The sequence below is a fragment of the Apium graveolens genome, chromosome 2, assembly GCF_009905375.1.
Source record: "Apium graveolens cultivar Ventura chromosome 2, ASM990537v1, whole genome shotgun sequence".
Classification (NCBI taxonomy): Eukaryota; Viridiplantae; Streptophyta; class Magnoliopsida; order Apiales; family Apiaceae; genus Apium; species Apium graveolens.
Window position 1 is genome coordinate 71,520,545 of NC_133648.1, and position 144,179 is coordinate 71,664,723.

At 34.7% G+C, this 144,179-nt stretch overlaps 4 protein-coding genes and 2 pseudogenes across 4 annotated transcripts; 3 read left to right on the forward strand and 3 right to left on the reverse strand.

Moving 5' to 3' along the window:
- The first annotated feature begins 31,908 nt into the window (after positions 1-31,908).
- On the forward strand, positions 31,909-36,919 carry LOC141707525 (RPM1-interacting protein 4-like). Its single transcript, XM_074510728.1, has 4 exons — positions 31,909-32,120; positions 35,265-35,801; positions 36,387-36,578; positions 36,652-36,919. The coding sequence occupies exons 1-4, from the start codon at positions 32,115-32,117 to the stop codon at positions 36,703-36,705; spliced, it is 789 nt and encodes a 262-aa protein (XP_074366829.1). The 5' UTR covers positions 31,909-32,114; the 3' UTR covers positions 36,706-36,919.
- Positions 36,920-37,380: 461 nt separating this feature from the next.
- LOC141707526 (DNA-directed RNA polymerases I, II, and III subunit RPABC5) lies at positions 37,381-40,191 on the reverse strand. Its single transcript, XM_074510729.1, has 4 exons — positions 40,040-40,191; positions 39,852-39,910; positions 38,271-38,365; positions 37,381-37,667 (listed from the first exon to the last, which is right to left on the reverse strand). Exons 1-4 carry the CDS (start codon positions 40,073-40,075, stop codon positions 37,642-37,644), a joined length of 216 nt encoding a protein of 71 aa, XP_074366830.1. The 5' UTR covers positions 40,076-40,191; the 3' UTR covers positions 37,381-37,641.
- A 19,836-nt stretch (positions 40,192-60,027) lies between these two features.
- Positions 60,028-68,548, forward strand: LOC141707527 (FHA domain-containing protein FHA2). Its single transcript, XM_074510730.1, has 3 exons — positions 60,028-60,637; positions 65,016-65,173; positions 68,086-68,548. The coding sequence occupies exons 1-3, from the start codon at positions 60,100-60,102 to the stop codon at positions 68,293-68,295; spliced, it is 906 nt and encodes a 301-aa protein (XP_074366831.1). The 5' UTR covers positions 60,028-60,099; the 3' UTR covers positions 68,296-68,548.
- A 928-nt stretch (positions 68,549-69,476) lies between these two features.
- LOC141707528 (protein HAPLESS 2-like) lies at positions 69,477-89,057 on the forward strand (annotated as a pseudogene).
- Positions 89,013-90,455, reverse strand: LOC141707529 (cytochrome P450 87A3-like; annotated as a pseudogene).
- A 51-nt stretch (positions 90,456-90,506) lies between these two features.
- On the reverse strand, positions 90,507-96,081 carry LOC141690636 (ethylene-responsive transcription factor-like protein At4g13040). Its single transcript, XM_074495420.1, has 6 exons — positions 96,039-96,081; positions 95,696-95,838; positions 94,767-94,851; positions 93,952-94,135; positions 93,136-93,257; positions 90,507-90,568 (listed from the first exon to the last, which is right to left on the reverse strand). The coding sequence occupies exons 1-6, from the start codon at positions 96,079-96,081 to the stop codon at positions 90,507-90,509; spliced, it is 639 nt and encodes a 212-aa protein (XP_074351521.1).
- Positions 96,082-144,179: the final 48,098 nt, after the last annotated feature.

Below are 144,179 nucleotides of genomic sequence, written 5' to 3' on the forward strand. Positions count from 1 at the left end.
AGCTATGGAGGGATGATTGAATCATTGCTTTACTTAACTGTAAGTAGACCAGACGTCATATTTGCAACATGTTTGTGTGCAAGATTTCAAGCCAATCCAAAAGAATCATATTTGATGGCTGTAAAGAGGATTTTCAGATATTAGAAGGGGACTCCAAACTTGGGATTATGGTATCCTAAGGGAACTGGTTTTGAAGCTGTTGGCTACACAGATGCAGATTTTGCTGGATGTAGTGTTGACAGAAAGATACTAGTGGAAGCTGTCAATTTCTTGGACAAAGACTTGTATCCTGGTATAGTAAGAAACAACAATATGTGTCAACTTCTACAGCAGAGGCTGAATACATAGCTGGAGGAAGTTGTTGTGCTCAAGTGCTTTGGATTAGAAACAAGCTAATGGACTATGGCCTAGTGTTACACAAAATTCCAATTATGTGTGACAATACTAGTGCTATATCTATAGTGGCTAATCCAGTTAATCATTCTAGAACAAAATACATTGATGTAAGGTACCATTTTATTAGAGAACATGCTATAAATGGTATCATTGAGCTCATTTTTGTTCCAACAGAAAAATAATTAGCTGGACTTGTAGGTGAAATTGGAATGCTTAATTTTTCATCCTAAGGCAAGAACTCATATAATATTTTGTAGCAGTTAATTAGTAAATCAAAATTAATTTGATTTAATTGAAAATTAACTGAAATATGAATTATAAATATTTCAGAAATCTCTGCATATTTATTTTTCAAAAACAAAAATTCATCTTGGAATTTTTCAAATTCTAAGAAAATTGTCTAGCTGTTAATTTACATCCTTAATATGTAAAATTAACACAAGGCAGAGTCAAAAAGATCAAAAGTATATAGAGAACTAAGTTCTCGATAAGTCTAATTGACTTATCGACAGGTCATTTTAAAACTTCTCGAGTGAGTTCTCGATAAGTCAATTTACTAACTTCTCGAGTGACTTCTCAATAAGCTTTATTATGACTTATCGATAAGTCATTGTGAGTTCTCTAGTAGTGTTAATTCACAGAGTTCTCTACAAGTTTTAGACTTATCAATAACTCAGAACTGAAATAATTTAATTTAATAAATTATTTTGGTAAAAATACTTTTGGAAAATTTATTATAATTTTATTTTGAATTTATTCAAATAAAAATTGGAAACAATTCAGTCCATTTTTGGATAAACTGGGTATTTATAAGATATCTCGATAAGGTTATTTTTCAGTTCCTACAAGAATAAATAAAATGACTTATCGATATATTTTTTTATTTCAAAATGACTTCTCGATAAGTATACTCCAAACGTCTATTTTTGACTTCTCGACAAGTCATCTGCTTTTATTATAAATACCCAGACATCTCGATACATATACATGCTTACACTTTCGAAAACTAAAATGACCTAGCTTTTTCAATCCAAAACCGATTTCTCTCTCGTTTTCACTCCTTTCTCACTAATTTTTCTTACCCACTAAACTACACACTCATAACAATGGCAGCAAACAATATTGTACCTCCCATCCCAAAGGAGACTAATTTTCTTGCATTCTTAGATGCAAACCAAACACCAGAAACTTTCAAATGTTTTGTCAAGTTCTTGTCTGAGACTTACTTTGTAGGGGTTGTTACTGCTAATCATGTGCTTTACTTGGATATGTTAGGGGATTTTTAGAACACGGCAGCTCAATGTAGGACACTACATACTGGAGGAATTGAGCATTAGGCTAACAATGCCGTTGAAGTCAAGAGGTAAGGAAATTTTTCTTCCTAGATTCATTATGTCTGCTTTGAACCATAAAGTCAATGACATACATATGCTTGAAGGAGTAAATAGGTCATTAATTGGCAACTGTAAGCAAGTGTTCAAAATTCTATTTGGATCACTTACTACTAAGAACTAGGTTCCAGTGGGTCTTAAGTTAACACCTTTCATGATTGAAAGATTTAAGACCTACCTTTATTATATGCCAGACATAAGAACAAGTGCAAGTCAACCTAGTGCAACAAAAGTTCCTGAGCCTGTGGAAGCTCAAACACAGGCACACCCACAGGAACCTACCCATATTGAGCCTATTTATTCACAACCATTAGCAGCTAGGAAACCAACCACTTCATCCTCTCAAAAGGGTGAAGTGAGTAAAAAGAAGAGAAAGGATATAACCTTAACTGTCATGAATGAGAGTGGCGAGGAACAAACAGAAGCTGAGTCACCATTGGTCAAGAGAACAAAGAAGGGTTAGAAATCTGAGCTGACAACTCAAACCACCTATGTATCCTCCCAAAAGGATGCAGTTTTAAAAATGGGGATAAAACAGACTCTAGATACATCCTCTCAACAGGGTGTGTCTATTGAAAAGAGCATTCTCCCCAATACATCTTGTAAAGAGTCTACACAACCAACACTTGATCAAATTCAGGTGTATGGTAGAAGAAATAAGGATGGCACACAAAGTGAGAGCACATCTATTGAAGCTCCCTCATCCATTTAGGGGGAGCTACCAACACTCACTATTGAACAACAACTCTTAATCTCTAAAATTTATTCTTCACATACTACACTTGAATCCATTCCTCAAGTGCAAGCTCAATTAAGTGACTTGGTTCAAGAAACCTTGCTCACCACCCAGACACTACAATTAGTTGGTGAGAGGCTACATGTTGGGGTAGACCTTGATGACACCAACACAAGTATAGGGGATTCATTAGTTTTTTACTGAATACCTTATGGATGCCTTAAATGCACCTTCATGTGCAAATCATCTTTCATATGCTGTTAGGTTTGAGGGCAGTACTCCTGAGGGGGAGCTATCTAAATCCTCTCCACTTCAATTGGAGGTTCGTGTTCAAGGAACAACTCCCCTCAAAACCCTAACAGAAATTGCATTAGAAGTTGATGTTAGGAGTACAATTGCCAATGACCCTGCTATGGGAGAGGCAAGTTTATCACATTCATGTGACAGTGCTTTACAAGAAGCACAAGGGTTTGAGACTGGTGCACATGACAGTACCCCGGTCAAATCCCCTCCAATTCAATTGGAGGTTCCTACACCATGTGAGGAACAACAACTTGTCATAAACACAGAGAAATCTGTGAGTCTAACTGTGACTTCAGTCACAGGTGGTTCTGACCCTCAACCATCCACTTCACAACCTCAACAATCACACTTAATCTCCCAATGGCTTCAAGAAACTGCACATCAACTTTCCACCATTGAAGATCTTAGAGTTGATCAACTTGGTGGCCTTGCACAGATATCACAACAGCCACTCACATCCAACATGTCAAACCAGGACTACCAAGCTATCATGCTCACCTACCAGGCTGATGTTGAAGAAAACCAAGCAAAAATTGTTAATGAAGCTGGTTAGGATGCTAACTGTGATGCTTGGATGGATAAGGATTTCACCATTGAAATTGATGTTGTGCTAGCTAAGTTCAGGGAGGAGTACATCACCATTTTGGGAAGCAATACTGGATCCCTAACTCCCCAAGAGGTGTACGATGCCATCAATGATTTCTACAAAGCTCAAATCTATGATTTCCATAATTTTGGAAAAGCACTTCAAATCATATTGAATGGACATTAAGACAAGATTATGAGAATGGTGAGGGAAAAGATGGATCAAATCATCCCCTCTCAGACTGAGATCAAAAACCAATTCAAAACCTTTTTAGAACAAATGTCATGGTATGATCTCAGTGGGATTGACAAGAGTGTCACACAACTGAAAGACTCATTTGTAGCTTTGCACAAGGTGGTTCAATATCACATCACAAACTCCAATGACACAAGGTGAAAGCTGGATCAAATGCATATTGCAAGATACACTCCTTCCTCTTTGGTTATTGATGAAATTCAGAAACATGTGCAAGCTATATTTGGACCATCTACTACTATCTCTACTTCACACTCCTCTCCACAAGACTTTCAAGATCTCAAGACATAAGTGGCTTCTCTAGAGACCTCAAATGCCTCTCTCAAGGCTCAAGTTCAAGCTTTGACCTCTCAGGTAAAAAGTCAACAATCTGATATCAAGACATTGGTGGACTCCCACAAGCATCTCCAGATGCAGAACTCTGTTGGTTTGGGAGCCATCATGGGAAAACTCAAAATTCCACTGCCCTCACTACCTGAAAAAATAAGGCCAGAACTGCCAACTCCTCTACTCATGCCTGTCACCAAGACTAAGGGGGAGATTGAATCTAGGATTCAACAATCCAGGGATGCTAAAGCTAAAACTAAAGAGCCTATTCAGGTTGGTCCATGCTCTTCAAGTGCTCAAGTTGATGTTGGCAAAGAAAGACTCATCAAGGCTGCAAAAGCACCAAATCAAGATCAAGAATTCAGTGAACTTCTTGCAGTCTTAAGAATGTCTCTTCAAAATAACTTCATCACATACAAAAGAGCATTGGCTAAAATTATCAATCAAGTCAGGGCAGTAGTGGTGAATGTTGATGACTATCTACAGAAGAGGATTGTTGTCAATATTAATGATGGTGGTGTAGACAGATGCCTTCAAGTCTCTCTCTCAAATCTCAGAACTCTAAGGGCGTCTGATCTAGATGTTGTGATTGAAAAAGTTCATAGAGTAATCACAGAGGACACTCAGCTTCTTAATAAACTCAAAAATGCACAAATAGCAGCTTTTCCTGAAGCCTATCTATATCCAAGCAAAGAAGTGTCCTACATTTGCCCACAGACTAAGAAGAAAAAAATCCTCAATGTGCCCAAGAATTGTGTGAGAGGGAATATGAGACTGATCATGACTATTCAATCTGATTTGAAGTATAAAAAGATCAAGAAAATTGAAGATGAAGATGAAGAAATGATCAGGATTCTTGAAAGGTATCTCAGAAATGTTGACACCATGTTGCCATCCACTCAGTTTAATCTAAGAAGTGACAAGGATGATGATGAGCAGAAGCATGATGAACAAAAACCTTATGGCTCAAATCCAAGTCAATCTTCAAGAGCAACTGGTAGTAACAATGAGAAGCAGGATGAGAAGAAGGAAGGTGACAAGAAAAGAGGAGAAGAGAGAAGAAGCAAGAGAAGGCATGATGGCTCGGAACCACAACAAACCCTAAAAATCCATACATCTCAAGCTCAACCTTTAAAGCCAACAAACTCCAACATTAAACCACCACAAACCTCTAAGCCCAAATTCCTATACAAGCAAACTGCTAACTCCTTACCGAAGATACAAATCACCACAAGTCAAACATCTCTCAAGAAAATCACAAACCTACCTTTTACAAAACCATCACTCAAAATCAACTACAAGTCTGTTGGGAGAAAACCTAAGAAAACCAAGCCTGCTGAAAAAGTGAAAGTCACTGAAAGGGCCATCTAGAATTATTTCAAGCAAAATGATTTTCTACCCTTAAACTGGTGCATCTCAGATGAAGATTATTTTCAACAAGTAGCTGAGGAAATAGTTAGGGTCTGGGTTGTAACTCTAAAGGAAAAATGAATCTACTATGAAGATGGGTCTTTCACATTTCTTGGTTGCAGTTTAATCGACTCTCTTTCTCCCACAAAAATCAAGAGAGTGATAAGTATATTGAAGGATAAGGATACTGCTACAAGAGCATGGAGATCTGTTTTAGCTGAGTGGCTGATAGTGAGGGAGGAAAGGAAAGCAAGGAATAAGGTTGAATATGAGGAGAAGATAAGGAGGTACAATGAGGAGATTGAAATGTTCATTAAAAGATCAAAAGAACTCAAGGCCAAAGGAATGAACAAAATCTCTAAAGATGGAAAATTCTTCAACATCAAAGCTGGCAAATTTTCAAGATTTAGGATTAATTTTCTAAATGCTTATCCAAAGGCAGACAGACTTATACTTGTAGAAGCTCTAAGTGAGACACCTATCATAGAAGAACTTGAAATTCTTCTCTACTTAAAGGATCTCATTAGAGAAGAAGTAGAAGCAAAAATAGTCTTTACCTGATGCTTATAACTATTTAAACTCTGTAAATCTCCTAATATATAAAAGTTGTAATTGTGTCAATTTTTATGTATTAATCTTATTTTCCATTATAACTTGGGGTTAGTCTTGTTAACAGGCATGAATTTGTGTTAAGAAAACTTCTCACAAATTGGGGGAGATTGTTGTGCAAGACCTGCATGTACAATAACAAGACTAAGTCAAATTGACAACCGTAAGTAAGTTTTATTGTAATCTTAATTTGCATTTTGTATTGTAACATTTAAAGTCTGTAAAAATTTCAAAGAGCGGACTGGAGTCTTTTTCTGTAAACAGTATCAAGCCTAAGAATTTTATCTGGAAGAAGATCAAGAAGATCATGGCTCAGAAGAATTATGAAGAAGCTTGGAGTTAAATATATCTGTTTTGAGAAAAATGTTCTAAGTAAAGATCTCTACAACTCACAGATTTAGTGTTATAGAGAAGTCATTCGAGAACTCCAGAATGACTTATAGAGAAGTCAGGAAAGCTACTAGAGAACTCAGAGATATCGACAAGCCAAATTGAAGACATGAAGATTGGAGATATAGACAAGTCATTTCTTCACTAGAGAACTCAGAGATATCGACAAGTCAAATTTCACTAGAGAACTCAGAGATATCGACAAGTCAAATATCACTAGAGAACTCTGAGATATCGACAAGTCAAATATCACTAGAGAACTCTGAGTTATCGATAGGTCAATTAGTCACTAGAGAACTCAGAGATATCGATAAGTCAAAGTGAAGACATGAAGATGAGAGACCTCGATAAGATAAATTCTATTATAGAGAATTCAAAGACCTCTACAAGTCAAAATAATTATAGAGTAATGAGAGATCTCGATAAGTCATTATACTTATCGAGATGTCAAGTTCTCTATATACCAAATTGGAGATCTCGAGGTAAAACTCAAAGTACAAATTGCAGACCGGTTCAATATCCAAGATTAACAATCAACAAACAATCTAATCAAGTTGGATTGACAAGTCTACAAAAGGCAGCTTGAGGCATGCAAGATCAAGGGTGAAGATTAACTGACAAAGAAAAATCAAAGTTAACACAGTATGCAAAGATATGCTCAGCCAGAAATGGAAGATGTGTTTTCTTAAAATTGAATGATTAGTGACAGTTTACTAAAGTGAATAGAATCTCTTACTATACACTGTGTAAAATAGTAGTTAACTATCATATAAAGTTAACACTGGTCCTTTGTTAGATGTAACAATTTAGATAAGAAAAATCTTGTATTTTCTCAAGAAAGAAGCTAAGCTCTTTATCAACAAAGAGCCTAGAAATTTTATAGCAAAATATTCTTAATTTTAATATAAAATTAAGTGAGTTTTGAAAGATTTGTGTTCACTGTTATTGCTTGTTTAATTTCAGTATTAACACATCTCACTGCAAGATTTAATTTACTTTGTTCATAACCATAAACACTTCAAAAAAAGCATAAAAACACAAAAACAGATTCACCCCCCTCTGTGTGTGATCCATTATCTAACATCTAGTGAAGAAATGAATTATCGATATCTCCAATCTTCATGTCTTCAATTTGGCTTGTCGATATCTCTGAGTTCTCTAGTAGATTTTCTTGACTTCTCGATAAGTCATTCTGGAGTTCTCGAATGACTTCTCTATAACACTTAATATGTGACTTGTAGACTTCTTGACTTAGAATTTTTTCATAAAAAGATTTATTCAACTTCAAGTTTCTTCACACTTTCTCTGAGGCATGATCTTCATGATCTTCTTCCAGAGCTTATTCTTAGGCTTCAAACTTGTTTACAGAAAAATATTCTAGTCTAGTCTATTTACATTTTTACAGAATTAAGTGTTACAATACAAAATGCAAACTTAGATTATCATACAACTTACTTAGGGTTGTTAATTTGACTTAGTCTTGTTGTAGTACAGGCATGTGTTGCACAACATTCCTGCAAGAGAAACCTCCAATTGAATTGCACATGAAGGTGTATTTGAAACCACCACAGGGTCTTCAGTAAAAACTGATGAAACCCATGTGGTTGTGTTGGTGTCATCAAGTTCTACCCCAGAGTGTAGCCTCTCACCAACTAAATTTGGGTCCTGGATAGTGAGCACAGTCTCTTGAACCATTTCACATGATGTTGGCAACACTTGAGTATCAGATTCAAGTGTTTGATTGTTATGAAGAAGAAATTTTAGAGATTAGATTTTGAATTTCAGAGTTGAGTGTTGGCAGTTTTCCCTGAATAGATGAGGGAACTTCAAAAGATGTGCTATATGTGTGTGTGTCATCCTTATTCCTTCTTTCATACACTTGAATGTGTTAAAGTGTTTGTGCAGACTCTTTACAGGGTGCTCTAGGGAGAGTTCTCTTTTCAATAGAAACACCATGTTGAGAGGATGCCCCTAGAGTCTGTTTTATGCCCTCTTTTGCAACTACATCCTTTTGAGAGGATACAGAGGTAGCTTGAGTGATCAACTCAGTTGGTTTTTCCTTATTTGGTTTCTTGACCAAGGTTGACTCTGGTTATGTTTGATCCTCAGCACTCTCATTTATCACAGTCAAAGGTGCTTGCTTTCTCTTCTTTTTACTCACTTCATCCTTTTGAGAGGATGAAGTGGTTAATTTCTTAGCTTCTACTGGTAAAGAAGAAAGGGTCTCAGTTTTGGAAGGCCCGTGTTGGTATTCCTGTGTTTGTGCTTCCACGGGTACAGGAGCCATAACTGTACTAATTGTTACCGTAGACCTCATGTCAGGCATTGGGTAAGGGTAAGTCTTGAATCTCTCCAACATAAATGGAATGATTCTAAGACTTACAGGTACCTTGTTCTTTGTAATGAGTGAGCCAAATAGAACTTTGGACACTTTTTTACAGTTGGCTATTTTAGTTCTACCTATACCATTAAGCATATGAATGTCATGCACTTTATGATTTAAAGCATACATTATAAATCTAGGAAGAAAAATTTCCTTACCTCTTGATGTCAAAGGCATTGTTAGCCTGGTGTTGAGCTCCTCCATTATCATATGTCCTACATTGAGGTGTCTATTGTGAGCCATAGAAAACACCAACTTCTAAAAAACACTTGAGATGTTGTCATATCCTGTCTTGCTACAGGTGAATGCCCTCACAATTGAATCAAACAGGAAAGACCATTCCCTTCTCAGGTACTTCTTGTTTAGGCTAGCCAAGTTGATTCTTTCATTGTAGTTGATGAAGTCCATGAACTCATCTAGCTCATCTTATGTTGGAACCTCCACCAAATTATCAGTAGGGATGCCTAAATCCACATTGACATCATCTTCATAAAACTCCACCTGTTGGCCTTGAATGGAGTAATTAACCACCATGGACATAGCTTGGTTCTCATGCACCACTGTCCATATCACAACTGTGTTCTAAAAATTCCTAAGAACATCCAAGTATAGCACTGGATTTGCAGTTAGAGCACCTGCAAAGTAAGTTTCAGAAAGAAACTTCACAAAGATCTTGAAACTGTCAGGAGCTTGATTTGCATCTGTAAAAGCAAGATAGTTGGTGCCCTCCTTTGGGATGAAAGGTGTAACTGTATTTGATGCTATTTGAAGAGTTTGAATTTGAGTGGGTAATAAAACTTGGAGAGAAAGAGCTTGAAATGAGAGAAAACAGTTTGGATTTGGAAAAATTAGGTCACTTACAGAACTCGAAGGCATAAAGAGGTGTATGTCGAGAAGTCTGAGTATTTATAGTAAAAGGTAAATGACTTATCGAGTACTCAAAATAAACGTTTGGGATTTGCTTATCGATAAGTCATATTAAGAGAATAGATACATATCGATATATCATTTTCATGACTCTTATCGAGAACTAGAAAATAACTTATCGAGATGTCACATAAATACTCAGTTTGTCCTGAATGGACTGAATTTTTCCGATTTTTATTTGAATAAATCAAAATAAAATCAAAAGGAATTAATCAAAATTATTTTACCAAAATAATTTATTGAATTAAATTATCTCAGTTCTAAATTGTTGATAAGTCTAAAATTTATACTTGTAGAGAACTCTGTGAATTTTCACTTATCGAGATCTCTACAATGACTTATCGAGAACTCAATCAATAAATCTCAAAATGACTTGTCGAGAAGTCAATTAGACTTATCAGAACTCGGTTCTCTATATACTTTTGTTCTTTTTCATTCTGTCTTATGCTAACTTCACATATTAAAAATGTAAATTAACATTTAGACAGTTTTCCCAGAATTGAAAAATTCCAAGCTAAATCTTGAATTTTGAAAAATAAATATACAGAGATTTCTGAAATCTTTATAAATCATATTTCAGTTAATTTCTAATTAAATCAAATTAGTTATGATTTATTAGAAATCAATCTGCTGCAAAACATTAGTTGAGTTCTTGCCTTTAGGATGAAGAATTTAGCATACCAATTTCACCTACAAGTCTAGTGAAAGTTGCTTCATCCAAAGGGTATTTTTCTGTTGGAAAAAAAATGAGCTCAGTGGTACCATTTGCAGCATGTTCTCTAATAAAATGGTACCTTACATCAATGTGCTTTATTCTAGAATGATTAACTGGATTAGCCACAATAGATATAGCACTAGTATTGTCACACATAATTGGAATTTTGTGTAACACTAGACCATAAGCCATTAGCTTATTTCTAATTTAAAGCACTTGAACACAACAACTTCGAGCAGCTATGTATTCAGCCTCGGCTGTGGAAGTTGACACATATTGTTATTTCGTGCTATACCAGGATGCATGTCTTGGTCCAAAAAACTGACAGCTTCCACTAGTGTTCTTTCTGTCAACCATGCATCCAGCAAAATCTGCATCTGTGTATCCAACAGCTTCAAATCATGTTCCCTTATTATACCATAATCCCAAGTTTGGAGTACCCTTTAAGTATTTGAAAATTCTCTTCACAACCATCAAATGTGATTCTTTTGGATTGGTTTGAAATCTTGCACACAGACATGTTGCAAACATAATGTCTGGTCTACTAGTAGTCAAATATAGCAAAGATCCAATCATTCCTCTGTAACCTAAAATATCTACACTTTTTCCTTTCTTATCTTCATCCAACTTTGTAGATGTATACATGGGTATTGATGCAGGTAAATAATCAACCATACCAAATTTCTTCAATAAATCTTTAATATATTTGGTTTGGCTGATGAATATTCCCTCATTTTTTGACTGACTTGAAGTCAAAGAAAGTAACTTAACTCTCCCATCATACTCATTTCATATTCGCTCTGCATGAGTTTTGAGAATCTTTGACAAATATTTTTATTAGTAGAGCCAAAAATGAAATCATCCACATATATCTGAGCTAGGATCATATCACCACCATGTTACTTGAAGAAGAGAGTCTTATAAATAGTTCCTCTAGTGAATCCATGTTTAATTAAAAATTTTGACAGTGTGTCCTACCATGATCTAGGTTCTTGATTTAATCCATAAAGAGCCTTTAGAAGTTGGTAGAAAAAATCTAGAAATTCAGGATCTTCAAAGCTAGGTGGTTGTTGCGCATAAACTTCTTCTTCCAACTCACCATTTAGGAATACACTCTTTATATCCATTTGATACACCTTAAAGTTTGAATGTGCAGCAAATGCAAGAAAGATTCTTATTACTTCAAATCTTGCAACTAGAGCAAAAGTTTCATCATAATCAACTCCTTCTTCTTGTGAGCAGCCTTTTGCAACCAACCTTGCTTTGTTTCTTGTCACAACCCATTTTCATCCATTTTATTCCTGAACACCCACTTTATTCCAATTATACTTCTGTTTTTTGGTACAGGAACCAACTTACAAACTTTGTTCCTTTCAAACTGATTTAGCTCCTCTTGCATTGCATATATCCAATCAGGATCAAGAAGAGCTTCCTCAATTTTCTTAGGCTCAACTTATGACAGAAAGCATGCATGTAGACATTCATTTGCAGTTGCACTTCTAGTCCTCACTCCAGCATTTGGATCACCAATAATTGCTTCTCTTGTGTGACTCATGTCCTATTTCCTGGTGTGAGTTTGTTGACTTGAGTTCTCTGCATCTTCTTCATCATTGGCATGACTTGTAGAACTTTCTCCTCTTTCTCCCCATGAGTTTGTGTTATCAAATTCAGGTGTTTCAGATGAGCTTCCATTCTCATGATTCACTTGTTCAGTTGACTCTCCATCCAATCTATTGCTTGTGTTGACTCCAGCTTCATCTTCAGAATCACAATCAAGATTGAGATTTTCAAATTTAAGGGCCTCGGCTTCATTTTCATCAATGCATTCCAAGCCTGAACACTTGTCATCATCAAAAGTCTCATATGTGCTTTCCATAATTTTCCTTTGTTCAAGCACATAGACATTGTAGGCAGTTTTCTCCAATGAATATCCCAGAGAAATTACTTCAAAAACTTTAGAGTCAAATTTTTCCACATATTCAGAGTTGTCTTTTAAAATATAGCACTTGCTTCCAAACACATGAAGATGCTTCACAGTAGGATTTATTTTAGAAAAGGTTGAGTAGGGTGATTTGCCAAGATTCTTGTTAATGAGATATCTATTTTAAGTGTAGCATGCAGTGTTGACAGCTTCTTCTCAAAAACTTGTTGGAAGTTTGGCATCCTGCAGCATTATTCTAGCAACCTCTACCAGTGTTCTATTCTTTCTCTCAACTACCCCATTTTGCTGAGGTGTTCTAACAGCTGAGAATTCTTGAACAATGTCCTTCTCTTTGCAGAATTCAGTTAAACTTGCATTTCTGAATTATGTCTCATTGGCACTCCTCAATCTTTTCACATAATTCTGATCTCCAGTCTGCTTCTCAATCTTCTTGATGTGTCCAATTATGATGTGTGAGATTTCATTCTTAGAATGCATAAATTCCACCCATGTGTATCTTGAGTAGTCATATATCATCACAAATGCATATTTATTCCTTGAAATTGATAAGACATTAACTGGTCCAAATAAGTCCATGTGAATAAGTTGCAAAGGTGCACTTATGGAATTTAAAGTTTTACTTTTGTGACTTGACTTCTTCATTTTGCCTTTTTGACAAGCCTCACAAACTTCATTTTGAGAAAACTCCAGATTTGGCATGTCTCTCACTAACTCCTTTTTCACCAGAGTGTTGATTGCCTTGTAATTCAGGCGAGAGAGCCTTTTATGCCACATATTGCTTTGCTCTACAGAAGCCTTGGTGTAGAAGCAACAAATTACATCCTTATTTGCTTAGTGTAAATCTGCAACAAATAGGTTTCCCTTTCTTACTCCTTTCAGTGCAACTTCACTAGTCTTTTTATCAATGATTAAGCATTCTTGTAACACCCCCAAATCCGGGGTCGGGGATTCGGGTTGTCACGAGTTCCATTTCCCTTTTCAATACTTAATCTTAACAGTCAACCAACTACTGCGTACTGTGACCCCATAATATACACACACACCATAAAGTTATAGTCTCAAAGATGAATACCAAAAATAATACAAGTCATTTTATTCCACAATTATAAACCAATTCACCTTAAAAAGGGTTTCTGAATAATTTACATATTCCTTGCCATTATTACAATTCATAAATATACATAAGTCTGGTACATCAAAAGTTGAAAGCCTAGCCTATTGGTAGATCCTACCTCAGCTACAACGACATCAACGCCTACAGGAAACTGCAGAACGTTTCCTATCCGCTCGCGAATTGGGAGCTTGATCCTGTTCATCTTGTCTATCTGTTGTTGTGTGATGAAAGAAGAAAGCAAGGGTGAGCAACAAGCCCACCGAAATAATATGTATAATAATTAACAATATATGAGCATTCTCATAGTACTCATGAAAGTCTTGGTCAAGAAGAAATGAACCAAGTTTGATATCTTAACGCGACCAAGTCCCAAAATATTCAGTATATAAGTATATATACTTTTCAAAATTTTGAAATCCTCTGCCATGCATAATATACACAGAGTTCCGGTTTATAACTGTATAAAAATATCGTTGCAAGGTGATCTCATATATCTAACCTTGTTTCAACATTTTTTCTGAAAATCTTTGTCATGCATAAGATAATCATTTACTAGATATAAGTTGAAAAGGTGAAGTTACGAGATACTCCAATATACTTATATCTTTTCTGAATACTACTTGAACTACCACCGTTCAAGGTATAATCCATTTCAAAAGTTCATCACATGGATGAGACTACAAGATAAGATTTGAATAGATTCAATCTTTGAAATATCGTTATAAATAATGAAGTTACGAGATACTTCATTAAGTCCCGATATATATAAACCTATATATATATATACATTTCATACACTCCTTGAAAACCTCTGTTATGAAAATTTTAAACAGAGTTGTAATATCCAATAAATTTGGAAAGGAGAAAACCTTGGCATAAACCTGATATCTTGCTGATCAGGCAAAGATACCAATAAGTAACCTTTTCTACTAGTAGATGGACGAATTCCCCACTGGTCATCACCCTGACCGCAATAGGACCTTATGCTGGACTGCCACTCAGCCACTTACGCATTTGATGGACTCCCACTGAGCCACTTACACTTTCATGGACGCCCGCTGAGCCCATGTTGCTTATGCCGACTCAAATAGATGAACTTACTTCCCGAACGATGGGCAAGTAATCAAGATGTTTTCTCAAAACAGCAACCTCGTTGCGAATGTAAAATACACCACTGAGCCGGATCCCTTAGGTTTTGAGTGAGTATTTAAATCCCCTTCGAAAAGAAGATCTTAAATATAAAAATGAGTTTTGGGATCCACTCTAACTTTTAAAAATCATTTTGAAGACTCGAAAACATTTTTAAGAATGTTTGGAGTAATGCTGATTTAATGAAATAAATCAGTCCCGATATATTAGAAAAAATCAGAATATTATTATTTAAATAATATTCCCAAAAGGATAATCCTTATAAAAATAATTGAAGTAGAAGTTTTAAAACTTATACTTGAAATGAATAATAAATAACCAAAGATATACGATCTTTATTTAAATAATCAAAAATAAGTTTGATTATCGAAATATTATTCTTTAATAAAATAAAGAATATTATTTAATAAAATAAGCGGAGTCATAAGTCCTCGAATGAATATTCAAAATAATATTCATTAAATTAAATAAACGGAGTCATAAGTCCTCGAATGAATATTCAAACTAATATTCATTAATTAAAATAAAGTTATCGAGTAAACCTTATTCGATTAATGGTTTTGAAAACTATTCATATATATATATATATATATATTATACTCGGGAACATCGACTCCCGGTTTAGAAAAATGTTCACCTTTGGGTCCCCTATACTAAGGGTATACGCAACTACTGCTTATCTCTAGCATAGGTATTATGCAACTTATAAGCAATTAAATCAACAATTAGATATCAAGATTATGAAACAGACATGCATATATACCATATCAGCATGCTCCAATATGTCTCAAAATTTGCTAATAATAATCATGCACTTATCACAAGATAATGCATATACATATATTTACATCACAACAACAGTATAACGGGTAGAAAACTTGCCTGAGTGTTCCCGGATAGACTTAAGCTTAGAGTGGGTCCGATAACCTATGAACAACAACATAAGTCGGAATTAAACCCCGGTCGCTTAAGAAACTAGACTTTAACCAATTGAACCCTAACGTTCGCTTATGGTCACATCTACGCTTAACGAATCACATAAGTCATTCGAGTACCCTCGGCTCCACCATTTTTAATAAATTAACCATTAAGAATTTTAAGGCGATTCTTTCGTGAGTACCCTACCAACTGCCTAATCCACTTTACATAATTGTTTCATACTCCAATTAGTCATTTAAGGGCCTTAACCAAGGTTTTAAAGTAAGGCGAGGGGTAATGGTTCGTTCGCGAAACGCCGTTACTTAAAACGGTCGTTTCTCCTAAACCGTACGTCGGATTCAAGCGAACCACATATCAAAACGAAGCTCGTAACATGAACTATCTAAAAATGGCAATGTTCAGAATCTAACAGTGAGTTCACGGGTCCTGAAGTAAGAACAAAACAGTCTAAGGTAAATCGGGCATTACGACGGCTATGTTTACGAGATTTCCCAAATTTTACCATTCCAAATCATATCAATCCAACTACCAATCAACAACAATTCAAGATACACATCAATGCTACTGATTTCAGTCATAATAAGCCCAAGAATCTCAATTTAATCCAATATCATACTATCTTCAAATTCAACCAAACTACTAAATCAAACAAGGTTCAGTTCATGCTTAAACATTTAAACTACTACTCCTCCATTAACAATCATCAACACCTCAATTAAAATCCAATCACTACAAACCCAACCAAACTTTAAACACACAAGCATCATGCTTCTCATAAACTATATTAATCAAAACCACTCATAAATATTCAAAGTAAAACTAGGGTTTGAAGTTTTATACCTTCCTTGAAGCTTTTAATCCATGAAAGATCCTTGGAATGCCCATAGAAGCCTTAATCTATGCTTAAGCTACCTTGACCTTACAAATAAAATCAAGAATCAAAAATTTGTTCTTGAAAGTTACTATTCACCCTAAACTAAAATGATTTATTTGAGCTAGCAAACCTTGGATTCAAGCACTCAAACTACTTGCTCTTCTTAGTTATGAAATATAGAATCCAAGGAAACAAACCTCTTGAATTATGATTGAGTGGAGCTTTGGTTTGGAAATTTTTCTTCTTGTTTTTCTTCAAAAAAATCGTGAGCAAGGAGATGGGGGGGGAGAAATGAATGTGTTTGCTTGGTTGCTTCCTTTTGTTTGTTTAATTAAATTGTTACCATGGTAAAAATTGTGTGGCTTATAATCAACCAACAAATCCTTCCCATTTGGTCATGCTTATGTCATCCACTTATGTCATCTTCCCACACTTGTCTTCTTCTTGTTGGTGTGATGACATCATCATCATTAACCTCTTTGATTAACTCCTAATTACTTGGCTAATGATCGTTGATCTGTTATACGGTTCGCTTAACTTTCGTTCTCATTTATCGTTTGAGGGATCATACCCGGGATCTTATTACTTGGGTTCCCTTAACCTTTCTCAATACATTATATTCCTTTTATGATCCCCTCTTATAATCCTTGAATTTAAATCATTTTTATCTTGTTACCTTATACTCAATTCTTTCGGTATCTGATAGATTTTCGGGAAAAATCAAAGTGTTCGAATTTGGATTCTGACGATCTTTACATACACTTATATACCATATAGAGTACTAATAAGATCTCAGAATAACAATAAAAGAACCTCTACAAAGTGAGGCATGAAAAGTTTTCTTATTCAGCATAATCAGCAAAATCACTATTGATAAGGGTTACAAAAAGTTAAAAAAAATTGGGGTTATTACAGTCTCCCCTCCTTAAAAGGATAACGTCCCGGAATCAGATAGAAAATAATTGGGGGTACTTTTCTAGCATTGTGCTCTCTAGTTCCTAAGTTGATTCCTCCACATTATGATTCTGCCATAGCACTCTGACTAGCTTGATCACTTTGTTCCGAAGCACCTGTTCCTTATTATCTATAATCTTTACTGGTTTCTCCATGTAAGTCAGATCTGGTTGCATATCCACCTGCTCGTACTCCACTATGTGTCTGGCATCCCGATGATACTTCCTTAGCATTGACACGTGGAACACATTATGAACTTGCTACAGTTTCGGGGGGTAGGGCTAGCTCATATGCTAACTTCCCAATACGTCTTAATATATCCAAGGGTCCAACAAATCATGGACTTAGCTTTCCTTTCTTTCTGAACCTCATCAATCATTTCCAAGGGAATACCTATAATAGCACTAGGTCCCCTACTTTCTATTCTTTGTCCTTTCGTGTCAATTGAACATACTTCTTATGTCCATCTTGGGCTACTACCAGTTGTCCTCTGATTAGATCTATTATATCCCTGGTCCCTTGGACTACTGCGGGTCCGAGCATCTTGTGCTCTACAACTTCATCCTAACATAAGGGAGATCGACATTGTCTTCCCTCAAGGATCTCATAAGGCGACGTCTCGATATTGACATACCATCTATCGTTGTAAGAAAACTCGATACGTGCCAAGTGATCATTCCAAATTCTTTCAAGTCTATCGCACAGACTCTCATCATAGCTTCTAGCGTTATAGCTTTTGCTTCTCAATACCCACTCTTTTCCAGTTCGTAATCGTTGTTATCTTCCGTATATAATACTATACTGGTTACACCTTTGCTCGTTAGCATTCTATAACCTTTTAATACACGCGTCAACCTTAGTATCACGAATGTGTTTCCATTCCGAATACCACCATACTCATACTACTCCTTTTCAAACTACTTCTATCTTCGAAAGCTTGATCCATCATATAGAGGTAAAGGAATTTGTTGAGAGATCACTATGATCATGAACACTTGTTCTATTGCATAGTTAGTACAGAAGGTGGCCAGCCTTTAGTACTTGACAAACAATTAAACAACATGTGGTATCCTACTAGGCTTCTATCACACAGATAGATAGTCATTCGGCAATACCTCCCCTTCTAGAAGTGTTGTTCTTCTCAGCTTATACAAAATGAAAAGGAGAGAAAAGAATGAATTGAAGAGAATTGTATATATATAAAATATACTGCCACAAAATATCTGGCTTGGAATCTACCTCTGAACTATAGAGGTTTGTCATAGGAGAACAAAATATATACGTATATATATCAACATCAGGTATTATAGCATCGCATTTCACGTGCCAGAATATTTACTATTTCGTCCATCATTCCATGGACCCATGCTCTTGCTCGAGCTCATAAACACTCACTTTTTAAACTCCCTCGACATCGAAACTCGAATAAGGGATTTCGTTCTAGATATCATCGTTACTGGAATCCATTGCTACACCGCAACCTTCTTCGTATAGTAATATTACTCTTTATCGATAAGAAGGAATAAATATTCATAGGTAAATAATCGAATTAATTAGTCTATCGATAACTTATACATCACCACGACCCGATTAGTGGTACTCAATCTCAACATCCATTCTAATACAACTCTTACGGTTGTAATCAACTCATTACTCGCAGAATCATTGTTGCATTACTATGGTCCATCGCTGACCTACTGTAGTCATTCGCTTTCCTCGAAATCTTAATATCTAATCATACGGAGTCTATATCTGCCGTATCAAAATCTTTTAAGGAGTTAACATAATCACCATTCATGATTCATGAAGAACACTCCAGATCCTGACGTACATTCATGACATGAAGCAGATAAAATTATATAAGAGTTTCAATCAAAGCAACGATAGCAGGTTAATACCATTCTTAATCATATGTCTTTATTAGGAGACATAAATCTCAAAGGTTCATTTAGACCTTTCGTAACATGGTCCTGGCTTATCTCAAGATATGACCTTATAAGATAGATAGCCCGCTCACGGCGATTACATAAATTAAATCTTTACCAAACTACTATCACGGTTGAGTATCGCACAATCATCAGAAGGAATGTCAATCTTCCAAACCATAATACAACCTTCACGGCTTCAACCTTCATCACTGTATTCCTCTGGCACGAGCGCCTATAATTATCCTCTTATATTTAAAGTGTCGGCCACCTCTTTGGCCTTTCCTGATAGTAAAATTTCCTTACAATCAATGTCTTTTAAATGACCTTCAACTAAATTTTCTACCTCATTTCCAATCACTACTTGTGTGAAAATGCTCTTCCTTACGCTTTGGTAAAAAAAATATCACCATTTTTCCATAAGTTATTGCCTCGGTCTTTTAGAGGTTAACATTGTCACGACTGACTCTCGATCATACTTCAGACGTCTCTAATCTTGGGTCCTACTTGTTTTCACCAATCTCGACCCTCATTGGATCGATCTATAATTTCTTATGGTTCAACATGTGCCCCACCTGGCATTATTATAATTACGTCATATTTCCTTTATCAAAATTTCTATGCTTGAGAACTTTGAATACTACCTTTCTCCTTGTAAAACCTCTAAGGTTATCCTTAAATCCTTCATCAGGTACACCCTAGGTACAGGGCATATCAAGATACCATTTACCAATACCAGAATCATTGTCTATATAGTTCTGAAAACTTTCTCCACTGATCTTTAAAGGTTGTTGTTGCCTTAGTCCTTCATTCTGTACTACCCAACTCATAATGTCCCTACTAAGGGTGAAATGCCAACCTTTATACATTCCCCTAGGGTTCATCTCAAGTTATCAGGGTTTTATCCTTAATTTCACCTTTAAAAGATACTTACACTCTTCCATGGATAAATCAAGTCATATATCCTTGATAGATTATCTTATTCAATCATTCTCACCTCGATAGTCTATGTCTAATTTCATAATAATATCCTTATCTAAAATGAGGTCAATCCATATGGCCTCCAAAAGATAACAACGGTTATCCACTTTTCTTGCCTGATTTGGTAATGATAACAGGGATGTTCTGGAAGATATTGGTCATGTTCAACGTTTTACTAAATCCTCATTTACTTTTGTTGTTTATCTCAACAGTCATCTCAATGTTGAGATATCTTCTATACTTGGTATCTCCCTTTTTGGGTATCAATTGACATGCGTTACTTACATTTCACATTCTTGAAGGTCACTTTCTTCATCCAATTTTCCTAATTTCTTACTTTCTTGTCTCCTCAGTCTATCCGCCTCTCATTATTTATCCTTCGAACTATCTCAAGGTTTCCTCGAATCCTCCCAACTTACAGGGGATAAAATATATGTATCTCTTATGCCTTCAACCATCAACTTTAACTTATGGTGAATCACCCTCATCCTGACGAATACATATTTTTCTATTTCTATTGCTACGAGTCTTTAGGGTTTCCTCATACCCAACTCCCTTATCATTCCTCAAACTCTATTGTCTTTATTTTCCTTTCCACTTCAGTTTCTTTTTATTTTCTTTTCTATTACAATAATTTCATGAACCCACTACTCATTGACTTCAAACATCACGTCATTCTGGGATTCTTGTCATCAGAACGAATCTTGACAACTTTTACAACTTAGCTTCATAATTCATCATACTCGTCCGCCTTTGTTCTGGCTCTAAAGCTTTTACACTATCTCCATAACCTTGGGAATTACTTTCCCAAAAACAATTGACTGAACTTTAATCAGTTTATTTTAGCCTCTGGCTCCGTGCCTTTCTTGGTCTTTCACCAGCGGGTGGCCTCTTTCTTAGGAGGGTAAGTGACAAAAATAGTCTTTTGTGATTCGTCCATCATTTAGAATCTCAAATGATTCCTATATTTCCTTTAGCCAGGCTCTCGCCTCTACTGGGTTCGCTTGTTTCTTGGAACTCTGAGAGCTTAGCGACTTAAAGGTCCTGAAAGAATTTCCCACTGCACTGTCTCCTCAGGGTGGTGGTTGGGGATAATAGTCTAAGTTCTTTTTTAGACAGGTCCATGAATTGCCGTATAGGAGCACCGTCTCGGGTCTCCTTATCTTGCTCGACTTCTGTTTTCTCATTATGAAATGTTTCATCCTTCTCCCATAATCAGGGTTATCTTATACGTTAAAATCCTTGTTTTTCATTTCATTATATTATGGGTTCTTTCTTTCTTGATGGCGACCTCCCTGACTATCACATTCAGGGTTTGCCCTAAATCTTATTCCTCGAACTATGGTTTTCACCTAAGATCTCGTCCTTAAGCCCTTGAACGCTTGGAACCCAAATTCTGTAGGAATACCTCATTATTCCCTTATCAACTTTCTCAGTATTAATCCCTTCTCCAATCATTGGCTTTCTGCCTTCATTCATCATTTTTTTGGCACCATATGATCTTTTCCAATAATCCGGGCTGCATTACAATCTCAAACAGCTTTTCAGTACCGGCTCCAGTTACCTTCACTTCTATTTCCATTTTTTTTTTCAAAATCTCTTATCAACTCTCCCAAAGACATTTTCATCTTGAGTCTCTCTTTTATACTAAGGGCATTAGCCACCATTTTGGCTTTCCCTGGATGATAAAGAATCTCTTAATCGTAATCCTTGATTAGCTCTAACCACCTCCTCGGGCGCATGTTGAGCTCTTTCTGCGTGAAAATGCACTAGAGCACTTATGGCTTGTGTAAATCTCGCACTTCTCTCCATACAAGTAGTGCCTTCAATCTTTAGGGCAAAACTATTGCCATGAGCCCAAGCTCATGGGTGGGGATATCGAATTTTATATTCCCTTAATTATCTTGACGCGTACGCGATTACCTTGTTGTGCTGTATAAGAAGCACCCTAATTCCTTATGCGAAGCGTCACTACACATCACAAAATCTCCTTTTCCATCCGGCAATGCCATCATAGGGGCTGTCACCAACCTTTGCTTCAGTTCTTAAAAGTTGTTCTCGCATTTCTCTGTCCATTCGAACTTCTCAGTCTTACGAGTAAGCCGCGGTAAAGGGGATACTATCTTTACAAACTTGAACGAACCTCCGGTAGTGACCGGCCAATCTCACCTCTGGTAGTCGCTCTAACCATGGTTATCAATTCCTCAGCGACCATCTCTTCAGTCTTGTTAGGATCCTCCACGAGATCCTTCTCAGCAACAATCCCTTCTAGGACAACATCCTCAACCACTACATCCTCAATATTAACATCATCCGGTCCCGCGTTAGGACGCTCTATCGGATCCACAATCTAATCTCCAATAAGTAATAAAACATCATCGCGTTGTTGCTCCTCAACCTCAGGGTTCGGAGTCCCGCTACCATATATGATATTGAACTACGCTTCTATCACGTTATATATAAGGGTTCCCATAAGGGTTTTAACTGTCAGTACTACGTTAGGTAGTCCGACTATGAACTTGGCAAGAGTATTTCCTTGCTAGGTAAGACATGGATTGATCCAACTCATCCAGTTCATCCAAGGTATAGAACCCATCTTCTTCAAGTTCCAGAGTGACTTGCTTCTGTGGCTCCTTGTTCTTTTGCTCAACACTTGAGACAGTTGGAGTCTGGATTTCTTGTTCATCATCAGATGAATTACAATCATTAACAACTAGTGCACTTGAATCATCAATAGTGTGCCCTTGACCAGCTCTTAAAGATTTTCTTTGAATCATTTCCAGTTCATAGGTTTTAAAAATACCATATAAAACTTTCAATGTCATTCTGCTCAAGTCTTTCCCTTCTCTTATAGCTGAAATTTTCTGTTCTAGATGGTCGGGAAGGGTGAGCAAAATTCAAGTTAACCTCCTCAGCTTCATAGTACTTATCATAAAGCTACAAGTCATTTACTAGCTTATTGAATCTTTCAAAAATATCAGTTATGCTCTCATTTGGTTTAGCCATGAAACCCTCATACTGAGACACCGGTATTCTCCTTTAGTTGGATCTAACTTCCTCTGTGCCTTCACATAAAATTTCTAATTTCTTCCAGGTCTGTTTAGTTGTGTCACAGTTGACAATATTGTTGTACATGACATTTCCTAGTGACTATATCAGAATTAATTCCAGACCACTGTCAAGGGAAACTTTTTCTTTCTCGGTTTCTATATATTTTGAAGGATCTTTAGGACCATAATGAGTTGGGATGACCATGTCTCCATCTGTAGATTCTTCAGTCCTTTCCATAGGAGTGAAAGGTCCATTTTTCAGAATTTGGATGTTCAAGGGATTGGCCATCCTTAGAAACAACATCATCTTCTTCTTCCATAATGTATAGTTAGTCTTATCAAAGGTTGGAATCTTTATAATGCTTATCTTTTCTGTATTCATTCTTCCAAAATCTTGATCTGTTTACTTTCAGATTTTGCTCTAATACCACTTGTTAGATATTAAATACAACACAGAGGGGGGGTGAATGTGTTTTAGATATTTTTAAGTCTTTTTACAACTATTTAGAATAGTGAACAAAGTTGTCTAATTTGTAGAGATATTGTGTTTAACAGAATAAACAAAGTATGCACAATAAACACAGTATTTTCAAAATTCACTTAACTTTGTATTAAAATTAAGTATGTCTTGCTACAATCCTGGGTTCTTTGTAAGTAAAGAACTCAGCTTCTTTCCTGAGAGAGTTACAAGGAAATCTAGATTTGTCTGTTACAACTAAAACAAAGGAACAATATTTACTTTATAGATTAGTAAACACAGGTTTACACAGCATGCAATAAGATGTACTAGACCCTACTTTTGGTTATCTCTAAAGCTTTCCATTTCTGATTTAGTGAATCTTTACAAATCGTGTAGGTCTGTGACTTTCCTTTATTAGTTAATCTTGGCCTTTGATCTTGCACTCTTCAAGCTGCTTTTGTACACTTTTCAATCTAAGTGATTAGATCGTTTGTTGATTGATAATCTTAAATATTTAACTGTTCTGTATTCTGTACTTGAGGTTCATATCGAGATCTCCAGTTTGTTGTATAGAGAACTGACATCTCGATAAGTATAATGGCTTATCGAGATCTCTGAGTTCTCTATAAGTATTTTAACTTGTCGAGGTCTCTGAGTTCTCTATAAGTGAATTTGGCTTGTTGAGGTCTCTGAGTTCTCTATAAGTGTCTTTGACTTTATCGAGATCTTTGAGTTCTCTATAAGTGAACTTGGTTTGTCGAGGTCTCTGAGTTATCTATAAGTGTCTTTGACTTGTCGAGATCTCTGAGTTTCCTATATGCAGAAATGACTTGTCGATATCTCCAATCTTCATATCAACATTTGACTTGTCGATATCTCTGAGACTTCTCTATAAGCCATTTTGGACTTCTCAATAAATCATTCTGGAGTTCTCGAATGACTTCTCTATAAGACTTGATATGTGACTTGTAGATATCTTGACTTAGAACATTTTTCCTAAAATAGATTTATTCAACTCCAAACTTCTTCATCTTTTCTCTGAGGCGTGATCTTGTTGATCTTCTTCCAGAGTTTATTCTTAGGCTTGATACTGTTTACAGAAAAATACTCCAGTCTAATCTTTAATATTTTTACAGACTCAAGTAATATATACAAAATACAAATTTAGATTATCATACAACTAAATCTTAGGGTTATCAATATGATTTAGTCTTGTTATAGTACAGGCATGTCTTGCATAACATTTATAAAGCACAACTCAAAGCATTCCATCATATTGGGAGAGCATTGGAGAAAACACTGGATGGTCATCAAGAAAAGATAAAAAAATGGTGAGAAATAAAATAGATGAACTCCAACCACAACAGCTGGAAATCAAGCAAAAACTCAATAAATTTTCTGACAAACTAGTCACTTTCTCTCTCTCACACAAGTGTGAAAACCAGCATCAAGTAGCTAAGGAAGTCTATTCTGGCTTTGCCCATTGTTCTGCAAAATCAGATTTCTAAGAATAATGATACAAAGGTCAAACTGGATCAACTTCACAAGGTTATAAATGAACCTTCAGGATTGGCTGAAGAAATCAGGAGAGTGGTTCAGGAAAGCTTTGGTGGTGGAGTCTCTACAAGTGCAGCTTCTCCTTCAACTCTACAAATTCAATATCTTCAAGCACAAGTGGCTGAACTTCAATCATCCGACTCAACTTTGGTCTCTCGAGTCGATCTTCTCACTGCACAAGTTCAAAGCCAGCAAAATGACATCAAGTCATTGATAGACTCCCAGAATTATTTCCAAATGCAGACAAGTGTGTCATTGGGAGCTATCATGGATGCTCAAGAAGTTCCTCTTCAAGAAACTCCAAAGATTGTCAAGGTTTAAATATCTCAAATCCTTATCCATCCTTCTAACAAGCATAAGGGGGAGATGGAACCCAAACTCAAATTTGCATCTCAAGAAGAGGTTGGTATGGAAGAGACTCCAGAAGGCAGCTATAGGCTCTTGCTTAGACAGGGAGTTTGGTGAACTTCTAGAATGCCTGAGGGACTCAATGACCCATAACCATCATACATACAAGAGAGTTGTTGACAGAAATATCAATTTCTTGAGGGTGCTTTTAGTCACCAAGGATATGCTAAGGGAAAAGATAATTGTGGTCAACATCAAAGACTCTGGGGTTGACAGGTGTATACAAGTCTCTCTATCTTTTCTCAAATCTAGAAGAGCCTCAGGACTAGATATCTTCATCAACAAAGTCAAGGTGATGATTTCAGAAGACACTCAGTTGCTAAGGTTCTCAAATTAGGGCAAGGAGCTTTTCCTGAAGCCTATATAGAACCTAGCAAAAGAGTGGCATACATTTTCTCAACTACCAGAAAGTGCAAACATTTGTAAATCCTAAGCATTGTGTCATGTAAAATAAGAAGTTGATGATGATGATAGAGACTGGGTTGAAGTTGAAGAAATTCAAGCAAGCTGAAGATCTTGAAATGATCACCATCCTAGGGAGATATTTAAACAATGTTGAGAGCATGCTACCTAAGACTGCTATAAATGATAAAGATGATGACAAGGATTTTGATGAGAAAAATAAAGACAGACACAAATCTTTTGGCTCAAATCTAAATTAATTTAGAAAATGCAGTGGGAGTCATAAGAATGCTAAGAGTAGCAAGGATGAAAAGAAAGGGAGGAATAAGGATGGAGGGAAGAATGGGAGTGATAAAGATGGGAAAGACACCAAGAAAACACTTGTGAACCAAAAATCTCAAACTCAAAAAACCCTAAATCAAATCCCTAGTCAACCAAAACCTCCAATTGTTCAAACCCTCAAGTCTAATCACTTTTACAAACTCATGACCAATTCTCTACTCAAAACACATATCCTAGAAAATCAAATCACATTAAAATATCTAGCCAAACTTCCATCATTTAATCCACCATTCAAAATACACTTCAAGTCCGTTGAAAGAAAATAAAGAAAAGCAAAGTTGAAATGGGAGCATTGTTGAACTACTATAATCAAGATGACTTTCTACCAATCTCAGAAAAAATTTTAGAAAATGACTGCAATAATCAACAAGTTGGGCTTATATGTAAAATCACTGTGGAACTTCTTAATAGTGGAGTTTGAAATAATGATAAGTTTAATGACTAAGAATGATAAATTCACAAGGATGAGGAAGGTTCAGCTAGCTGAAATGTTGGTAAATAGAAATGAAAGAAGAGTAATAGAGGAGGTTGAGATGGAAGTGAGAGCTATCAGAAAGAAAGAGCAAGGGAGGAGGTTGAGATAGAAGAGAGAGCTATCAGGAAGCCTGAGGAGTTGAACATATTAGAATGAAGATCAATTGAGCTCAAGGCTACAGGATTAAGCAGGGTTTCTGAAAATGGTGTGTTCTTGAACATTAGAACTCACAGACTATCAAGGTACAGAGTTGAGCATCTTGGCAGTTAATCACAAGAAGAATAGCTGAAGCTTGTGGAAGCACTAAGAGTAACTGAGGTCATTGAATAACTTGAATGTGTTGCTAGACTAAAAGACTTGATTAGATCTCAGTCAGGGTATGAAAACTTCAGTTAGTTCTGTAACAAAATTTTCATTATAGCAACTAGATGACATTTGTGTATAAAAAATATATTGTGTATATATGTGTTGTTTTTCATTTTTAGCTTGGAATTAGTCTTGTTATCAGGTATGAATTTGTGACAAGTGATCTTCTCACAAATTGGGGGAGATTGTTGTGCAAAACATGTCTTAATATAACAAGACTAAGTCATATTGATAATCCTAAAATTTATTTGACTTGTAATTTTTATGTAATCTGTAATGGTATTCCTTGAGTCTGTAAAAATGTTGAAGAGACTAGACTGGAGTATTTTTCAGTAAACAACCAACAAGTTAGGAATAAATCTCTGGAAGAAGATCAAGCCTGATCATGCCTCAGAATGAAGATAAACAACTTGGTGAAGAATAATTTTATAGATTGAAAATATTCTAAGTCAAATGTCAAGACGTTACAGATCAAGAAATGGCGATAAGTATATCGAGAACTAGTCGAGCTTATCGAGAATTCAATTTGACCTGTAGAGAAGTCATTTCTCTTGTAGAGAAGTCATCTCACTTATGGAGAAATGGAGATATCAACAAGTCATTTACACATGTAGAGAAGTGGAGATGCCGACAAGTCAAACGGCATGTAGAGTAGTGGAGATGTCGATAAGTCAAAAGGCATGTAGAGAAGTGGAGATATTGACATGTCATTTACACATGTAGAGAAGTGAAGATGTCGACAAGTCATTTACTCATGTAGAGAAGTGGAGATATCGACAAGTCATTCTACATCGCGATATAGACATCTGTACACTACTTGAATATCTCGATAACAACTTCAATTACAGAATACAGCTATCATGAAGATTCAAAGCTATCAGTCAACAAACCATTTTGTCATTAAAATGGAAAGTCTACAAATGCGGCTTGAAGAATGTAAGATCAAGGGTCAAGATGAACTCGACAAAGGAGTATAACAGACCTAAAAGATTGTATGCAGATTTGCAGCACTTGAAATAGAAATAGACAAAATAGCTTTAGAAATTATGTTAGTATATTTTAGTGCAATTTATGTATAGTATGCATGTTAGTCTATAAAGCATGTCACGGGTCATTTGTTCGGTTGTAACAAACAGACTAGTTTTTTCTTGTATTCTCTCGAGTAGTTAAGTTCTTCAATATCAAGAACTTAGATTTGTAGTACAACATATTTGATTTTTAATAGAAGATCAAGTAAGTTTAGAGATTATTAATAAGAAGAACTGAATATTTAAATAATTAAAAAATATTAAATAATGCTACAAGTCCAGAAACTTTATTGAATGGAAATTAATGTAGTTTTCTCGGTCATATATCCCCTCATTACCTACTAGAAAATAATATGACTTGAGTTAAATACTCACTACAGATCGGAGTAAAGTTTAATAAAAACGTTGAGTATAAATAATATTTCGACATTTTATGATACAAAAGAATTTTATATTAAATAAGGTTGATCAAACAACTGATTAGGATATTTGAAAACAAGTACATATATGGATATATACATTATACAATATCATAATCTATATCTATACTATAATATAATAACCGGAATGAAATATATGTTGGTTCAATGTTTATCCCCCTATTTTGATTATTAAAAACAAAAATAAATAGTATTATATACATGTTAAACTACTAAGTTGTCAAATTACTAAATATAGTCACATTATTCTGCTAAACTACGACCAAAACTTTTCCTACTAAATTATGATCACAGTTTCATCATAATTCTTTAATTATTTTTATTATAAATCTATAATTATTATATATTTATATAAATATATTAGAATTACTATATAATTGAATAAATAAAATTTCAAAATTATTTGAATATTAACGAAACCATGCATAGCACGGGATTTAAGTTAGTATATGTAACAAATCAGAACATATGTACACCATATACATAGTCTTAGATTAAATCAGATTATGAGTACACTCACGCATCTTGAAACATATAATAGTATATGTCATAAGTATAATATTATATTTACTTATTTACAAGTATTTATTTACAAGTATGTATAACATTAAAATATAAAAATTTATATAATCATTATCAAAATATTTATAAATATTAATTATATAAATATTTATAAATAAAAAAATAATATTAACAAATTTTATATCAAATTATGTGTAATACGGGGATAATACTTGTATTTAAAAATAGTGTTATCTTAGTATTTTCGAAGTAATTAAAGGTTACGAAATAGGATTTAGGTTAATTATTGCTCTAGTTGTAGCTTTGCCCCCGTCATACTCCAACATGAGATTATTTATTAGGTTGAAATGATTAGAGGCTAATTCAAGCTTATAAAAGTCAAAGTCAATACAAAAATTTCCAGGAGTCGAGGGAGTTGCGGTGGAACATACTTCATTCAACTACACGGACTTCAAATGTACAACGAAAATTGCTTCTCTCCTCTTTTTAATATTCTATTTTTCTATTATGTAATCATGCCTGATGAGAGCAAAAATTTATAGTCTAGGTTTGACGTGAATGGAGCCGGTTCACCACTGTTATAAAAAAAAGGGTTTTTTCGTAAATATCCCAATTTTATAAATTTTTTGTAAAAATACTGTCATTTTTTAAAACAAAAATTTGAAAAAATCTGTTGAAAATTCTATTTAATTGCAAAATAAGTTGTTCAGGTGGTTGCAAATGGCTAAAAATGAATGCCCCTAGGGCCAATACTAATATCACAAAAGCAATCATGAAATTAACTAAAAACAACCCCAAAATCAACAAATCATAATAAAATAAACTCTTTTTCGAATTAGACCATCCACATTCATCAAATTAGACCCAATTCGCTTTGTATTCGCAACTAAACTCTTTTTCGACTTCACAGTCTCCCATCTCCCCTCTTTCTCTCCACATAGGATTTCAATTTCATTAATCTCCGAGTTTTTCGCATTCGTAGAGTCCTTATTTTTGATTTGTTTTCCATTATTTTGATTCTTATTGATGACTTTTCGATTCGAATCGAAAGATACATAGCCGCCGATCTCGTCGAATCGGACGCTCGGTCGGCGCTGCCGCTTTCCGGCCGGAGGTTCGCCGCCGTTTGTGTATTTTCTCCAGTTGGTTTGATTTGGTCATCCTGGAGTGTCTGGATTTGGCTGCTTTGTTAGAAGATGGAGACATAAATGATTTGTGCGTGGATAGGGGGAAGAAGAGAGACAGTGAGAGCATAGTGAAAAAGAGATGGCAGAGAAGTTAAAAAAAGAATGGGAAGATGAAGATGGTGTTTTTGCAATTTAATTGTTTGTATTTTTAAAAAGATAGTAAATTTGCAAGATTTTAAGTAAGATAATAAAGTTGCAAATAAATATTCAGAAGTTTGTATATTTGTTAAATTCCCTAAAAAAACCACTATTATAAAAAAACAATTAAATTGATTTAAAATTATTAATTTCCGCGCTTATCATGTGCACATTAGCACATAATAGAAAAATCGTTTAGTATTTGATAATTTATTTTGGAAATGTTTAAGTTGAGAGCTCTTTTTTTTAAAATTTCAGAACGTATAAAAAGGAAATATAAAACTGTCATATATGCATAAAATTAATATGAAAATAATTTAATTTTTTACACTTTTTTGAACTAGAAATTAGTAGAAATCCCGAAAATAACATTTTCCTTCATTTTTCAATATATATTTGAGAAATTTTAATCACATGGTTAAACTTACTAAATACTCCTTCCGTCCCTTTTTATTGTTATATTTAATTTTTATCCAGTCAAATTGATCAAATTTTGACCAAATTTTATTAATATTTTATAAATTAAAATAAATTAAAAATATTAGATTATTGGTAAGTATATTTAATTTATTTTAATATAAAAAAAATCAGTTTGCAAAGTACTATAGAAAAAAAAAATTAATAAAAAAGTTGATCAATTTAAGGAAATGTGATCACTAGGAGTCCGTCAAAGTACAGGCAACACAAGTAACGCGAGCTAAATTCACCCCAAACTATGCAATATGCACTTGGTAGGAGGAAAATCATTACGGACAAATAGACAAGGGGTATCACGAATCGAACATTCTATTTATAATGGGGAAAAAAAGTAACGTGGAAATTTCAAACGGTACCTGCAGATGAAAAAAAATTAAGTACCCATGTTCGATAATTTGGAAGTTAAATAATCCAAATCCTGGCAACTCTAGTTGGTTCTATAAATGCGAAAAAAATTACTATAATCTAAAGTTTTCAAATAAATAAATATATGTATATATATATTGCATTTTTCCTATCATAGAACTTTTTTTGGAACTAGACCAAAGCAAAGAAAGAAAAAAAATAGAAAATTCAAGAAATTTGAAGGCAAGCAAGTCGAAAATAGGTAAAACATATATAATGTGACATGTATACAATACTGCAGGTCTGTCGTTAGAGAAAAGAAAGGTTGGCGAATAGTCAACACATGAGCTGCTGGACTGGGTCATTTCCTCATCATTTACATAACCCCTCTTACCTAGGTCCTTCTCTCTGTCTCTCTCACTCTCTCTCTTTCTCTCTCTCTCTCTCTCCCTCTCTCTCTCTCTCTCTCATCTTTGTAAAAGAACCGTGTCAGTGACAATGTGTCTCTTTTGAAGCCAAAAGAAAGTTGAAGTTTCAAAAGTTTGGGACTTTCTTGGAGAAATAATTTTTTGAGAAGCCCGGATTCTGTTCCTTACGCTTAGTGCAAAGATATGAGAGTAAGTTATTTCTAGACTTGAGCTTATTATACAATGCAAGGGGATATATAATCTTTTACATTGCTTCTTCTTTTTGCAATACATGATTGTTCACACTCTTGCATGCTTCATTTTTCTTTTATATGTTTTCATTGTTGTGGAATTGTGTATGTTAATGTAAACTATATTACTATATCAGTGCATGTCAACTAGTTTGTGCCTATGAGTTATCAAGTCTTTGAGATAAAGGGGGTAAGGTTATGAGTTGGGGACTTACAAATTACTGGCATGGAGTCATTGATTTAATGATTATCATGTTAATGTTATAGAATATTGCTGATCATAAGTTTGTGAGTTTTTCATGCCAACTGTGAGCCAAACAAGAAGTGCATATTTGTTACAATTTTCTTTTTGCACTTTGATTTTGTATTTGACCTATATTGTCTTCTGATATAGGATCACATTAGTTACAAAGATTGTCTAGTTACTTTTACCGCCTCAATATTTACCTTGGTTTGCTTTAGGGTGGTCGATATGGCATAAGCTCATGAAGTTACTGAAATGTTTTGACAGCTGGGTGTAGGTATTTGTGCCTTGTGTTTGTCTATACCATTTGGATTGATAGTACTCTATTATTATTATCAATAGAGACAATAAGTATGCCCATGAGATTTTTTTAATTGCATTTCTGGGAGGAGAAGTATAATTTGCATAGGCGCGCCTGGTAATTGATCAGAAGGTCAAAGTCATCGGTTGATACTTTAGCGGGCATCATAGATTGATTTTGTGTCTAATACTTCCCCATAATCTGTTTTATCTTCTTCTTAGTGTTGAAAATGATAGATTGATGTAGGGGTCGCAAATATATTACTGTACCTACAAGGAAACTTCAAATGCAAGCCAATAGGACTGAGAGTTGTTTTAACCAAACTTTAGGTTCTGCAATAGGCCAATAGTAGACAATGGATACTTTTGACGGAGGAATTTGGTAACTAATAAAATTTTAGGTTCGTAGCCGGAAACAAGATTTGTGACGGTGGTTCTTTGTCGGAAACATGAACAGTACCCGGTGGATTCGATGAACAGTGTTCGTCGGGAAGTATGAACAGTGTTTGGTGGTGGAGATTATTGGGGGCTGAGATTGCTTAGGGTTAGTGGTGGCTCTTTTGCGCTCTCGCTTCTGAACCCTTGCAATTTGACTACGTATCCCTATGTATAGGGAATCAAGCCCACGTAGTTCTTGGGGATTAAGAAACCTAATGGGCTTAGATTTCTTATCCCGAGGCCCAATGGGAAATCCACTGAAAACCGTCTTCTACTAGTTTTAGGAATGTCCGCCGATGAGACCCAACCACAAAGGCCCAAGGCTCGTCCGCGGCTTCGAGACTTCACGGATGAGGCATCTCCCTGGCCAAGGATAACCCTCCGCTACCAGCTGTTTCTCTAGTCCGTGGACGCAGGTATAGCCGTGGTTCACCCCAAATGTTGGACGCATCCTTGTCCCCCGATAAGGAGCCCCTACCAGATTGCAGGACAAGTGATCCCAAGCTTTTGGGTGCAAAGTGCAGGATACTCCAAAGTCTCCCAACGAGTACACCCGTTGACTACAGAGACAGAGCTCCCAAAGCACACACCAGATTTCACCCCACATCCCCAATGAGGACACCCATTGACTACAGGAGGAGGCCTTCAGTCCAGGCATACCCCTGGAGGTCTCTGACCACGGACACCGCCTTTCCTGTAGATATGCTACAGGAAGGAGTTCTTCAATAGAGTACCTGCACCAAATGAGTTACTAATAATAATTCTCCATCTTCCTTGAATCATCCAAAGAACCCGTCCAAGTAACCATGTTGAAGTCCCATCCAAGTTATGTTTCTCACTTAGGGCGCGCCCTAATATCTTAGGGGATAGCTCTAAGAATCAGTTGAACTCCTTTTTTCATATATCAATAGGGCACGCCTCCTTCACCAACGAGGGCACGCCTCCTTCACCAACGAGGGCGCGCCTTGATTATGTAAGGCGCCAGCATTACTCTTTTCGTATGCATAAGGGCGCGCCTCTCCATATCTGTAGGGCGCGCCTTCTTCCTTTGTAGTAAAATAGATGCCTTATTTTTTCCTTAATTTTAAGCACCGACATCCCAATTCTGACCAATTGACCCGGTTTTGACTCGAATAAAGTTTATACCAAATTTTGGGCATAACAGATACATATAAAAAGTGAGATATATTAAAGAAAGGAAAAATCATCCCAAAGTAGAAAACATCAGCACAATCTCAGATCAAATCTTCACGTTATCACTTCCATATATCATACAAACTAGCAAGTCACTGCTTTAGAGACCCAACTGACCGCAGGTCTGCAAAATTCTGAAGTCATGGTGTGGAAAATAGGTTTTATTTGTTGCCTATCCGCTTTGACTGCGTATATCCATTGTGATACCACTGAAGTTTTCCTCAACAAGTACATTACAATAATTTCTGCAAGATTGTCAAATATCAGATTTAGCTTAGTTTCTACTTTGGACAGTCATGAGGTGTAAATTATCTAAATATTCACAAGTTTTGATTTGTGGAGAATGAATACGAGAACATTTGTGCTTTCTTGCAAGTTAATCGATGGAGTCTATAAGGTGATAAACTGAAAGGGCTTGCAGGGCCTGAAAGACTTTAACAAGAACAGTATATGTAAACAGAACAATTAATAAAAAGAGAGAACTTGAAGTTTAACTCTAGGTAACAGATATACTTAAACTGTAGCTTCCCAGTTTAGGTGCTAATATGTACCCTATTGCTTCGTGAAGTCCTTGTAAAGTTATTGTATGGCTTATTATACCTAAAAAGACCTCCGGAGGCCATTCATTGTCATAATCTTGTCACTTTATAGGGAACTATGTCTGAATCAAAACTAATGCCTGCAACATATACGACTACTTATATGTTCAGAGTAATGTATTATATCAAATGAAGATTTTGTAAACGAATTGAATAGCCATGGATTAAGAGTCTCAAGGGATCTAATTACAAATGAGGTCAATATGTTCCATTATTTTGAATTTCCAAGAATCAATAAAATTATCAATGACGATCATTTCTTGATACTATAACAGCCTTTGTGGACTGAATAATTGGAAGGATAACTTATTATCTTGTTGGTTTGCAGCAACGTCCAGTTGTACCGCAGTTTGGCAACTGGGATACTGAGGATAATGTTCCTTACACAGTCTTCTTTGAGAAGGCTAGGAAGGGTAAAAATGGCGGGAAGATGATAAATCCAAATGACCCCGTGCAGAATCCAGGCATGTTCCCTCCTTCAGCTCAAGTGGCACCTTCTACAGCTAGAAATGTGCCCAAAGAACCAGCAAGTAGGAAATCAGTTAGACCAAAAACACTTAACATTCAATCAAACAGTGATAATAGTGGTCGGAGGAAGTTCACTGAAGGTCCACTACGTAATGATAATGTTACTGTTAGCCGTCAGAGGGGTAGTGGCTCAACAATTCAGAACCGTGTAGGTAATGGATCAGGTTCTGGTCGGCCTAGAAGGCAAAATGCTGGACCAGAGCACAGCGTTGACCAATCACCACTCGATCCACAGTACCAGGCAAAGCTTGTTGGAAAAGGTAGTGGATCTTCTTGGGAAAGTAGGCATTCAAACGATAGATCCAGAATGAATGCAGTTTCTGCAGGAATTGAATCTGTAAGTTTCCACTTTTATATGGATCTGTATTCAAAGTACTATCATGAAAATTGTTTATACTGATAAGTGGTGTTTTATTCAACTTTACTCCAGCTATGTCTGTTTCCTTAAGGCTTTATCTCAAGGTGTCGGCTCTTCTAGTATGATATTTATACCCCCAAAAAATAAGTTCTAATTCTATGTTACATGACATCTGCATCTTAAGAATCTCATTCTTCTAAATTAAAGACAGTGTGGTAGATGAGTCTATACGTATTGGTAATTAAAGACACGGTGGTAGATGAGTCTATATGTATTGGGGATTCATTATTTGTTAACTTTGTACATTTGCAATGCTCACAAATAATCACCCTATTACGTGAGCATATTAATGTGATTGGAGTCTTTTACTAACACGTCGAAGTTTCAATAGGCGTACGGCAAGGTAGAATATGCTTCATGTAAATTGAACAGTAGGGGGTTCCTTATAAGATACATTTACTACTAACTTGTACCCACACCTAAAGGTTATCGCAGAGTTGGGTCATCCAACATAATTTATATAAGTTAAATGATGAATCTTTTGTTCCCCATTACCATTTTCAGCCTGATAAAGGTGCTGCAGTACCACGATTTGGTGAGTGGGATGAGAATAATCCATCATCGGCCGACAATATCACCCAAAAATTTAACAAAGTGCGGCAGGAAAGGAACTCAAGCACTCCCATGGCATCAAACACAAACACAGGACAAGCTTATGCAAACAGACGAATGCAAATTGATTACAACAAAAACAAGGTATTTTCTCTTTTACATTCTGCATGGTTTCCATTCTAACTTACACTAATTTTCTCTTAACTTTATTTTCTAGTCCTCTTGGAGCAGCTGTTTTCCATGCTTCAGAAAGTCGGGAGCAAGGACTTGAAATCTGTTTGTGCTTCAAGCAAGCTATTTGTCACTAAACATCAACATATCTGGTTGTGTACCTATGAGATTTTCATTGTTTTAACATTTTCATTTCACCCTTTTTCTCTCCTATTGATTTGGAGGTATTTAAATTACTACCATAATTGTACTTCTTATAGTTCCATGATAAGCATTGTTTATTTCGAATAATTTATACATATTTGTCTACTTTATATTGCCTTCATCTTTTGTTTAGTTTTGAGCTTTGTGGTCTCACCTGGACAAATCTTTCTTCAAAAAATGCTAGAAAACCTTAAAATGACCATGGCTTCCATAAGAACAAGATATCTTACCAAAATTTTCTGTGAAAGGATAAATTCCGTTCAGATATTCAAATTCTGTAGCAATGCTGAAACACTACTCATGAGCCATACGCATGGAATGATACTTCAACTTGCAACCAATTAATCTGACAATCTATAACTTATGTAATATGCAGATATAAACAATTCTTATTATGGTGCAATGGTGTTGCAAAATCATTTTTCGTATGCATCAACTCGGTACCATGCATAATATTTAAATTGATCCGACTGAAATTTGCCGCTTGGGCAAAATAAAGTGAGCGGTTGTGGGCGGTTGTGGACGTCAGACATGGTTTCAAGCTACCTTCTAACTAGGTAACAAGAACATATAGACTACAACATTATCATTGCAAGCAAAGTGTATGAAATCCCATACATTAGAAACTACGAGAGAGAAAAGGTTCAGATAACTAGAACAGCTCACAGTATTCAAATACTTCATAAATTCTTTACACAACTGTCACAGAAGCATCATCTTATAATTGTTTTACACTAGTACTTCATCCATTTTTCCCAGTGAACGTTTGCCTACTCAAATACCATGACATTCAAAAGCCCCACAATATCCAAATGCCACCGGAAATTCAGGTTCAGCTTCCCTCGGATTTTTCTAGAGCTGCAAAAATTTTGATGTTGGTAAAAAAAGCCACGAAAAGCAAATTAACAGAAAATGTCAACAAATCAGAGAAACAGCTATTGCAGAGGATCCCGTCTACCAACTCGTGACCGAGAGAGAAAAGCTCTCATTGAAAGAAACTGAATGAAAGGCTCAATGCAATATAAAAGATTTGCAGTTTGTACATCACAACACCAGCTTATGCAATATAAAAGATTTGCAGTTTGTACATCACAGCACCAGCTTAGAATCACAAGCATTGTAGTATATATTTTTTATTATTTTTTAAAAAACATTGCTACAACTACAGTCAAGAGACACCGTCTAACTCGGTAATTAAATAATTATCACTCTCTTGGCCTAACAAATCACAAGGCTTAAAAAAAGTGTGCCACCTAAACATAAAACCTTTTCCCCGAGGACTGTTGATAGCCTCATAACTGCTGCTTCCAGCCAATAAAATTCCCTAGCAACATTTATTTACAGATAGAGAGAAGAATGGAAGACTATGTAGCCATACAAGTGATATGCCCATTAAACTGACATAAACAATCTTAGAACTAAACTAACAGATACAGTCAGATGTAGAAACAAAGTGCTTACTATTGTAGTTCAAAAGCTTCTCAATGAGGTCAACATGAGTCATCAGCATTCTCCTACAGCAGTAACGCACCAAACAGAGTGCATCCAGAGCGTCTCTAGACAAATCACAGATAAAAATTATTAATTGTATCTACACAGCTCAACAAATTGCATAATTATATGCATTCAGATATTGTGTGATTTCGACATTGTACCCTATAGTGAAGGAAACAATCGAGCAAAAGAAACTGATAAACAATAAAAAATAAAGCACAAACAGAGGTATGCACTTAAAGAAGACAAGGTAATGCCGTTTTACACTTTCACAGCTCTTCCGCCGTTTATAGGAATTCATTTCTCCTTATTTTAGTCATTCATATCTCTTTATATATTAAACTTATTTCTATCGTAACTCAACAGTACCAATCTTTGACCACCGTAATTCAATTCTAAGCCTCATTGTTTGATATAATTATCAGTGTTCTCAAATCTCTAGTAATGGACAAAAGTTTAGATGAAGCCAATGGTATTATGTTGAATAGTTGAATTTTAAATTTTTCTAGCAGTCCATATTAGAGATGCCGGTTTTAATGATTCCAGTTGGTATCAGGTTTACTATTAAACAGATTATCACATTCAATAACAATAGAAAAGATTATGATTAATATTTCTCCCAGAAAGTAGGAACAGTAAGAACCGCAGACTTCACCTTAATTATTAATGAGCCCATTATCAAAGTAAAAATTAAAAAACTCTACTAAATGTCTTTACTTCCAGCTCTAGCAATACAAACACAAAAAAAAAATCTAGGTACTGCAGACTTGCATTTTTGTTATTGTAAGAAACAAGCTCATTAGCAGGGGGGGACGCAACGCCAATCACTCATTCTCGACCTATTATAAATAGACTCGAAAAGCAGATAAAGAGACATCATCAAGACCTTCCATATTTCAGTAACTACGGAAGTTCAAACACCTGAGTTGCATATCGATTCTCGACAATCAAGACCAATTACCTTGAATAAGACCATGCTTTCCAATAAAATGTTCACAAACATTGCTTATAAGCAGCACTAAGTTATATAACTTATCTATCTATAGTATAATTAGCTTATAAAGCCGAAACATCAAAATTTTTGGTCAGAGTGGTTTATTAATTGGGCCTTACAGGCTTCAAATAGTATGCATGGTCTAACTTCTAACCCTGTATAATTTTTTATATTAATAAGCTTTCTAATATTGAATTAAACCTCTATTAGAATTATAAACTATGTCTTAAAATTAAATCCTACTTAAATTACAATCTACAATAAAATCTCATTAGAAGTTTGATAATGTTATTGTTTTATCTGTTATTTTCATATCCAAAACTATCAAGACTTCAAACAATATACAATTTCTTTAAAAAAAGGATCATCTAAAACCAATTATATCATACAACAGAATTTTAAGTATTAAAGTCTGTGCTTTACACAGGATCTATGCAACTTTACAATACCCAAATGATAGAAAATTAAATTCGAACATCTACCACATGCATAAAACAACATTTACATACAAACATCTATAAGTAATTGTAAAAGGTAAACTTGAGGAGACTGACCCTTCTTCGTAATCAGCCTGGAGAAGATCAAGATATGTATCCCATTTGTTTCCAATCACCTATTATACAATATAATTAAAACATTAAAAACCCTAATTTAAAAACATTTCAAACCCTAATTGAAAATATAAAGAAATCGAGAAATCAAAAATAAAGTAAGTGGGAGTGCATCAAGATTGAAGGAGTACCTTGCCACAAGTGAAACAACGGACTGGTATAATCATCTTTAGCTCCTCGTACCTTTGCTTCTTCGACTGCTCTCTTTTAATGCCCTATTGGATGACCTTATATACACTGAATGATGGGCTGTCAAGGGATTCAATTGTAAACACGTTTTAGCCCAGTTTAGGTCAGGTATGGGCTTTTCTCCTAAATCGAAATTTGTAATCTATATTTTAACAAAAAAATATCTAAAACCGAATGATAAGAGATATGTTAGGGACAAAAAAAAACAAGGGAGTATATAATAGAGCATATAGGGGGTTAGGTGACACAATTTATTCCAAATTATTAATTTACCCTTCAATAATAAATACAAATAATTGTCAAATTTAATACCATATATTAATTACACTTAGGTCATTATTACTCCTTATTAATAAATATAAATAATTGTCATATTTAATAACAGATATTAATTACACCTAAGTCATTAGTATTAATAATTTTATATATGTTACCATTTATTATTGAATATTAACGACCTATAATTAGATATCTAAAATTTAATAATATTTGCATGTATATATACTAAATTCTTATTTTTTTTGAAGACATATGTAAAATAAATTTATTTTCAGTAAATAAATTTAATATGTTAACTAATCTGAAAATAACAATGTTAGTGTATCAAGTATTAAACCCAAAAAATATAATAGATATTATCTTTGTATTTGAATAAAATAGTGGTTACGAGGGGGTTTATTATAAAGTTGAGATTCTTATTATATGGCCAAATCGAATATAAACTAAGGCCGGTTTGAAGATTTTGAATATATATAATAAAATATTAAAATATCAAGTTCATTACGAGTACATTAATATTTTATCATTTTTCTTACATTAACCAATTTAAAGTTTTTTCAGAGGTATAAGTAAAAGAGTTATAAGATTAATATAGTGTTATAGAAATCGACAATTTTGCCGATAAATTGCTAGAAGGCAACCAAACAATATTATAGAGCAAAATCAGAGCATACAACATTTTTGCCATTTTCGATCAAAATCGGCAATTTTCCGGTAAAAATTTGACGAATCAAACACACGATTTGAGGCTATGAAGAGAAGAAAAGGAAGAAGAATTATACTCAACATCGAGTTCGTGAAGAATGATGATTTTGAATGAAGAAATTAGACGGCTGCCGAATAAAAACTAAAAACACAAGGGAAAAAGAAGAGAGATGCGTAAAGATGATTAAGACTCTTATTATTTTAATAAATAATGCACACAAAACAATGTTATTACTTAGTATGGATGTACAAATGCAATTTTACACATCTCAAATTTAATTATTTTACTTATATATTTTAAAAAGAATATAAAAATATGTTCGACATTATTTCGATTTAGCATTTCAATAAATTCTCGATTTTTTACAGTAGTTCAACCGTTGTAGTCCATTTTTCAATTTCCATAACCATTGATTACTGACATATCTAATAATATATTTATCATAAAAAATGATGTATATTGAAAAATGTATTTATATTATCAATTGTACAATATTATATTAAATATGTCGACTTTCATATACAATCATTACATTTTCTAATATGTAAAGTAAGAATTAACTCATACTCATTGTATTTTGTATCACTAATTGTACCATGTAAACAAATATAGTAACTCTTTAATTAACTTCGCAATATTTCATTCATTATTTTTATTTTCATGAGATATGTGTGATGTCATTTGTATAATATTTTGATCGTATATTTCGATTTCATTACCGCATATTCAATTCATTTTGAGAAAAAACACGTTAAGTACGACATCGATCTCGATTCCATAAATAGAGATATTTAGTTGATCGATCTATCATGAAACAACATGAATATATCGTCAATAATTACAATCAAAATAACATTAATTCACGGATTAGAGAACATGGCCGTGCATTGCACGGGCTATAGAGCTAGTTTCAAATAATAATGTGCCATGTATAAAAGGTAATTTTCTTTAATAAAATAATAGGGACCAAGTGTGTAAATATGAGCCCCAAATTAAAATTTCATATGTGTCATGGTAAATTATTTGAAAAAAAAATTGAAAAAAATATTTGGGGAATCTAGTATTACTCTAATGATAATAAATTAATAATTTATAAGATATAATTTTTCTCCGAAATTATTCAGAAAGATAAATAAATTGAAAATAAGATTTTTACTAATTTACTTTAGGTAATTTTGGAAGACGTGTTGTCCCCAAATGTCACTATTTAGTTGAGAATGACCCTCAATGTCACTTTGGAAAAAAATGACCCAAAATGTCATTTTAAAACGAAGTTTCGATTGCAGTTTTTGATATTAATAAAAAACGCAATTACGTCTAACATTTTTTTTTAAATCAAAAAACGCAATTCCAGATAATGTTATTCAACAATTTTAAATGTTGTTTTCAATGTTAATGCAAAATGCATTAACGTTTTGCATTTTTTTAATTTTTTTAATTATTTTTTACCCAAAATACTCAATAATGTTATATTTTCAAGTTCAAAAACTTTATTTTAAGAGGTGTTTTGTTCGTATTTTATTCATATATATAAATAATTTATATTTTTAAAACCCAAATTGGAAATTTGTGAATCCTAAATTATTAAAAACGTTTAATAATTAGATTTCGGTTCCTAAAGTTCAGGGCCTTAGAATAAATTACGGTTTAGGCTTAGGGTTTAGGGCCTAAAGTAAATCCTAAAAGCTAAATCGGCGTACGTTTAATTAATTAATTTTTTAATATTTCTAAAACCCAAAAGGGGATTGTTAATCCTAAAATGTTAAAAATTGTTAAATTATGGCCCACTTTTTAATATTTTGAGTTCACCAATTCTCGATTTAATATTTAAAAATATTAAAATATTTATATATATAAATAAAATACTAACAAAATACCTCTTAAAGTAGTGTTTTAAGCTTAAAAACATATAATTATCTAGCATTTTAGGTTAAAAAAATTAAAAAAGAGATGCAAAACACTTGTTGAACTATTGTTACTCTTTTAAAAATTTAAAAAGGAAAACGGAAAACCAGGTTGGATTTTTGCCCCAAATTCATGTTTTGAATTAACGTTTTCAAGTTTGAAAAAATGAAAACGAAGCACGCACTTGCGTTTTTAGTATATACACATAAACGGTAAACGAAACTCAGTTTTAAATTGACATTTAGGGTCATCTTTTTCTAAAATGACATTGAGGGAGATGGTCATTCTCCCCAAATAGTAACATTTATGGTCATTATTCGAAGAATCCTTATATAAAATTCAAAAAATTTGATATATACCAAACATCTAGCATATCCCGCCTATCACACGCTTGATACACACAACTTTACTTTCAATTAAATAAAAGAATGAAGTTGGAATTTACATAAGAAAAAAATACCCAGAACAACTCAAAATTAGGATCAAGTATTTAAAATAAAAAACCTCAAAATAATAAATAGGATTTTGTAATTTTATGAATACATCTACTAGATTCTGATCCAAATAGGCCCATTAGTTTATAATTCAAATTTTAAATTTTATTCTTAATCCAGTTTTATTCATTTTCTCTATTATTCTTATTGTATTATTATGCTAAAGATTATGGGTTATTACATCGTGCAAGGCACAAATCATTTTTTATCACCGTAAAATTTTGTTATAATGATGGATATGAGATGGACATATTTTTCTAGTCAAAATATTTAAAAATCGTAAAACTTAATTAATAGCACATATTTCTCGATAAAAATGATTGAAACGTAATTCGATACCTATTAGTAATAAAACTTAGTTTAAGAGTGATTTAATTATCTGCACTCGATGATATGTCACGTGGCGATAATATTTTTATAAATATAAGACTAATATGTTTTCAAATAATATAACGTAATTTTTACGGGCTAACTAATTCAGTAATATTTAGTTTTCAAAATATGTAGAATTCAATATACATTTTTTTAGAAATTGTAAATTTAAACTCAACAGCTCGTGCCACGTTCAAAGGGGTCCGCTTATCCTCCTTTTTCTATTATAGTATTTTCAATATTTTTTACACTCCTTCTCGACATTAATGATTATCCCCTATATGCCCAAACAAACTTAGTTAATATTTTCTTGTTTCAAAATAAAAGAAATCCTTAATTCATTACAAAACACATTATTTGAAAATCAAGTCCAACATTATGCATTAATTTATATATGGCAATATCCACAGTTTCGATGATGCCAATTTTTACTAATGTCCCTTTCAAATAACAGAACATGCATACCAAATAACATCTCATGAGTAATGACTATTTTTTTGAAAAAAATCCTTTAGTTTTAATAGAAAATTCTTATCATATGACATTAATACTTCATTATTAACAACAGGTTTGTTGTTTGATGTTTTTTTGGGAGGAATACGTCATCGCATTGTCGAAATAAGGAAAATAGTCTTTTGTTATTCAGGGAATACAGTTTCCTCGACATTACCAACTACCTCTGCGCTAAAAATTCATAAAAAAGTGACTCCCTAATCTAAACCAGGGACGAGAAAAGAAAACAGGCCTTTCAAGATGGGGGCAGATCCAAATCGTGCGTTTCAAAGTAGATATTATATGTCAACAAAAGAAGGATTAAAGAACGTAAGATATAGTTCCAAGGCTTTGCATAAAGGTTTTTGAGGTATTTACTCAAATATGTGACCTAAATTTTTTTGAGATACTTACTCAAGTATGTGAAAGAACATGCTCCTTCATTAAATCTTTTTAAGTGTTCGAGAATCCCCATCATTTTTTCATTTTATCCCGAAGAGTAAGTAGGACCAATTAAGTCATGTTTTTATGTTCTAATTGAACACATTTTTTTTATTCTCAAACTCAAATGAGAAATGCGGAGATCGTTGCATGGTTCATCATATCAACTGAAACCCAAAAGAACATGTATTTTTACAAATTCTCTTTACTCACTTCAGTCTGAAACTCCTCTTCTTATACTTATAGTTAGAAGAACTAAAACCCTTTTCTTGTTTCTCCCCACTTTAGTCGTGATAATCGGCTTATTGCTACCCTGATTCAAAATACATGGTAATCAGGAGTTTTCGACTTTATCTAATTTATGCAAATGTCATCATTTATCATTCTTATTGATTCATCCATAAACCTTATTTTATTAAAAAGAGTAAGGAAATAGGTTAAGGTGGCTTATCTCGCACATGAGCTGAGAAGAGTGCAAAATAAAGTAACCTACAGATGTGTGTAATATCCCATATATTTTCAAATATTATTATTATTATTCGGAATTGTTTATGTGATTTTATGTGAAATTTTTTGTGAATTATCTGAAAAGTAGAATAGATATCTGAATGTTATATGTGACATTATTTGAATATTTGAATTTTTATATGTCCAGAATAAAATATAGATAATTGTGGTATTTTTCTGGTAATTTTTGGAGTGTTATATGATTTTATAATGATTTATGAATTATTAATTATTTTCAGAATAATTATAAAATTATTTTATAAAGCCGGGAATCTTCCAACTTCAACCGTTTTGCGTTTTTACAACCCGAAACTCTTCCGAAAACTCCTTCCTAACCTAATCTGGTAATTCCGGACATTTTCCGTGTTTTGACTTTTTCGATCCGGATTACGGTTTGACCCGTGCGCGGCCCGGCGCAATATTTTCGATACGATAGTTATTTCGGTAATCAATAAAAACCCGTAATTTCGAAAGACGGGATATTTTTACGTTATGTTCGTATATGGTGTTTTATAAAAAGCCTGGTTTTGATAATTATCCAATTATGGTATTGAATTGTATCGTTTTTACAGTTACTTAGCGGCTAAGCAACTAATTTAACGATCCAAAACGATCTAGAACGATCCAATATTCCATAAATATAAATAGCCTATTTCTTATTTCGTTTATTTCGTTTATTCATTTGTAACCAGTTAAAATACCGTAAAAATAGAGAAAAACCCGAGAAACCGATACGTTTCCGAGAATCAAACACACGAACGAAGGCGTTATCGAACTCCGATTCGGGCGTGCAGCATATCAAAACGAAGCTCTCGAAATCTTCTTTTTGAATCAATCATCAGTTTCTACCCAGAAATCACAGTAATTTTCTTATTTAATTATTTATATTCGAATTATTTGATAATTAAATGATGAATTTTTGTTCTTGATGTTGTTGATGTGATTTGATGCTTCCATGTTGTAGAGCATGTTTTTCTGGTCAATTTGGTATATTATACGTCAAAAATTTAGTTCAATATCATATAGAAATTAAGGTTTGATTTTCTGAAAATTTTCTTGAATATGTGTTCTTGGTGTTCTTGAAGAATTCTGAAAATCAAGGTCAAATTTGAGGGTGATGCAGACTTCAGAATTTGAAGTATGAGTAACCAAAACATTCATATTTTCATGTTCTTTCTGTTTAAGCCATCAAATCATTCAAACGATTAGTAATTTTCAAAATTCGATTTTAGGGTTTTTATTCGAAAATTAGGGGTTTCTTATTGGGTGGTTTTTGGATTATTTTGATGATATGAACTGATTATACATGTCTTAAGCTTCGTTTTAAGATGTTAATTGATGAATTTGGTTCAGAAATGAAGGAATTCGGATTTTCGGCGAAAATTCAAGGTTCCACCGGTTTTAATGGCGGTTTCGGTCGGAATCTCCGATTTCGGTGTTGTTTATTAACGTTGATGGGTGAACAGAGTTGTTGGGTTGTGGTAGGACTGATTAAGATCGAAAACCAATCGATTCTGAGTAGTTTTGGGGCTCGCCGGAGTTGTCAATCGGCCGCCGGATTCTGGGTTCCGGCCGGCGGTTCTTGGCAACCCGGTTTCAACCCGTTTGGGTTATTTCCCGACCCGGGTTTGATCCTCCTTTTCCCCAAAACCAAACCAGAAAACTGTTTCTGAATTTCTGATTTAAAAATAATTCAAAAATCATATTTTCATTTCTAAAAATTCATTTTTAATTCCAAAATTCACTTATAATTCAAAAATAAATCTGAATTATTTTATTAATTAATTTTAATTAGTTTTTAATTATTTTAATTAATCGATTAATCTAATATTAATTGATTAATTAACTTAATTAATTATTAATTGATTTAAATTAATTTAATAATTAGATTTAATTATTTATTATTGATTTAAAAATTCTGAAAAATAGTTTCGAGCTTTAAAATATTATTTTAAATTATTTTCCAAACTCGATAATTTTTATAAAATTATTTTCGAGTGTTCGAGCCTTATTATTTAATTCGGAGACCCGTTTTATTCCGAAAAATGTTCAAAAATTCATAATAGATCAACCGTTTGTCCGTTTAATACGAAACGAACGCGTACAGACTCAGAAAAATATTGCGCTTTCAATAAAAATACTTTTGAGATCTAATTTCTATTGTATTGCAATGTCATTTGATTTATGTACCCGCTTGAGTCGGTATTTGATCGATAAATGCTAATATTGACCTGATTTTCATTCTTAACGCACTGAGGCGTGTCTTGTAATGATCTTACGTATGTGTTACATGAAATAGGTGATTATGTGTTAAACAAAGGTCATGATTATGTGTTATGTGATAAGTATGCTATCTGTTTACAGTTTATTATGCCATGCTTAGTTATAAACGGTCGGGTAGATGTCAAGACGTAGAATTACGTCGATTGAGTTTAGTTCTGTCACTTAAGATAATCCTTTTGTTTATAGAATCGAGTAGCTAGAAGTGCAGTCAAGTGTTAGACGAAGATAGTAGCCAGCAGTTAGAAGCAGAGTTAAAGTAAGAGGTTATTGAGCATACCAGGCAAGTACCCTAACTTCACTTATCATTCAAGTGACGTTCATTTCTAATCATATTATACAAGTACCTATATCTTTATTTATCATTCAATTGATATTGACTCTGAACTTTATTCTTTCAATATCCATACTATTCTAAGTTCAGAATAGTTAAACGTTTTATGTTTCGCTATGAATTACTCTATACAGCAAAACTTTAAATTGAGATTAGCGAATAACTAATTGTTCTGGTTATTTCGCCATTGGTTGTTGAGAAAACTCCGGACCATGAGAAATGGGGAGTTATGTGGTTAAGGATGTCATTTGATTCGACTCCTTTGGCGGAAAATTGTTTTTATGGGTTGGATGGTTGCGTAAGAGGCCGTGGCGGCGGTCCAGTGTGAGCTATGTGTTATACAGGATATAACACCTTGCTAGGCCAATATGTGCCTTGGGTACCTTTTGTTTAGTTGGATATGCTTCGGCATACCGGTGTTGCTCCGCGGCTGATCACCGGCGGCAACACACCGTCGTTCGAGAATTCCAATCCCAAAACATAATATATTGCAAATGTTGTGTATTATCAAAATTATATCAGTTTTGATACTGTTCAGTTATTGTAGTTGGTTTTGTTCATCAGATATACTGTTGTTATTCCAAATCATAAGTTATTTACTACTTGCTGAGCATTTCTTTCGCTCATACTTGTTTCTTATCTTGATTCTTTCAGCTAGGCCAGGGCAAGCTTAAGTTCCAGGTCTAACCAGAGGTTATGTGTTTGTAAATAGTTGGTGTGTTTCCAGGTAGACAGTTTGGGATACTTAATTAGTCTAGAGGTTTGTAATAAAATTTGAATAAGTTGTATAACTAATTAGACTATGGTTTGTAATAACACTTGATTTGTAGTAGTGCCTGTTCCATACTATAACCTGTGATCGATCCAGTGCAGGTAAAGGGGTCGTATTTATTATATTATTCCGCTGTGATTATTTTATTTTAGTTTATTGGCGAGTGAACCCCAAATCTAGACCCCGGGTTTGGAGGGCGTCACAGGTTGGTATCAGAGCTACAGGTTATGGTCACTGAAACAGGCGTAGGATTGTCATAGATGAGTCATAGGAAGATCACATAAGATAGGCGCGTATAGTTTAGCTTTTATAGGGTTAATTTAGGTTAATTGGTTGGGGTAGTTAAGTTGTTTAGGTTTCCTGTTTTGCGTTTAGCTTTAGGCCTTGTGTCATTACTCTGCTATTTTGTTGGTTTAGTTAAGATTTCAAGTTCGGATTTTAAAAGTTCGGATAATTCGGAGTAAATTTTCTTTGTGTTATTATTCTCGAGATAATAAGCAGGATTATGTGATAATCATGTCGCTTGTGTTAATATGGTAGCAAGTTTATGATATTTTGAGAAGAGATAGTGTTTGCGAACTTTAATATGCTAAGGAATTGCTACATATTTGACACAATGCTTGACAGATTATTATATATATTGCTTGTTTCTTACCAGAATAATGGCTCCAAAGAAAAGGAATAATTCAGGAGAGGATCGTACCGAGAGCCGTACAGATCCAGCGATTATCCAGATGTTGGGACTGATGCAGCAGCAGATGTTACATCTTACGCAGCAGCAACAACAACAGCAACAGCAACAGCAGCAGCAAGCAGTAGCACCATCTGTAGTAACTTTTAAGCAGTTTCAAGCAGTGAAGCCACCTGAGTTCAAGGGAAGTGCTGATCCTGTGGAAGCTAATGCATGGCTCAAGGAAATGGAAAAGGCTTTTGAATTAGTCGGGGCAGGAACGGAACAGAAGACCAAGTTTGCAAGCTACTTTTTAAAGGGCGAGGCGAACTATTGGTGGGAATCCATGCGAGCATTGGAAGAAGGTGAGTTTATAACTTGGGAGAGATTCACAGAGTTGTTCCTAGAGAAGTATTTTCCGAGGTATATGAAGAATCAAATGGAGATCCAATTCTTGAACTTGACCCAGGGAGATCTTACTGTAGCTGAGTACGAAGCTAAGTTTACTGAATTAGCGAGGTTCGTGCCAGACCAGGTTGACACGGATGAAAAGAAAGCAAGAAGGTTTGAACAGGGATTGAGATTTTGGATTCAGAATAGGGTGGCCATGTTTGAATTGACTTCATATGTGGCAGTAGTGCAGAAAGCGATGGTGATTGAAAGTAAGAGTGATATGTATCAGAAAGGGAAGGATGGGAAGAAAAGGAAAATAGAAACCTCAGGAGGAGGCCAGCAACAAGGTAACTTCCAGGGCCGTTTCAATAAAAGGCCAGAGTTTCAGAATAATAAGAGTGTGGGATTCAAGAGACCACAATCAGGAAATGGAGGACAAGGCAACCGTTTTCAGAATTCAAATCAACAGAGACCCAATCGTCCACCTGCATCAGAGTGCAAATTTTGTGGTAGAAGGCATTTTGGGATTTGTAAGGCTAATGTGTTGTGTTATAAGTGCAATCAGAAGGGACACTATGCTAATGAGTGTCGAAGTCAGACTACAGCTCAGAGATCAGGGACAGTGTGCTTTAAATGTGGAAAGATGGGGCATATTGCCAGGGACTGCCAGATAATTGAACCAACTGCTAATGTGCCAAGGATTGAAGGACCACCAACAAAGGACCAGCCAAAGGCTAGGACATTCAATATGACTATGAAGGATGCTGTTCAGAGTTCAGACGTGGTGGCAGGTACGCTTCCAGTCAATTCCATAGATGCTAAAGTTTTATTTGATTCTGGAGCTACAAGATCATTTATTTCTCAAAGTTTTGTCGATAAACTGCATTGCGAAGTTAAGTTGTTAGAACAAGCATTAATGATAGAGTTAGCTAATAAGGATCAAGTTTCCGTCGACCGAGTGTGCCCGAAGTGCGATATTAAGATAGGAGGACATCATTTCTATGCCGACTTAATACCTTTTAAGTTGGGAGAATTTGATGTTATTTTAGGAATGGATTGGTTGTCAGAAAATAATGCTCAGATTGATTGTAAGAATAGGAAATTAAGACTTCAAACTTTGGATAGTAAGAAGAAGATAATATTTCGAGGAAATAGGCAAGAGAAGAAGTTCTTAGCGATCGCTCAAGTGAAAAAGTTATTGCGTCAGAATTGTGAAGCATATTTGGCCCATGTGGTAGACACCAGTAAAGAAGTTCCAGCACTAGAAGCGATTCCAGTTGTCAACGAATTTTCAGATGTTTTCCCAGATGATCTACCAGGATTACCTCCCGACAGAGAAATTGAATTTGCGATTGATCTAGCACCCGGAACAGAACCAGTTTCTAAAGCTCCGTACCGGATGGCACCAGTGGAAATGAAAGAATTGGCATCTCAGCTGCAAGATCTTTTGGAGAAAGGAGTTATAAGACCCAGTGTATCCCCATGGGGCGCACCAGTACTGTTTGTCAAGAAGAAAGACGGGAGTATGCGACTGTGTATCGACTATCGAGAACTGAATAAGCTGACCATTAAGAACAAGTATCCGTTACCAAGGATCGATGATCTGTTTGACCAATTGAAAGGCGCTATATGGTTTTCTAAAATTGATTTAAGATCCGGATATCATCAACTGAAGATCAAGCCTGAAGACATTCCGAAGACCGCATTTAGAACCAGATATGGGCATTATGAGTTTCTAGTGATGGCATTTGGATTAACCAACGCACCAGCAGCTTTCATGGATCTAATGAATCGAGTATTTAAGAAGTATTTGGATAAATTCGTGATCGTGTTCATAGACGATATCTTGATCTATTCCAAAACAGAAGAGGAACATGTAGAGCATTTGAGGATAGTTCTGGAGATACTGCGACATGAGAAGTTATACGCAAAGTTTTCCAAGTGTGAATTTTGGTTAGAAGAAGTACGATTTCTTGGGCACGTGATTAGAAATAAAGGAGTGGAAGTGGATCCAGCAAAGATTGAAGCCATAATCAACTGGGAGAGGCCAAAAACACCAACGGAAGTAAGAAGTTTCATGGGACTGGCAGGTTACTATAGAAGATTCGTGCAAGATTTTGCGAAGATAGCTACGCCATTGACAAAGCTCACCAGGAAGAACCAGAAATTTGAATGGGATGAGAAGTGCGAAGAAAGTTTCCAGGAATTAAAGAATAGATTAGTATCTTCTCCAGTACTAGTCTTGCCAGATGAACAAGGAAATTTTGTGATCTACAGTGACGCGTCGTACAAAGGATTGGGATGTGTTTTGATGCAGCATGACAAGGTGATAGCCTACGCTTCAAGACAGTTGAAACCACATGAAGAAAAGTATCCAACGCATGATCTAGAATTGGCAGCTGTAGTGTTTGCATTGAAGATTTGGAGGCATTATCTTTATGGGGAAAATTGTGAGATCTACACGGACCACAAGAGTTTAAAGTATATCTTCACCCAGAAGGAATTGAACATGAGGCAGAGAAGATGGTTAGAACTAATCAAGGATTACGACTGTACTATTAACTATCATCCAGGCAAAGCAAATGTGGTGGCCGACGCTCTGAGCAGAAAAGAAAGGTTAAACATGATAATTTCATCAGAGGAATTGATCAAGGAATTTGAGAAGCTGGAAATAGAGGTTAGTATTCCAAGTATGTCTACAGAGGTATTGTGTGCAATGTCTTTTCAACCAGAATTATTAGAGAAAATAAGAAGATGTCAGGAAGAAGTAATGAGCCATGAACGAGACAGTTTGACAGGAGAAGAAATAGGGAGTCAAAAGGATGATAAAGGGATATTAAGATTTTCTTCCAGAATATGGATACCCAATGTAGCCGAGCTCAAAGATGAAATTCTTCGAGACGCTCACAACTCTAGATACTCAATTCATCCCGGGAGTACGAAGATGTATAGAGACTTAAGAGAAAACTTTTGGTGGCCAAGCATGAAGAAGGAAATTGCAGAATGGGTAAGTAAGTGTTACACTTGCCAGCGAGTTAAAGCAGAACATCAAAGGCCCAGTGGATTAATACAACCATTGGACATTCCAGAATGGAAGTGGGAGCATATAGCGATGGATTTTGTAGTCGGATTACCGAGGACCAGGGCGAATCATGATGCTATTTGGGTTATTATTGACAGATTGACGAAGTCAGCGCATTTTCTTCCTATCAACGAGAGATTTTCAATGGATAAATTGGTACGGTTATATCTTAAAGAAATTGTGACAAGACACGGAGTTCCAGTATCCATAGTTTCAGACAGAGATCCTCGATTTAATTCAAGATTTTGGAGAAGTTTTCAAGATTGTCTCGGAACGAAGCTGAACATGAGTACCGCGTATCATCCGCAGACAGACGGTCAAAGTGAAAGAACGATTCAGACTATTGAAGATATGCTAAGGGTATGTACACTAGATTTTGAAGGGAGTTGGGACGAGCATTTGCCATTAGTTGAATTCTCCTACAATAACAGTTATCATGCCAGTATTGGAATGCCGCCTTACGAAGCTTTGTACGGTAGAAGATGCAGATCTCCAATATGTTGGGAAGAAGTTGGTGAAAGAAAGATTTTGGGTCCAGAATTGATCCAACAGACGAAGGAGAAAATAGAACTCATTCGGAAAAGATTAACAGCAGCTCAAGATCGTCAACGCAAATATGCTGATTCTACCAGAAAAGATATGGAATTTGAAGTTGGAGAGGCAGTGTTATTAAAAGTTTCTCCTTGGAAAGGTTTATCAAGATTTGGAAAGAAAGGAAAGCTGAGTCCGCGTTATGTTGGCCCTTTTGAGATTTTGAAGCGTGTGGGAAAGGTTGCTTACGAATTAGCGTTACCACCTCACATGCAGCATATTCACAACGTGTTCCACGTGTCAATGTTGAAGCATTATTTGCCTGATTCGAACCATGTGATAGAATACGAGCCAATCGAGATCCAACCAGATTTATCTTTTGTAGAGCAACCAGTACAGATTTTAGATAAGAAAGAAAGAGTACTTAGGAATAAGTCTGTATCTTTAGTGCGAGTCTTGTGGAGGAATCCCAAGGTTGAAGAGTCGACTTGGGAAATTGGAAAGCGAAATGCGATCCAAGTATCCTTATTTATTTTCCTAGGCTGATTCTGAGGACAGAATCCTGTTAAGGGGGGTAGATTGTAATATCCCATATATTTTCAAATATTATTATTATTATTCAGAATTGTTTATGTGATTTTATGTGAAATTTTTTGTGAATTATCTAAAAAGTAGAATAGATATCTGAATGTTATATGTGACATTATTTGAATATTTGAATTTTTATATGTCCAGAATAAAATATAGATAATTGTGGTATTTTTCTGGTAATTTTTGGAGTGTTATATGATTTTATAATGATTTATGAATTATTAATTATTTTCAGAATAATTATAAAATTATTTTATAAAGCCGGGAATCTTCCAACTTCAACCGTTTTGCGTTTTTACAACCCGAAACTCTTCCGAAAACTCCTTCCTAACCTAATCTGGTAATTCCGGACATTTTCCGTGTTTTGACTTTTTCGATCCGGATTACGGTTTGACCCGTGCGCGACCCGGCGCAATATTTTCGATACGATAGTTATTTCGGTAATCAATAAAAACCCGTAATTTCGAAAGACGGGATATTTTTACGTTATGTTCGTATATGGTGTTTTATAAAAAGCCCGGTTTTGATAATTATCCAATTATGGTATTGAATTGTATCGTTTTTACAGTTACTTAGCGGCTAAGTAACTAATTTAACGATCCAAAACGATCTAGAACGATCCAATATTCCATAAATATAAATAGCCTATTTCTTATTTCGTTTATTTCGTTTATTCATTTGTAACCAGTTAAAATACCGTAAAAATAGAGAAAAACCCGAGAAACCGATACGTTTCCGAGAATCAAACACACGAACGAAGGCGTTATCGAACTCCGATTCGGGCGTGCAGCATATCAAAACGAAGCTCTCGAAATCTTCTTTTTGAATCAATCATCAGTTTCTACCCAGAAATCACAGTAATTTTCTTATTTAATTATTTATATTCGAATTATTTGATAATTAAATGATGAATTTTTGTTCTTGATGTTGTTGATGTGATTTGATGCTTCCATGTTGTAGAGCATGTTTTTCTGGTCAATTTGGTATATTATACGTCAAAAATTTAGTTCAATATCATATAGAAATTAAGGTTTGATTTTCTGAAAATTTTCTTGAATATGTGTTCTTGGTGTTCTTGAAGAATTCTGAAAATCAAGGTCAAATTTGAGGGTGATGCAGACTTCAGAATTTGAAGTATGAGTAACCAAAACGTTCATATTTTCATGTTCTTTCTGTTTAAGCCATCAAATCATTCAAACGATTAGTAATTTTCAAAATTCGATTTTAGGGTTTTTATTCGAAAATTAGGGGTTTCTTATTGGGTGGTTTTTGGATTATTTTGATGATATGAACTGATTATACATGTCTTAAGCTTCGTTTTAAGATGTTAATTGATGAATTTGGTTCAGAAATGAAGGAATTCGGATTTTCGGCGAAAATTCAAGGTTCCACCGGTTTTAATGGCGGTTTCGGTCGGAATCTCCGATTTCGGTGTTGTTTATTAACGTTGATGGGTGAACAGAGTTGTTGGGTTGTGGTAGGACTGATTAAGATCGAAAACCAATCGATTCTGAGTAGTTTTGGGCTCGCCGGAGTTGTCAACCGGCCGCCGGATTCTGGGTTCCGGCCGGCGGTTCTTGGCAACCCGGTTTCAACCCGTTTGGGTTATTTCCCGACCCGGGCTTGATCCTCCTTTTCCCCAAAACCAAACCAGAAAACTGTTTCTGAATTTCTGATTTAAAAATAATTCAAAAATCATATTTTCATTTCTAAAAATTCATTTTTAATTCCTAAAATTATTATTTTAATTCCAAAATTCACTTATAATTCAAAAATAAATCTGAATTATTTTATTAATTAATTTTAATTAGTTTTTAATTATTTTAATTAATCGATTAATTTAATATTAATTGATTAATTAACTTAATTAATTATTAATTGATTTAAATTAATTTAATAATTAGATTTAATTATTTATTATTGATTTAAAAATTCTGAAAAATAGTTTCGAGCTTTAAAATATTATTTTAAATTATTTTCCAAACTCGATAATTTTTATAAAATTATTTTCGAGTGTTCGAGCCTTATTATTTAATTCGGAGACCCGTTTTATTCCGAAAAATGTTCAAAAATTCATAATAGATCAACCGTTTGTCCGTTTAATACGAAACGAACGCGTACAGACTCAGAAAAATATTGCGCTTTCAATAAAAATACTTTTGAGATCTAATTTCTATTGTATTGCAATGTCATTTGATTTATGTACCCGCTTGAGTCGGTATTTGATCGATAAATGCTAATATTGACCTGATTTTCATTCTTAACGCACTGAGGCGTGTCTTGTAATGATCTTACGTATGTGTTACATGAAATAGGTGATTATGTGTTAAACAAAGGTCATGATTATGTGTTATGTGATAAGTATGCTATCTGTTTACAGTTTATTATGCCATGCTTAGTTATAAACGGTCGGGTAGATGTCAAGACGTAGAATTACATCGATTGAGTTTAGTTCTGTCACTTAAGATAATCCTTTTGTTTATAGAATCGAGTAGCTAGAAGTGCAGTCAAGTGTTAGACGAAGATAGTAGCCAGCAGTTAGAAACAGAGTTAAAGTAAGAGGTTATTGAGCATATCAGGCAAGTACCCTAACTTCACTTATCATTCAAGTGACGTTCATTTCTAATCATATTATACAAGTACCTATATCTTTATTTATCATTCAATTGATATTGACTCTGAACTTTATTCTTTCAATATCCATACTATTCTAAGTTCAGAATAGTTAAACGTTTTATGTTTCGCTATGAATTACTCTATACAGCAAAGCTTTAAATTGAGATTAGCGAATAACTAATTGTTCTGGTTATTTCGCCATTGGTTGTTGAGAAAACTCCGGACCATGAGAAATGGGGAGTTATGTGGTTAAGGATGTCATTTGATTCGACTCCTTTGGCGGAAAATTGTTTTTATGGGTTGGATGGTTGCGTAAGAGGCCGTGGCGGCGGTCCAGTGTGAGCTATGTGTTATACAGGATATAACACCTTGCTAGGCCAATATGTGCCTTGGGTACCTTTTGTTTAGTTGGATATGCTTCGGCATACCGGTGTTGCTCCGCGGCTGATCACCGGCGGCAACACACCGTCGTTCGAGAATTCCAATCCCAAAACATAATATATTGCAAATGTTGTGTATTATCAAAATTATATCAGTTTTGATACTGTTCAGTTATTGTAGTTGGTTTTGTTCATCAGATATACTGTTGTTATTCCAAATCATAAGTTATTTACTACTTGCTGAGCATTTCTTTCGCTCATACTTGTTTCTTATCTTGATTCTTTCAGCTAGGCCAGGGCAAGCTTAAGTTCCAGGTCTAACCAGAGGTTATGTGTTTGTAAATAGTTGGTGTGTTTCCAGGTAGACAGTTTGGGATACTTAATTAGTCTAGAGGTTTGTAATAAAATTTGAATAAGTTGTATAACTAATTAGACTATGGTTTGTAATAACACTTGATTTGTAGTAGTGCCTGTTCCATACTATAACCTGTGATCGATCCAGTGCAGGTAAAGGGGTCGTATTTATTATATTATTCCGCTGTGATTATTTTATTTTAGTTTATTGGCGAGTGAACCCCAAATCTAGACCCCGGGTTTGGAGGGCGTCACAGGTTGGTATCAGAGCTACAGGTTATGGTCACTGAAACAGGCGTAGGATTGTCATAGATGAGTCATAGGAAGATCACATAAGATAGGCGCGTATAGTTTAGCTTTTATAGGGTTAATTTAGGTTAATTGGTTGGGGTAGTTAAGTTGTTTAGGTTTCCTGTTTTGCGTTTAGCTTTAGGCCTTGTGTCATTACTCTGCTATTTTGTTGGTTTAGTTAAGATTTCAAGAGAGGATTTTAAAAGTTCGGATAATTCGGAGTAAATTTTCTTTGTGTTATTATTCTCGAGATAATAAGCAGGATTATGTGATAATCATGTCGCTTGTGTTAATATGGTAGCAAGTTTATGATATTTTGAGAAGAGATAGTGTTTGCGAACTTTAATATGCTAAGGAATTGCTACATATTTGACACAATGCTTGACAGATTATTATATATATTGCTTGTTTCTTACCAGAATAATGGCTCCAAAGAAAAGGAATAATTCAGGAGAGGATCGTACCGAGAGCCGTACAGATCCAGCGATTATCCAGATGTTGGGACTGATGCAGCAGCAGATGTTACATCTTACGCAGCAGCAACAACAACAGCAACAGCAACAGCAGCAGCAAGCAGTAGCACCATCTGTAGTAACTTTTAAGCAGTTTCAAGCAGTGAAGCCACCTGAGTTCAAGGGAAGTGCTGATCCTGTGGAAGCTAATGCATGGCTCAAGGAAATGGAAAAGGCTTTTGAATTAGTCGGGGCAGGAACGGAACAGAAGACCAAGTTTGCAAGCTACTTTTTAAAGGGCGAGGCGAACTATTGGTGGGAATCCATGCGAGCATTGGAAGGAGGTGAGTTTATAACTTGGGAGAGATTCACAGAGTTGTTCCTAGAGAAGTATTTTCCGAGGTATATGAAGAATCAAATGGAGATCCAATTCTTGAACTTGACCCAGGGAGATCTTACTGTAGCTGAGTACGAAGCTAAGTTTACTGAATTAGCGAGGTTCGTGCCAGACCAGGTTGACACGGATGAAAAGAAAGCAAGAAGGTTTGAACAGGGATTGAGATTTTGGATTCAGAATAGGGTGGCCATGTTTGAATTGACTTCATATGTGGCAGTAGTGCAGCAAGCGATGGTGATTGAAAGTAAGAGTGATATGTATCAGAAAGGGAAGGATGTGAAGAAAAGGAAAATAGAAACCTCAGGAGGAGGCCATCAACAAGGTAACTTCCAGGGCCGTTTCAATAAAAGGCCAGAGTTTCAGAATAATAAGAGTGTGGGATTCAAGAGACCACAATCAGGAAATGGAGGACAAGGCAACCGTTTTCAGAATTCAAATCAACAGAGACCCAATCGTCCACCTGCATCAGAGTGCAAATTTTGTGGTAGAAGGCATTTTGGGATTTGTAAGGCTAATGTGTTGTGTTATAAGTGCAATCAGAAGGGACACTATGCTAATGAGTGTCGAAGTCAGACTACAGCTCAGAGATCAGGGACAGTGTGCTTTAAATGTGGAAAGATAGGGCATATTGCCAGGGACTGCCAGACAATTGAACCAACTGCTAATGTGCCAAGGATTGAAGGACCACCAACAAAGGACCAGCCAAAGGCTAGGACATTCAATATGACTATGAAGGATGCTGTTCAGAGTTCAGACGTGGTGGCAGGTACGCTTCCAGTCAATTCCATAGATGCTAAAGTTTTATTTGATTCTGGAGCTACAAGATCATTTATTTCTCAAAGTTTTGTCGATAAACTGCATTGCGAAGTTAAGTTGTTAGAACAAGCATTAATGATAGAGTTAGCTAATAAGGATCAAGTTTCCGTCGACCGAGTGTGCCCGAAGTGCGATATTAAGATAGGAGGACATCATTTCTATGCCGACTTAATACCTTTTAAGTTGGGAGAATTTGATGTTATTTTAGGAATGGATTGGTATTCTATATGAAAAATTATTATCAATGGAGAGAGTAAAACGAGATAAAAACGGTTAATTTGATAAAAAATGTAACAAATAAATAAAAAACTAGTTTATCGAGACTATTTATTTTTATTAATTGCATCACACACTGTTTTTTTATTAATTTTGTCGGGAATTATCAATTTCTCTGACTGTTATTTTATGGAGATTTTGCTACCAAGTCCTAAAAAAAAAAAAAAAAAAAGATAAAATAATATAGCCTATTTTTACACAAAATTGACAAAAATAACCAATTTTTGAAAGGTTGGCCAACTTTAGCCGATGGGATACCCAACTGTCAGTGAAGTATCCACTTTATACAAGATACCCAACTGGCAGTGCAGTATCCCATATATGAAATACCCAATTACCAGTGGAATATCTGATACAAATTGGGATACCCAACTGATAATGGAGTATTAATTCGGCCAAAATTTACCACTTTTTTCAGAATGACTATTTTTGTTAAATTTTTTCAAAAATCGACTATTTTTGTAATTTTTTCTGCAATAACCCAATATGCCAAACAGTCCCTTCCCAATAAAAAAGAACCTTCCTTCTCAATTCCTCTAAAACCAACACAACACACACATCACCGGCGACGATGGCAAGCGGCGGCGAAGGGAACGACGTGGAAGCCGGATTCGCAAAGCTACAGGGCGAAGACTTCGAATACTATATGCAAACCTACTCAATAATCTTGGGCCGTAACAGCAAGAAATCAACAGTGGACGTGGATCTCTCCTCTCTCGGCGGCGGCATGAACATATCTCGCCACCACGCCCGCATCTTCTACGACTTCCAACGACGTCGTTTCGCTCTTGAAGTTTTGGGCAAAAATGGGTGTTCAGTTGAAGGGGTTTTGCATTTGCCGGGGACCCCACCTGTGAAGCTTGATTCCCAAGATTTACTTCAAATTGGTGATAAGCAGTTTTACTTTTTGTTGCCTGTGAGGAGTATTTTGGGTGGGGCTGTTTTGCCACGTGGCGGTGGTGGTGGGTATCATCAGGCTGGGATGAAGAAGGGGAAGAGAGGGTATGAGGAGGAGTTTGAGGATGAGGAGGAGGAGGAAGAGGATGGGAATGGGAAGAAGTTTGGCGGCTCGGGGTCGAGTGGGAAGGCTGCTTTGTCGGGCCAATTTGGTATGTGAAATTGTTTGTTTTTGGTGTTATTGTTGTCGTTGTTATCAGTGTGTGTATTAATAAATGATTGTTATATTGGTTTTCTTGTTAACGATTGAATCTTGATGATATTTGGTTGAATTGTGGTGAATTGTTTCAGTGTTGATGCTGTTGTTAACAGTGTTTATTGGTTTTCTTCTTAAATATTGAATTTTTGATGATATTTGGTTGAATTGTGGCGAATTGTTTCAGTGTTGATGCTGTTGTTAACAGTGTTTATTGGTTTTCTTGTTAAAGATTGAATCTTGATGATATATGGTTGAATTGTGGCGATTTTTTTTGGTGTTGATGCTATTGTTATCATAATTGTAGAAATTGTTTTTGTATATGCCTCTGTAGCTGAAAATGCTTGATTTGCTTAATGGATGTCTAGGCTAGTGCCTAATTGCCTTGGCATCCAAGCGGTTTGTTGGCGACTTTTTAAACGCAATTGTCGTATATTAGTCTAAGTTATAGTGTCAATAAGTGTTCATTTTTTTTTTGTATGATTGGTAGTAAGGATTCTCATATGTCTAGGTCTGTTCCTTTCAGGCACTAGTCACAGGGTCATTCACCAATTCTTAAACTCTATAATTTGCAATTAGTGTGTGTTAGCTGATCTTTTGCTTCATTGTTAGATTCTGATGCAAATTGTGTAAGCTAGAAGTTTTATCCAGTCTTAATTGTTCGATAATATTATTTCTCGTGTAGTCATAATTTTATGATTCTACCCAAATTTACTGTCTGATAGCTCTTAATTTTTGTTTTGGGATAGTGTTGTCACTTAGAAGGTTATTGCATTTTTGACTGTGAACTATATATTTAAAAAAATTCAAAAATCCGATATCTTCTGTCATAGTTTTTTGAAATTTTAGGACTTTTAAGACTATAAAGAGTGTTTAAACTGATTTAGCAAAAAAATAAAAATAAAATAAGCGTACTAACTGATCACCCCACAGCTTATGGTTTCTGTGATGAATTATGTGCAGTTGATGTAAAAACTGGATCTCTTTCCATAGTATTCTCATCTTTGATATGCATCTTCCATATCTCTCACTTTTGTCATTTAAAACTTTTCACAGCTGTGGTCTATATTGTTTGAGATGTCTGTTTATTTTGAGTTATACCATATTGCTTTAAACGTAGCATAACAATTTCAGCTTCCTCGTTATATGGGAACATTTGTGACACCCTTTTAAATGTACTTTACCATGTTCAGAAATCATTGCACAAAATAACTTATAATAAAAATTTACCCTTAGATAAACATCTATCATAGTATATTTAAAATAATATTCACATGCAGAAGATAAAAACTCAGCTATATCTGTAATGCAAATCCTGAAGAGGAGGGAGTCTAAAGCATTAGCGGCAGACTTGTGACCTAAACTTATATTTATATAATGCTGAAAAGTGTTTGTGTTTATGTTATTCGCAACTCATGAGCATAAATTATCACAGAATATACTATACTCCAATGGGTTACTCAATAAATCTTATGATCAAGTTCTATATCACATTTTTTATTGTACTGTAGTCCTTGGAGTAGATATATGTGAAATTTAAATATCCAATATTGTAAATATCATATCTATCCATTATACCTCGAACAATAGCCTAGATCTAAATGGAATTCGTTATTACAATTTTTTTAAATTTATCGATATCGCATCATCAGAATTTCAAACTTTTCTTTTGCAATCTATCTTTTATTTGAACCTTGAACTTAATTTTTCGTTTCTCTTTATCTATTACGCTTTAGATCTATGTTTGATCAATCAGCTTTATATTGAAAATAATTTTACGTCATCAGGCGATCTATTTCCTTGAATTCGTACCTCGCAGTCAATCGGTTCAATTGTTATGTGCTTAAATCTATAAACTCAACTAATATTACTAAAGTTTCCAAATCTATCATAATAAAATTCAAATAAAGTGTATGATGTAAATCTCAAGGATCTCAATTCCAATACAAATCTATAATGACTTGTGTTAATTTAATCACCAGTTGAATAATCTCTCCGGATCATGTAAATAAACTCAACATTGATGTAAACAATCTATTTATGGAGTCAACTAACTACATTCTTGATAAATCATGTAAAATTTGTATATTATATTGACACCTCCATGTGTTGCAAAATACTTATATATTGTTGCAAAACCATGATTCTTTGTTAGTCTTCTTATTTTATTTGTTATTAAAGATCCTGTCTACTTTTCTCTCTTATTAACACTAGCGAAATCCAATTTTTTTAATATTTGTATAGGTCATTCTTCTCGATTACATTCTCGGATTATTCACATTTATAATTTCAAATTCAATGAATCATAAATCTCAAATTATTAACCTCCAATATAGATTCCCCAAAATTTTAATAATCACTAATCAATCTTTATGTAAGTAATCTTTTGGTACTTCTTGACCGTTTTTGAACTTTCAAAATATTGCATGCCCTAAAAATTTGGATTCACCATTTGTATAAGATACACTAGTGGAACAACAATCTAATGCTAGAGTACCACACATTTTTCTTATGGTGATAATGCTAGAGTACCACACATTTTTTTTATGGTGATCCTCATATTCCTACATGGCTACATCTATTTATACATTATATAAATATCACACCTTGAAATAAGATAGTCATTCTCAAGAATTCATAATTTTTGGAAATAAAAAAAGTAGCATAATACCTCGCCGTTATCTGGACTCGTCAATTTTGCCCTCATATTTGTGTCTGATCGACACGACACGGGTGTAAGTGTGGTATGTGATTTGAGTCCGATACTTCATATGGAAACCAAACATTTGATTTCTAGAAATCCAGTTTAATATGATTTAAAAGGCCTCACATTAACTTAAATTTTAGAGAGGAATGTTAATAGATTACTATTTTCATGTTATCCTTTGCATATATTTTATTTATAAATATGACAAATATATTAAGTATGTGTTTTATTTATTTGCTATAAGACACTAATTTACAAATTATTTCATTTGTGTAAATATATGCCTAATCCCCGGCTCCGTGTCCAATTTTAGATTCATATTCACGAATCCTAATTTTTTAAAAACTAGGAGCGGATCATGCGTGACACCCGTAGCATAGTTATACCTTGAATAGTAAAAAATATCCCTTTCTAATACGTTAAACATCTTTACAGATTAACAACATGTACATATAGAAACCTCGAATCTATTATCACAATATGAACAATATTAATGTCTTTGATTTCTATTTCTTCGAAATCCAAAATTATATGTCCTCCAACCGATATTAATTTCATAATCATCCTTCAGAATTCCAATCAACAATCTTTATCCGCATTTACATAAAATATAAAAAATATATACTTCTAAAATGTACTAATTCACTTCGATCCTTTATACATATCCTTACATTCTTATTAGAAAACTTTTCTCATTCCCAATTAATATAATGATCTACATTTTTAAAATTGCACATAATTTTTTTGTTCACCCACTTGTATTTTAAATCTATAATCATGTCTACAACCTCAAACTCATATTCCTACAAATATAATAACCTCCATTCTGCATTTAAGTAATTAACTTTTATAATAACCTCCAACCTCCTCGATTCTCCAAAATATAAAACTGTATGCTCTATGGAGAGTCCAAACGTCCTTCAGCAATTATTGTAATAATTTCATTCTATTTAAAGTTACAAAACAAATTATGCTAATTTGGCTTCACATGCCCGAGCTTGCCATTTTTGTGTATCATAATTTATTTTACCCTTTTTTTATGAATAAAATAAACTAACTTAATTAATACTTGTTTAATATTCATGACCCCCAGGCCATAACCCACGTGGTCAACATTTCTATCACCTAATATATAATTTTGGTTTCTAGCTCTCTCGTTCCCCATAGTTCGTTTTATAAAGTACTCATTTTAATGTTAAATATATAAATCGAACTTCGTCTGCCATTTAAAAATCAAGCCGTGACATTCATGTAGATTTTTTTATTTAAGAATCTACCTATATGCACTATGAATTCATTCCAGCATTTTTTAATCCAACAGTAAAAGAATTAATCATCAATTTTGGCATTCTAAATACACTATTGAAACATATGTATATGTAAATTTTCAGTATAACAAATTATTTCTTTGTGTGTGTTTGTGTATATCTTTTTAATCTGCGTCAGGGATATTACAACATTTTTCGATTCCATTATGCTTTCAGTACAATTTAAATTAATCTTTAAAATAAGAGGACATACATATTTTATAATCTGTTAGTGTTACAATTTACAATGCTAACACTGAGGCAGCAATGTATGAATTAAGTTGAATATACTCGAGCAATATTTTCCATTGCTCTTGCAGACAAAAAGAGCGATGGGCGGTCAAGGATTGACCGGGATTCTGACAATCAGCAGCTCATGCAATTAGAAGAGAAGGATGTAGTATCATCTGTAGCAACTGTGCTCTCTGATCTTTGTGGCCCTGGTGAGTGGATGCCAATGGAAAAACTTCATGCGGAGGTTAGTGCTAATTGTTAAATATATTGTAGCAAACGCTTTCATTGATTCATGTTTCTCCCTTGGGATGTAGATCATTGCCCACTTTTGTGTCTGCATGTATCACAAGTTATTTCTTTATCTCTCACTTTTATCATGTACTTCATGATAATAAATCAGCGTATATTCGTGCTGATAGATGTCAGTACCTGATGGCTGATGTTGGTACCTTAATTTAAAAATAAAATTTTATTTTCCCAGATTTGACCCAAGCACATGGTTGTTATAGGAAGTGGCACGGTGGACACATTTGGCCCCTATTTTTTTTTCACCATTCGTCTATAATTTCCGCCAACTGTAAATAATCTGATATCCAGTCAGAGACTAAAATTGATTCCTCTTAAATCAAGTTTGATTAAAATAGCAGGATCTGATTAAAATTTGAAATTAAATTAGAAGCAGATAGCTTCCTCTTCCACACAAACCCTAGTTGTTGTGTTTAGTACTAACTTAGAAAAAATCGTAAAGGGTTTAATTGTATGTTACCGCAAATTTTTGGCCCCGCAACTGAATCCACCAGATGCGGAAGTTGAAATCCAAAGGGCGAAAGAAAAACACTACAATGACAATGACCAGAGTTCAAAGTTGAGAAACATGTCTTGTGTTGATTATTTCTGGAATATTGTGAAACAGATCTTTCTCTACATACAAGGAGGAGGAAGAATATATTATGACATCTCGTGAGGATGCCCTCCTTTTCTTTGTCTTCGGCTTTTTCTGGATTATTTGTCTTGCATGGTGGTTCTATGACCTTACTCAAGACCTTATGTTTTGTAATATGTTTAGTCATGTATTTACGTTTTATATATGTAGAAATTATAACTACTAATTCATATATTTTTCAGTGGAAGATATTTTTTAAAAACATATTAACAAGTTATTGCTCGTTTCAGAAAGAGAGAAAAACATACTTAATTTTAAAATTATTCAGTTAATAAATGAACACGGGAAAATTCGAGACATAAAAAATTTGCGGAAACATGCAGTAAAACCCTTTATTATTTTTTTTTAAGTTAGTACAAACGTAACAACTAGGGTTTGTGTGGAAGATGAGGCTATTTGTAGTGCTCCGCTATCAAAACTAGTGTAGTGAAATTATAATGGTTAGTTTACTCCGGCATTTTGTATGTATAGCTTAGATCTGCTTCTAATATAATTTCGAATTTTAATCATATCCTGCCATTGGCCATTTTTAGATCGGTCAACCGTAAATAGTTTCCCGATCTGTATATATAAAACATTTGCTATATTTTTTATGCTATGATCCGTCTATAATTTCTGATCTGTGATTACATTACACTAAATGAAGTTGTTTAAGGTGCCTGAAGTAGACATGTGCTGTACTGAAGTAACAACAGAGAATCAAACTTGATTTAAGAGGTATCAATTTTAGTCAGGACTCCTGGAGTTGTCAGACTGGACACCAGATTGTGAATCCGAGGAACCTGTTTCGATATAGGAACTCTGGTCTGATACGCAGTATGTTACGTATTGCAGGTTAGAGAGTTAGATTTGTAGTTGATGCAGAATAAATTAGAAAACGAGAGGAGGATCTGCATAGGAAGTTAAGAGAGAAGTTGAGAGATAATTGATATCTAGAGAGTCAAGGAAAGCTGGTGTCCTGGCTCCCTTCATTGATGTCATGATGCGGCTAATGCCATAAGCATGAGAGAGAGAATCTTTATGTATGAAATTATAATATGGCAAATTCCAATATTGGCATATGGACGCCGTATCACTATGACGTCTTTGCTCCCCTTACGCACACCGTATGCCATGGCGCTACAAGTCTATAACAACAATGGGTAAAGTAACAGTAATATACTACCAGTAAAGCTAATAATGTCTTCTTCACACAAATGCCTATGCACAGGTCACCTGTAAGGTAAGCATCGTGCAGAAGCCTATTTTTTGATGTGCCTGCTGTATATGTTTTGATGCTACTCCACATTGTAATAGATAGATGAATTTCGGTCTCTCAGACCAGGCCATAAATTTGGGCTTGTTGGGTTGGTACGAGAATGATGGAAATTGCTATATTATCTTATGAATAACACCACCATTCTGCCTATAGGCAAAGAATCAATCTTTGTAAGTTTTTAGTCCTCCCTTCCCCCTAAAGCAGGTATAGTATCTAGGCTAATATTAGTTGTTGCTTCTTTCATCCTCTTAGGAGGCTATTGAGTATTGATCAGTCATTCTGTTTTGTCTGCTACCAGGGCCAGTAGCGATATTTTGTGCTTTACCTTTTTTGCCCAATTGGTAAATCATTGAGAGCCCTCGAGGTGCTGCCGAGGAACTGAGGGACCTTATCGCTGATATTTTCTTTTTGGCCCGAAGTTTAATTTTTAATCAACATATGTACATCATCTGGTATTTAGCTTAGTTCTGTTTCCATTTTAGATTGCTCAAGCCTTCACACAATTCCATTCTTTAGAGTTCATATGTTGCACTCTGGTGAAATTTGTAGTTAGAATTGCGACAAGACAGATGGGGTGTGTTGTTATTTTGTTATATTATAGTGTACAACTTACAAGTGAAGTGTTTTTCTCTTTGGGGCTTTTGTATTTGATCTACACTAGTCAGTTTTCGTTGTGCTGATCTAAATATGGAAACTTTAGTACATTTCCTCGTCAATTATACACAAAGCCCGTGTAGGACAGATATCAATAAAAGAATTCTGAAGTTTAATGTTTTAATCATCTCTTAGGGACCTTTATAATGTCGGTTTGTTTCCCTACTTTAGCTGATTGAGATTGATGCACCATTGATTCCAGTTCCCCCATTGCTGTTATTAATGTTTCTGTATTGGAGAACCTATGCTTTTAGCACCGATCCTTTTTATGCTTATACCAATACTATATTTGTTGCTGCAGTTATTGGAACAGTACAGCAGTGTCTGGCATCACAGCCGTGTCAGACGATACCTGACTTCTGAGGATCATCCTGGTGCTGAAGCCAAAGGAAAGCCCTGGTCTGGATTGCTTATGTTACTGAGAAAATACCCGGAGCACTTTGTCATCAACACTAGGTCCAAGGGCAGGGTAACTTTGGAATTTGTCTCTCTTGTGTCTCTGCTCTCTTAAGAATGCTCCTGTGTATTAGGGAAGCATTTGAAGATGGTGGACGAACAACCTCTATATATGTTTTGGAGAGGTTGAAGACACTTTTTTTTTTTAATTTTTTGTTCATAAACTTGATTTTAGCTTCAACAGTATGTATGCGTCTTATATAACTTACCTAAACATCCAGTTAGTCAGATTGTGTAATTTACTTTACAATTCACCGTTACTGGGGTAAGCTTGGTTCATTTATGAAAAACAGGTGTTTTAACGGAAATCCAGCAACATAATTATAGCAACTGAAATTGGGGCACCTTGATTTTCAGAAATTCGAGTAGATTCCAAATACTACAAAATCAATCCACAGTTAGTAGCTTGCGATACGAAGCTTAATGTACATGAAACATAACCAATATTCGAAAAGAAACACTTGATCGGAAAAACTTCACAGATGTGCTGAATACACCGAGTGTTAAGACTTAAGAATGCTTGTTGAAGGGCAGATTTAAAGGATGCCCTTATTATGCATCAGGATTTTAATTTAACCTCCGGCGTCCCATTTTCACTCTCATAAATAAATCCATATTATTAATTTATCATTTAGTTTCGATATAAAAAGTGGAGACTTCTTATTTTCAAAATTTTATGTTTGTCACTTGTCACTCCCCATTTATCAAAACAGAGAGTAGATTCAAATAATGCTTTGAATATTATAATTGGTAACAAATTTATTCAATTCTAAACTAGAGATATAATATGAAATTAAATGAAGTATATACACACATATATATAAATAATTTAATTTACATATTTGCATGTAGTAATTACTTCTATAATAAATTTTATTTGTAATTTAAGTTTATAAACTAAATAATGTACAAATACATAATTAGATTACTTATAAACTATAAATATATGAAAAATAATTGACTAACTAAAAAATTGATATTTTTTTTGATTTTTAATCTATAAATCCCTAGTGAAAGTCGGAGTAAACAAGTACAGGTAAAAATATGAAGGCAAATGTTGTATGTAGTACACCCTTGTACAGCGGTGCAGTATATTGAGTGTTGTAAGGTATAAATGTGTTTATGATTTACAAATAATAATATTGAATGATATTAACATACAAAAATATAACTAAAAAAAAATAAATAAACACAAGAGTTTGGAGCTGAAGAGAGACATAACAGGAGCAGTTACGCCCCGCCAAAACTCTGCCCAAAATTAAAATTTCATCACACGCTGCACTTCCAAAAATGAGATCTCTCACCGTCTCCAATTTAATCTTCTCACTACTCTCTCTCATCCTCATTCAATCCACTTCAAGCACCCAAATCTTCTCCAAATCAAAGCTCCAAAAATGCCAAAAACAAGACTCCTCCTCTAATCTCAACTGCACTTCTAAGATCGTCATCAATCTCGCTGTTCCTACTGAATCAGTAACCTCTTCAATTATCTCCTATTTTATATGTATTCTGTTTATCGGTGTTTACATTTATTGATGTTTGTGATGTTTAGAGTGGTAGAGAAGCTTCAATTGTGGCGGAACTGGTGGAAGTGGAAGCCCAGGGGAATTCCAGCACCACGAATATGCAAACTCATCGTGTTCCGCCTGTTATTACTGTTAACAAGTCTGCTGCTTATGCCTCTTATCAATTGACTTACATTAGAGTATGCCTTCTTCTTAAGGCCTCATTTTGTGTTTGTATTTTTTTCCGAAACGTTGCCTGTAAATAGGTAGTGGTAATTTGCTCTCCAAATTTCAATTAGTGAGACTGTCAACTCGTACATTATGTGAACCGAACAGCTTAATTTGACATTATTACTATTGTATGTGCACTACTCTTTTGGTCTTAGGTATTGACTTGTGAAGATATATTTTTACTCGTTGAGATCAATTAGCTGATCTAATTTTTGAGATTTTGACATTGATCTTGTTGGTTATGGCTGTACATGAACTTGCTTGGGAGCACAACATCTTCCCCAAAATATCTCGTTTCCTGAATTACCTACTTATTTATCTAGACTTACAACTGCATCTGATTTATATTTCCTATTGCAGGATGTTTCCTACAAGCCTGAAGAGCTTTATGTTAAGACACGCAAATGTGAGCCAGATGCTGGTGCAGATGTCGTGAAACAATGTGAAAGGCAAGTAATGTATTATAGTTAATTCTGCACTCCTTTTAATGGAAGCATGTTGTTTATTCAAGTGTAAATCTTGTCATTCTGTTGATTTTTTGTTGTATTTGTCTTATCTATATAGTTGTGAGAACTGGTCAATACCAGTTATAAATACTACACATCAAACCAGCAGTAATTTTTTTATCCCTAGTCAAGTCCCATGATTATTTATCAAGTCAAAATTCAATGTTGTTACTACTTACTATGCTTAACCAAAAGCTGATTATGACTTAATTAAAAAAACTGTTTAGTATTCCAGATAAATGTATGTTTGAATATGGAGTTTCTTGTTAGGTCACACACACTGTAGAGGGGTGAATACAGTTAAAAATACAATCAAATCGAACTTTTAATGTTTCAAGTAACAGAAAACAAACTTTATTGAAACAATAAACTCTGTTACAGTATGGAACTGTTACCTCTCAGTGATGAACAAATATCACGAGAGCTGCTAGGATTACAATGAACAATCTTCTCGAATATGATAACACTTTTAGTGTAAACCCTATGTCTGTGTTTATATACTACACAGTTACAAGATAATCGCTAATTGATATGGAATATAATTCTGCTTCCTAAAATATATCAATCAGATATCTTTTCTTCCGAGTATTCCATTCTTCACGGAACTCCTTCTTCATGCATATCTCTTCTTATGTTTATCTCGATCTTCTTTCCTTTAATCAGCTACTATCCTTATCTGAACATACTTCAGTACTTAAATTCTGATATCCATCTTCTGATAATTATCTCCTGATAATATAAGTACTGATATCCTTAAGTCCTGACTTCCAGTAAGTACTGATTTATCCTGTTTAATTAAGATCTCAAAACTAAACATAAATCATATTAGCCATGACATTATCAAATATATCTAACAATCTCCCCCAACTTGTAAATTAGCATAATATACAAGTTTAACAGATATTTGATGATGTCAAAAACATTAAGTACAAATGCATGAGAATTAGACTAGATAACTACAACTTACAGTCCTTAAAGCTTTACCAATCTTTAACTTCTGATAAAAACTTCAGTCTGTACAAATATCAGAATTTAAGCAGTTGTAGATCTTGACTTGGCTTCACTTTCTGATCTCTCTGATGTCAGGAGTTGTTCTGAGATAGTTTTTCAACAAACATCTCTCAGCATATCTAAGTTCATCAATCATTCTCCTTTTAGCATCTTTAAGCTCTGCATTATCTTCACCAATTTAAAAGATTGCAGCCCTGAGATCATTAATCTTTGCTTTTCTTATATCCTGATCCAGTCTGATCAAATAAGTTTTATCAGACTCAAGATTGAATGCCACAGCCCTGTAACCCAGAAAGGTAGTTATAATTTTAGCAGTGTTGGGCTTCATTTCAACTATATCACCCTTGTGATCTCTGTACTTTGGAACATATGTGCTGTCAGACTTAACAAAATAAAGTCTTTTCTGTCTCTGAATCTGATCCTTCAAATAGTTTGCAGCACTTCCTGTCAATCTGTCATCCACTTGAAGTAAGAATAGTACATGCTCCAGTTTTTCAAAATACTTCAATGGAATGACATTTTGCCTTATATGATAATCCCTACCATCTGTCATAAAGTACAACAAGATGTGTTCTTTCAAGTAGGTATGGTAAACCATTTGTACAGATTCCAGTTGATTCAATCTCTCAGGAGTTGCTCCAATACCTGGTTCACTCAAGGAAGTTGGATCATTGGTAGTGTTCTGTATTCTTCTTTCATCAGCACTTCCCAATCCAGTTTTATCTCTTGCTTCCTTTCCAGTAACTACTCTTGCTTCAAAACCACTTGCAGCAGTCTTCAGAGGTTGAGTCTGTTTTGCTTTAGTGAATCCTGGTAGGAGTTTCTTTGGTCTATCTTCTGATATCAAGTTAACTTGAGCTATATCAGAGGTTACTTGCTTCTTTGGAATATCAGTTGTTACTGTCTCTTGACTCTTAACAACTTGAGCCATGTCAGAGGTTGTTTTAAGAACTTTTCTTGAAGTCAGAGCAAGATCATCCTTTTCATCAGTGATTTCTTCATTCTCAGGAGGCACATAAACCTTGATAGGTTCACCAACCTTTTCTTTACCCTTGGATCTTGGATCTATCTGCGGTTGTGATTTAGCCAATGTTGCTTCAGTATATGTCCTTTCTTTTATCACAATGCCTTTGAGTTTTGTAAGTGTCTTTTTACCAGAAGCTTCAGATTTAGATGTGACTTTCTTTGATTTAAGTCTGGCTTCTTCTTCCATTAAGCTCTCCAAGTCCATTCCTGGATTTTCCTGAAGAAATCACTGTCTTAACATTTCTTCATCAAGATCTAAAAGTTCATCAGAACTTATCCTTTTACCAGTAGCAGAACTAATTCTTTTCCCAGTATCAGAACTTGTCCTGTGACTTGTTATTTCAGCTTTTCTTGATGAGAAACCTCTACCTTGACTATGACCTCTACCCATTCCCGAGTTTCCTTGATCATCCTTTTCATCATCCTTCCTTTTCAGTGTCTTATCAGTCTTGCATTTGGACTTAATTACTTTCTCCCCCTTTTTGGCATCAGCAGGTAATAGAAGAGAGACAAGCAATTCCACTGAGGCTTGGATTTCATTAAGTTGTGATTGCTGAGAAGCTTGATTTTTCAGAATATCATCAATCTGAGCTTGTTGTGTTTCTTGAGTCTTCTCAATATAAGCAATCCTGTCAAAGGTAGGTTGGAAGAACTTTTTCTTATCAATCTTGTGAACTTGTTCTTGCTTCATTAGTTATTCCCTTAAGAGATGTAACTCTGCATGAGTATTTGAATGAAGACCTTGTAAATGTTTAGTACTCAATGCAGTGACTCTAAGCTGTGTTTTGAAATCATCAGTATTTAACATCTCATCAGCTTTTGTCAATTGCTCAGCCAGATTCTGTGCAGAAGGAGCACATGTGACTGAGTTCCATTCCTTAGTCCACTCCTGTCCTGCAGAAGTTTCACTCCAAGGTACTGGTGCTTCTCTTGTAACAAACTTCTTAACAAGTTCAGATTTAAGAACGGTTTGTTGAGGAGCATGTTCTGAAGGACCTGCTTCATCAGCATCTGCTTGTAGAGCAGCATCACCAGTATCTCCAGCATTTGCAGCATCAGAACTTACAGAATCAGTATCTTCTGATAAAACAACAGTGTGAGTAGCAATGGAGGCTTCATCATCCTCTAATTGCTGATCTGGTTCTAAGTTCTGATCAACAACCATATCCTGATGCTCACCGAAATTCTGATGCAGAGAAGGTGTAGTATATAACTCTGGAGTTTGAACAGCATCAGTAATAGGTGTTGTTGAAGGATTAGTTGCTGTTGGAGCTTCTAAGAGAATTACTTCAGGCACAACCATGGTCTGAATATCAATATCAGCACTTGTGCCTGGATCAAAGGAGATACAGATTTTTGAATAGGAGATATAGATGGTGTGGTGGCCTTTTCAGTAACAGCTTTCTGAGTTGGAGTTGATGGAGAAGTAGAGACTGGAGCAGATTCCTTTTCTTGTGAGATCAGAGATTCCTGATCCCCTTCCTTAGCTGCTGCTTCTTCATCATCTGAAACTGGCCTTTTTGCCCTCTATTTCTTGTATCTCTTTGTAGATATGGATTCCTTGGGAGTTTCAGGAACAGTCATTCTTCTAAGCCTCTTGAGAAGCATAGATCCCCCAATTCCAGAATCCTTCTGAGAAGTCACTTTCGCAGCTTCTTTAACAACAAGTTCTGAAGAAGGAACCTGTTCCTCAGTATCAGATTCATCTCTCAAAGCAATCCTCCTTCTCTTTTGAGGTGTTTGAGGAACATTCTTTGTCCTCTTAGGCTTAGAAGATGAAGGGTTCACAGGAGGTTCTGAGGATGAGGGTTGAACTGTCTGTGAAGTTGAGAGATATGATCTAAGATATTGCCTTAGTGTAGGTTGAGTAGTATGGGTGGTAGGTGCTGATGGTTGTTGTGGTGTTTGGGAGGTTGTTGTTGATTGGACATCAGGATAAACAAATTTATAAGTATCAGGATCAACATTTACTAAGATCTGTTTTACAGACTGAGGAATCTGTAAAGGTCTAACCACTGGTTTCTTAGTGTCAGCATTTACCAGGTCATTAAAGTATCATTTTGCAACTTTAAATGGTGGAGTTGAGGTACTAATTAGTTGAGGTTCATCAGTAAAAAAAGTATATATAAGTTGACAGAATCTAGCAAAGTAGACAACATTTCTATCCTCTGTCATCCTATCCCCAATAAAACCAATTATAGCCGTTGCAAAATCAAAATGAGTTTGGTTTATAATGGCATACCCGATGTGCTGACTCATTATGGGGATGACATCAAAATTTGAACACTTGTTCCCAAAAGCTTTAGTGATGCAGTCGAAAAAGAAGCTCCATTCCCTCCTGATATGAGCCCGTTTCAACTGCCCAAGCTTTGCCAAACTCTGTTCATATCCCAAACTGACCATTAACTCCTGAAGAGCTGATTCCTTTGGAATTGAAAAAGTACATCCTTCTGGGAGATGTAGAGCCTTACGTATTGTACCAGGAGTGACTGCATATGAAGAATCACCCACTTCGAAAATAATACTAGGAGTACCATTTGGACCACCATTATCAAAGTTTTCAGTCCTCCAAAGTGTCAGAACTTGTTGACTTGAGAAGACGGAAGGTTGGGTCAACGCATAGCCGATTTCACTATGTGCAAGAAGATCTTGCACAAAATGCAATTCAGATGGAGCTTCAGCATTATCAAGGATAGCAGCATAATTGTTTGGAACAAATTTAGCTCCATCAATGATTAAATCCTTTGGTGCCATGAAATTAATCGAGATGTGTAAGTGCCTGTTAGGTGTTTGATAGAATGTCTATATGAAAAACCAACGTTAGAAGAAATAAGAGAGTAAAAGCAAATAGAGAGAAAAAGTGTGAAAGGAAATAAAAGATTAAAAAATCCTCTCTCTGTCTTAGTTATACCTTAAAAAAAAATGTAACCGTTGGACACCTGTCAGACATGCAGTAATAACGGATAGTTACTGGGCTCGAGAAAACAGTAATCATTACTTACCCACTTGCAGTTTTTCAAGGAAAAACCGTTCCACTTACCCAGTTATTCCATTAATCAAGGTGAAACAGTTTTAATTCAAAATTGAAACCGTTCCCACTTATTTAATTATTTATCACTGCAACATCAATATTCTGAAAAAAAAATTCAAGTGAAAATGACCATAATAAATCAGATGAGCAAGTACTGATAAAATAAAATCAGAACTTAAGTTAAAACAGAATTTATATGGTCATCAGAATATGAATATATATCAGGATTTATCAATGCATTACAAAATATCTCAGAGACAAGATCTTGAAACAAAAACAAATTTCATTAATATATCAAGAGAATACATTCATGAAATTTAAATTACATCAGAACTTGTACAAGATTTCCCTAAGCTGCTAAACCTAACGTCAACAGCCTTTGTCCTAGCTTAAGAAGCAGGGCAAGACTGATGATGAAGAGAAACAGGAAGAAGAAAATAAATCATTTCTTCTTCCTACTCTCGACAAACAGAATAGCGAGTCGTATGATTCGCTCTTGCTGGCGGATAACTTCCAGCCTTTCCACCTCCAATCGCTCCAGATGGCGATGGTAATCCATATAGAAGAACATGAGGTGGGTGAGTACCTCCTGTGGAACGGAGTCCCATATCTCATCAGGAATGCCAGTAACATGCCATTCCTGCTGCCAATCAGTACAGCTCAGATCCATGTTGAAAGTTTCGTAGTTCAAAAACATATTGTATCTGACCATGGTGTTTTTGATATAAAAAGTATGAAGGTGAGTTTGTGAGAAAAGATTTGATGGGAAGGCTGATGTGAAGTGGTTGCTTATATAGGCAAGAGAATGCCAGGAGACGTAAAGAAATTTAATGCTTACAGGTGGAATTAATTCTACCTCGTCTCCCCAGACTTGGAAAAAGAAAAACATTCATTGGAAAGAGAAAACATGGTTTAATGCGCACAAGAAGCAAGTAAAAGTTGACTGTTCAAGTACGAGTACCACTATCCCTAACCATAGTGACTATTAGTCTTCCACTTCAACATATTCAGGTTTAAACTGAGACTGTTGTCAAATTTTATCCACAAATAAGTCAAGTAAAGAATCAGACGTGAATATCAGAACTTAGACTGATATCAGAACTTAACAGTCATCAGAACATAATCTCTTAACTCGAAAAATGAATGCCTATCTTAGTAAATTCTCACACAAATTCTGATTTATATTCTTCAGAACATAATCATTACAACATGCAATCAAAACTTGTCCTCAGAATTTGTGCAATGTGACACAATGACCGTTCATCTAAAACAACATAGATCACCACAATGATTTTCATCATTCATATGGAGTGGTTAGTGTGTGCATTAAGCTAAATATCAGACAAAGAGTAAAGTCTGATTCACTTCAGTACATCTTAGAAATAAGGCATAACTAAAACTTTGCTAAAGAGCTGTCATTATCCTGAAACCTACTGTTGAATGAGTTCATGCTTGAGTCCACCTCAACTATTGTGTGCTAATTTTGTGCATCTTTTTAGATTCCTTTTTACAGTGGCTTCTCAGTGTAAGTGAGTCACGACTGCTTATCAGAATTTATGCTATTATCAGAGTATTTCTCCAGTAATCATAAAGTGTGCATCCAAATACATGAAAGTACTTCAGATTTGGCTTCTTTTTCTTCACCATCTCATATGGTGTTTTTCCTTGCTTGTTAATGAGTGTTGCATTTTGAGTAAAACAAGCAGTCTGCACAGCTTCAGCCCAGAATTAGGTTGGAAGCTTTGCTTCTTCAAGCATTGTACGTGCAACTTCAATGAGAGTTCTATTCTTCCTTTCAACAACTCCATTTTGCTGTGGAGTTCCAGGAGCAGAAAATTCCTGCTTAATTCCATGGTTTTTGCAGAACTCTTCCATTATCAAATTCTTGAACTCAGTGCCATTATCACTCCTTATGGTTTTCACAGAATCTTTGACCAATTTATCCAGATGTTTGACATGATCAATCAAGATAGATGCAGTTTCACTTTTTGTGTGCAAGAAATACACCCATGTGTATCTGGTGAACTCATCCACTATGACCAACGCATATTTCTTCTTTGCAACAGACATGACATTCACTGGACCAAATAGATCAACATGTAGTAGATGATAAGGCTCAAGAATTGATGATTCAGTCTTACTTTTGAATGAAGATTTTCTTTGTTTGGCCTTCTGACAAGAATCACAAAGGCCATCAGGAGCAAATACTGACTTTGGGAGCCCTCTCACAAGATCTTTCTTGACTAGTTCATTTATATTGTTGAAATTTAAATGAGAGAGTTTCTTGTGCCAATTCCAGCTTTCTTCAATTGATGTTCTACTCATCAGACAGATTGCAGAACCATCAGTACTTGTTGAAAGCTTAGCTTCATAAATGTTACCACGCCTATATCCTTTTAGAACAACTTTGCCTTTGGATTTACTCACAACTTCACAGTGTTCTTCAAAGAAATCAACATGATAACCTCTGTCACATATTAGACTTATACTCAGCAGATTGTGTTTAAGTCCTGAGACCAGAGCTACTTCTTTAATGATGACATTCCCAAGATTGATATTGCCATATCCCAATATTTTTTCCAATGTTGCCATCTCCATAAGAAACACTTGGGCCAGCTTTCTCCACAAAGTCTGATAGCAGGACTTTATTTCCAGTCATATGTCCTGAACATCCACTGTCCAGAACTAGAATATTTTTCCTGTTGCCCTGCAATCACAAAGACCACTAATGATTAGTTTTAAGGACCCAGACTTGCTTGGATCCTTTGGCCTTATCAAGTTTGTTAACATTTGCAGCGGATTTAGCATCAGAGTTTATGTTAACATTTTTCTTATCAGAACTTACACTATCAGACTTTGAATCAGAATTTACACTAGAAGGAACAATGGAAACTTTCTTCAAAGAAGGTTTTAATTGATAATAGTTATAGTACAAACTATGATATTCCTTACAAGTATAAATGGAATGCCATAAACTATCACAATGAAAACAAAGATTTTGTGGTTTATATCTAACAGACTGACTCTTAACTCCTGATTTTGAAGGTAAGGAGTTTATGTTCTTATTCTTCCTGCAAAAAGAAGCCAGATGGTTAGAACTTCCACAGTTATGACATGTTTTCCTACGAGCATCAGGAACAGGTTTATAATCATTGCTTTTATTCACACCTTCCTTTCCATTCCTATTTTTCCTAGGTGATTTTACCTTGTTTGCATTCTTAACATCTTTCAGCTTATGCTTAAGCTGCTTTTTAGTCATTAAGCCTATGTTTACTTCAGCTGTCTTTTCCTGTTTTAGTTTGTCAGAAGTTAATTCCTCTTTAACTTCTGATTTATCATTATCAGACTTTACAGTTATAAACTTAACAGGTTTTAACTTTGGCTTTTGTTTAACAACAAGCTTAATTTCTACAGTTCCTTTATCATTCTTATCCTCTCCATAACCTAAGCCTCATTTCCAATTTTCACTACTTAGCAAATTTTGAGTTGTTCTGCCAGAGTTAGTCCAAGTCCTGATTATCTCTCTTTCCTTTTCTAACTCAATTTTTAGAGATTCATTCATTTTTAGCACTTCATCCCTAACATAAAAATCATCATCTCTATCCTTCTGAGTTTGATGGAACATAACTAACTCTTTTTCTAAGAAATCATTTCTTTTCTTAAAAGCAAGATTTTCAGAAGTTAATCTTTCACATGTTAAAGTTTGATCTCTATAACTAACAAACATGGTTTTAAGATATCTTCTCAACTCATTAATATCATCAGTATGAAAAGTATAAGTAGTCTGAGGTACCTTTGTTTCAGCAGCTTCAGAACTGCTCTCAGCACTTTCTTTATCAGCATTTGCCATCAAAGCATAGTTCTCCTCACTTTCAGAGTCTGAGGTGTCTGTCCAGCTTTTCTTCTTTGTGACCAGAGCCTTGCCTTTGTCACCCTTCACTTTCTTGCAATCAGGAGATATGTGACCTTTCTTACCACAGTTATAGCATTTGACATTGATATAATCTCCTCTATCAGACTTTCCTCCTCTGCCCTCAGATCTTCTGAAATTCTTTTTATCAGGACTTGTGCCTTTCCTGAAAAACTTCTTTCCCTTCCTGAACTTCCTGTATGCAATCTTTGTGATCCCTTTCACCATAAGAGCACACAGCTTCATCATCTCCTCATCAGCATCAGTCTCAGGCAAGCTTTTAGAATCTGAGTCATTATCACTTTCAGAACTTGATGACTCAGTATCAGACTTTGTGAAAAGAGCTTTACCCTTGTCTTTTCTTGAGGTAGCTGCCTTGGGGGATTCTTCTTCAGCCTTAAGAGCAACTGTCCTTGACTTTCCTCCTTTCCTCTTCCTTCTTTGTTCCATCTCAAGTTCATGAGTCTTGAGCATTCCATAAATTTCATCAAGAGTTGTTTCATCAAGACTGTAGTTGTCTCTTATTGTTGTTGCCTTCAAATCCCAACATTCAGGAAGAGCTAACAGGAATTTAAGGTTTGAATCTTCAAGATCATACTCCTTATTAACCAGTGACAGATCATTCAAGAGTTTGACAAATCTATCATATAAATTAGTCAATGATTCATTAGCCTTTGAGTCAAAGTGTTTATACTCTTGAGTGAGTATTGTCTTCCTGTTCTTCTTAATTGTATCAGTTCCCTGACACCTTGTTTCCAGAGCATCCCATATCTCCTTAGCAGTCTTGCAGTTAATTACCCTGTTTGACATTACATTATCAATGACACTATGCAGTAAGTGTCGTCCCTTAGCATCCTTAGTAATTGATGCGATATCTTCAGCAGTATAATCACTCTTCTCCTTTGGTATGGTCTTTGCTGCTTCACCTGCAACTGCAACAACGAGCTTGGTTGGTTTGTGAGGTCCTTCCTTGATTCTATCAAGATATTTTGGATCTGTAGCTTCCAGAAACATGGTCATCCTCACCTTCCATATGGCATATTCAGGTGGTCTCAGTATGGGAACTCTGATGGTTTCATACCGACTTTGAATTTGTGTCTTTGGAGGTTCTTCAGTTTTGGTAGGCTTAGTTGGAGTTTCTGTGTCAGACATGATTGTGTTTGGATCTTTAACTGTATGTGCGTTAACAGATAGGCTCTGATACCACCTGTTAGGTCACACACACTGTAGAGGGGATGAATACAGTGTAAAATACAATCAAATCGAACTTTTAATATTTCAAGTAACAGAAAACAAACTTTATTGAAACAATAAACTCTGTTACAGTATGGAACTGTTACCTCTCAGTGATGAACAAATATCACGAGAGCTGCTAGGGTTACAATGAATAATCTTCTCGAATATGATAACACTTTTAGTGTAAACCCTATGTCTGTGTTTATATACTACACAGTTACAAGATAATCGCTAATTGATATGAAATATAATTCTGCTTCCTAAAATATATCAATCAGATATCTTTTCTTCCAAGTATTCCATTCTTCACGGAACTCCTTCTTCATGCATATCTCTTCTTATGTTTATCTCGATCTTCTTTCCTTTAATCAGCTACTATCCTTATCTGAACATACTTCAGTACTTAAGTTCTGATATCCATCTTCTGATGATTATCTCCTGATAATATAAGTACTGATATCCTTAAGTCCTGACTTTCAGTAAGTACTGATTTATCCTATTTAAGTAAGATCTGAAAACTAAACATAAATAATATTAGCCATGACATTATTAAATATATCTAACATTTCTGTTGATGATACTCACGTACTATGAGAATGTAAGCAGTTGAGAGTTACTTTTTATTATTTTTCAGTATGGTGTTTTTAAGTTGAGGACCTTGTGCATTTTCTTTAAAAGCAAGTCAAAAGTAGAAGAAATCTGTTAACTTAATATATTTTTCCCTCAATTTTTCTCCCTTATCAATTCTTTTTGGGCGAACATGTTGAATTTTTTCCATGATCTCACTCTTATCTTGTTTTATTTCATACACAGTACATCAACCTTTCACTATACCTAAACATTTGATTTCTTGGAAGTGTTTCTTCCTCAGGTTGCGAGATGATCAAGGTCATATCATTGAGCAAACTCAGGTAATTTTAGAGTAGGATACTAGTCGTCTCAATTGTAATTTCTGTAACTTTTAACAGCTAATAACTTATACATATCCAGCTTCTTAGAGTATGAAGAAATATATTACAATAGAATTTAGATTGAATGACATAATTGTCTGAACTATCCTAAATAGAAACAAAATAGGAATACAAGAGTATTCAAACCACATTTTGTTCATACTTAACTGGAGTGCACATGTCATAAGGTCATATGCTATTCTACAATCAGTTCTGTAAGCCTAAGCCTATCACTATAAAGCGTCACCGAGGATATTGCTCTACGCATTTTGTATGTTAATTATATTTGTTATAATCTACCGTTCACAGTGCACCATTTTAGGCATGTGTTCTTTTTACGGAGTAAGACTGAGTCATGATTCTGAAAATTTCCAGAAGCTTGAAGAAGTCTGCTTTGTTACCTGATGAACTATATCAGTCAATTGTATTTTGTATCTATGATCTAAGTTAACTAATATTTACATATTACTAAATGGTTCAAAAATGATCATATTTTACTTATTTTTACTATAAGTGCTGAGAATCCCATGGAAATCCTTCGTTTGATTCTTTGTTAAATAACTATCTCTCCCAAAAACTTCAGTTGTTGAGAAGTTACTTTATATATCATTGACACTCCCCCAAGGAGTAGATTATCATATTTAATCCATTGAGGGGAAGAACCTCACTGAGGAGGGTCAGATGAATGTGTCCTATGATACCAAATAAGCAAATAAGAAAATTTAGAATATTTCTATCTGATGTCCTGCTATATAACTCTTAAAGGTTTGCATCAAACTAGTATAGATTGTATAGATTCCTTTAAAGGAAGACAAATATAAACACAATTCTCCTAATAAAGATGGTGATGGCAAATTAATAATTAACTTCTGGGATCACACTAAATAGATTATACAGTCAACTAATTTAGTCATACCTAATTCACATTGCTTAGTGAATCTTTCAACACTTTTTTTTAATGAGTAATCTGTCAACATTTTTTTTTTCTAAATAATTTGTTAATACTTTTGCATAGCCTACCTGTTGCCCTTGTGGGAATGAGCGTAGAGTGCCTTCATCATGTGGAAATTTCTGTAAGTACCTTGCCATCAGGTTTGGATGCAAGCATATAACACGTAGATGAAATTACACATTACTCATCTTACGAGTTAATCATTTTCACATTTAACTAGTTGACAAGTTGGTGAAAGGGAAGGCCAATACTGCACACTGTCTTCGGTTTCCAGGTGACTGGTATGACCCTTCTTCACTTTGAATATTTAGTAATATACTGCAGACATGTATATAAATGTGTATGTGAAGAATGATGCATATAATCTGTAGTTAGTAAATGGTATCAAGTTTTTAAAAGCGAAAATATGTAAGATGCAGATGTCTTACATGCTGTGCATTATCCAGAGTTCAGTAAAACTGTATCTTATTTTTGCAATACCATTATAACTAAAACAGGTTAATGAATTTTGGAGATAAAATCATCGAATCTACGCAATATAATATATATATATATATTATATGTTGAATCTGTAAGAAAAGTGTGGATTGAAAACAATTAGAACTGTCATGATCTAAAATGTTGGGACTTGGGAGTTCTACTCCATATACATTTATTGGTCTTTTTCTAAATTCTTGGTACTTCATCATATTCCTCTTACAATTTTTTACCCTAGTAGTGATGTACTATCAATTGTTTTGGCTATGTAGGTTCCATGTATTTGGTATCGGACAAAGGTCACTTGGATTTAGTGTTCGAATAGAAGTGAAGACAGGATCTACAATTTCAGTATGTTGTTTATTGAACATTGATGTAGAGTCTGTAGTCTCTATGTAGCTTATCATTTACTTATCACCTTTATAAATAATGAATTGAATAAGAAACATTCGGAAAGTTGTGATACAGATTACGGGCTTGCATATGTAAAATGGTGCCCCCGCATAAGGAATTACGTAAATTTATTCCTTACCATCTGGACATCCCCTTATGATAATTTATGTAAGAACTTAAAGTTCGATTTTAGCATCCTTACTGACTCATTATATAAAACTGCAAATTCCATCATATTGATACAGATCAACCCAAATCCTTAATATTCAGCAATGTAACTATAGATCATCGGGTTTTTTCGGTCAAACTTCAAAACTGATGTGTCATTGATAATGAGCTTTTTACCTTCTTCAAGCAGTCTACTTGTCTGCTTTAATGCATATTTCTTCTTCCGGTTATAAAATTATCATCTTGACACTTGAACTTTCTATTTTAAGTTTAATTACGAGAATCGCACATTTTCCTTGCAGGAAGTGATTGTGGGTCCCAATAATAGAAAAGCAATCTCAAACGATAAATTCCTAAGGGCAAATCTTATTGGGGATTATGTGGGATACACAAATATCCCGTCATTTTGATGAATACTATCTTGTTATACCAAGGCAGGTATGCTTTTCGCTTATATAGTCTGATAAAGTATTTCAAACTGATGATGATAATGAACAATGCTGGACACCTCAATGGATCTTGAGTTTATGTTAAGTAGGGCCTATCTAATAAATAATAATTGACAATTATCTTTTTTTTAATAGATACGAGCTGTGCCAATCCTATGTAGGAATCTTATGATAGGATCCAAGATTCGGGATATTTTTTGCATTAGTTTTGATTTATATGAATAAATTTATTCAGAATCCATTACAATTGCAGAATTATTAATCTAGAAATTATAGTGCAGAACTGCTATTTGGTATTCTGTCACTGAATATATTTGTAAACTGTTAAAGGGTGCTCCAGGTCAACCAAATAGTTTGGGGACAAATTTTACTATGTGGATGTTGCTGGAGCGAGTCAGGTTTACTTTAGATGGACTTGAATGTAACAAGATTGGTGTTAGCTATGAGGCTTTTAATGGGCAGCCGGGTTTTTGCTCTTCACCATTATGGAGTTGCTTGCATAACCAGCTGTGGAACTTCTGGGATGTTAGTGAACTGATTCCTGTTTATTTTTTCATTATCAAAGATAACTTTCAAACTTTTCTCATTAATACTGTTTGTGATGAAAGAATTTTGTATCTTTATTATATTTGTTACCTTTTCCTGTTTATATTAAAACCAGAGCTTGTCAAGCAATCATCTCCAGCTTAGTACAATAGCCATTTCTTAACTTAAGCATGTGATGATAGAATACTGAAACCTTAGTCTTTAGTTGCTGGTCTATTACTAAATTTATTTTAGTTGTAGCTAAGACTGGGAATTACTGTGGAACAGGCTGACCAGAATCGGATTAGTAGAAAGCAGGTCCCACTATATTGTGTGGAAGGAAGGTTCGAAAGGATAAATCAGCATCCAGTTATGTTTCACTTGTCCAAAATCAATATATAAGTGTATTTGTGTCTGTGTGTGTTATAGAATCATCCTATTTTTACAATTTCCTGCATTCTAGAATTCAGTCAAAAACAGTTGTCTTTTGCAGAATGCAGGGAGTCGTTCGTTCTCCATTGGAATCACAGAAGTTCTTAATACAAATCTACTGATAGAACTTACCGCTGATGACATAGAGTATGTGTATCAAAGGTCAGAGAAATTTCCTTCAAATTGATAAAACTAATCAAACTTTCTTTACAGTGCTTAACTTAATAAATCTACTTATAATATTTTAGATTATAGAACTGGCATTCATTTATTAAATATTCAAAAACCTTCTCTCTGATATTATCTAAAAGTTGTTCACTCGAAATTATTTATGCTCAGATGCATTTGTAAATGCCACTTTTAGTAACATCCCAGTTTGGCTTCTGATTAGTACAACGAGTTTGAACTTTATTTCCTCATTATTACTTCTACAAATCAGCTGAAGCAACTACCAAAATCCTCTATAAGGGCAAATTCAACTACCTCGCTATTTCATGCATTCCTATATTTGTATTTCTATCTTGCTTCCTCTCTTATAGCTTACAATCAAATCCAGGAAGTTTCCATCTTCAAGTCCCGTTCTTGATAAATTCTCATGAGTTCCTTTCTTATAAGAAGCCTTAGTATCCGTGCTTCTTTTATTAACATATCCCTTCTTAAATGTTCTTTAGTTTATGCTACCATGTACAACTAAGCTGCGTTTTCAAATTTGTATAGGAGTCCTGGAAAGATTGTAAGCGTCACTGTTCCAACTTTTGAAGCATTAATTCAGTTTGGAGCTGCTACTATTAAAACTAAAAATATTGGTGAAGTCGAAGCATCATACAGCTTGACGGTACACTATTTACCTAGATTGGCAGCTCCTATACTACTGACTAATACATAGTTCATTTCTATGTAGTTGTCAAGTCATAATGCCAACTATGTGATTTGTTCTTATGAAATTTTTTCGAGCACTGGACTGATCGAATTATTAACGGAAAATAATTAATAATGCCGTTAGCTGGTTTTATGTTGGAATTTATATAACCTTATGTTCGATTTTCTAGTAATTAAGCCACTAAGTTGTTAAATGGTCCTCATGGTGGAGAATTTTGGCTTGTTGAAAACACTATTAGCATTTTAACTTCAATCATAGAGGACAAAGGCTGCAATTATGATTAAATACTATGGATATGTTTCTCGGTTTTCAAAATATTAAGTTAAAACCAAAAAGCAAAGGATTGAGTTGGCGGGTGACATAAGGTTAGTAATAAAACCTAATGAGTATAAGGTAGTGACAAGAAGGATCATTTACCAATTAAGGTAAACTTTTTCAATCAGATCACATAAGATTTTGATATCATATTCAATTCCCAAATTATTCTTGAAAGAGCTTTTTGTGCTGAGAGGGAATGACATAGTTTGTTTATCACTGAGAGACACTATAGAAATATTACCCTTTACTATAGAATGCCATTACCTGTAATTGATCATTTCCATTCTTCTTTATGATACTTGTCATTCTGCAGTATGAGAGGAAGCTTGCGTCTTTTCGTCAATGTGTAAAATTACAAGTTGATCTGCTATGCTGCCATAATTTGTAATTACAAAAAAAGTTCAAAATCTAACCATGCTTTGTATTTCGTTGCAGTTTGATTGTTCTGCAGGGGTAAGCCAAATTGAGGTATTCCTAGTTTCATTTTTCTTCCTGATGCGTTTGTAAACTTATGCACAATTTATGATTGTGATTCGAGACAAACGGAATTGTGAATTTTTTGAAGGAACAATTTTATATAATGAAGCCAAAAGAAATACTTACTCGATCATTTAAAATATACCCCACTTCTGACCAAGCGAGTAAATATGTGTGCGCAGGTATAATTCTAGTCGATGATTTTTAATTTTTTTTGCTATTCTTCTGTGATTGTATCTAAACAAATACATATCTTTAATACAAGCTATTCCGGTTGCAGTCATACTTAAAGATTCTGATTTTAATGAAGTTGACAGAGCCGAGTGCCAATTTACTACCACAAGCACAAATATTGACAATGGATCGCAGGTTTAATAGTAGAACCTAACTTTAATTCCTTTTAGACTATGAACTGTGATAGTCTATCATCAGAGTTACCTTCGAAAGCCACCAGCTATAAACCATGATTTGTTTCTTTAATTTCAGATTGCTTTTCAACCGCCAAAATGTGGTATAAAAGGCTTTTTTCAATCTATTGAAATCTTCTGGAAAAGTTTGTGGGATGGTATGCCAGATTTTGTTACAGGAAAAACTTGCAGGTATAGTTTTAAAGATTTCTTTCCAGTTTTCCGTTGCCTTGGTTGAAAACAGGGTGTTAGGTATATTTTCAGGTTTATAATAGCTGTGATCAGGAAAATAATATGAGTGCCATTTCCATCATTTTCATTTTTAAACTATCAAAACTTTGTAATTTGCAAGTAATTTTCAAACTTTTTAATGTACTGCACGGTAACAAGATGTCATTAGTTATTTTGTCCAAAGCAGTATAAAGACATATTGTCATCTTATGTTTCTCTAAACTTATTTTTTTGTCGGGTATGTTTCTCTAAACTTGAAGTACTTTAGGTTAAATTTTTCTGAATTTCAGATAAGGGAAAGTAACCCTACAAGTTTGTTTTAATGTTTTAAAAAGTTTTTTCATCTATGCATGGATATAGGAATTAGTTAACTTCAGCTGCTAATACTAATATGCAATTAACGGCGTATATTCTTCAAATTTATCATGAGCCAAGGTTCTTATGTAGGCTGTACTTGGCTGGGAATCAGATAACATCTGTCTCAGAGAGTTACAAAGTAGATGGCACTTTTTACCCTTCTCTTCCTCTGGACATGAGCACTAAAAAATATTATTTTATGAATTGCAAGTCAAGCTATATGAGTATTAGGCGTGTAGGCTTGTTAGAAGTACTTGCTATGGGTTTTTTTCCCGTAAACTACTAATGATCATTTCACCGTGATTCTCCTCTATCTCCATGACATAAGAAATATGAAACATTCCCTTGACATGTATAATTTATCTATGATTATAAGACTTTCTGTATTAAATCTTCACCTAATGATTTATCCATGGTTCTTTTGAACAGACAAAAGTGCTACGGTTTTTTTGACTTCAGCTGCCATATACTATACATCTGCATTAGTTGGTTACTGATGTTTGGTCTATTTCTGGCAATTTTCCCGACAGGTAATCTCACATTTCCTATTCATTATATAAAACCTACAGCAAGGATTTAACAGCATTTAAATATATTTTTATTGCAGTACTACTGCTAGTTTGGCTTCTACATGAAAAGGGACTTTTTGATCCTTTCTATGACTGGTGGGAAGATCATTTTTTGTATGCTGACGATATTCATCAGCATAAAGGAGATGCCCACCTGTCTCAAGTCTTTGTTAAGAAACATCATAAGCATGATGTAACGGATCATCAGGTGGACATGAAAAGAAAACATAAAAGTATTCATGGTGAGCATAAACACAAACCTTTAGAACATACTACTGATCATCGCCATCATCTTCACCATGGTCACAAGGACAAGCACAAACATCATAGAACACGGAACTCCAGTCTCATAAAGCAAACTCCCTTGGACAGCACGCTTGATGAGATAGTGGGCCATCAGGGACATGGAAAGGAAAGAGAATCTGTAGACAGACTACACAAAAGTTCCAGGCATACTGATGAAATTAAAAAGGAATTCCACAAGCACAAACATGTGATGGATGGCACCCAAAGTAAATTTCACACTAAGAGAAACTATAAGTGATTTTTTTTTTGTTATTTGTTGTTGTTTTCTGTTCAAGTTCAGGGAACCTAATTATATTTATTACCACTTTTTTTGGAGGGGATGAAGTTGGTTTGTTATAAGATACTGATGTCAGAAGACAGATGAGTAATCAATGGAGTCGTTTTGGAACTAAAAGTTGTATAAATGACTGACAATAGCACAGAAGTGTACTAAATTTTATGAGTATATTTATATGATTTTTACATCTTGATACTACAACATACATCAATTTTTTTTTTACTTTTCCTCTTTCCAACCAAAGGCCAAATAGTTGAAATGCAAAACTTTATAGTCAATTCGTAGTAATGTATTATGTGGAGCATAGTATTTGTTTCTTTATACCTTCCTAGTTCCTATGCTAAGTCAGAGCTACATGACCTATCTTTGGAAACACAATGGATTTGCTTGTTCAATTATAGGCTCCACGATGACTAGTATTAGCTCCATCTTGTAATTCATCTGTCAGATACTGGCCATCGGGAAATTGTAAACCAGGAGAACGGACAGTGTCTCCTCCTTTGACTAGTACACACCTGATGATGTCAAACGTGACAGGTTAGTGCTCTTTCACAATACTCAAGTCAGAAGTGCACACTGATTAATTTATGCTTCAAGCTTACCTGTACTTGGTGATCAAGCAGTGGAGGAAAACAGCCATCTGAACTTTAGTGAAATCTGTTCCAACACAAAATCTCATTCCACCTCCAAATGCCATGAAATTTTTTGATGCACCTTTTTGTTCCATAGCCTGCGTGATTGAATTTACAGTACATGGGAGAGTTTAGTTTTATTATCCTTCTAGCTATATGGCAGCTAGCTTTTTATATTCCGGACAGCTTGCAGGCACATGAACATATAGAATGAGCGTTCTATACTTTGAGATTCTAGACTTACCTCCCATCTCCATGGGTTGAAATGAATACAAGAGGATCTTTGTATGCTGATGTGTTCAAATGCACAGCTGGAGGACAGACCATGACTGCCCAACCAGCAGGAATGGTATGCCCTGCATTAGTACCAAATCTTTATTATTGAGTTACGTTCTTTTGCTAATTATTATTAAGATATGTTTTCTTATACAAATATTAAAAATTCACTGAAAATAATTTACTTGCCTTTAAACTTGATATCCTTGAGTGCTTTTCTAAATACTCCTGGGACTATATTTGCCAATCTGGCTGTTTCATTGATGAACTACAATAACGATAAAGATTGAGCATGACAAATCTACTAGTGAATTTTCTCTTAAAACTAAAATAATTATACACAAGTAATTATACTTGGTCACCTGAAATGTAAACTTCATTGATTTGTATTCTTTCCAGGTGAGTCTATCATCCAAGTTCTTCCTTTTGCTCAGTATTGCATCTGTTCATCCTGTACATTTTTTTGTAAAATATCTCAATGTGTTTCCTGTAATGATGTTAATTTACACAGGTAATCATTTTTTGACAAATTATCATTACTCACTGTTAATTCTTTCAGGATATGTGGATGTTCCATAAGAATTTTGACCGCGTAAGTTATAGCCAGGGAGGTTGTTTCAAAGCTAGCAAACAGGAGCACAAACATCAAATCCAAAGCAATTGCTTCTGTAAGGACTGTGTCCTTTCTCTGTAGGTCTTCAAGTACGTAATCAAAGAAATATTTTGGGAGCTTATTAGGTGTCACTCGTCTCTCTTCGAGCATTTGCTTCAACATCTTCGTCGCCTTCTTTCTTCCCTGCACAATCATAATAATAAGTAAGTTTAAGTATGTAGTACATTTCATATATATGATGTTCTTGTCTAATAATCCATCTCATCTATCCACTGAGAAATACAAATTACTGAGTTAGATCAATACATTTTTGTGTACCAAGAGATTGAGTTGAAGTGGCTGGTCACCAGTTTTATGAATTCTTCTTTGTATTCCATCATACACTTAGACTTTTAGAGCTGTTGTAGTTGAATGCTGGCTTTCATCGATGTGTTAGCATAGAATTAGGAACTTTTATAGGCAATCAAGTCTAGAATAACATCCAGGTCTAGTGTACCTGTAAACACTTGTGATAAGCTGATCCAGGAATGTTAATTGGGAAGGAGATCAACCCCTTTATGAAAGCTACAAAGTTCTCCCTTAGATTTTGTGATGATTTCTCTGGATCATGAGTAATTAGTTTTTTACAAGTCAGATCAAATATCATCTGCAAAACCAATGTACGGGCTGAGTAAGACATAATATGAATTCAACTTCAGGAAGCATCTTTTTTAGGCTTTCAGGACCAAACAGATACAGTACCATCCCCGTGAGGTAGTTGTAGAGGAACCCGTGCAATGAACCTATGTTCTGTTTCTCAAAGATCTCTGTGAAGGTATCAGGATACCAGCTTTGAAACAGTACGCCTTCTTGTTGGAATACATAATGACCAAGTTCTGGGTCAGTTGTAACTATAAGTTACCGTCCTACTAAACTGGTTCGGAAAATGGGTCCATATCTGAATATTACAAGAATTATTTAACAATGGCCCTTGGTATCTTAGGGTAGACTGTATTGATAAGTAAAACGATGATAATTAAAATGCAAAAAGAGAAACATGCAGTGCAAAATGTAGATGTTATGGATGAACTATGAAATGGTTTTCCGACAAAAAAAACTATGAAATGGTTTAGTAGCTGTTACCTTTTCATTCTCTCTTGATCGACGGGATGAATGTCAGATGATGAGCCGGGGGCGAAAAACTGAAGTGTATCACCAAGCAGTGGCAAGGTCATAGAACCAGGAGGTAATTCTCCATTGCATTTAGGATTCCACCACTTGTAAACCCAATTCACAATGCTTAGCTAGGAAAGCTGTTACGATTAGGGATACTGACCAAGTTAGTTATATAACTTATATCTAAAGGTAAGAACTAACTGGTTGTTAATCTGATAAGAGAACAAAATAGTTGGGTGTAACAATCTGTGTGTCAAACTGCAAAGAAAACAATCTCAAATGTTCATACTACCTTTCAAGCATTTACACTGCATAGATAATAGCCTCCTTGTCTGGTGCACGCACGGACACATTTTCAAACCTTTTTATATATGTGTTGGATTGCATTCTTCCTACATCCCGAGTTAACAATTATATTCCTTCATTCGTGTACACACGAATCATGTAAGAAATTTCATCTAATAATATCGAAACAACTTCTCACCATTCTAGACTCGACTTTTAAGTACAATATACTAAATATATGTGGTCCGATCTGTCTAACACATAAATGTATTGGTACAAAGAGAAGGACCACTCTATCTGAAGTCGAACACCCCTTATGTTTATTAAACAGTAATCCACATTGAACTGGTTAACTAATTCAAAATAGTAAATAAACACATCCCTGCCAGGAAGATCTATCAACTATGCCAAGACTCTTCATGTGTAGGACAACCATTAACAAGATCGACTTTGCCAGGTTGTGATGCCAGTGAGTACGTGTGCGTGGCAGGAAAAGGCTGAAACAAACTTACTGCTGAACTAAAAATGCATACATAACCTACAAACGCTCATCTTAAGCATTATCTGTCATGTTGAGTTGTGGTTGAAAAGAGCCTCTTTAATCTTTCTGTCATGTCTTTCAACCACCAGAATGAGCCTTCATAAGAAACATTGGTAGAGCATCAGCAGCTAAAAGGTTTTTTTCAATCCAAAGACAATTAAAGCTTTAATACTGTAAAAATTGCAGGGCTCAATTATATAACCATGTATTTTATTTAAATACCGTAAAAAATGCAGGGCTCAATTATATTAGTTAAATATAATTGAAAGAATATTGGAGAGCAAGCAAATAAGGGCATAAAAAGACCAAACTAGACATTCTTTTCCTCTTGAGTTTCCATGACCCTCTATTCCTTTCTTATACACAATTACAATCTTTCAATTCCCCCCAAACTCTCCTCTCTATCTCAACTTCCCTCATATAAATACTCATATATATCTCACTATTAACATAAAATGACAGCCTAATATAAAATTACTAGAGGTATTAAGATTAGTAGAAACTAAAACTAGACACTTTTCAGCACTGCTCCTGGGAAAATTTGCTTCCACAGGTTGAGATATCTTTTTTACTCTAATCTTCTGAACCCAAAAAGCTTCCTTCATCCACATCACAGTGGCCACTAATTATCTACAGCCTCAACATTCCTTGTCGAACCAACCCTAGTTCTTTGCTGCAGTTCTGCATTTGATACGAAATTATGAATCAACATTTAAAACACAGATTTTGGTAAATTTAAAGACAAATAGTAGTTAAGGTTCTTTCTTACTTTTGTTAGTTATTTCAGAGCGAGTAATAGCTAAATATTCTTCCCATCTCAGTTTCCTAAGTTCTTCTTTATCCTCCTCAGAGAGCTCAAAGTTGGGTTCCCTTCCACACATAAAAGCAGCTCTGCGTATATCAATAATAAATGATGCATACAAGGTGATACAGATTCACTACAACAATCATGAAATATAGAAAATCCCCGACTCAAACCGTCAAATAATGTGTGATTAATTACTCTTCACTGATGGGTCTGCTCTGAGAGAATAAGAATTCTTTAGAGTTACAATAGCTGAGTCATAAAGTGTGCCTACATCCCAGCAGCTAAATTTTATTCACTTTCAATATGTAAAAAGACCTCTTAAAGAGAGAAACATGATAACTTGCCTTCCTGCTTACTAACGGCAAATTCATTCTATTCAACAAATAATGTGTATAAACAAACATTTCCAAAATTATATATCAATTTTTAGACTAACATAAATTGTTTCATTTACCATTTGAAAGATATATAGGGAGGAAATTAATCACACAACTGTACCAATTATTAGCATATTCCTTTTTCCAGTCTTCTCTTTAAGAAGACAATTTATTAGCAAGGCAAACAAAGCGCTTATGTAGGTTAGACAGTAACATTGCATTTATTTTGATCAAAAGGTTCTAACATATCATTTATACCAAGATGCAAGTGTAGCTACTGTGAAATTAAACAATCAAAAGAGGTTTATGGTTCTGACTATAACAAATGCAGAGGATAAGGCTGGCATATAGCCATGAATATGATACTAGCTCATAGAGTAAGTGTTAGCACCTATCATACAGTCGAGCAGCCTCTTCTTGTGAGCCAACAGTCCCCAAGTGGATTTGCTTTTTCTCAACTTTTATCGCTGCTTGCCATTTCATATTCTTGTAATAGACACCTCGCATTATGCAAGTTTCTCGGTTTTCAATTTGTTTCCTCCGGTATCGCTTTCGGCGCTTGAATTCTATAACCGTGGAAGTGCCTGGTCAAATCAGTTGCATAGTGCCTGGTCAAATCAGTTGCATAAGAAAACAAAAAAAAAACATTTTCTGGGGAATTTCAATTAATATACATAACACAACAATCTCTTTGCAAATTTCAAGGTCAAGTGTTTGACATTCAGCCAAAACAATTATACTTCAGTTCTGCCTGTTCTGACTGAAATGTATGTGAAGCTCTTTACATTTGACGTGAACTAGATTTTCATCCAAGAACAGATTAGAACTCCTCCTCTACATGTCAAAGTTTTCCTAGACTACTTGTTCTCATTTTGATTGCAGTTTTTGTTTTACTTGATGGTTCAAGCTAATATACAAACAGCCATCTTCTGCAACTCTTCTAGCGGCTCTGCACAATTTTTGAGGGGTGGAGTAACTGGAGCAGGAGTTATGTCACAAAATTTATCTGGAACTGGGGCGTATTACGTCTCACTCATGTACAATTCTGGAGTGCGTAACGGAATTATAATTTGTAAGTTACTGAAAATGTAGTCCTCTCGTACCACAATAAAATTATTTGGTAAGCAAAATTGTCTATTTCAAAATGTGATCACCTTCCTAAAAATGTTAAAGAAGTGAAAATTGTGCATAATTTACATGTACAAAAACACACACCTGAAAACTGTTCATGATGTTGCTCTTTCGATGAGCTAGAAGTGAACACATTTGAAAATCCGGGATGTCCTTTTGGTACACCATTCTGAGAAACGCCATGATAAGTAACATGAGTTAACTCATAGGTAGGTGGACGACTTATTTCAGATAGTAGACAGCTGATGTAACATGAATAAGCAGTTGGTGATTATTTGTTATACCAAGTGCTAGAGTATATGCCTCATTCAATCTTCAAATAGATTTCTATCAGAGTATTAGTAAATGAAATACTTCTACAAATGGTAGCATGGAAATGAAACAGATATGAAAAAAATAGAGTTCTTATTATATATTCACTGTGGACAGGAAAGCATTACTGGACCATTGTTTTCACTAAAAAGTAATGCTGGCAAATGAAACTTCATTGACAAAGTTACTGCATAATGAATGCAGAACTATTCAATTCCATTTCTCTTAATTTCTAACCAAATTGACAGTTTACCTTGCATTGCAAGAGACATAAACTAAACAAAGAGACAGTGACACAAGTAGCTGGAATGGATACCGGTCTTAATTGAAGGCTAGATGCTTATAATATTCCAACACAAGGACCGGAGATTTGTTACTTCAAAATAAATTGCAAAGGTACTGAATGCATGTAATGTAGCAACAGACACACACGTTCATCCAAAACTAAAAGCACTAGTGCACAGTACAAAAAATCACAAACACAATCCTATATTTGTTTATAACTTTAATAGACAAGTATACAGTTCAAATGAAAAAGGAAAACATTCACTGATTGAAAAATTAAGCATTTGTGCATTTCGTGGAGAGTCATGAGTAACTTAATCTCAAAACTGGAAACAGAAGTGTGCAGTACAAGTCATCTGCTGGAAGACTTCACGCGTGCAATACACAATAACACAGTCTATGAAGTCCATATTTACCTCCTTTACTTGGTTAAAATCAATACAAGGCACAGGATGCACACTTAACGGCCTTGTGGTTTTCATAGACTTTGCAGGAGTATGTCCACTATCAAATGTTTTAGGAAGTGGATCCACGAACAAACTTCTTCCTACGAGATACCCTGAAAATCATGAATACTTTAAAATTGAACACGACAGGACGAGAAATGATGGTTTACACACAAGTAAACTTTGTCAATTGATACCATATGCCAAGAAGGCTAAGAATTATAATATCCAACAAAAAGAATTTATACTAATTAAGAACCTTCAAGTTAAACTCAAAGTATCAATGAAGCTAAGTTTAGCTTAATGAGCGTACCAGAACATAGTCCTAGGAGTTTACGTCTTCTAATGCTCACCATAGATGCTTGCAATATTTCTGTCAAAATTGAGCATATATGAAATATAAGCCAATAAAATGTAGCAAAAGCTAAGACAGGCATAAGTAGAGACTATTAGTTTATTGAATTAACGACGGGCTATCTTCTTCGCCCTGTTGAGAAGTGCTGATAAATAGCGAAAACTTCTATAATCAAGACACTATAATGGATAGTTCCAGAAAACCCAAAGCCTGCCAAATAAAATGAAAAGATTCTCCAAATAATCTTACTGTACAGTTAGTTATTGCACACATAAAGATGATTGATTGTCTTTGCACAAAGATTGGAAACCAAAATGCCATAAAATATTACATTTTGACAATATAGAAATCACATAAACACTAGACTCGGTAACTCAGATAAAAGTGGTGCAGCTGAAATGTATGGAATGTAAATCAACCCTACCACCTTAATCAAGAAATATATAATTTAGGAGAGATCGAACTAAATTCTTTTATATTTTTTTTCAAAATTTTTCACTAAAATAATATGTGAATAGTAACCGTTGGTAGGGACATGGGCTCATCCAGTACCCTATTTCCTCCCCTGCCACCTTTGGTAGAGTGAAGGCAAACAACAGAAACAATAAACGGTAAAAATAACCCCAAACCAAACAAACCCCAATTAATACAAGAATATCCACACAAGCTAAAAGCCCTACATGAAACAAGTGAGTGAACTGATAAGTCCATGTATTATGTGTAGTTAATTACTCAAGAAAACAAAAGGGCATTAGTACAACATAATCATGAATATCGACTAGACGAGTATATGTTTATAGTACCTGACTAATTAAGGTGGGTTGAAATGGATGGGCGTAGATTTGAGGGGTTTATAAGGGTACGGATATGATGGATTAAGGTGGCGAAGGGGTTTTATGTTTTGACGGTACAAGAGGGACTCATTGTTTGTGAGGTTGCTCATGCATTTATTAGATAATCGAAAACGGAGGATCTTGAATACTATTCGAAATTCAGAAGAACTGCGTGGGAAACCATTGCCACACTCGCTTACTAAAAGTGGAGAGACTATCAGTTTCGAGTCAATGGATACTCTTAGATAGAGCGAGAAATATTTAATTTTACCGCCTTTTATCTGTTTCGACGACTTCTCCTTTTATTTTTATTATAGATCTTTTTATTATAACAATGTGTGTTTACTGGGGCAGATGTGGCAATTTGGACCGAAAATCACAAAACCAAACAGACCAAAATATGGATTTTGGTTTCATTTAAAATCACATATTAAAATTTGGACCGAATTGGTTCTCAATCATATATTTACTTTCAGAATAAGGATCAAAAGTATGACAACCATTTTACCGAAATCTTCCATCCATTTTCTCTAACCCTTATGTTGTGCCTAAAATCAGCTTTGGACCGAATTTATGACTCATAGAGGGATTAAATGGATTGGTATAATGGATTGGGTATTCTAGATGACAAAATAGGGGTATTGGACCCGAATGGACTAGTTTGGTGAGGGTATATAGGTGTTGGTTAATACTTGTTGAAGGCTTGTTGAGAGGGGTATTAATAAGGGGCAATAAGGAGGGTCATTTAGTGACTGACTAATATCCCGGGATCCCCATAATATATTAAGACACCGGGTTATTGAGGAAATAGTACTTAGTCGGGCTATTATGATAACAACGAGAGGCCTTTATAAGTAGAGTTTTAGTTGGAAACGGACTCTACAGCGGGTCAGGAAGAAGAATACGATTCCTAGTAATCTACAACTACTTATAAACAGATTTACTTAATATATGTATGGAATGATGGATAAATACAATAATTACATGGATAAATAAGGATTAGTGATGTATTAGGAGTATGACTCTTTGAATTCAGCTTAAACCTAGTTAGATAAGGTTTGGAAGCTATTATGGGCTTAGTAAAAACGTGGTCAACCCTATTTGGAGGAGTCCTAAGGCTATAGAACTACATATGGACTTGATTCCTATAAATATAGGATATGTAGGCCATTTGCAGAGGTTGAAAACTCGTTTTCTCTACCAAAACACGCAGTGGAGCTCTCACGAGACCAATTCCGGGCACCCCCCACGACTGAGTAGGAAATACTCTGCCACTACGTTCGGAATCCTTGCAAATTCAGTTCAAACGCAGCAACAAACACCTCCCGATTCTAGAAGATCAGGCGTATTCAGCTTTTCACAATACACCCAATTTTCGGCCTAAATCTTCGCGATTTTTCCACTATTCCAATAACAAACTCCCCGAATATTGTACCAAATTCATTTCATAATATTTTTGGCACTAGAAGGAGGGGATTGGTGATCTTTTGAAAGGAAAAATGATTACAAGCTCCCGAAAGAACGTATGTCGAAAAACAATGAATGCGTCCTTGAAATTGAGCCCAATGAGGCCATTAATGGAGATCTTATGGATTATATTACGTGGAGATGTAGGAGAAACGATCTCCTATGAAAAGAAATTTGAAAAAAAGTATGAAGAATGATGGTTAAAAGCATTGTTCATCGAAGAATAGGTTAAAGATGAATAGCCTCAACCACATATTCTATGGCTCCGTTATGTAAGTGTTTTGGCCTTGATGAAAAAGGTCCTGGACATTATGGCCGGAATATGGTCTTCAGGTGTTGATTCCATTCGAATAGGATCGGAAATAAGGCCCAACCAGTGGCTGCCGGGGAAAATAGGAAATTTCTCATAGTCTACTTAACTCTGGATATGAGGAATGAAGGGCTGGAGAGAATCCTCCAGGAAATTTACTTTCTGATATTGACCTGGGAAATGAATATTAGAAGAACAACTTCAAATGACACGCATGGTTTCTACTGTTTGAGGGATAAATTCGTCCTAAATGAAAAGACGTAAAGGCCATATAGAGAGGCTACACTCAAATGGGCCTATGAGACAAATGGTGAAAGCCCGATTAGGGGTTTCCCCTCTATACGAAAAGCCCTAGTATACGGCAGTTCTCGAGTTAAATGTTAGTAAATGAAATCTTGGGAGAGACCGTGATCTAGTTTACCCCATAATTGACGTTTACAACCCCGAAATTGGCAAAGATAAGAACCCTATCTCAGAAGATGAGAATAGGCTGAGATATTTTGTCCAAATAGAAGGCCCATGAAATCATCATGATGGATCACAACGGGGAATGTATAGAAATCATAGACATGGCAAACCTCGATACGGTTTCTCACAAATGCTGTGAAACCCCAAAATGAATATTGGCTGGAAAATGACTTTGTTAAATGTCGACGAGGGGTATATACCTTTTTCATAGAATGTCAGACCACCTTATAATCTAAAAAGAGAAACCTTGGAATATGATGGAATCAGGGGTGATGTTGCGGCCAGAATGGACTATCGTATCCCCATTTTCTAGGATTTTAGAGGAATCCCATATTCCCCCTTTCCAGGGTTATAGATGAATCCCATATTCCCCTTCTCCAGGGTTATAAATGAATCTACATTTCCCGACTTCTACAAAATAGACGTTACCCCCAAATATTATGCTATCTCTAATCCAGCAGAATATTTCTATCACTTTAGCATGAAGATGAGGGTGCATCAGGTGGAAGGAAATACGAGGTGTAAGCTGTTGGCTGCAGTCTTTGATGATAAGACCTATCAATAGTTTGAAAAGCTCCCCCTGGAGTCTATATCCCCATGGGGGCAGATGAAAAGGTTATTTGTGACGTGGTTTCAAGGTCTAACAAGCTCCAACGACTACAGAATATAATGGTAGACATCTAAATAATAGGGTAGTCATGAGATGTTAGGGAAGTACATTTTTCGGTTTAGCAAGGCATGAGCAAATTCAAGGGAAGCCCAATCTAGGGAAGGTCCAAATCTGGCATACGCCCAAATATTACATTTTGTGCATTTGGTAAAGAGGCTCTTGTATTGAAAATTGGAGAATTTCAATCCGGAGGTTCTATCTTTTAGGGGTTAAGGCCTATCAAAGTTCATCTTCACCCGAACAAGGGGTTCAACCGAATAAGGGTTTAACCACGCAATGGTTAAGGCCTACAAAAGTCCCCTTCAATAAGCCCGAGGTTTCTATTGGAGTATGTGTTTACCTGGGCTAGGCGTTCAACTGGATTTGGCATTCAACTATACCAGGGGTTCAACAAGCCAGGGGTATTGTAAAAATTGGAAAGCCCCAAATTTACCCCTTTAGCCTATAAGCGGAATAATTAGGTGAGACTGAACAAAAAAGAAATGCGAACATATTATTTATAAGAAGCGGGAAAATCCAATACAAAAGAGGCTATTAATTTCAATCAATGCACTTATGCAACAATGATATGGTTATTATTCAATGCTACGACGAATACCAAATTGAGATTGTTATAACTATGATTAACTAAGAGATTAAACTAAAGAACATTAACTAAGAGATTAAAAAGGATTCATTACTATATGACATAAATATGGGATTCTAACTTCATTACAACTTCATTCAATAGCCTTCTTGTTCTTAACCTTAGCATGCGATGGTGATGACACTAATCAGATAACACGAAACTAGTAAACGCTATCTTTCATTGTACGAATACCCTACTACCTTACATCCACAAAATAGATGGAAGCTGAATATACACCAATTATATTGAGACCCTATATGTCTATAGAATTTGACAACATAACGGTTTAACACACAAGTTATCTATCATGATTACATAGGGCAAGTAAGATGGTTAAAATTACCCACGAATCATGCATATCAAATACATGAACCTATGCTAACATGGCAAGTTTTAAACCCCTAATTCACTTTCGCTTCCATAGAGATTAACACGCTATCTTATAAGTTCGCGACGCTCATAAGACGAATAAGCACAACCAATACTAAGTTATCATACAATCACCACACACTAAGGCATCAAAACAATTTAACTAAAGAAATCCATAAGTAACCCCATGATAACGATTAGCCCATAATCGGACTCATCATCAACATGGGTTCCAATGAAAATATGGTAAATAAACATAGTCTTTATACTGAAAAATAATAAAACCAAGTACGTTACACAAGAGTATAGGTTCACAAATAAGAAAACTAGCATCCAAGATTACAACTTAAAAAATGAATCACAAGAATAAACTAGATCCTCTTTGCCTTGGTTGAATTGTGCTATACGGTCTTCATACGCCTTCTCCTTAAGCTCTAGTACGTCTTGTTATGAAAAACAATCATAAGTTATCAATATATAGTAGCCCATGCAGATTAGAAATCCAGTAGATCAAAATTGTAGTAGAATCAGGATTCTTGAAACCCGACCTGGCACGGCCGCGCGCTTCACCAGCGCGGGTGCGCTGCAATTCTGCATCTCGGCGCGGCCGTGCGCTTCTACAGCGCGAGCGCACTGACTCTCTGGAAAAAAAAATCCTAAATTCTATTTTCTTGGCTGGTTTGAGTTGGCAATTCTCGAGCAATCTTCCTGAGTACCATCCTAACACCAATTTAGCACCAAAACAATGCTAAATCTCCTGATCTTTTATTTATGCCTGAAATGCAAAAACACTATAAAAACACATCAAATACATAAATAACTTGAGTAAAAAACATCAATTCAAGCCTTTATAGATCATTCTAAGTGGACATAAATGCCACTTAACATGAATAAATCTGAAATACCCCCGGTAGAAGGCCTATTTTAGGATATTGGTGAAAGCTGTTTACTCTGGTTAATGAATTTGTTGAGGCTATCGTGAGTCATGTAATGGCTAACCTCATGGATGCCTATTCATGCTTCTCCTCCAAGAGAATGAGAAGCCTTATAAGGTTCAAATTTTGGCCATGAATAAACTATCTCAAAGAGTTGGGGTAGTGGATACCACAGTACTTGAGTGTAATCTGATTTCACGAAACCCTTGTGGCAGACCCAAAATATTCTAATGGACAAATTTAATGAAGGTATATATGAATTTATAAAACCATGGAGGCCTACATACATGAGGACAAGGGGTTCAATATATCTAGTTTTCCCCTTAACAATAGGCCTCCTAGGTTTCTAACATTTAACTCCCAGAGAAGATACAATATTATTTATGGAATTATCAAGAAAAGGTTGTATGGTTTTTTGGGGAAGGTGTATTAGAGGTAGGAGACGCTTCTCCTACGATACCTCTTGTTTTTTACAACGAGCATGCTCACGTAAGTTTAGGGATTCAAGGTAAAATTTGATTGAGCCCGTTTGTGGAATATATAAGGTCACTCTTGCATTTAATTGGATATAAAGAACCGGGGGTTAATGGATGGTATGTTGTATGCTGCTCATGATGGTGTCTTGAAAGTGATAAATTTTCAAGCAGTGAATGGATCAGGGTAATGGGAATTTTTGTAAAACCCCTAATGGTGGCTGATTGTATGGGGTAGGAATTCCTGATGAAAGTTAATTATAGAGAAATCCATGAAATTTTGGCCAGGAATTATGTATGGATTGGATTCAGCTTTCATGAATTTGGCTTTTATGTATTTCTTGAATTGGATTTCATGGATGGAATTGGATTACACGCCATGGATTGGCTTTGGCTTTCATGGATTAGCTTTCATGCCATGGATCGGAACATATATGGTCATATACATTGAACTGGAATGAATAATATATAAATTATATTGGAATGGAGGAAAGCCCTACGGATACGAGGGCTATATGGATTTTCAACATTGGCTAGGGTTTTCATAAGGTCTGGGAAAGCTGAGGATGTGTGAAACCCGGGATGAAGTATATTTACTTCGATCCCCCAAACTAGTAGGGCCTAAAAGATTAGGTGGAAAACCTAAGGTTATATACCCTAGGGAAGCTAGGTATATGGATAACCTAGATTGGGAACAAGTGTGGATTACACTTAAAATAGATATTGGAAATGTATGGATTATACATGAATTTGGGGTGGATCTCAATTATTTAACCTACGTGATTCCCTTTGGGTGGTAAGGTTTAACTTATATAGGAGAATTTAATGGATGAATTTGTAAGGATACATAACTCCTGGTTTAGGTTCGTATAGGTATGTGAACCTCATTGGATAGATTCATATGAAAATATGAATCTTTGGATATGGTAAGATTCTTTTCCACAAGTGCACGTCGATCTCAGGGAAACTAAGATAGTGTAGATCCTGTGAAGTCTTACATAAGTATGGTTAGGACTAGAGTGCAAGGACCTTGCACAGGGAATACGAACTTGCAAGAATGTTGTAAGTTCAGGTTCCAGTGAGAACCTTGGAATTGGATAAAGGATCAAGAAGATAGTCAATGAGTATAGAGGCTTTGGGCTAATTGGTATTAACATGATGGATGTTGTTTTTTTGGGCATTCACTTTCTGGATGAGGGTTAATTCGTATTCACCTATTGGCTGTGGATTTCTTGGCATTCACCTGCTGGCTATGGGTTTCTTGGCATTACCTATTGGATGTGGGTTTCTTTGCATTCACACGCAGGCTATGAGACGGCTTGGCATATACCTGCTGGATGCAGGTTCTTTGGCATTCACTTCTTAGTTGTATATTCATTAGTGTTTACCTATAATTGGATGGGTACGCACTGACATTAACTTATGGCTACGGGTAAATAAATAAGTATGGATTTCTCAAAAGGCAAAGTTGGAGGTATGTCTTGCAATCCTTGGATTCACCCCTCATAACAACTTTGTACAAAAATGTAAGTTTAATCTTACGACTTCTTATAATTTTATGCTTGGATATTCCTTGCATGATTTCTATGTGTGCATGCCTGATTGCCTAGTTAATATAATATGGATTCTTATATATGTATGCCTGATTATCTAGCTGGTGATATAACGTGATTTGAGAACTAGTAAGTAGCACATCTTTTGTGATTTAAAACATGACAGTATTTTCTAAGTTGGATTACATGCATGAACACCGATAGGCGTACCTTTGGATATAATGGTTGATGCGCTTAAAATGTGTATACATATAAATGTGTGGCATGAATTTAATATTTTACATGTATATATGTGAATATGTAATATGGGCTTATCATGGAACATGCTATACTCTAAACTAGCTAACAAGTTATGGAGGCATTCGCAATATCCATAGAAAGCAGGTTTCTTAACAGGTTTAAGGTTTAGACCAGAGAATGATGTCATATGAGAAAGGGAATCTGTTGGCTGGGGGGTTATATCAACTCTTAAATACCCCATCATGGAAGAGCTAATATGATGGAAAATGGGCTTTCACCAATGGAACACCCCGGAAGAGGCTTAACTGCACATATTTTTATGAATTAAACTCTGGTCTGTATTGAAATGAGATAAGCCCTACTTTCATGCTTTTATATATTCATTATCATGCATGCCTTATGTGTATATATGAGAATTAATTATACCCTATATCCCTTATTTTGCCCTATATATGGACATGTTTTTTTAAATATGCATATCGTATATTCTCAAGGAATAAAACTTACATGGGTTTTACATGTGTGGGGATATTACATTGTATATATTTTCTTACATTATGCATGGGGTTTCAAAATATTTTCAAACTTGTTGACCGAAACTTTCAAGTAGATACCTAAGCACGCTATATGCCCCATAATGTAACCACTTCGAAGGACATATCAACAATTGATGGGTTTCTCTATGGCCTTCCCTTGATCTCTCCCGCGGTAAACTCAAATAGCCTTATGAAACATGGGCAGGTCGGAAAAGTCCCGTATCACATGGGCATGATTGAAACTCCCATATTGCATGGGTAGGATATGAAAGTCCCATATTACATGAGCAGGATTTTAAGTCCCACAAATGTTGGGCATCAACGGAAAACTAAACAATATATTAAGAGGCCAGATGAAGAAACCATGAAAGCCTCTGAAAATTATGGCTTTGTCTTGAAAAGTGTGTTCGCCAAGGTTCAGGCTGATTGCTGAGGCAACAACAAATATGGATATCTATATTTATAAAAAAATATTCACACTTTCATCTTCTTACTTGCATATTCATACTTGCATTCTATATGCATGGGTTTCATGCATTATGTATAAGAGCTATTTAGCTCATGCTACTAATCACTCTTTTTAAGTTATCTTGGCAGCCCAGGAGTATGGATATATGAAGCCTATTTGAAAAGGCGGGAGTTTCAGGGATTCACTCAGAAAGGATTATCACCTAACACTACACCATATATGGTCTTTACCAACATTTTTTTTGGTGTTACAAGCAAAAGTGTTGCCTTAAACTACTAAAATGTGATATAAGATAACACCTTTTTTTACGTTGCAGTAGAGTTTAGTTTATGTTACAATAGACATGATCAAATTTCTTTTGTAACATAAAATAAAGTGTTAGCATTGATGATAAAACATGTGTTACCATAGAACTGAAAAATTAGGCTTGGCGGGATAAATTTTGACTAGATTTTAGGCGGTCAAAAACCAAAATTTAGACCGCTCAGTTTATTTTTTCAATTCTAAAAACACTAAAATCAATTCTAAAATGCTCACTTATCCAAACACTCTCAAAATATACAATCTTTTCTTCTCAGTAGAACAATGTTTTCTTTTCAAACAAAATTCTTTAGCCGGGTTCATAAATTTAAGCTTGTAAATTAAGGGCTTTCTTCTCAGCCGGGTTCAGAACTTGGTAACTGTAATTGGAGTTTGTAGCAGCCGCTTGGATTAAATTAGGGTTCTAGTAATTAAGTTTGTTAAAATTGTGGCTTTTTTCTCAGTTGGGTGTCGGGTTCAGATCTTGGAGCTTTCATCTCACTCGCTTTCTTCTCGGAGTAAATTAGGGTTTGATAAGGAGTAATTTGGGACTTTCTTCTTATTTCATTCAATATTTAGTCGGGTACACTTCTTATTTTATGCTCATATTTGTCTGTACAATTGTAATTTGTGCTTATGCCTGGTTTCAAATTTATGAATAATAACTTAGGTTATTTGTAAAGGTTTGCATAACCAAAATGAACTTGGGTGGTGAGGTTGATTCAGAGGATTACATTTCTTGGCTATATAAAATTAGTGGTGTCGAGGTTAATTTCTTATTCAATTTTACCGAAAGAGTATATGTATCCTTGTTAAAAGGGTTTGTGTTAAAATTGAGACACTTGAGATTATTTGACTTAATGGTATATGCAAAGATTTAAAGTCCTTTGTAAATCATGGAATTTTAAGCCGATTAACGAGAATAATAATGAGATTTTGATATGAAGATCTATTCGAACTTCATTCCCATTCCCATTAACCAACTTGATATCAACATTAAAAATTACCCCGTACATCTATATTATATTTGTAGTTGCTGAAAAGATTCAAGTTTTAGCTATTTTGGCAAATTAGAATTTTTTTCTTGAAACTTGATGTTGAAATTTTGTAAGACTATAAGTTTGTTAACCAAGCACTGTGTTGTGTTACAAATTACAGCTATTTGTTAAGAGGCAGGAATGCACACCGTCCGCAAGAACCGATATGTCATACTTCAGGAGGATTTTGAGAAGGGGTTACAGAACTAATATAAAGAAATCCGACACAGACTTTAATTTTTACAAATGATTGCAGGCTCAAGTAAGGACTATTTCATATTACTACTAACTTTCATATGTTCAGTCACTTCATGCTAATCTCGTGTAGCCGGATAGTTTTCTTGAGAACATTAACAATTTATTTCAATATAAATCGTGTTTAGTTTCGGTTCTAAATATAGTCATACCATAAATCCTTTGTTAAGAATATTATAAATGAGTTTTAAGAATAAGACATATGGATGCAGTAATTTTATTACCAAAACATTTCGAGGTAGTCTAATGATTTTAGCAAGCAAAATATGTTGAATCGGTTCCAGTTGTCAAGATTGTTTGGCGAGTACCTGGGGAGCAGGAAAAGGTCTAATCAGGTCCATTTCTCACTAATTTTCTTAAATATTTTTTTAATTTCAAGATTATGTTGTTTGTGTTTAGTTTAGTCCGAGTTTAAATATTAATATCATGTTACTAGTCACTTCTTTTCACTTTGAGGTTTACTCCAATATATGTGTCTAGACTTTTGTTAATTAAAAATTTGTTACATGACTATATATGTATGAATAATTATTATAAAAAACTGAGTCTGTAAAAGAATGCATTTTTTGAAGTGAATTGAGTTAATTTACTGGATTTATATTAATTTTCTTTGACAAAGATAGCGATCCAGGGGAATTACTCAACTGGGGCATGTCCTCAAGTTATTAATTTTTGGAAATCTATGAGCCAGTTGTTAAGAGTCCAGAGAAGATTTGTGAACATGTAGATATTCCATTTGTACAATTTATCCAAAAGTTTTTTTTATATATTTTTTATGTTAATAAAAAAGACGTCACTTGGAGGTCATATGCTGCATACTATCTTGGAGTACATGAGCATATTACTTTCATATATTTAGGTTGTGGACAGTTCCAGTTACGTGTGCCTTGAACTTCTTGCTGATATACCTCATGGTTCAAAGTGGAATATCTGGTCTCTTGGTAAATTTAAAATCTTTACTTCTCCTTGAAGATAAATCAAGTTTTATCTCTTCAATTTTGTGTATACTTATAACATTTATAAGTATACAAGGTATTTTATTATAGAGCAATTTGTAAAATTTTCTTGTATACATTTAGTAATATAATTCTATATTGGCTATTGACCTTATTTATAAATGTTTCTTAAAATTATAGGAGGGAAGCAAAAAATATGGACTAGCAGCAGATGGAAGAAATCATTGAGTTTTGAGAGACTGTTGTAATGAGGGAACTACAGTTGGTAGGAGTTAGTTCAATTCACGAAGGCTGAACAATATTTGTGATCAAACTGTTGTGGCTTTAGATAAATTTAGAAATTTATTTATTTTGATGGAGTTAGAACTTTGTATTTTTTGAATTTGAACTTTGTTTAAGAGTTCTTAAGTTAAATATGTATTAAGTTTTTTAATGTTTCAAGTAGATTTGGATTATTACATTTGAAAAATTAAAAAGTGTAAAAAATAGATATTTGTATGTTGGTAAAAACTGGAGAAATGTTACAATAAATACAAGAGTTCTTAAAAAGGAAGTGTTACAAGAAGTTATAAATATGTTACCAAAATAATTTTACTGTTTTACAATCTTGTGTTACAATAGCAAATATGATGTTGCAAAAGAGTTTATTGCAACATGTTTTTCGGTGTTACCAAAGGTTTAAGGGTGTTACAATAGAATTGTGGTTACACCTGCTTGGTGTTACCATAGATACTTAAAGTGTAACCATAGGGGATCTATTGTTACATTTTTACCTATGTTACCAAAAGTTCAAAAATTGTAATTATAGACCCCTATTGTAGCACGAGCAAATCCAACACCAATAAATTTTCAAAAAGTGTAACCATAGCCCAATTTTTTGCTTTAGGTAACACTTTTTGACCATTTTTTGGGTGTTGCTAGAGGCCATATATGGTGTAGTATAAAGATCGACTTCATAAGGAAAAGAAATATCTTGGAAGGCTAATGCATGGCTTTTGGGAATATGGGTAGAAGCCATATGATACATCTAAAAAGGACATGAAGCCCTAGATTGGAACTGGAATGGGAATACGTGGTTTAAAGTGTATTGAATAATTTCATTTAAGATTTCAGATTGAGGTATATATGTTGAGGCATTATGTTTCATGTTTCTTACGCAGAGTTAGCTCATGTAAGCTTGGAAGTATGAAAGCTATGCATTTCTCTAAGAAGAGTAAAGAAAAATTAAACTCTGTGCTATATAGGTTCCTATTAAATTCAATTTTTGCGAGGAATCGGGGGGTAGTTGTTGTGCCTAAAATCAGCCTTGGACTGGATTTATGGCCCATAGAGGGATTAGATGGATTGGATTTTTTGGATGGCAAAGTAGGGGCATTGGACCCGAATGAACTAGTTTGGTGAGGATATATAAGTGTTGGTTAAGGCCTGTTCAGAGGGGTATTAATATGGGGAAATAAAGAGGTCTATTTAGTGACTGGCTAATACCCCATGATCCCCATAATATGCTAAGACACCGGATATTCAGGAAATAGTACTTGCCCGGGCTATTATGATAACAGTGAGAGGCCTGTATAAGTAGAGTTTTAGTTGGAAATGGACTCTATAGCGGATCAGGAAGAAGAATACGATTCCTAATAATCTACAAATACTTATAAACGGATTTACTTGATATATGTATGGAATATTATATATATATAATGGATAAATACAATATTTAGATGGATAAATAAGGATTAGTAGTGTATTAGGAGTAGGACTCTTTGGATTAAGCCTAAACCTAGTTGGCTAAGGCTTGGAAGCTTTTATGGGCTTAGTAAATATGTGGCCAACCCTATTTGGAGGAGTCCTAAGGCTATAGATGTAACGACCGAGAAAATTACGCTTGTATTATATTATAATAAAGATCAATTATGTGTATTATTACGTGATTAAATGTGTTGAGTCATTAAACCCTAATTGCTATGTGCTACATGTTGTCTGTTTTGATCCGAATGTGATTTGGATATTTATTGAGTGTTTTATCATAAGTTATATGTTTTATATCAAAACCCGTACAACTCAAACAGTGTGTTAAAAGCCTGTATTTCCAACAAAATCATTGGCCCTGTTTTGCCAAAAACGACCTATACCACATCACTATTCTGAACCCCTAGACGTTTTACAAATTTACCTTTTTCGCGGAATATGACTTTTCCGGACCCCTTCGGGTACCAAAAGCCCCACAAAAATCATACTTTTATTTTTATATGATCATGAAATTATCATACATCATTTTTCTTTGTATTTTTGTAATATTCACAATTTTTGGGAATTTTTAGCATTAATTTTGTATTTATTGGATATTTAAAAATTCATTATTAATACCCAAAAATTATAAAAATAGGGGCCAAATATTTTTATTAGATGTGTAATTAGCCCCTTAATTTTATTTAGGGGTATTATTTTGGTAAATATAAATAGCTGAATTATTGTTAATTATTAGTTTATTAATTATTAAAAATCAGAATATTCAAGAAATACAAGTGTTGGTGAAGAACAAGCTGAGAATTAATCTGCAGATTTCATAGTGATTCTGTTACTCAAATCTTTCATGTGAGGAACCAAAACGATCCTCTTGATCTCTACTTTCTATTCATACCATTGATTTTGTGTTTTGTTGCTTAGATTTGCAATTCGTAATTTAGGGTTCTTCACTGATTTTTAGGGCTTTTTGATTAAGGGGTTATATGATGTAATTGATGATTGTAATATTTTCCTGTGCTAATTTACAGTTGATTTATGCTATTTACTTTATCAAATGATTGCTCTAAGTGTTAGTTCTTATTTTAGGTTTTATGCATATTTTAATTAGTTCATTTTTGATCTTGCATGAATCTGAGGTTGTTTTGATTATAGGGGTTAGATTGTAGGGTTAATAAGCTTTATTTTAAGCTATTATGTATAATTTTTGGTGTGCGAAATCGATACTCTGAGTTTTGGCCGGAAAATGTTATGGTTTGATCGGAGAAACTGTTCCTAGGGTTATTGGACGATGATATTGGTATGGTTTTCTTCCTGAAGTAATTTGGAGTGAAAACCCAGCAAGAAACGAATCAAATGCTGTCTGTTTTGCCGGGAAATCGAGCTCGTCGAATTCTGCTGCAGCTCGTCGGAGTTTGCTCTGTTTCGGCCGGTGAAGATGATCGGTGCAACTGGGATGGAAGAGGATGGTGGAATGGTGTTCCTGGAAGCCTAGGGAATAAAAACCCTCATTCAATTTCGCTGTTTCATTGTTGTTTCAGCCGGATTAACTCGCCGGAAAACCCACCAGCGTCGTTACCGGTGGGGCTGTTCGTCCTGACCCGAAAACCCGTTTTTCTGAAATTGTTGACCCGATTTTGATCTTTCAAAACCCAAATCCAATTCCTGAATTATGTTTCTGGAATTTTAATTATTTATTTTATTTTATAAAATTCAAAAATCAGTTTTAGAAATTCTAAAAATCAAATAAAAATTAGATTTAAATTCTGAAAAATATTATTAATAATTTCTGAATTATTTTATAAATTCAGAAATTCAAAAATCATTATTTATATAATCATTTAATTATTTATGTAATAATTTAGTTATTTGTTTATTATTTAATAATTAAGTAATTAATTAATAAATAGGATTAAAAATAATCGAATAATATGATAATAATTCGTTAATTAGTCGAATAATATGAGTAACTCGTATTTATACGAGTAGTTGATCGTTGAGTTGGATTATTATTCGAGCGATAGTTTATTTATTCGAAAAGTTTCGTAATATTTATTCGTATCGATTATTTATTTATAAATAGTCGATCTAATCGAATAATTGATAATAATTTATAAATAATTGTAATAAATTGTAATCAATCCTAATAATTAAGGATTAATTATTTTAAAATGCAATAAATATCAAATAAGTATTTAAAAATATAATTAAGGATTATTTAATTATAATTAATTATTTATAAATAATTATTAATTAATTAAATCTTGTTTAATTTGTAGTAATTAAACCGTTAGTCCGATTTGAGTGAAACGAAGACTCTTAGACTCAGAAAAATGAAGCGAATTCAATAAAAATAATTGTAAGTCATAGTTTCTTCCGAAAGAGAGTTGTATCGTGATAGTTAATTGTTTATAGGCCCTAATATAGGTAGAATCGAGTCAATAAATCCCGAAAAATTATAAATAAAATCAAATAGGGTTAGTTAATACATGTATGAGTCTAGTATCGATTCTAAAATATTTATAAGTTCAAAAAAATAAATTATGTGCTTTATGTGCTATGTGCTTTACATGATTATATGAAACTTATGTGCTATGTAATTATATGTTTAGATATGCGAGTTAGATATAAACGTTGTGGTAGATAATTAAGGTTACGTGGTATCAATTCAAGATACGCGTATGAAGTAAGTTATCTAAACGACTATCTTTCTATGATTGATCCAGTATCAACAAGGCAGATCAAGCAGGAGACAGAAGGTGGTGAGTTGAACCAGGTTAAGTACGCGCAAGGCAAGTTTTTCCCCTATTCTAAATTCAGAATAGTGAAATATACCCCACTTTCCATATCAGTTACACTTTGATAATTCTTGTTCATATATACTGATACACAATTATTGATTCTTATTTCTATTTCATTTCTATTCTTGATTTCTCCCAATTTATTGAATCCTCTATTCATATTCCAATACTTTTACCCTTGTTACATTTACTATGATATATCCTGATGTTAGGATACATCAAAAGTACTACGATTATTCCGGATGCTAAGCTTTGGACTGGATGGTTACGATACGGGCTGGGCATTACCCAGAGCTTTAATTAATAGGCCATAGTTGCCTGAGTACTCCTTATGTTGGTTGGGTTAATGCAGTTGGGTATAGATGCGTACTGTATCCTGACTGATCAGCGGATTATAGTGCATATGTTGGTTCTTATTTCCAGTCTTGTTCATTTGGGACTCGCCAATATTGGCAAATTGTTATTCTTTACAGAAACAGATGGTTGTTCAAACCAATAGCTTACCGATTCATTTATTCTTCTCCTTTACACTCTATATATAGATTGTTGCAGGCTTGTTTAGCAATTTTGGCTCATCCCCTTTTATTGTTATTTTTATTATTTTTCAGTTAAGGTAGAGAATGAAACCCATCAGAACCCGCATAGTTAAGAAGCGAGTCAAGTAGCGGGACCCTCTTATACCAAGAGTGTTCATTCCTATCCCAGAAGAGAGCTTTGAGTTACCAGATCAGGTGTAACAGGATAAGTAATAATGATGAGTTGAATAAAAGTTGTTTAGTATGAGATGTAAATAGAATAAAGTTTTGTAACAAAGAGAGTTCTTGAGATAAATTGTTTTTAAACTGGTTTGTAATAAAGTTAGTGTGTCATTCTTGTTTTCAAATCTTAACCTTAAAAGATCCTAAGTAGTAGTAGTTCAGGGTAATTATTTTATTTATGTTCCACTTGTGCAAGATTAATGAGTAGTTAATATTAGGAATGCCCCAAATCTATACCCCGGGTTTGGAGGGTGTTACAGTTGGCATCAGAGCATAGGTTTTGACCCTTGAAAATAAGAACATTAGGGTTAAGATAAGATAGGGAGATCATATAGGATAGAAGTAAGAATGTTAGGATTGTTTGTTTATGTGATTAAAAGTTATGAGATCTAGGATTGTGATTTGATTGTTCTTGCGTTATTATTGTTGTGTATATTAGATGGATTCTTCAGCGTCATCTGCGGAGCAGAATGAGTCAGACCCAGTAGCGGCACCAGTACTAGCCCCCAGCATTATTGCAGGTTTTTCCTCCATTACCACCACCTCCACCTCTACCACATGGTCCAACACCAGAGCAGTTGCCGGTACCCCCTGCACCAGAGGTACCAGACTTTGTTGATTATTTCCCTTATTTTGAGCCAGAGATACCTGACTTCCACTTTTGGAGTTTCCGATGTTTAATGTTCCTGATATGATTGACATTCCACAGTGGGAGGACTTAGAGCCACAGGTTCCTGTGCCACAGTTTGAGATTCCAGAGATTCCTCAGATGGAGCCAGAGTTAGAGCCACCGGTATATGCACCCCAGGAGCAGCCTATTTTGTTTCCTACACCGCAAACTGTCTATGCCCCTGTGCCCGGAGTATATCAGTTTCCGCAACCAGAGTTTATGGATGAGGTAGTGGTGGATCAGCCATTACCATTGCCTTCTCGAGGTTCCCGTACAGATCTTCGTGAGCCTCGCACGGTTACATATCAGCGGTACCAGTCAGAGAGAGAGGAGAGGGTCAGATGGCAGGATCAGTGTAGGGAGATTCTTGGGTTGTTTGAGACATAGGAGGACGGTCCAGTTCGAGCACTCCGATCAGATTACATCTTGAGAGAGAGACTACGCCAGATCCATAGGGCTGGTTCTCAGAGGCTTACTGACTTGAGGCAGCAGGACATACGTATAGAGGCAGCATATCGCAGGGCGATGAGACTTACAGAGGCAGTGTTAGAGGCTTTGCAGGAGGAGCTGAGCCGTGTGCCACCTAGATTCTAATCTCAACAGATAGTGGAGTGTTGTATCTTGTATATTATCTGTAGATAGATGCAGCGTAGTATTGTATGACTAGTTTGTATGAGTGTAGCTACTAGTTTTGACTGATAGCAGTAGCAGTACGACTGACATTTTATAGACTTTTGTATCAAGCATTGACACCTGCAGCTGGTGTCCTACCTATATATATATAAGATGAACCTTTTCATGTGTTTTTTTATTTTATTTTTCCAGTTATTTAAGCATTTATATTTATTTTATCATTTTACCGTTGCATATTTTAAAATTGTTGTTTTTATTTACAATCATGTTATACCCTTTATTTTTCAATTTTTTTAATTATTTCAAAATGATTTATTTAAACATCGCACTGTTTTTACTCACTTATTTAGATATTTAATAAATTATTTTCTTCCCCATATCAACAGTTGTAACGCTGTTTTAATATTATAAAGACCGTTTCTATTCCATAACACCTGTTTAATAAATTGTTATTAAAAGAACCCATTGTTTTATTATCAGAATATGGCACCTAAAAGAAAAACGAGACCTGACACATCTAACGAAAATAACGAGGGCCAGAATGATAACAATCATGTGGATCAGATGTTTCATCTCATGCAACAGCAGATGCTGATGATGCAGCAACAGATGCAGCAGCAACAACAACAGTTTCAACAACAAATGCTACAACAAGCCACTCATCCAGAACTTCAAGTACCACCAGCAGCACCTGTAGTTACTTTCAAGCAATTCCAGTCTGTAAAGCCTCCAGAATTTGCCGGTTCCGCAGATCCTACAAAGGCGAGAGCTTGGTTGAAGGAGATTAGGGAAAGGCTTTTGCGTTGGTTAAGGTTGAGGAAGAACAGAAGACGGATTTTTCTAGCTACTTTTTGAAGGGCGAAGCTAATTACTGGTGGGAATCAAAGAAAGCTTTGGAAGGAGAAGGTGTGGTGACCTGGGATAGATTTACTGATCTTTTCCTGGAGAAATATTTTCCTCACTACATGAAGAATCAAATGGAGATCAAGTTCCTGGAACTGAAGCAAGACAACTTATCAGTCGCGGATTAAAAAACCAAGTTCACTGAGTTGGCAAGGTTTGTTCCTGAGCAAGTGGATACGGATGAAAAGCGGGCCAAGAGATTCCAACAGGGATTGAAGCCATGGATTCGTAGCAGAGTAGCAGTATTTGAGCTGACAACTTATACGACTATTATTCAGAAGGCCATGATCATTGAAGGTGAGAGTGAAGCAGCTCAGAAAGAGAAGGGACCAGGAAATTCCCAGAACCATTTCAACAGAAGGCCGGGATTTCAAGCCCGGGGAAAAGTAAACTTCAGGAGACCAGAACAGGGCAACCAGAGGATGGGTAATCGACTTCCAGCTCTAAATCAGCAAAGACTTATCCGACCGCCTATACCTGATTGCAGAACATGTGGTAAAAAGTATACTGGGATTTGCAACAAGCCAAATGTCACGTGTTTCAAGTGCAAGCAGATGGGACACTACTCTGGAGAATGTCCGATGGGAAAGGAAGAAGTCACTTGTTTCCAGTACGGAAGAAAATGATATATTGCCAAGGACTGCAGAGGAGATGTAATGGCCGCTAGCATTCCAAGGGTTTTAGCATTACCTCCACCTCCACTACCACCACAAAGTCAGCCCAGGGCAAGGACTTTCAACATGTCAATGAAGGAAGCTGTGCAGAGTCCAAATGTGGTTGCAGGTACGCTCCCTGTGAATTCCGTAAATGCTCAAGTATTGATTGATTCAGGAGCTACAAGATCTTTTATTTCTGAAGATTTTATTTCTAAAATAGATTGTGAGATTCAGTGGTTAGATGAAGTGTTAGTCATAAAATTAGCAAATGATGATCAGGTTACGGTAGATCGAGTATGCCCAGGTTGTGATATTGAGATAGGGAGATATCATTTCTCAGTTGACTTGATACCTTTCAGGTTAGGAGAATTTGATGTTATTTTAGGAATGGATTGGCTAGCTAGTAATAATGCTCACATTGATTGCGCAAATAAGAAAGTGAAATTGCAGACTGAAGAAAATACAACGTAATATTCAAAGGTCAAAACAAAAGCAAAGATTCTTAACAATAATGCAGACGAAATGATTGCTATGTCAAGGATGTCAAGCCTATTTAGCCTACGTGTTGGACACCGAAAAAGAAAGCCCGAAGATTGAAGATATTCCTGTAGTTTATGAGTTTCCCAACGTCTTTCCAGATGAACTTCCAGGACTACCTTCGGATCGAGAAATCGAGTTCACTATTGATTTGGCACCAGGGACTGAACCAATTTCGAAAGCTCCATATCGAATGGCACCTGTTGAAATGAAAAAAATTAGCAGAGTAATTACAGGATCTTCTCGACAAAGAAATCATAAGGCCGAGTGTATCTCCATGGGGCGCACCAGTATTGTTCGTGAAAAAGAAGGACGGTAGCATGCGACTATGTATTGATTAACGTTAACTGAACAAGTTAACTATCAAGAATAAATATCCTTTACCTCGTATCGACGATTTATTTGATCAACTGAAAGGAGCAGCATGGTTTTAAAAAATTGACTTACGATCAGGCTATCATCAGTTAAAGATCAAGGCAGAAAACATTTCAAAGACTGCGTTCAGAACGAGATATGGGCACTACGAATTTCTTGTGATGGAATTTGGATTGACTAATGCATCTACAACATTTATAGATTTGATGAATCGAGTATTCAAGAAGTACCTGGATAAGTTTATCATTATATTTATTGATGACATCTTGATTTATTCGAAAACAGAAGAAGAACATGCAGCGCACTTAAGAATGACATTGGAGACGTTACGAAAGGAACAACTTTATCCGAAATTTTTGAAATGTGAATTTTGGTTGAAGGAAGTGCAATTTTTAGGACACATCATTAGTATTGAAGGAATTCAAGTGGATCCAGCAAAGATTGAAGCTATTTTAAATTGGGAAAGACCGAAGACTCCAACGGAAGTCAGAAGTTTCTTGGGATTAGCAGGTTATTACAGAAGATTCGTTAAAGATTTTGCAAAGATAGCCACACCATTGACGAAGTTGACACGAAAGAATCGAATGGAACGAGAAATGTGAAGCAAGTTTCCAAGAATTGAAGAATCGATTGGTAACCGCACCTGTGCTTGTTTTACCTGATGATCAAGGAGACTTTGTCATATACAGCGACGCTTCGTATCGAGGACTTGGATGTGTTCTGATGCTACATGGCAACGTGATCGCATATGCTTCTAGAAAACTAAAGCCGCATGAACAGAAATATCCGACGTACGATCTCGAACTAGCAGCAATTGTATTCGCACTGAAACTCTGAAGACACTATCTATACGGCAAAAGATGTGAGATTTACACGAACCATAAAAGCTTGAAGTATATTTTCACACAGAAGAAACTCAACATGCGACAGCGACGGTGGCTAGAGTTAATCAAGGATTATAATGTTTCAATCAGTTATCATCCATGCAAAGCTAACGTAGTAGCAGATGCGCTGAGTCGAAAGGAACGATTGAACCTGTTAACCTCTTCAGAAGACTTAATCAAAGAATTCGATAAACTGGAAATTGAAGTCCGTGTTCCAGAAGGTTCTACTAAAACGATTTACGCCATGACCTTTTAGCCAGAATTATTGGAAAAGATAAGAAGGTGTCAAAAAAAAGTAATGGATCAGGAAATTGACAATTTGGCAGGAGAAGAGATTACCAGTGAGAAGGATACCAAAGGAATATTTCGAGTTGCTTCGAGAATCTGGATACCTAATGTACCGGAATTGAAAGCGGAAATTTTACAAGACGCTCATAGCTCAAGATATTCAATTCATCCCGGAAGCACCAAGATGTACAGAAACTTGAAGAAAAACTTTTGGTGGCTAGACATGAAGAAAAAAATAGCGGAATGGGTTAGTAAGTGTTATATGTGCCAAAGAGTTAAAGCTGAACATCAACGCCCGAGCGGATTACTACAACCACTAGATATTCCCGAATGGAAATGGGAGCACTTAGCTATGGATTTTGTAGTGGGACTTCCAAGGACGAAAGCAAATCATGATGCAATTTGGGTTATCATTGATCGATTAACGAAGTCAGCACATTTCCTTCCGATCAACGAAAGGTTTTCACTGGACAAGTTAGTACACTTATATCTCAAGGAAATCGTGATGCGTCATGGAGTACCTGTATCTATTATATTGGATCGAGATCCCCGTTTTAATTCAAAATTTTGGAGGAAATTCCAAGAATGTCTAGGAACCAAGTTGAATATGAGCACCGCTTACCATCCACAAATGGACGGGCAAAGTGAAAGGACTATTCAGACAATTGAAGATATGCTACGTGTGTGTGCAATAGATTTTGAAGGTAATTGGGATGAGCACTTACCGCTAGTGGAATTTTCTTACAATAACAGCTATCAAACAAGTATCGAAATGCCACCTTATGAAGCTTTATACAGAAGAAAATGCAGATCACCTACCTATTGGGATGAAGTTGGAGAGTGCAAGATTCTAGGTCCAGAACTGATTCAGCAGACCAGGGAAAAAATAGAACTTATCCGAAAGCGACTCGAAGCAGCGCATAATCGACAATATAAATATGCAGATTCAGCCAGAAAGGATATGGACTATCAAGAAGGAGAGTATGTATTTTTAAAAGTCTCGCCATAGAAAGGATTGACAAGGTTTGTTAATAAAGGCAAGCTAAAGCCTCGTTACGTTGGTCCATTTGAAATTCTGAAGAGAGTTGGAAAAGTTGCGTACGAATTAGCTTTACCACCCCATATGCAGCATATTCATAATATATTTCACGTGTCCATGCTTAAGAAGTATAACCCTGATACAAGACATGTAATAGAATATGAGCCAATAGAACTTCAGGCAGATTTGTTATGTAGAGCAGCCGATAAGAATTCTAGATCGGCAAGAGAGGGTATTAAGGAATAAATCTCTACCGTTAGTAAGAGTTTTGTGGAGAAACCCAGTGGTTGAAGAATCAACCTGGGAGCTTGAGAGTGATATGTTAGAAAAGTATCCTCACTTATTTTCATAGCATGATTCTGAGGACAGAATCCTGTTAAGGGGGGGGGGGGGAATGTAACGACCGAGAAAATTATGCTTGTATTATATTATAATAAAGATAAATTATGTGTATTATTATGTGATTAAATGTGTTGAGTCATTAAACCCTAATTGCTATGTGCTACGTGTTGTCTGTTTTGATCCGAATGTAATTTGGATATTTATTGAGCGTTTTATCATAAGTTATATGTTTTATATCAAAACCCGTACAGCTCAAACAGTGTTTTAAAAACCCGTATTTCAAACAAAATCATTGGCCCTGTTTTTCCAAAAACGACAAAAACGACCTATACCGCATCGCTATTCTGAACCCTTAGACGTTTTACAAATTTACCTTTTTCACGAAAAACGACTTTTCCGGACCCCTTCGGGTACCAAAAGCCCCACAAAAATCATACTTTTATTTTTATATGATTATGAAATTATCATACATCATTTTTCTTTGTATTTTTGTAATATTCACAATTTTTGGGAATTTTTAGCATTAATTTTGTATTTATTGGATATTTAAAAATTCATTATTAATACCCAAAAATTATAAAAATTGGGGCCAAATATTTTTATTAGATGTGTAATTAGCCCCTTAATTTTATTTAGGGGTATTATTTTGGTAGATATAAATAGCCGAATTATTGTTAATTATTAGTTAATTAATTATTAAAAATCAGAATATTCAAGAAATCCAAGTGTTGGTGAAGAACAAGCTGAGAATTAATCTGCAGATTTTATAGTGATTCCGTTACTCAAATCTTTCATGTGGGTAACCAAAACGATCCTCTTGATCTCTACTTTCTATTCATACCATTGATTTTGTGTTTTGTTGCTTAGATTTGCAATTCGTAATTTAGGGTTCTTCACTGATTTTTAGGGCTTTTTGATTAAGGGGTTATATGATGTAATTGATGATTCTAATAGTTACCGGTGCTAATTTACAGTTTATTTATGCTATTTACTTTATCAAAGGATTGCTTTAAGTGTTAGTTCTTATTCTAGGTTTTATGCATATTTTAATTAGTTCGTTTTTGATCTTGCATGAATCTGAGGTTGTTTTGATTATAGGAGTTAGATTATAGGGTTAATAAGCTTTATTTTAAGCTATTATGTGTAATTTTTGGTGTACGAAATCGATACTTTGAGTTTTGGCCGGAAAATGTTATGGTTTGATCGGAGAAACTGTTCCTAGGATTATTAGACGATGATATTGGTATGGTTGTCTTCCTGAAGTAATTTGCAGTGAAAACCCAGCAAGAAACGAATCAAACGGTGTCTGTTTTGCCGGGATATCAAGATCGTCGGATTCTGCTGCAGCTCGTCGGAGTTTGCTCTGTTTCGGCCGGAGAAGATGATCGGTGCAACTGGGATGGAAGAGGATGGTGGGATGGTGTTCCTGGAAGCCTGGGGAATAAAAACCCTCATTCAATTTCGCTGCTTCATTGCTGTTTCAGCCGGATTAACTCGCCGAAAAACCCACTGGCGTCGTGGCCGGTGGGGCTGTTCGTCCTGACCCGAAAACCCGTTTTTCTGAAATTGTTGACCCGGTTTTGATCTTCCAAAACCCAAATCCAATTCCTGAATTATGTTTCTGGAATTTTAATTATTTATTTTATTTTATAAAATTCAAATATTAGTTTTAGAAATTCTAAAAATCAAATAAAAATTAGATTTAAATTCTGAAAAATATTATTAATAATTTCTGAATTATTTTATTAATTTATAAATTCGAAAATCATTGTTTATATAATCTTTTAATTATTTATGTAATAGTTTAGTTATTTATTATTTAATAATTAAATAATTAATTAATAAATAGGATTTAAAATAATCGAATAATATGATAATAATTCGTTAATTAGTCGAATAATGTGAGTAACTCGTATTTATACGAGTAGTTGATCGTTGAGTTGGATTATTATTCGAGCGATAATTTATTTATTCTAAGAGTGTCGTAATATTTATTCGCATCGATTATTTATTTATAAATAGTCGATCTAATCGGATAATTGATAATAATTTATAAATAATTGTAATAAATTGTAATCAATCCTAATAATTAAGGAATTATTTTAAAATGCAATAAATATCAAATAATTATTTAAAATATAATTAAGGATTATTTAATTATAATTAATTATTTATAATTAATTATTAATTAATTAAATCTTGTTTAATTCGTAGTAATTAAACCGTTAGTCCGATTTGAGTGAAACGAAGACCTTTAGACTCAGAAAAATGAAACGAATTCAATAAAAATAATTGTAAGTCTTAATTTCTTCCGAAAGAGAGTTGTATCGTGATAGTTAATTGTTTATAAGCCATAATATAGGTAGAATCGAGTCAAATAAATCCCGGAAAATTATAAATAAAATCAAATAGGGTTAGTTAATACATGTATGAGTCTAGTATCGATTCTAAAAATATTTATAAGTTCAAAAAACTCAATTATGTGCTTTATGTGCTATGTGCTTTACATGATTATATGAAACTTATGTGCTATGTAATTATATGTTTAGATCTGCGAGTCAGATAGAAATGTATGGGTAGATAATTAAGGTTATGTGGTATCAATTCGAGATACGCGTATGAAGTAAGTTAATTAAACGACTATCTTTCTATGATTGATCCAGTATCAACAAGGCAGATCAAGCAGGAGACATAAGGTGGTGAGTTGAACCAGGTTAAGTACGCCCAATGCAAGTTTTTCCCCTATTCTAAATTCAGAATAGTGAAATATACCCCACTTTCCATATCAGTTACACTTTGATAATTCTTGTTCATATATACTGATACACAATTATTGATTCTTGTTTCTATTTCATTTCGATTCTTGATTTCTCCCAATTTATTGAATCCTCTATTCATATTCCAATACTTTTACCCTTGTTACATATACTATGATATATCCTGATATTGGGATACATCAAGCACTCTGATTATTCCGGATGCTAAGCTTTGGATTGGATGGTTACGATATAGGCTGGGCATTACCCAGACCTTTAATTAATAGACCATAGTTGCCTGAGTACTCCTTATGTGGGTTGGGTCTATGCAGTTGGGTACAGATCCGCATTATATCCTGACTGATCAGCGGATTATAGTGCGTATGTTGGTTCTTGTTTCCAGTCTTGTTCATTTGGCACTCGCCAGTATTGGCAAATTGTTATTATTTACAGAAACATATGGTTGTTTAAACCAACAGCTTACCGATTCATTTATTCTTCTCCTTTACACTATATATATATATTATTGCAGGCTTGTTGAGCAATTTTAGCTCATCCCCTTTTATTGTTATTTCTATTGTTTTTCAGTTAAGGTAGAGAATGAAACCCATCAGAACTCGCATAGTCAAGAAGCGAGTCAAGCAGGGGGACCCTCTTATACCAAGAGTGTTCATTCCTATCCCAGAAGAGAGCTTTGAGTTACCAGATCAGGTGTAACAGGATAAGTAATAGTGATGAGTTAAATAAAAGTTGTTTAGTATGAGATGTAAATATAATAAAGTTTTGTAACAAAGAGAGTTCTTGAGACAGATTGTTTTTAAAACCGGTTTGTAATAAAGTTAGTGTGTCGTTCTTGTTTTTATATCTTAACCTTAAAAGATCTTGAGTAGTAGTAGTTCGGGGTAATTATTTTATTTATGTTTCGCTTGTGCAAGATTAATGAGTAGTTAATATTAGTAATGCCCCAAATCTATACCCCGGGTTTGGAGGGTGTTACAATAGAACTATATATGGACTTGATTCCTGTAAATATAGGATATGTAAACCATTTGCAGAGGTTGGAAACTTGTTTTCTCTACCAAACATGATTTAAATGTAGATCTTCTCATAAATCATCAATATATGATTATTGTATCCACCATCCTTGACATAATCACAATTCTTTGAAATAATCTAACATGATCAAAGATTATTATAGATAAATGAGAAATTGTCGGTGTGATGACTGATTAAACGAATTTGAAGTCGTCAAAGATGAAAGGCATGTGGTCAAGAATAATAAATATGCATGTAAGATGTTGTAACACCCCCAGATCCGGGGTCAGGGATCCGGGTCATCACGGTCTTTTTTTCCACAATATCACTTCACTTAATTAATAATAAATAACCTCATGCTGTGACCCCACACTAACACACACCACAACCCGTTATAGTCTCAGAGATGAAATTGAAATACGTACAAGTCCTTGAATCCACAATTTAAAAGTTATTACCACCCAAAATTATTACTTGATAAGTTTACAGTTAATTGCCATTATCTGCCACAAGTTATAATTATACAATATTTGGTTCCCAAAAGTAGAGCGCCTGATCTACCAATAGATCTACCTCTGCAGCTATAGCAGCTACAACATCAACGGGAAGACGCGGGACGCTTCCCACGCGCTTGCGCTGGGTCTGCTTAAGTCTGTCCATCTTTCCTAACAGTTGTTGTGTGATGAAGAAATGAAGCAAGAGTGAGCATTACAGCTCACAAGATAATATATAGTGTAAACAATAATGCAAGTATCTAAATGGATAACTTACTAGAATCCTTTATCAAGTGTAAGGTAATTACTTACTGGATATAAGTTTAAGGAAGATGAAGTTACCAAATACTTCACTATACTTATATCATTTTTAGAAATCTACTTGAACTACTACTGTTCAAAGAATAATGAGTTTCAAAAGGCCATCCCATAGATGAGACCACAAGTTAAAACTTGAATAGATTCAATCTTTGAAATATTTTTAAAGGAAATGAAGTTACGAGATACTTCATTCAATGGAAACACCATTATAACTGTTTGACCCTGTCAATGCTTCGGCAACCACCCATTCGTAGCCTTTCGATCGAAATGCTACGGGTAGTGTTGCAGAATTATCCAACTGGATGATGAACTCATTACGGGAGTTTGTCGCGCCAGGAAGACCACTTACGATGATCAGTCGCAGTAGTACAACCCCACCATTTTCTACATGTAGAGGAGAACCTGTCGAATTTACTTATCAATCGAACACTGGATTCCTAAGGAATGTACCGTCTTGCGAAATTTCCAGGCCATTTGGGTCAATATAATAAGGCTGGGCCGGCGCCACTCGACCACTTACGCCACTCCTAGTTCAGATAAAATCCATGACTCTGAAACGTAAAGCTCGTCCCCACTTTCCCCAAGTAGAAACTTGTTGATACGGCTCCACCAAGAAGTCGTATCTAGTTGGAAAGGGAAACTCACCGATATTTCCCAGGCGATGCCTGTTAATGGATTAACTTGTTCCAAGAATTTTACTTCCCGAGTGTTGGGTAAGTAATCAAAAACTCTTTTATCAGAATAGCAACCTTGTTGCGAATATAAAACACACCACAGAGCCGGATCCCTCAGGTTTTGAGCGAGTATTTAAATCCCCTTCTAAAGGAGGATCTTGAATATAAAAATGAGTTTTAGGATCCGCCCTAATCTTTAAAATCATTTTGAAGACTCGAAAACATTTTTAAGAATGTTTGGAGTGATGCTGATTTAACAAAATAAATCAGTCCCAATATATTAGAAAATATCTGAATATTATTATTTAAATAATATTCCCATAAAGAATAATCTTTATAAAAATAATTGAAGTAGAAGTTTTAAAACTTATACTTGCAATGAATATTAAATAACCAAAGATATACTTATACGAAAGTACTATCTTTATTTGAATAATCAAAAGTGAGTTTGATTATCGACACATTATTCTTTAATAAAATTAAGAATAATAATTAGTAAATAATCGGAGTCATAAGTCCTCGAATGAATATTCAAAATAATATTCATTAATAAAATAAACGGAGTCATAAGTCCTCGAATGAATATTCAAAATAATATTCATTAATAAAATATACGGAGTCATAAGTCCTCGAATGAATATTCAAAATAATATTCATTAATAAAATAAACTGAGTCATAAGTCCTCGAATGAATATTCAAAATAATATTCATTAATAAAATAAACTGAGTCATAAGTCCTCGAATGAATATTCAAAATAATATTCATTAGTAAAAATAAAGTTATCGAATAAACCTTATTCGATTCATAGTTTTGAAAACTATATCTATATATATATACATAAATATATATAATATACTCGGGAGCATCGACTCCCGGTTTTAGAAAAATGTTCACCTTTGGGTCCCCTGTACTAAGGGTATTTGTAATTACTGCTTATCTCTAGCATAGGTATTATCAACTGAATCAACAGATATATGTATCAAGATTACGAAACAGGCATGCATATATACCATATCACATGCTACAATATATCGCAAGAATTTGCTAATTTAACCATCATGCATCTATCACAAGATAATGCATATACATATGTATACATCACAACAACAGTATAACGGGTAGAAAACTTGCCTGAATGCTCCCGGATAGACTTAAGCTTAGAGTGGGTCCGATAACCTATGAACAACAACATAAGTCGGAATTAAACCCCGGTCACTTAAGAAACTAGACTTTAACCATTTAGAGTCCTAACATTCGCTTTTGCGCTTAACGATTCACTTAAGTCGCTCGAGTACCCTCAGCTCCACCATTATGCATCTATCACAAGATAATGCATGTACAAATGTATACATCACAACAACAGTATAACGGATAAAAAACTTGCCTGAGCGACTGGGGGTTACAAATGGCTTGGGACGAGTCTGGTAACCTATAAACAACATATAAGTTGGAATTAAACCAAAGTCACTTATCAATCTATACTTTAACCAATTTAGACTCTAACGCTCGCTTTGCGCTTACTGATTCTCTTAAGTCGCTCGAGTACCCTCGGCTCCACCATTTTTAATAAATTAACCATTACGAGTTTTAAGGCGATTCTTTCGCGAGTGTCTTACCAACTGCCTAATACACTTTACATAATTGTTTCATACTCCAATTAGTCCTTTTAGGTCTTTAACCTATGTTTCAAAGTAAGGCGAGGGATAATGATTCGTTCGCGAAACGTCGTTACTTAAAACGGTCGTTTCTCCTAAACCGTACATCGGAATCAAACGAACTACATATCAAAACGAAGCTCGTAACATGAACTATCTAATCATGGCAATGGTCAAAACGTAACAGTGAGTTCACGGGTCCTAATGTTAAGAACAAAAACAGCCTAAAGTAAATCGGACATTACGATGGCTATGTTTACGCGATTACCCAAATTTAAACCACTCCAAATCATCTCACAATCAACCCACAATCACAACCCAATCAAAAATCCATCCATACTTCATCATAACAGCCCCAACAACTCCACATTATCAATTTATACTATTCTTAAATATGAATTTAAACTACACTTAAGTTCATTAATCAACAATCCAAGAATTACCACTCCAAAAACTTCACAAAACAACTAATCTCTACATTCACAACAAACAAGCCTCTCATGAATTATAACAACAAAACTAAACCTAATTACTCAAATAAATTTAGGGTTTGGAGGGGTTATACCTTCCTTGGAGAGTGGAGAATCAAGTAATTAGCTTGGAATCACCCTTAAAAGTCCTTATCCAAGCTTAATCTAAACAAAAACTCAAGAACTAAAATTTTAGTTCTTGAAAAACACTATTCACCATCTTCTTCCATGATTTATTGGAAGAGATTGTGAAGGAATTAGAAGCTTAAACTTATAGGATATCCATATCTATGTACAAGGAACCTTAGATAATTACCTCATGATTTAACAAAGCTTGGATCTTGGTTTTGGATTTTTCTTTCCTTTGAAAATGAAAAAAGCCGAGAGCTTGATGAAGAAATGAGATAGCTTTTTGTTTTTTGGTGAAAATGAAATGTTTTGGCTTGGTTGGTTGTTTTTTGATTTGTTTTGTTTTGTTTTATTACCTTTTACCATGATAAATTTTGTGTGGTTCTAAATCAACCAACAACACACTTTGCTTGGTCATGCTTATGTCACCATGTGATGTCACCCTCCCACCTTTGTCCTCTTCTTATTGGTTTAATGACATCATCCCCACTAATCTCTTTGATTAGCTTCTATTTACTTGGCTAATGACCGCTGATCTGTTATACGGTTCGTTTAACTTTCGTTTTCGTTTATCGTTTGAGGGATCATACCCGGGATCTTATTACTTAGGTTCCCTTAACCTTTCTCAATACATTATATTCCTTTTATGATCCTCTCTTAAAATCCTTGAATTTAAATCCTTTTTATCCTGTTACCTTATACTCAATTCTTTCGATATCTGGTGGATTTTCGGGAAAAATCAAAGTGTTCGGATTTGGATTCTGATGATCTTTACATACACTTATATACCACATAGAGTACTAATAATATCCCAGAAGATTAATAAAAGAACCTCTACATAGTGTGGCATGAAAAGTTTTCTTATTCAACATAATCAGCAAAACACTATTCATAAGGGTTACAAACAGTTCAAAATTTTGGGGTTATTACAGATGTGATCATTGGAGGAGCTGATTTGAAAGATTAAAGTGGAAGGAGTGTAGTCGGAGAGTGACATAAATGAGTAGGTATGGGTTTTTTGAAATAAATTATAAGAATAATACGAAGTATGAATATGGGTAAAAATGGTAATAGGTTCATTAAAAATATTGTGCATAAGATTTTAAGTAGTTTAAAATGTAGGGTTGAGATTGGTCCTTCTTTCTCATTCCAGATTATAAAAATAATTAGCCTAACTAAATGATTTCAATTATAACGAAAGCACCGATATTGTCTCTAAATTTTGTCAAAAATGGGTTTATTAAGAAAATAATAACAAATTTGCATTTGTATTGGACAATTTAGTATAGTTAACACGTTACCCTACTAAATGAGTATACAAAATTGTCATGAAGATGTTTATTTGAAATTTATAAGGTCAACTTTTGCACTAAATCGGGCATAAAAAAGTCTTTATTTTTCATATCTTATCTATAAGCAAACAACTATACTAAATCTTACTTTTAATAAACAAATAAAAAATATAAATATTGTGTTTCCATTTTAAGTTTTCATATATTGTACGGAGCAACAAAAATAAATAGATAAAAAATATAATTAATGTCATTTAGATGATGTGTATAAAATTAAAAGATGAGATGCACACATAATCATAACTCTTATACAATAATCAAAATTAAAATAAATATTTTTACAATGTGTTAACAATATCGATAACTTCCTATAATATATATAAATGATAAATTATAAGATTAGAATGCACAACACCTTGTGCTTTACAAGACTTTTCAATTTTCTGTTACAATATTCTATAATATAAGAAAATAAAGAAATGATGTTGGTGAGATTGTGTAGCTGTATGAATAATAGACATGATAACTCAACAATAGAGCATGACAGGTAAATAATATTATGTCTACACAAGAAATCAGGAAGAATTGAAGATAAAACAAATACAAAGAATCAGAACATTAGAAGAAGTCTTGAAGTCTGTTTACAGGTCACTGAAATAAGTTCATTAACATGTCATGCTTTAGTGAATAATAATATTTGAAGACTTTCAGGATTTTAGAAGGGTTGAAGATTCAGTGTAAAAGTGTCACCATAAGATTTCAATATATTAAAATTGGTTGAAGATAGACAGTTTTCGAAGTATATGAATCTGAAGAATTGAATACAGGGTATAGACAAAGGTTAAAGAAAATAGCTGCAATCTTGAAGTTATACTCACTGAAAGGAGTTCATTTATATGTTTGAGCATTAGTGAATAATTCAAGATTGTAGTCAAAATGAAAATGTTGTTTAAGTACCCACAAAGATTCCAGTGAAAATACAGTGTTTATTGACAATCATGTTTGAAGTAATAAGGTAACTGCAAAACTTAACAGTGCTTTGTATGGATATAATATGAAGGTCTGAGAGCAGAACTAGTCGTCTGTGAACTAGACCCTTGCACTAGATGTCAGTGATCCGTGAAATACGGTTAGGTGGTTTTTGTACTCGAGAGAATTGTAAAATATATTAAGTACGAAGATCCGAAGATGGAAAGACTTGGAAATACAAAATACTACAGATCAAAGAGTACATAAAATATTTTAAGGGGCTTTAAATTAAACAAGGTGATGTGTTAAGTATTATTATTTTAATAAAGTAATACCAAGGTTAAATGAAAAGGAAATTGCTTGGTCACCTTTTATTATTAAAGGATGGGTCTTGTTCCCTGACAATCATGTGTCAGGAACACTTAACCAATACATTATGTCCTGGCCGTTGGATCGTGGATCCAATGGCCATGATTTAAAAAAATTAACCCGATCCGCGCTTTTTCACGGAAATGAGGGCTTCCGTGCTTAATATTCGCGGAAGGCAAAGTCGTTCCGCACTTTTTAATAGCGAAAGCACTGTACTTGCAGTTTATAACCCTAAAACGATCACACTTTCCTTTTTGTGCAACTTTTGTTAAATTGGAGAGCAAATTTGGGGGATTTATTGGTTTTGTTCATCCTTGCTCACTAATTTCCATTTGGTAAGCTAAATTTCTTGCTTTTTTCTTGTTTTAATTATGGATAAGTTGTTTGCTAGCTTTGAAGGTAGAAAAGCTTTGAAAAGAAGTGATAAAGTGATTCATAATGTTGTAAATAGCGAAGTTGTTGATGGTAGTGGTAGTTGCTTACGCAATGATTATGTAAATTATATTAACATTGTTGATGATTGTGATGAAGACATTTTTGTTAGTGAACAAAGATTTGCATAAAAATAATGAGTTTATGCATAAGGGATAAGAGTGTTGTTGGAGAAGAAGATATTGTAATTCCTTTCTTGAGTCAAAATTTCCCTAATTTAGTAGCCGCCGAAAATGTAATTAGGGCTTACGCTTTGAAAAATGGGTTTGAAATTAAGATCCAAAATACACAAAGGCGTGTGGACAAAATAATATATGCCCATACTTATGTTTGTAATTTAGCGGGAGAAACCCGCGATAAAGAACCCGTAGAGAATTAAGAAGTTTTGATAGAAAATGTCAGTAGTGCGAAGAATAAAAGGGGTAGAGATAAACTTCGTAGAAGTGGATGTAAATTTAGGATTTATGTGATTAATAGGCGAAATACAAGGCATTGGGAGATAACATTGTTGGAGTTAAATCACAATCACGAAGTTGTGTCACCTTCTAAGATGATTTTGATTAAAAGGGAGCGACATGTAACCGCCGCTCAAAAGAATTTAATTAAGAGTTTCCATGTTTCGGGTATTGTACATAGACAACAAATGAATATATTTAGAAAAATGCACGAAGGAGAGGAGCAAGTAGGGTTTCATGCCAACCACTTGAGAAATGTCGTGCATGATTTTAGAAAAGATAATTTGGGTGTGAATGATGCTCAAGCGGGATTGGATTTGTTATATCGGTTAGAAGAGGGAAGTGGAGGAATTTATTGAAAGAGATGTGTCCTAAGTCCAATCATGTATGATGATTTAGGAATAACTTTTATGTAATCTGTTTTGATTTCATTGATATTAATAAAAGACTTGTTTTTGGTTTTATTGTGGGCTTTATCTATTTAAGTGTTTAAATAAGATATACCATAGTTTAGAGTAAAGCCTTTTATGGATTATGATGAGATCATAATAATGAGACCTAAAAGATGATAACTCGAAACTTAAATATTTCCTGGTCGTAGGATTACTAACTGGTAATTAATAATCCGCAAAGATCGGTACATACTATGCTTGCTTCATTATGAAGGATGTCTGTTCTCATAGACATTTGTGTGGTGACACTATAACTAGTATGTAGGTGCTTATTATAGAATAAGTTCACTGAACATGACTCACACAGCTGAACAACTGATGGAGTTCACTCACGTGTCAGCAATTGTTCACATAGTGATAGTTGTACAAGTATCCTTAGACTTGAGGTCATCATAGTCATTTTGTCTACACTGAACTATGCTTTGGTTTAGTTCTTAGTCTCCAGGGACAACTATAAGGGCTCTACTGGGTATAGGAATTTGTACACGAAGATAGTGTATGATCAATAAAGGATCTACCCCTTCCAGTGAAGGAAGAGAATGTTCAATGCTGATCCACTTATGCTAGTTCAGGAATCTCTGGCCAGAGTGAATGAAATTAGAAAGAAGTTTCTAATTTACATTAAATAGAACTAAGCATAGTGAATGGGAAAGCAAATAATTATATAAGATAGGCTTGACACAAGTTCCATGCCTTGTATTTAATCGTGACATTGCAGGGTAGAAGGAATTGATTGTACGGTAACTACTCACTGAATAGGTTCTTGATATTCTAAGCAGTGAATTTTTATTATCCGGATAGTCGCGATATGTTGAGAAGTATCCCTCACGATGTAGAATAAATATGATTAATTTATTAATTAATTATATTTAATGAATTAGAGAATTTATATAAATAATGATAAAATAGTTTTATTATTATTTATTTCTACTACCGGCTTAATATTGAACCTACAGGGTCACACCATAAAAGAGAATGATTTAATGGTGGAGGAATTAATTAATAATGGCTGGTAATTATTTATTTGTGAAATAAATAATTAATTAGCAGATTTAATAATTGATTAAATGAGATTTAATTCATTTTTAATATTATTAATTAAGAATTTAATTTTGGAAATTAAATCAAGTGAGAGAGTTATTTTTCTAAAGTGTTTAGAAAAGGGATTAATGATTAAAAGGTGTTTTAATTATTAGTTAATTGGTTAATAAGAATAATCAATTAAAGGGTTAATAATAATAATATTTTATGGAAAATTTTCAGCTGAAAATTTTGCCTATAAATATACTATTATAAACCCTATTTGCCTCAACCCAAATAATTAACCCTAATTCTAAAGTAGAACAAGAGGCAGGCAACTAATTCTCTCAACCTCTTCCTCCTCCATCACATTGTACTCTTGGTGGATACCGGTGGAGTGCTTCACACTTGAGGAGCAGCTACTAGGGATTTCCGTTCATCGTTCTTGGATCGCTATTAAAGACCTCCATCTTTCCATTAACGTAAAGCTTCTTAAGGTAAACATACTGAACTACGAATTAAATATTATTTTTCGCATGGATCCTGCGGAGGGTTTCAGTTTTTTTTAAGATTTAAATTTACGTTTTCGTTGCGTTTATGTGCTAAAACCCTTCATTTTTTTATTCGGACTCTAATTGATGAAGAAGGAAGATTGAAGTGCCTTTTATGGGTTGACCCCCGGTCGTTGTTGGCCTGCAAAAATTTTGGTGATGTGGTTGCATTTGATACAACATATCGAACAAATTGGTATGCTATGCCGTTTGCGCCTTTCACCGGGGTGAACATCACTATCAATCGGTTCTCTTTGGATTTGCACTAATGCGTGATGTATTGAAGACTACATTTGAGTGGATCTTGGGTACTTGGTTAGAGCCCGTTGAAGAAAAAGCACCTTTGGCTATTATCACCGATCAAGATCAAGCCATGACGGGGGCAATTCAATCTCAACTACCAAACACGACACAATTATTGTGTTCGTGGCACATTAGTAACAAATTTTCAGAGAAGCTCTCAACCTACTATGCAAAGGATGAATTTAAAGGTGACTTCAACAATTGCATATATCACTCGTTGACCGGAGAAATTTTTGAGGATAGGTGGAAAGAATTGATCTTGAAATATAAGTTGGAAGATAATACATGGTTGCAAAGCTTGAAGCATAAGTAGATAGATGCTTATACACATAACATTTTTTCCGCGGGTCAAAAAATAACATCGAGAACCAACAACCATGAGCAAGTATTCTTGTGTGTGGATAACAATCCTCCTCGGATCAGGACCTGGATCAGCCCTCCTATATCTCTGATACAACCATGTGTACTTTATGCCGCCTCTGCCATATGCTAACTTCACCTCCTCTTCGTCCAACTCCTCAAACAAATTGTTCGCAAAGTGTTAGATAATGAATCACACACAGAGGAGGGGGGGGGGGTGAATGTGTTTTTATGTTTTTATGCTTTTCTTGAAGTGTTTAAGGTGATGAAAAAAGTAAATTAAAATCTTGTAGTTAAATGTGTTAGTACTGAATTTAGACAGATAAAATAGTGAACAAAAATATTTCAAAATTCACTTAATTTTAGATTAAAATTAAGAATGTTTTGCTATAAAATTTCTAGGCTCTTTGTTGATAAAGAGCTTAGCTTCTTTCTTGAAAGAATACAAGATTTTCTGATCTAAATTGTTACTGCTAATAAATCATCCAGTGTTTACTTTATAGAATAATAAACACTGGTTATTACACAACATGCATTTAGCATGTACTAAACCCTATTTTTGGATAATCAAATCTTTTTATTTCTGGCTTAGTGTATCTTTGTTAATCTTACACGCCTGTGACTTTACTTTGCCAGTTAATCTTGGACTTTGATCTTGTACTCTTCAATCTGCTTTTGTAGACTTGTCAATCCAACTAATTAGATTCTTTGTTAATTTATAATCATGGATATTGGATTGGTCTGCACTTTATACTTTGAGTTTTACCTCGAGATCTCTAGTTTGGTATATAGAGAACTTGACATCTCGATAAGTATATTGGCTTATCGAGATCTGTAATCACTCTCTAGTTGATTTGACTTATCGAAGTCTCTGAGTTCTCTATAAGAGAATTTGTCTTGTCGAGATCTCTCATCTTCATGTCTTTACTTTTGCTTATTGATAACTCTGAGTTCTCTAGTGACAAATTGGCTAATCGATAACTCTGAGTTCTCTAGTGACAAATTGGCTTATCGATAACCCAGAGTTCTCTAGTGAAAAAATGACTTGTCGATATCTCCATTCTTCATGTCTTCAAATTGGCTTGTCGAAATCTCTGAGTTCTCTAGTAGCTTTTCCTGACTTGTCGATAAGTCATTCCGGAGTTCTCGAATGACTTCTCTATAACACTTAATCTGTGACTTGTAGAGATCTTGACTTAGAATATTTTCTCAAAACAGATTTATTCAACTCCAAACTTCTTCATATTTCTTCTGAGGCATGATCTTCTTGATCTTCTTCCAGATAGAATTCTTAGGCTTGACACTGTTTACAGAAAAAGACTCCAGTCTTCCCTTGAACATTTTTACAGACTTAAATGATACAATACAAATTGCAAACTTAGATTACAATACAACTTACTTAGGGTTGTCAATTTGACTTAGTCTTGTTATTGTATAGGCATGTCTTGCACAACAATCTCCCCCAATTTGTGAGAAGATTGCTTATCACAAATTCATGCCTGTTAACAAGACTAACCCCAAGCTACAATGAAAAATAAGACTAATACACAAAAATTGACACAATTACAACATTTATATATTAAGTGATTTCTTGAGTTTACAATAGTTACATGCATCAGACAAAGACTGTGTCTTTTGTTTCTTCCGTAATGAGGTCCTTTAAGTAAACAAGAATTTTAAGTTCCTGTATGATTGGTGTCCCCTCAGAGCTTCCACAAGTTTGAGTCTGTCTGGATTTGGATAACCATCTAGTAAATCAATCCTAAACTTTGAGAATGTGCCAGCTTTGACATTTAGAAATCTTCCATCCTTGGAAATTCTGCTCATTCCTTTTGCCTTGAGTTCTTCTGCTCTTTTAATGTACATGTCAATCTCCTCATCATACTTTCTTATCTTCTCCTCATATTCAGCCTTATTCCTTGCTCTTCTTTCTTTCCAACTATCAACCATTCAACTAGAACAAATATCCATGCTCTTGTAGCAGTATCCTTATCCTTCAGTAAACTTATCACTCTCTTGATTTCAGTGGGTGAAAAGGTGTCCATTAAGGTACTTCCAAGAAATGTGAAAGACCCATCTTCATAGTAGATTCTTACTTCTCTTAGTGTTACAACCCAGACTCTGACTATTTTCTCAGCTAGTTGTTGAAAGTAATCTTCATCTAAGTTGCACCAATTTAGAGGTAGAAAATCACTTTGCTTGTAACAATTCCAGATGGACCTCTCAGTGACTTCAACTTTTTCAATATGCTTAGCTTTCTTAGGTTTTCTCCCAACAGACTTGTAATTAACTTTGAGTGATGGTTTGACATAAGGTAGGTGTTAGGTCCCAATTTGTTTGTAGAAGGGGGGGTTGAATGCAAACAATACCGTTTCGTCGAATAAAATGCGGAATAAAATTGTGAAACAAAATTCAAGTTAAATAAAACTTTTATTAAACTTGAAAGGTGTTACAACTACGGTATCGGTTACAAGGGATTAATCTCAAATCAATTATTACAAATTTAGAATAAATTCGACATGAACTTTTTCTATTTTTGTAATTAAAAGATCAAATGCTAAAAGCGATTTGAGATTAAGTTCTAGGGATTTTAATCCGCTAGATAGATATACAAGAACAAGATAAGTAATTCTAGTGGTTTGGATTTAACATTAACAAACTAGAATATTTGATCTTGAATAAGCAGATGGATGATGAAATATTTTTCTTTTGTTCTCTGCTGTGTTCTCTTGTTCTGTATGATTGATAGATATTTTGAATTGCTGCTTCTGCTTCTATTTAACAATCCAACCGAGAGAAAAAGAACTGGAATGACAATCCTTTTTAGCTTGAAAGACTTTCGGTGAGACAATCTATTAGAGCTAGCAAGACAATTAAAATGAACTAGCAAGACTTTCGGTATGACTATTGATTGTCATACCGATTGTCATATTAGTTCAAATGAAATTGTTTTACTGAATTAATAATTGATTTTAATCTAAATAATAATTCTATCAATACAATCAACTGAATTAGCATGACATTCGGTATGACTATCAATTGTCATACCGATTGTCATACTAGTACAATCAGTTGTCTTATTTAGAATTATCACAGATTTTAATCAATTAACATTCTGAAAATCCTTAATATTAATTCTAAATTAATTAATCAATTTAATTCAATTAATCAATAAATTAATCCTTGCAGATATAATTTATTTTCTTAATTAAATTATATGACTTAATTAATTAATAGAGAATTAATACTAACCCTGAGCAGCATCCATTCTTCTGACAATCTTCTGAAAGTCACTGAGACTTATGAATCAATTCCGTCACTTCAATGCTGACACTCGATGTACTGTCTGGTTCATGAGTGACTAACTTTCGTGACGTTTCTTCATGTCTTGACTTTGTTGTTCTGATTGAATCCTTGTAATAAATGATACCTTGACGAGATCTCTATCACTTGATTAAATCCACGATCTTGATTTATATCACTGAGGCATGATCAAATTCTTGAACTTCTTCCAGTGAATCTTCAAGTCTGCAGATGAACAATGTTTCTTTATTCTTTGACAGATGTTACTTTGTGAGATCTCTCTGATGCTTGATCCACTATTTACTTATTACATTCTTATTTGAGTTGAGTTAAATACTCGAATAAACGAGTAGGCTATGACATATGCCTTTCAGTAGGTTTGTGATTTTCTTGAGAAATGTTTGGCTTGAGGTGATTGGTATTTTTAGAGGGGTGTTAGCAGTTTGTTTGTATAGGAATTTAGGCTTTGAGGTAGGAGGTGGTTCAATATATGAGTTTGTCGGATTTGAAGGTTGAGCTTGACTTATTTTTATTTGTATGGTTTTTTGGTATGGTCCTTGCTGCCAGTTGCTTTTGAAGTTTGACTGATTTGAGCCAGAAGGTTTTTGTTCATCATGCTTCCGCTCATCATCATCCTTGTCATTTCTTATATTAAACCGAGTGGGTGGCAATATTAAACCGAATGGGTGGCAACATGATGTCAGCATTCACAAGATACCTTTCAAGGATCCTGATCATTTCTTCATCTTCACTTTTCTTGTTCTTCATATATTTTAATTCGGATTGAATAGTCAAGATCAGTCTCATATTCACTCTCACACAGTTCTTGGGAACATTGAGGATTTTATTTTTCTTGGTTTGTAGGCAGATGTAGGACACTCCCTTGCTTGGATGCAAATAGGCTTCAGGAAACGATGCTATCTGTGCATTTTTGAGCTCATTAAGAAGCTGAGTGTCCTCTGTGATGACTCTATGAACTTTGTCAATCACAATATCTAGCTCAGATGCCCTTAGAGTTCTGAGATTAGAGATAGACTTGAAGGAATCTATCCACACCACCATCATTGATATTAACAACAATCCTCTTCTGTAGATAGTCCTCAACATTCACCACCGCTGCCCTTACAGAGTTGATAGTCTTGGCCAATGCTCTTTTGTATGTGATGAAGTTATTTTGAAGAGACATTCTCAAGACTGCAAGAAGTTCACTGAATTCTTGATCTTGATTTGGTCCTTCTGCAGCCTTGATGAGTCTTTCTTTCCCTACATCTGGGACTTGTTGAGTTTGTGACTTTGGCCAAACTGAATAGGCCTTTAGACTTAGATTTAGCATTCCTGGATTGTTGAATCCTAACCTCAATCTCCCTCTTAGTCTTGGTGACAGGCATGAATAGAGGAGTTGGTAATTCTGGCCTTACTTCTTCAGGTAGGGAGGGCAGTGGTATGTTGAGCTTTCCTATGATGGCCCCCAAAGCAATAGTATTCTGCATTTGGAGATGCTTATGAGAGTCCACCAAGGTTTTGATATCTGATTGTTGACTCTTTACTAGAGAAGTTAAAGCTTGAACTTGAGCATTGAGGGAGGAATTTGAGGTCTCTAGAGAAGCAACCCGTGCCTTCAGATCTTAAATGTCTTGAGTAGATGAGCCTGAAGTAGAGATAGTAGTAGATGGTCCAAATGAAGCTTGCACATGCTTATGTATTTTATCAATAACCAAAGGAGAAAGAGTGTATCTTGCAGTGTGCATTTGATCTAGCTTCCACCTTATGTCATTAGAGTTTGTGATATAATCTTGAACTATCTTATGTAAGGCTACAAAGGATTCCTTCATCTGTGTGACACTCTTGTCCACCCCACTTAGATCATACCCTGATATTTATTCTGAAAAGGTTTTGAATTGCTTCTTGATCTCAGTCTGACAAGGGATGATTTGATTCATCTTTCCCCTCACCATTTTCATTATTTTGTCTTGATGTCCATTCAATGTGATTTGAAGTGTCACGCCCCCAACTTAAACAGCAAATTAAATATAACTATTACAATATTTTAAAAAGAAGTAAACATAACCAACTCCAAGATCTTACAGTTTAGGGTTTGGAACAGCCCAACACTACCATCTATTACAACTGATTTTAAAATAGCGAGTCCTCACACAAAACTACTATCTCTTATTCTATCTGAGCTCGAACATAAGCATCAACATCACAGGTCTTACGGGCAGTCTGCTTGAATCTAAACATAGCTGTTAGCTGTAATATCAGGGTAAAGCAAGGAGTGAGCCAAATGCTCAACAAGTGCTAAACAGTACGATACAAAACATAAATCGATATATACATTAAATAATGACAATGGAAAGACATAACCAATGATACGAGAGATAAAACTATGGGTGATGGCATCATTTTGCTTGTATCAAAACAATTTTAAAATCATATCTTAATCAAAATCATTTTATGACGCTACGGATTACAGCCGGTGATCAGCCCCGAAGTAATCCTGAACCTCGCTGGGTTCTAAACATTACTGGGATCCCTAGGCAACTTTTAAGCCTAATATAAGTGTGGAAAGGACTCGCGTCTCAGTCCAGATCCACTATTCAAAGAAAACATTTATCCCCCTTTGGGACTGAAAATCCACATTTTATTTATTTCAAAAACTGATGCCGATTTATGACCAAAATCTCTTTTAACAGTAAACATTTTTATCAAGGGATTATAGTTCAACTAGAAACACGGGAAATATGGTACTAAATCTCAAGGCCATGATCCACTAATCTTTACTCTATTAGGGTAAATGAAACGATTTCATATATAAAACTTGGACAAGGAAGTTTAGTGAGGCTATTGGATATTATGAAGGGGTAGTGCCAAACTGGGCTTAAAGCAATGGTTTCTCGTCAAGGGGCAAGTGCTAGATCATCAAGAAGATAAGCATCATGAATACTAAGGGTGTTAAGGTATGAAGAAATGATCTTTAACTCAGGATATATCAGAATTATTAAGCTTTAGGATAAGAAAGAGGGGTATCAATTAAGGAGGAACAACTTTGATAAATATCTGGCTTTTAGGTATCAAGGTGAAGTTTCTATAGGGGTTCAAACATCAAGGTGAGATATCAGCACTTTAGGAATCATTAGCATGTTAATCAAGAGGATCAATCAAGTATTATAACAACCCTTTATTTTATCATGGCATTCATCTTACTTTAATATACTATCATGATAAGACTACTTTGTAATACGTACTCGAGGGTTCATGGCATTTCTATATGATTCAAAGATGAACATAAGATATGTTGATTTAAATATATCAAAATGACTCAGGATAGTTGCGTCAATATATATGAACTATTTGTTACACAATTACAGTGAATACGAAGATAAGTTGAATCACTTGCACAATATAAGTTTACAAGGGAAGGACACTTGCCTTGAGAAAGGCTGGACTGGACCGGAAAGTAGGAGCAACTGAAAGCTTCACTCGATCTTTATGGAAAGTTTACCCTCGTCTCGAGATCCTACATAAATAATAATAATCCTCATTATAATATATTCTCACCAACTTAACCTATTTGCAACCCAAAATTAAATACGGATGGCACTTAGGCCTATATGCACTTAATTTATATTCACCTTATAAATATAATTGCACACACGTAGTCACATATACTCACATATCATATATTAATACCAAATAACACCATATGCACCATAATGCAACACTAGGCTTGGATGATCTCGATCCCCCAACTTAAGTCACTTGGTCGCTAAACTAGACAAAGTCTTCTAATTTTGGCTTCCTAACTCGATGTGCCTTTACTAAACTATCCAAGACCTATTGACCCTCACTTGGGCCTTTTTTTCTACTGACCTTATACTATCTTACAACTATGGTGGTCAACCTAAATCTCACTCCTAAGTGTTCTAAAACTATGTGATAAGTGAAAGTGCTCACTGGTGTAAATTTCAGAATGACAACCATGGTTTCTTGAGTGCATTAGACACTCTTACACTACAAGTTTTCCTTCAAAACTCTTACATAAGACTCTCCTGACCTTAGGGCATCTCCCAAACTTGATGTGGCTCAAGGGCCTGGCTTGGGCCTTCTTGGGCCTAAGCTTAAAGTCCAAGGTTCCCCTGTTTTCCTGGGCAGAAAACGCCCTGACTTGAATTAACTTGTGACACACGGTTCTAACTCATATCCTATGAAATATGGCTGGAAAAACTTCTCTGACACTCACTCTAACTAAGGCCCAACAGGGACTAATGAGGGCCTACCCATGCCATGGTCAAAATTCCCTATTTCTAAGTTGCAACAAAACTGTCTCCTGCTGGACAGATTTTGTGATTCTACTTGTGCACCTAACCAAACGACATGCAAACCTCCAAACAACTCCTAAAACCTTTTATATACTCCCAATACTAACTTCTGGTGGCTTGGGCCTCAAAGTGCACAAAAAATGCTCATTCAAAACTTCCCCAAAAACTAGTGCATCAAATCTGGAAAAATGAAAACAACAACTAATCCCTTTCCACCTTAACTCCCACTTAAAAACCAAGCACCCAACTCTTTCCAAAGCAAACCTAGTGTCTTAATGTCCTAAAATAGTATCTCAACAGAAGGGGAGATCATCCATGACCAAAAATTAAAAACACGCAACTAAAAATATGACATGCAACTCATGGAAAACACATAACAAGATTTCGGCTAGGCATAAAGTTTTAAATGCTTGCAAAATCGACTTGCACCTATTACTCATCCTTAATAATCATGAAATATAACTTCTTTTAACTATTAATAAGAAATTTATCATGGAAACAATCTATTTTAAGCACACATATTTCGAATTTATATATTTTTTAAACATAACAACATGATTTCGAAAAGAGTAGCATGCAAAACATGGTTGATCATCATTTTAATGTCTTAAAACTAGCATGCATGGCTAAACATAAATATATAATGAAATTTCAGTAGCATGCAAAGGATTTTAAAGCATGATATCTCCATAAAATACTTAGTTAGCATATATACATAATATATCTCATAGAGAGCTCTTGAATTCACAAGAATCAAGAGTTTCTCTTTGGAGATCACATAAGAACTACACATGCATCCATGAAACTTCAACTTCCAAGTCACAAAACACTTGGAAAGTATATAAGATGAATGTAGGTAAAAGATTTACACTTGGGAAGATGAAGAATGAATTGAAAAATGGAGGGGGTGGGGAATTTGGCCTTCGGCCGAGAGCAAGGGAGGGAGGGGGAGGAGAAAAATTTGTGGGGTGTTGGAGTGTGGAATGAGTGGAATGACTTCTCCCACTTAAAATTTTGTTTTATGCTTTTTGGTTGACAAATAATGAGTGGAAGTGAGAACTTACAAAAATGTCCTTTAGCTAAAGTTAGGCCATTTTGCATGCAAGGCTAATGTAGTAATTTGGTAATAATCAAATGAGTTAGTGGGGTTGGAAAAGTCTTATTTGCCCTTTGAGAGAATAGAAGGGTGATTTGCATTCAAGATCTCTTATGTAATTTGATAATTATAACAAATAAAATTTATAAAGATTTATTTTTATAAAATAAAATACAAGTTCAAAAATTATAAAATTTATACCCTAAAATAACTTTTAAAAGAAGATTTTTTAGAAATTTGTGAATAAAATAACTTTTAAAAGAAGATTTCTCCAAGGTTTAGAATATTCCTTATAAATAAAAAATAAAGGAAATAAATAAACTCTTGCTTTGAAAAATCATATACTACATAAAGCAAATTTAAAATACAGAAATTTTTCATTCATACAAGGTACATCCCTTAAGTATATTCACTTACGGCTTTAATATCACACAACATCCACATATAATATTACATAAAATGCCGGTCGTAACATCCTCTCCCCCTTAAGGGATTCTGTCCCCAGAATCTAAGAGAACAGATGAGGATACCGGGAACGCATATCAGACTCTAACTCCCAAGTTGATTCTTCGACCTTGGGGTTCCTCCAAAGTACTTTCACTAACTTTACCGTTATTCCTAAGACTCTTTACTTGCCAGTCGAGTAATTTGACAGGTTGCTCCATAAATGATAGGTCTGCCTGAATTTCTACAGGTTCATATTCTATCATATGGCTAGCGTCAGGATTGTACTTCTTAAGCAACGACACATGGAACACATTATGCCCATGCTGATATTGAGGTGGTAAGTGTTGGATTTTTAACGCAGCGGGGTCATGACAAAATACTTTTACACAAACAAAATCCAAATAAAAGCATATAAATCGTGAATAAAAATTCGAGGGATCGAATCTAACCTTTAAAAATAATTCGGAGACAACCATCAGAGATCCTTAGCAGTTGCTCCTCAAGTGTGAAGCACTCCACCGGTATCCACCAAGAAAACGATGTTAAGGAGGAGGAAGGAGGTGGAGAGAATTGGGTTTTCCAAACTTTTTGGGTTTTGTGTGGGTTAGAATAAAATAGGGTCTATAATAGTGTATTTATAGGCAAAATTTTCAGCTGAAATTTTCCCATAAATATTATTATTATTATCCCATTTATTATTCTCATTAATAATTAAAACACCTTTTAATCATTAATCCTTTTTCTAAACACTTTAGAAATAATTCTCTCTCTTGATTTAATTTCCAAAAATTAAATCCTTTAATTAATAATATTAAGAACTTTTCTTAATTAATTTATAATCAATTAAATCTCATTTAATCAATTATTAAATTTTCCAATTAATTATTTATTTCACAAATAAATAATTATTTAGCCATTATTAATTAATTCCTCCACCATTAAATCATTCTCTTTTAATGGTGTGACCCTGTAGGTTCAATATTAAGTCGGTAGTAGAAATAAATAATAATAAAACTATTTTATCATTATTTATATAAATTCTCTAATTTATTAAATATGATTAATTAATCACATTTATTCTACATCGTGAGGGATACTTCTCAGCATATCGCGACTATCCGGATAATATGAATTCACTGCTTAGAATACCAAGAACCTATTCAGTGAATAGTTACCGTACAATAAACTCCTTCTACCCTACAATGTCCCGATTAAATACAAGGCATGGATCTCATGTCAAGCCTATCTAATTCAATCACTTGCTTACCATTTATTATGCGTAGTTCTATGCAAATTAGAAACTCCTTTCTAATTTTATTCACTCTGGCCAGAGATTTCTGAACTAGCATAAGTGGATCAGCCTTGAACATTCGCTTCCTTCACTGGAAGGGGTAGATCCTTTATTGATCATACACTATCTTCGTGTACAAATTTCTATACCCAGAAGAGCCCTAATAATTGTCCCTGGAGACTAAGAACTAAACCAAAGCATAGTTCAGTGTACACAAGATGACTATGATGACCTCAAGTCTAAGGATACTTGTACAACTATCACTATACGAACAACTGCTGACACGTGAGTGAACTCCATCAGTTGTTCAGCTGTGCGAGTCATGTTCAGTGAACTTATTCTATAATAAGCACCTACATACTAGCTATAGTGTCACCACACAAATGTCTATGAGAACAGACATCCTTCATAATGAAGCAAGCATAGTATGTACCGATCTTTGCGGATTATTAATTACCAGTTAGTAATCCTATGACCAGGAACTATTTAAGTTTAGAGTTATCATCTTTTTAGGTCTCACTATTATGATCTCATCATAATCCATAAAAAGCTTTTCTCTAAACTATGGTATATCTTATTTAAACACTTAAATAGATAAAGCCCATAATAAAAACAAAACAAGTCTTTATTAATATCAATGAAATCAAAACATATTACATAAAAGTTATTCCTAAATCCTAATACATGACTGGACTTAGGACATATTCCTTTCAATCTCCCACTTGTACTAAAGCCAATCACTCTGGTATCTAATATCCATCTTGTCTTTATGACGATCA

What these genes read in the sequence shown, in the direction of transcription:
- LOC141707525 (XM_074510728.1), top strand. An exon ending in TTTCTGCAGGAATTGAATCT is followed by an intron (nt 35,802 to 36,386) that starts GTAAGTTTCCAC and finishes TACCATTTTCAG; the next exon opens with CCTGATAAAGGTGCTGCAGT. An exon ending in TTGATTACAACAAAAACAAG is followed by an intron (nt 36,579 to 36,651) that starts GTATTTTCTCTT and finishes TTTATTTTCTAG; the next exon opens with TCCTCTTGGAGCAGCTGTTT.
- LOC141707526 (XM_074510729.1), bottom strand. Translation starts at nt 40,075, where the DNA reads ATGATTATACCAGTCCGTTGTTTCACTTGTGGCAAG. An exon ending in CAGGCTGATTACGAAGAAGG is followed by an intron (nt 38,366 to 39,851) that starts GTCAGTCTCCTC and finishes TGATTTGTCTAG; the next exon opens with AGACGCTCTGGATGCACTCT. An exon ending in GAAGCTTTTGAACTACAATA is followed by an intron (nt 37,668 to 38,270) that starts GTAAGCACTTTG and finishes AAATTTTTGCAG; the next exon opens with CTCTAGAAAAATCCGAGGGA.
- LOC141707527 (XM_074510730.1), top strand. Translation starts at nt 60,100, where the DNA reads ATGGCAAGCGGCGGCGAAGGGAACGACGTGGAAGCCGGATTCGCAAAG. An exon ending in TGCTTTGTCGGGCCAATTTG is followed by an intron (nt 60,638 to 65,015) that starts GTATGTGAAATT and finishes TTGCTCTTGCAG; the next exon opens with ACAAAAAGAGCGATGGGCGG. An exon ending in TGGAAAAACTTCATGCGGAG is followed by an intron (nt 65,174 to 68,085) that starts GTTAGTGCTAAT and finishes TTGTTGCTGCAG; the next exon opens with TTATTGGAACAGTACAGCAG.
- LOC141690636 (XM_074495420.1), bottom strand. Translation starts at nt 96,081, where the DNA reads ATGGTGAGCATTAGAAGACGTAAACTCCTAGGACTATGTTCTG. An exon ending in ATTTTAACCAAGTAAAGGAG is followed by an intron (nt 94,852 to 95,695) that starts GTAAATATGGAC and finishes GGCGTTTCTCAG; the next exon opens with AATGGTGTACCAAAAGGACA. An exon ending in ACATCATGAACAGTTTTCAG is followed by an intron (nt 94,136 to 94,766) that starts GTGTGTGTTTTT and finishes TGATTTGACCAG; the next exon opens with GCACTTCCACGGTTATAGAA.